Below are 144,179 nucleotides of genomic sequence, written 5' to 3'. Positions count from 1 at the left end.
TTTACTTTAAAGTTAATTCAGGTTTGTAATGTGCCTACCATATTTCAAATTTTAAATATTTCAGCTAGTTAGTTAGCTAGTTGTATTTATAGCCTTTCTTTCTTTCACAGAACCCAAGAAAAAATAGGTTGGGAACATTTCTACTAGGGAGCCAGTTGACAATTATACAAATAATAAAATATAAAAATCTGCCTGCCTCTGAGCATTATGGGGAAAACATCCGCTAATTGCCCAATTAGCCTTTTCTAATAAAATAGCAATAATATGTCAACTACCCAGATGATGGTACACTAAAAGAAATACTCTGTGAACATATTCTCACATCTTTTATGCCAATGATACCTTTCCAGCGCAATATGAAATGCAGTCAGTAATTTATTATGTTTATCCCTAGCATTACCTCTGGCAGTTCTTCAGTGGATTACAGCCCTGAAAGAAGTAATGGGACAAGGACTGGGCCTCTAGCTCTGCCTGCCTCTCCGAATAGTGGCCAATCCAGTCATTTGCACCCTACTGCAGAAATCTGCCCTGAATTGTCAAGTCCACTGTTTACATCTGGAGGTTTTCTGAACAGGAACTTGGAGAAAACTGAGTTCCCTTAGCCTTTTAAAATTAAATACCTAATGCCTGAGCCAAAAATCCACCTATATCTGTAATCAATAAAGCTGTGACCATTTCTAATCCATATCATCGTCTGTTTCAGTTTATTAATCACACCTTATATTTAGTCACCACCCCGGGGAGGAGGGACTGTGACTAGGCCCACAATAAACAATAAGCATTGTGGTGAGTTTCACTACCTTTTTTCAGGAAAAAAGCACTGGTCTACATCATCTTGATGGGCTGGTCCAGTGGCTTTGCATGTAAAGTTCTAGGTTCTACCCTTGGCATCTTCAGTGAAAACAGTATCAGGTAGAATGGTAGGAGACTCAAAGCTTGAGAGCAGAGATGAGGAACCTGTGGCCTTCCAGGTGTTGGTAGATGGCAACTCCCATAATTCCTAATCACTGGCCATGCTGGAGAGGGTTGATGGAAAGGGGAGTCCAACAACAGCTGAAGAACCTCAGGTTTCCTGGACTTGCTTTAGAGGCACAAAAGCCCTGACTCAGCATAACACAGATTTTAACAAATGAAGGTAACCATGTTGGTCCATAAGAAAAAAGAACTCCAAAAGCTACAGTTGGGCAATCTCTTGATTAAGACCATCCAAAATGTCCCAAAATAGTGCTCAGGTACACTCATATTTTCTGGCACAAAGCAGGAGATGGTGGGGAGAACCCAAAATAGAAAAATTATGCTGGATGGTTGACACCTTAATGCCTCCCTATAGACTTGATGTGACGATGGGGTTTATGGACTGAATTGGTCTCTGAAATCTCCGTAAGGCAGGGATTTGTGTGTGTTTTTTTAATAATTTTTTATTAAATTTTCTTTTTTACAGTTTAGAATATTCATGTGAACAACCTTAAAATATCAGTGACTTCCCTTCTTCTCTTTCCACGGTTCATTTTGCATAACATAAATGCCTGCATATTTTACATAAACTAAACAATTTATTATTCCATTATTACATCCATCGCAACTTACTTACACTGTTGAATTTATCTTAATGCTGCCAGCGTTTTCAAGCGTACACAAGTTCCCCCCATGTATTCAATAAACATTTTCCAATCTTCTTTAAATGTATGTTCTTCTTGTTCTCTTAATCTATAGGTTAGGTCCACAAGCTGTGCGTATTCCATCAGTTTAAGTTGCCATTCTTCTTTAGTTGGGACCTCGCTCATTTTCCATTTTGGGGCTAACGAAACACTGGCTGCAGTAGTGGCATACATAAATAACCTTTTTTTGACACCTGGGAATTTCCATCTGTGGGAATTTCCATCTGAATAAGGCAGCTTTTTAATGACCCTTCCTTTCCAGTGGGTTTTGCTGGCTAGTACAAATCCATACTGAGCTGCAACTACACAATCACATTCTTATGCTGTCATCATGCTGCTAAGTGATGCTATGAAATCAGATCTGGGGGCTTTTTTTTCAGCCGGAACTTGCCGGAACTCAGTTCTGGCTCCTCTCAGGTGGGCGCCATTGCCATTGTAAGAGAACAAGGGAGAAGTTCATGATGAGTTCAGGCACCTCTTTTTCTAGAAAAATAGCAATGTATAGCTGTATCGCTCAGTGGACATGAAAAGAAATGCCTGTGATCACTTCTCTGCCCCAACTATTTATTTTTGGTGACTGAAAACAAGTCAGAGAGCAAAACGATTATAAGACACCTTTGACCCTAAACTTGGATTTAATATACATTCCAACGGAGCAATCAGTGTAATGGTGATTGTTTTCCTGGTCACATTGCTTTTATTTACAGCCTAGACGATTAAATCTGAGAATGCCTCAGGCACCGGTGTTACTTGAGCTGCCTAACTGCTCTTATAAGGGGAGGGGGGAAAGGAGATTTTGTGTTTGAATGCTATAGCGCCACGCCACTCCTGGCAAAAACATTGGGTTGACCTTGAGAATCCTCCTTCCCGGGGCTTCGGCAGAAGGAATTGGCTGCCAAGTCCCTCACCATTTGGCAGCACAGGTGCTGTTTGTAGTGCTTGAGCCCTTTGCAGGTTTCTGGCATGCTCTTCTTCACACTGCAAGCCTGTGCATGTGTTCCCTGGGCTACATTTACAGTCAGATTGAGCCGTGCTAAATCTGTCAGTGTCTGTCTCTGACTCGACTACAACTGCTGTCTACTGGCAAATGCTGATACCCAATGCCTCAATGGAGGTCTCTGTAAATCAAGCACTTGTCTGCTCCACCCAGATCAGATTGCATGCATTGATGAGATATGAAACAGGCTCTCTCAGGAACTACAGGAATTATTATATTACTACAGACAGCAGTCTCTGCTGTGTGCAGTCTCCAGAGAATGGATCTATAAAAGAATCAATCAGCAAACTGTCCTGTTTCTCCCCATAAACAATGTCCCTCAGCTATTCCCAGCAAACACTCAGCGAGCCAGACGGCCTCTCATATGTGCAACTCCACACATTTCCAAGAAATGAAGGGGGAAAACAAAAAACAATCCATCTTGAAACACTCTTGTTGTGACTGATACCCTCCTAAAAAGAAGCAGATTGGAGCTGCATGGCAATGCTCTGCTGAATGTTTGTTGCAGAACGACTCCCTCTTTCCTTAGCCATCAAGCGTGAGTTTTATCTATTTCTGAAGTCGTTTCTTTGCCGAGCAAAAGTAATACAGTTCCTTTGAGGCTACCAAGGCTTATAAAAAGGCACTTTATTGTTTTCTTTTTCTAGATTTTGTGCTCAATCAGTAAAAACTGGATGGAAATAAAAATGAGAAAGGGAAGGTACAAACCCAACAGATTAACTTTTGTTTTGAGAATCTCCTCCATGTATGTTTCTTCCCACCAGCTTCAACTGTTAATAGTGTAGTAGCAGTCAAAATAAGTGATTATCTGTGTGTGTGTGTGTGTGTGTGTGTGTGTGTGTGAGAGAGAGAGAGAGAGAGAGAGAGAGAGAGAGAGAGAGATATGTGCTCTATATTCCTTAGATGAAGCGTACCTGTGAGTACCCTCTTCCAGAAAATAAAAGCCAAACTTGTAAAAATGGGGCACATCTCTAAAGCAAATGAGGAGAGCCAAATGGAGCAGCTGGGCACCAGAGATTTTATACACCAAAGACTTTTGGAGTCCTGATCTGTGTATTTGCTTAATTGGCAATGCAGAACAGAAAATTATTTTGTCAGACATTATGATTGCTTTCTGCACAACAGAATGGGTCAAGAGACCTATTAGCAAAGAAGGACAAAAATGCAACAAGAACATGTTATGAAATTCATTTTTAAAAAAAAAAAAAAAAAAAATCTTGAATACAGCTCTGGGGCAGTCTACAGACCTTAATGTTTGGCTGTATGACTCACCATCCTGTCAGGCAGAGGAATAAACTCAGTGGAACCGCCTTTAATGAGCCATGTCAATGCACACAATTTTACTACCACGCTTCCATTTAGAGAAAGAATACTAATATGGCCATGAAACAATGAAATCAGTGGAACACATAGCAATTAGAACAATGACTAATCACCACGTGGTTAGTAACTCTGCACTTCCCCCTTTAGATTACCTTGGTCAGATATTCTACCAGCTTTTTATTTTGCCAAGTTTCACATTACCGTTTCAATGAACCTCGATATGTTCCCCAACCTTTGATCTTATATTTGCTCCATTATAAAGAAGCCAAAATGGCTCAGGTCGACTTCCTTTCTCTAATTGCTTCCCATTGCCAAGCCTCTTTATCCAAAAAAAGAGTGATTTTTCAGTTGACTTGCCTAAGATCCAGGACAAAGTGCTACCTTTCGGAAATTTCCCCTGGACGTCAATTCCACCTTTGAAATCCTGGTAAGTCCAGGAAAACCCAGACATATGACAGCCCTACTTTAATCCATGTGGACATTCTAAAAGGCAAGATTCCATAACCTGCTATCTAAATGCTATTATAATAGTATTTGTATACCTTTTTAAAAAAACTTCACTGCTCAGATTATATTAATGCGGGCTGCAGCCCAATAGCTTGACCATGCAGGAGACTGTACTGTGCATTGGTCTGTGTGACTGCTAGGGACCTGGTTCGCTTCTAGGCAGTGGAGGCTGGTCCATTAAGGCAAGTCCGCACTTTCCTAGCTCCTTACCTAGAACCAGCCCAGTTGTAGCCTTGCCAATCATCTTAACTCCTTCGATTCAGTGTTGTCCTTGTACAACTCAGCAGGGAGGAGGAGGGGGAGGAGGAACTAGCTTCCAGGTCAGTTATAATGGGGGGGGGGGGGAGAGAAGAGCACATTTATCATTCATAATACAAAGGGATGCCCTAGTCAACTCATTTTGATCCAGGAATTTACCACCAGGTTTTTGTTTTAGAGTACACGCAGCAACTGATTTGCGCAAGGGTTATGTTCTGAGGCACCGCACATTTATGTGAAACCACATCTAATTGAAACACCCATTGAAAAAGCCTGGAAACACCCATTTCTGCCCCTGCACCATTCCAGCCACTTTTGTGATGTTTTGGGGTCACTTCCGGGTTAAGCGCACATGAGTACTCATGCATATATCGGACACACCTAAAATGGTCACTGCCTCTATTGCAAAACTTCCTTACAACTCTTACCCAGCATACTGCAGATGTTGCACAACAAAGACAACAGGATTTCATAAATGGGCAGGGTTTCTTACAAAGCTTCAGAAGCTGATAAGAGACAAAGTTTCCATTATTGACTTTGAGTGAGGAATGGGTGTTGCACCATGAACATTTTGCTTTGGAGTGCATATTGTAGGATTTTGTTTTTATGGAGTTTTTGAGTTGGGATCATTATCCTACAACCTCCTCATATAGGTGCCCTCACTAGTCCCTGGGAATTCACTGACCTACTAAACTCAAGTTGGCAGAGTCAACTTGAGTTGCAGGTTAACAACTTTTTTGAAGAATGCATACGCAAGAAGTTTCTCACAAGCTTCGCATGGGCAGATAACAAAAATATGAGATAGGTATCACTTACATTCCCAGACACAAATAATCTATGAGTTGAGGTGACCTGTCAAGCCGGATTCCATCCATCCCAACAAGTAATAAATAATCCAAACAAATAATACAAACAAAAAACCAAGCAAATAATGCAACCAAGTCCAAGAGATCACCCAGTCTAATTTTCCAACCACTTTTATACAGGTCCTTGTCTCCCAACTCTGAACTTCTTTCAGCTATGATTCTATATTAGATCTTAACCCCTTATATACATAATTAATCTATAATTAATCCAAGTATGATCCATCAGTCATTTATGTTAGTTCATGCGAACATTGTTCAGACCCTTAAAATATACGTTCATGAGAGACCAACCAGGATGGACAATTTAGCAGATTATAGTCACATGAAAATAGAGAACAATATAAAGATGGAGCTAAGTTTGTTGGTGTGCATGCGTGTTATTATTTAGGTAAAATTTCCCTTTGCAGTTCTTTTTGCTCATGCACCTTCTAAGCATAAAATATCGTCACCTAGACCTAAAAGCCCAATCTACCTTCCCCCTGGTGAAACGTTCCCTGGATTTACAAACCTCTTTGAGCCACTTCCTTGAAGGTATGAGAATCAATAATTTAAAATCAAACTCCAACTCCAGTTGTACAGGTGTGTCATTTTAATTCCACAATTCAAACTCTGGTGCAGTGGCCAAGATTGAAACTTGTTCACTATAAATCAGGGCAGTAAAATATCACATCTTTCCACAAACCTAAGTAAATACTCAGTAGGGAAGGAAACTGCTGGGTAGGTAAGCTTGGAATATCTGAGTGCTTCTGGTCCACATCCATTTAGTCTCCAGAAGACGGCATTGAGAATGGCCAAGAAGGCTTCTGATGGACATACCCTCAAGCAGCAAGCTTCTTTTCCTGCAGTCAGTCAGAACTCCACCATTTCCTGTGTGCTAGCAAACAGGGGGGCATCACTCATGTCACTTGCACTTACCCATCCATAAAAAAGTAGAAATATTGGCTAGACGGGAAGAAATTTAGAGTGTGTTTCAAAGTTTATACATGCAATATGCAATTTCCATTTCTTTATAAGGCAGGATAATGTATAAATATTGGATTTGCTGAAACGCCAAAAACTTGAAGCTGCTTTAAGCTTTTGCTGAGGTAATATAGGAAGCACTTTTGAGCACTTGAATCTTGCTATATAGATGCTTCCTACTAGTAGCAGCAATAGTAGTGGAGCCTTCAAACACTAATAAATTTATGGTGCCATAAGCTTTTCATTTGTGAGGAGTTATCAGTTGGCAGTTAGTTATATACTAGAGCAGAGTTTTCCAACCTTTTTGAGTCCACGCCTCCCTTGAGCAACTACATTCTTTCTGTGGCACCCCTTTGGGGCTCAGGAGCCCAGTTATGTCACCCCTTGCCTGCAGAGCTGGCAGCCTCTCACACTTTTTCAAACACACCCCCTTGTGGAGTGTTCCCTCAGCCTCCTCTCCAATCTCCTCTCCTTGGGTGTCCTCTGGGAAGCCACAGCTACCACCCCTGATCTCTGAGCTGCGCCCCCCCCCCTCCCCAGAGAGAGGCACTTCCTCACACTGCCCCACAGGGGCCTGGGAAGTACCTCCTGGCCAGCCCCAGAGGCACCATTTTCACCTGGGTGGCTTGTAGCCAGGGCTGCTCAAGCCTTTGGGAGGCAGAGATGCAAGACGGAATCAGATGAGGGAGGGAAGGAAAGAGGGACAGAGGCCAGTGTTGCCCATGGCAACCTTGACCATCATTCAAGACACCCCAGGGTGCCACGGCATACTGGTTGAAAGCCACTGTACTAGAGGCTCCGTCCCTGCTTGCTCACCAACCTCACTTACAACCCTGCTCCCCAACACCCTTCCCACCCCCCCCTAGACATTGCCAATCTCTCCCCACAAACACACTAACGCATTAGGCCAGGGAGGGGATCCCTGAGGGACAACTTTGGCCGATGGGCAAGACAATTTGCCTGGCACAATTGTGATGTCGAGTGACAAGGAAGTTTTTAATGTGTGACATTTTGATGTATTTTTTTTTTCTTTGTTGGAGGCTGCCCAGAGTGGCTGGGGAAACCCAGCCAGATGGGCAGGGTACAAATAATAAATTATTACTATTATTATTATTGGCAGGCAGGTTGCTCTGCTCATCTGTCTGAATCCCAGCACCGGAGGTTGAAAGGGCAAGAGTTGCAAAGCTTGGCCCGTGCTGATCCTTTTGGCCTTTTGTGATCCTCCCCTACCCCCAACTTGCTTTTGAACCCTTTCCAATGTTGCAGGTGCAAAGGAGCAGCAACCTCACCCACCTCCCATTCCCATCACCAAAGTCCCGACTGACCCTGCCAGGCCTCACCACCTTCTCCCTCAAGGAGGAGGGAAATAGGGGAGGGAGTTGGAGGAACATGGGCAAGCCAGAGGACAGCACTCAGGACATGCAGGAGCATCACCTCAGCATCATGGCCAGCCCTCTGTATATAATTCCCACATAATATTTTGTGTATTGTAATTGCCAACAGATACAGTGGTACCTCGGGTTACAGACGCTTCAGGTTACAGACTTTGCTAACCCTGAAATAGTACCTCGGGTTAAGAACTTTGCTTCAGGGTGAGAACAGAAATCGCATGGCGGCAGTGAGAGGCCCCATTAGCTAAAGTGGTACCTCAGGTTAAGAACAGTTTCAGGTTAAGAACGGACCTCCAGAACAAATTAAGTTCTTAACCCGAGGTACCACTGTACTTGCAAATCTGGTAAGTCACTGCCATGTCATATACGAGACCAAGACACAAGAACCTTGTGGTGGGTTACCTCTGGCAGCACAGCTCTCTGAGTGTTTTGGACTTCTGAGGAAAGCTCAGCAGATTCCAGGGCCAGTTTTTTAATGTTACAATTGTTTTAGCTTATTTTTATTTCAGTAATCTCTTTTTGCTCTTGGCTTGGTATGAAGTGAAATTTTAGTACGTCCAAAAGGAGAAGGCCTAGTGTTTAACAGCATTTGGAGTAGATAAAAGAATTCCTTTGTTTCACAGAGAGGAAGTTTAATTTAGAGTTCCTGAGGGGCCTCTGTTGAATCAGATTCCTCAGAGCTATGAGTTTCATTTCAATGCCCCCTAAAGCTGTCTTGGCTTTTGGGAAATATTCTGCCACTTCAAACTCTCCAACTACTTGAAATTAAACACTGATCATATCACACAACTGGAGTCGGATAGAGCAGGGACAGCTGTGTAAAAATAAATTACTTTCTTTCTTGATATTTCACTCAAAATTTAGCATGTTTTGTTACCTTAATGCTGTGGAGAGCTCAGGGTTTTAAGGGCAGAGAGTTTCATGAATGCACAATGGCAGAATTGCAATTGGGATCAAATAGTATACCTCTTTGCAGGAATTTTTTTTTAGAAAAGCACCCTTAATTGGGCAGGTGTGCAGCAACAAAGCCTTAGGCTGGGAGCCCATTGCCCTCCGGACCTGCCTTGCAGAAGCAAGATTGGAAGTGATGCAGGGACAGGGATAGAAAAAGACTCAAAGTCCTCATCGAAAAAGCTATCTTAAGTCAAACAGAGTTTCAACAATGGCTGCTTGGTTCAAGGCCCTAGATCAGGCCAGGTAGGACCAGTTGCCCTCAGTCCAGGCCCAACAGCACACTCACATTCCCTCAAACATGGACAGAGAGATGGGTAACGTTTGAATAGGAAGGAAGAAGCTGCTGAACTAAGGATGCACATGAGAAGCAAATCAGATGCAATAATGAAGGTAGTGGGGAGACGGGGGCTACCCATGGAAAAGAAAGGCAGGACAAAACCAACTGAAAAGGCCTGGGTGGTTCTCACAAGCCTATTTTTGTGACCATAATATAAAGGGGGAAACCTATGAGGTTTCTAACAACCATCATGGTTGGTTCCTTGTGAAAGCCTCATGTAAATAATTGAGGGCTATGGCTCTGGGATCCTTTCTAAGGGTGGCAAATTTGGTCTCAGGGCTACCAGCTAGACTCAAAGGATTCCCAGGTGTTTTGGCTTATGTTAAAACACTGCTTTTAAAAATTCACTAATCTCCATGGAATATCTTTTTTTAAAAAATGCATAAGGTTTTCTTTCAATGTTTCCAAAAATTTCCTTTTTTTTTTTTTTACAGCCATAAGATTGCTGTCTGTTGAGTTAGCCCCCTGGAATCACAAGGGCCAGCCATGCACTCTGGTCTACTCCACCCCATAAGTTTTAAGCTCTGATGCTCAAAACCTGGTACAGTATATCAATGTCCAGTTGGTGTGACAGTCATTCACATGGTTTTTGCGGTATGGAATCCACTCTACAATACGTAGCCTTCAACATGGGAAGGTAGCTCATCTGGGAGAAGGAAAACTCGGATTCTAAACCTCTGCTGCCTTGTAGGATATCTTTGGGAGAAGAAAAGGCTATGGAGTATGCAATGCACAAATCCAGATTGGAGTCCCTAAGATGGTTGAATGATGCCTTGTACACCTCCTTCCAGCAACTCCTGCAGCCAAGCTGGTGCCAAACGTATTGCTTTGCTATCCTTTGGACCACATCCGCAAGGCCGGGGGATGGAGGAGTTCTTGTCTGGGCAACCCAGAAGCTCCATACTCACCACCAAGGTTTGCGCCCTGGGGAGGTCCCTTCAGTGCTGCTAATGTAGCAGTTTGGCTTTACCTCCCGGAGGCGAACTCCATTGTCTCTTGAGACAGATGTGTTCCAACAACAATATTCCTCTGTGAATAACAGCAGAGCAACTGGATTTATTTATACACATGGATAATGCTAGTAAAAAAACAAAAAACCGCAACCCACACAATATCACCCTCACATGGGGTTAATATTTCAGTTTCTACTATTCCTTCAGTCTGCAGAAAATCCCATAATCCTTTCATTATTTGCACAGGCAGCAATTTTTCTATGTTCATGTCCCCAATTAAAATACATTTGAAATCCTCTTGCTGCCAAATTACTTGAAATTTATACCTTGAAATATTTTATTCCACTTGCTGCCTTATACTGATAGCACAATGGATGCTGGGGACTGAGGAAAAGAAAGTGAGATACTACCACTAGTTTAGCTTTATTTTGCTCCACAAAATAAATTTTAAAAGCATAACTTTATTATTATTGAGTTGAGTTGGAAACGTAGATGCCCCACTCTCAAAAGGTGGTACTGAAATACTTTCAGCTGCCTTGTACCCACAGCACTTATTCAGACACACACATGGTCCCCAGATGTAAGGACTGGGGCTACTGTTAAGCAGAATGAGGCAGGTGACAGATACAGAGGGGGACAACCACAGACATTTCCGTCCTCTGAGCCAGTGCCCCAACAGAACCAAAGCTTCCTTGTTTCTTGCACCTCCTAAGCTAGCTTGCAACCCTGAGATGTTGTGGAGGATGCTGTCCTTCAGCACCCTTTCTGTCCCAGTGAGAACTTCCTTCCATTGCCCCAAACTCACTGTGAACCTCTGCTTGATCACTGACCTTCCTGCACTGGACAGGAAAATCTGAAGATTATCCAGGTTCCCAATCACAGGGAGGCTTATAACCAGGGCTTTTTTTCCAGCCAAAACTCAGTTCCGGCACCTCTCAGGCGGGCGCCATTGCCATTTTAGTTTGATACGCACAAATGTCATTCAGCTGGGCTTACTTCACTTTTATATTTTTGCTGCTGGATATACATTATACAGTGAATTCTTCCTGTTGGAAAGTGACCTCTAGAGTATGAGAAGTAGATTAATTTCAATTTGTGTCAAATGAAATGGTTGATAAATTGCTCTTCTTAGAATCATGTATACCTTTGGATTTCAAGACTATTATTACCACTCTGACAAAGATAAATCAGGCTGGAGGGTTTTTTTCTGCATTGTCATAGCATGGTTGCAATTACAGATATGATTCCAAAACGCACTTATAGAAGGTGTTTTAAGCTGAACTCCTCATGCCTACACTTTGCTTCCCTTTTGGACAATTCTACCTATCATGCCCCTCTGAAATTATGTAAAGCACTGTAATATTACTAATTTTAAAAACAGCAATAAACAAAAAATAAACAGGATTCCATTAAAAACACTTCTCTAAACATCATCCTCTACAAAATTACTATAATAAAAGCGTTGATGCAAATTAATAAAAATAAAGAAAAAGGATAGTGTTTTATTATCCAAGCACACTTTGCAAACATACACTGAAAGTGCGAATCTCTCAGGCCCGCTTTGTAGATTATCACTGTGGGAGCCATATGTGCTCTGTTTATTTGAAAGGGGAGGCCTTCTCAAAGAGATAAAGTCACAAATTTGTTGGCAGAACTCATGCTTCTTGAAGCAGATGTCACTGGTTCCTTTCCTTCTTGATCCTAAAGTTATTGAAACTTCACCTGTCCCAATCTCAAAATAGCATGAAATTGCTCTTCATTCCATTGTAATTCCCATCTGGTAACAACTGTTCCAAAAAGCAGGCAAGATCCTTGGGGACCTTCAGTGAGTCATTCATTGTTTAATAGATGCCCTGTTGTTCCTGGTCAAATTAGTCACAGCTTATAGCATTGATGAATAATTATTTCTTGTTCTGCTGATCAATTATTCCTTGCTAGGATATGGTCGCTACATTTAAATATCCACATTATTTTTAAAAAAATCCATCTGGAGGAAGACTTCTGTACAACTCAAAAGTTCTCATACCATATTATGAATTGAGTTTGATGAAGTCACTATCCTTGTTCCGCTGTCATTGGCTATAACTTATTGAACCACAATTAATAAACACATGATTAGTTTCCCATTAGTGTTTCCCATTTATTGGGAGTTCACGAGTGCAGTTCATGAAAGAACTGTCAAAAAATAGATGCCAACAACAACTTTACTGTTATTAAATAAAGCATTGTCATTGAAATCCTTCTAGATTCATCCATACTACCTTTGTTGTTGTTGTTTAGTCGTTTAGTCGTGTCCGATTCTTTGTGACCCCATGGACCAGAGCATGCCAGGCACTCCTGTCTTCCACTGCCTCCCGCAGTTTGGTCAAACTCATGTTGGTAGCTTCAAGAACACTGTCCAACCATCTCGTCCTCTGTCGTCCCCTTCTCCTTGTGCCCTCCATCTTTCCCAACATCAGGGTCTTTTCCAGGGAGTCTTCTCTTCTCATGAGGTGGCCAAAGTATTGGCCTCAGCTTCAGGATCTGCCCTTCCAGTGAGCACTCAGGGCTGATTTCCTTAAGAATGGAAAGGTTTGATCTTCTTGCAGTCCATGGGACTCTCAAGAGTCTTCTCCAGCACCATAATTCAAAAGCATCAATTCTTCGGCGATCAGCCTTCTTCATTTCCATACATCACTACTGGGAAAACCATAGCTTTTACTATACAGACCTTTGTTGGCAAGGTGATGTCTCTACTTTTTAAGATGCTATCTAGGTTTGTCATTGCCATACAACCTTACAACATGATATAAACACGCATGATCCAGAAAGTGCCATGGATACAATGTTGGGCTTGGACTGGACAACTTGAGTTCATATAACAGCTTTTGCATCAGGGCCATCCCTATGATTATCCAGAATGAGGAGGCAGCCTGAGGAAAGAGATACTGGGGCACAGAGTAGCGGTGAGCTGTTGGTGGACAGAGCTGGTTGTGGTACTTGGTTTGCCCTGTGCCCTCTAAGCTAGCCTGAAGTCCTCGGTCATAATGAAGGATGTTGCACCATCATCTGGACTGGATTTAGGCTTGATGAGGCCCTAAGCAACTGAAGGTAATGGGGCCCTTTATATGTCAAGCTGTCCTTTGTCAACAACAAAATATTGCTTTTTTGTGTTTAATATATGCTATATGGTAATTTATGGACCTAATAGGTATCTAAAGCAATTTGCACATAACAAAATATGTATTTTATCAAAGTAATTGTTGAACTGAAATACAATTGGAAATGTACATCCAGTTTTTTTCCTTTAAATTTTTGTAGGGGCCCCCAAGAGAGTGGGGCCCTAAACTATAGCTTGTTTAGCTTGACACGGGTGGCTCTGTGGGTTAAACCACAGAGCCTAGGGCTTGCCGATCAGAAGGTTGGCAGTTCAAATCCCTGCGACGGGGTGAGCTACCGTTGCTCAGTCCCTGCTCCTGCCAACCTAGCAGTTCAAAAGCACGTCAAAGTGCAAGTAGATAAATAGGTACCACTCCGGCAGGAAGGTAAACAGTGTTTCCATGCGCTGCTCTGGTTCGCCAGAAGCAGCTTAGTCATGCTGGCCACATGACCCGGAAGCTGTGCGCCGGCTCCCTCGGCCAATAAAGCGAGATGAGCGCCACAACCCCAGGGTCGGTCACGACTGGACCTAATGGTCAGGGGTCCCTTTACCTTTACCTTTAAATCTGGCACTGCCCATCACCACTGCAGAAGTAAGAGTTGACTTGCGGTTCAGTTTGCTGCTCCTTCTTCTCTATTTTTTATTCTTATTTTATATTTTGACAAAGTAATAATCACAAATAAGAATAAAAATGGGCACCCCACCCCGGAGACCATTCCATTGTAACTATCCAGCCTCCCAAAATTTCAACACCTTCTATGATGGTTTGACCCCTTTCCATTTTAACAGTACAGATTCTACAAACACCTTCCATATCTCCTCAGAATCATTTCTCCTGCGAACTCCCCATCTTACCTTAATGGCACATGTTAATTTATCATTAATAGCTATATCCCACACCTCTTCATACCATTCTTCTATTTTATATTCTGCTTGCCCCTTCCACTTCCTAGCTATCATAACTCATGCAGCTGTCAATAAATTAGTGAGCAAGCCCTTCATAGCCTGTGAACCTTCCACCCCATCGTAAATTGATAATAATGCTACCTCTGGACTTTCAGTCACCTCAGTTTTTCTCAGGTAGCAAAATGCCCATAGCTCACCTTACGATGTGATCGTGGGTCAATCACTGTCTCTCAATGTTAACTTCCTTTCAGGGATTCTGAAAGGTCAAAATGGGATAGCCCCATAACGTGTATTGCTCTCCGCTCACTGGGGGGGGGGGGGGGAATATATCTACGAAATAATCATTTAATTATTTCAGGTTAAATAAATAAATAAATAAATAAAAGCCACTCGGACATCAAGTTCCCACTCAAAAGTTGGTTTAGTACAGAAGAAAGAAACACAATGTGTAGAGAAACTATGGGTGCTGCAAAGACTTTATTTCCAACCTGCAACTATTTATTTATTTATTTATTTATTTATTTATTTATTTATTTATTTTGCCACTCGCGTTAAGTTTGATCATCATATTAAATTAATCGTATTAAAATAAAATGGAGCAAATAGCCAGATGTTGCTGGCAAGATCACTAATCAAACACAGCCTGCATAATGCCTTCCATGTCTTTCTCGCTGGGAAGTAATTACTATAACATTAGCTTTACAGTGTTTAAACAACCATTTCATTATAATTTTTTTTTTCTCCTAGACTGATTACATTTTCCCAGAGTTTATAATGCATCATTACATCTGCTTTATGAACAGATACTGCACAACATAACTACTTATTAAAAAAAAATCCCCTGCTCTCTTTCATCATTTTAATAAATCTAATTTGACTATATTTGCATAAAGTTTTATAAAGAGTGATTAGTTCTTTTATTAACATAGTACCTTGGGTGTGAAGTGACTAAGCCATTCCTTGCCAAATGCGGTTGTTTACATTGTGCTAGGCAGACCAAACCCCTTCTTTGGGAATTGTGCGTGTGTGCGGCAGGTAATTAAGGGCAAATATTTGTCATAAGCCATTGTAAGCTAAACCAGGCATCCTCACTGTTCTGCTGCCATTCAGCAAAAAGAACTATTGACATAAGAGCTAAAGCCATCTTGCTTCCGATTGCTAGATTAACCAGCCCGGCTCAGGGGACTGCCAAGTTATGTTAGGAACAGTCACCATCATAGGTACAATCTAACGGATAGAAGATAAAAGGTCCCTCCAGACCAGTGGTCATTGTCACTGACCGATAATACTGCATTAAATGCTAGATTTTTACTGGACCATCCACACTTCATTCCACTTTATTAGTTGTTCTGTGAAGCTTCCCCAACATTACCATGTTATTACTGTCCGGAGGGGCCCTTTTCGATGAAACACCACAAAAGCAAGACAAAACAATGACAAACTAGGAACCTTTGTGCTATGAAACGTTCCAGTATTTCAGATGAAAACTATGAGACACACAGAGATTGGAAACAAAGCAGTCTGCCCCAATACCTTTGCAGCCAGAAACAGGGTTGAAAGTGGGATTGTGTATAACATACCCTTCTAAGTGTCCTGATTTTCCAGGGACAGTCCCAGAATTACAGAAGCCATTCCTGTTTCTGATTTGATCCTGGAACCAGGGCCAGATTTAGGTTTGATGAGGCCCTAAGCTCATTAAGTTAATGGGGCCCTTTATATCTCCAGCTGTCCTTTGTCAACAACAAATTGTCGCTGTTTTTTTGTGTTGAATATATGTTATATGGTAATTTATGGACCTAATAGGTATCGAAAGCCATTTGCACATGCAGAATGTAGGCACCCTGTATATAGAAATGAGCAAACCAGTGATATTTTAGGGAGCAGGCTAGCAGGCAGGGCCCATTACTTACATCATAGGAGCCTACACAACACAAAACACTGTTGCTGTATGTAGGTTTGATTTTATTTGTTTTTTATCTTATATTTTGGAAATGAACATCCAGGTTTTTTCCCTTTGAAACTTTTTGGGGGCCCCTGAGAGAGTGGGGCTCTAAGCTATAGCTTGTTTAGCTTATACATAAATCCGGCACTGCCTGGAATGTCCCAGTTATCCTTTTTCCTCCACGTCTTGGAAAACAATTAAACATGGGTGGGTGGGTGGGTGGGTGGATGTTTGTAGGGGTCAGCCAGTTAGGTCCAATAACACTAAGATGTTCTGTAATATATAAACAGCTCCACTGGACTAAAGGCCATTCTGAGAAGAGCACACATTAACATACCCTTAAAACATAATTTTGTTCTTTCCCACAAAGCTTACTATTTTTATGTTGGGTGTAGAGCAATGGAACATTGCTGATAGGAACTGAAAAACACAAAGATCCAACAAACTAGACAGGAAGTGGGAGGCTTTTCCCCTCTCCAGATACTAAAGTCTAAGCTCTATCTTGGCTGCAGAAAGCGTCCGCCCTTCTTCCTCACCTATCACTGTGTGCTAAAAGAGACCTTTAGCCATTCTAGTAGAGTTATACAACACAAACCTTTGAAAAGATATGCTTGGGCTTGGGTCAACAAATGAATGGAGGGCCCATCCCAAAGCACACAATATGTGAAATTTCCCCAGAGAGTGGGTTGCTAGAAAAAGTGAGGATTCCTAACAAAGGGAATATCGATAGCAGGATGCCAGAAGTGTGAGAAAGTCAAAGGATGTAAACTCTGGAGAATATAGTCAGTAACAGTCTTCAGATGTGGAAGTCTACATTGGCTTCCAAATAAATAAATGTTTCAACAAAGGCATAGGAGCTGCCATTATCCCTGCCCATTGGTTGTGCCGGATGGAGTTGATAGGGGTTTCCTAACAACCTTCAGTACCTTTAATTTCCTAGAATTCTTTGGGGCAAGCCATGAATCTTCAGATTTGTAATTATGCTTTAAATGCATAGTGCAGATGGGGCCACAAATTGTTAAATGTCCTTTTCAGCTTGGCTTAGCAGCTGCGCTATTTAGCAAGTTTAGAAAGATATAAATTACAAGGGGAGAAACAGAATCTAGGGCAGACGTAGCCAGGCTGGCTTGCTGCAAGGATATTCATTCATTTCTTTCTGAAGGATAACAGTAATCTTTCAAGATCTCTTCACAAGGGCAGAGTGCCTCATCCCTGCACTTCCTCTTCCTCATATTTAAGTGGAAAGGATCAGAGGGAGATTTGTGGGGGACTAAGAAACAGCTTCTCTACCCTCGTTTTTTATGGGAACAAAACATAAAAAATGTTGGGAAGCTTAAGGAGCAAGAAAAAAAGAGGGGAGTCTGAATAAAATAGTACCTTAAGAGTTGGCCAGGGACATTTGTGGCGGAAAGGCTTTGTGGCACCCCTTGTGAAGGCCAGCGGGAGCAAATGAGGAAGGCAAAGCTATAAAACGAGATATGCTCACAACAATTCCCTTATGAGGGTGTCAGGAAGAGCAACAACATGGGCAGCTGTGGGTACTGCCTGTTATAAGGCTATTTTAAGTTATTACCAGTTTAAAAGGAGTCCAGTGTTAGAAATTGCAGAGTAATCTTGGTTCTACTAGTAAATGACAAAGCTGACCACAGGGAGAACGATTATCAGCATCCATAAATCACTCTGTCAATTAGTACATTTCTTCTACCTCTCCAGGCTCTGACCAGGATGCCGGTTGGTTGAACTGCCTCTTCTGGCTCATCAGCACCAGGATTTGTTCGAACCCACAGACGTGTGCAAAATTGGGGGAGGGGGGCGGAAATACTTGCTTGCAAGCTGAAACAGTGGGAAGAAAGCAGGGGGAAATGGCTGCAAAATGGGGAAAGGAGTGAAACAAGGATGGTGGGATATAACCCATAAACACCATGCTGCGCGCACACAGAGTTAGATGCTTTGCATGTAAAAAAATATCCCAGATTCAGTCCCTGACATCTCCAGGTAGCAGGTGCTGTGGGGTGGGACACATGGAGGGCGAATCTTCACGCTTGCTCGTCAAAGCCACCCCTGTTCCATGGGTACCAACAGGGGCAGCTGAACGCTGATAGTTTTATGCAATCTTAAGAGGGAAGATCATGGGATGCAGGTGGCGCTGTGGGTTAAAGCCTCAGCGCCTAGGGCTTGCCGATCGAAAGGTCGGCGGTTCGAATCCCTGCGGTGGGGTGCGCTCCCGCTGCTCGGTCCCAGCGCCTGCCAACCTAGCAGTTCGAAAGCACCTCCGGGTGCAAGTAGATAAATAGGGACCGCTTACCAGCGGGAAGGTAAACGGCGTTTCCGTGTGCGGCTCTGGCTCGCCAGATGCAGCTTGTCACGCTGGCCACGTGACCCGGAAGTGTCTGTGGACAGCGCTGGCCCCTGGCCTCTTAAGTGAGATGGGCGCACAACCCCAGAGTCTGTCAAGACTGGCCCGTACGGGCAGGGGTACCTTTACCTTTACCTTTTAAGAGGGAAGATCACAGTCATTGCACAACCTCATTCCAGTAGGAAGTGGTTTATGTCAGGAGTATTCTATTATTATTATATTCTATTATTACTACTACTACTACTACTACTACTACTATTAAAATTTGTATACTGCCCTATGTCCGTAAGTCTCAGGGTAGTTCACAACACAAAGTTACAATATATGAAGCACAAAATGCATAATAAAAATAATCAAAATATCATAAAAATAATCAGAGCATCATAAAAAATAATCAAAACAATGAAGGGGTTTAATACTATAGTACAAGAACTGTCCTAAAGACTGGTTCACACGGTGCCTCTCCCATTTCTTCCTGCATACATGAGCACCCTAGAATTGTCCTCGATATTTAAGTGGGTGGTAGGAATCACCTTGAAGCAATCTCTATATACTGTAGGTATAGCCAGAGTCATTGCTGCTTTTGTTGTTGGTTGGGTTTTTTTTAAGGGATGTTGTTTTCATAGTTAAACTATGGAATTTGCTTCCACAGGAGGCAGTGATGGCCACCAAGCCAGATGGCTGTAAAAGAGGATTAGACAAATTCATGGAGGAGAGGGCTATTGATGGCTGTTAGCCATGACAACTAAGCTCTGCCTCCATGGTTGGAAGCAGCAATGCGTCTGAATACCAGTTGCTGGAAACTAAAAGAGGGAAGAGTGCTCTTGTGCTTGAATCCTGCTTGAAGGTTTCCCACAGGCATCTGGTTGGCCAGTGTGAGAACAGGATACGGGACTAGATGAGCTTTTGGCCTGGTTCAGTAGGACACTTGTGTTTTTATGAAAATGCAATTAATTCCATCCATGTACAACAGCCTCCACAGGCTCATGCATGCATGTGATCAAGTCAGGCGTCTTTTGACTGCAAGCATGTCAGGGGAAAGGACTCTGCTAAGAAAAAGCCCTTCCAGATCAGTATTTTTTATTCATTTATGTATGCAGTGTTGCAGGAGGGCATCACTGTGCTAGAACAGGAGCAGCAGAGTGCCAGGCTTCTCTGAAAAGAAGCCCCTAGAGATTTATCAAGGTTCTGTAGCATTTAGTTGCTTAAACTGATTAAGCGCCAAGTTAAATCAGCCCAATTAATTGGCCGCTAGGACTTTAATTAGTTGACAGTCCTAATTATAAGATAAGAAAAAAATATATATATGAGGAGTAAGGCAGAATCAAAAGCATTAGATAAAGGCTCCAGTATTTGGGACCTCATATGAAGGTATTGGCTAGCTTCATTAATGAGAAATAATAAAAAAATTAAAGTATCTACCAGTGCAATGTGATAAGATGCCAGGGAGGGGGTGGGAATCCTTGCAAATCCCCAAATAGCCATGAATTATTCAAACGGTGCTTTCATGGGAAGCGATTGCAGGCTAGTAAATATCCCCACATTGCCACAGAGGTGCCACAAGCGATACAGCAAGCTACTGCGTTTCCTCTTTGCTTCTTACTCCGCCAGCTTTGTTTATGAGCTGCAAAATATTTCAGATCTCACATGTCCTTTGCTTAAACCTGTTACTTTTGGCAAGGCGTTCGGCTGATCCCTAAGAGGGTCGTTCTGGACAAGTAGATGTATCGTCTATAAAGTTGACAAGGGGTCAGTCACTCTTCTCGCAAAGCCTTTGCTATAGCACTGTGTGCATTTTACTCACACGACGCACACATGCCTTTGGGGGAAAGGACAGTGTGTGGAGAGAGGGAGGCTTGCCTAGTGGAAAGATGTGAACTGAAAGATTGATTGGTTCATGAACACATGCTAGTGTTTGTGAGTTTGGTTCTCGATTCTTCAAGTCTCCAGTGAAGCAGCAAACAACGGCCTTTTCAGAAAGAGCCAATTGTCCCGATATTATTTAATAGCAATTGCATAGAGCTTGTCATGAGGCAGGACTCAAAACTCGCAAGTATCAGATATTTTAGTACTCTGGAGCAGTGGCGTAGCGTGGGGGGTGCAGGGGGGCCGGCCGCACTGGGCGCAACATCTGGGGTTAGGGCAAATCCACGGGTTAGGGGGCGCAAATCCACGGGTTAGGGGGCGCAAATTACTTGCCTTGCCCCGGGTGCTGACAACCCACGCTACACCACTGCTCTGGAGTTAGCAGCCAACTCATTCAAGGTCTGGAATATTGAAAGAGAAGCGAAATGCCATACAAGGAACAGGTCAGTGGCTTTCAGCACCCTTTTGCAAATGCTTGTGGAAAAGGGATACTACAGAAAATGGTTTAAATCAAAAGACATTGCACTGTTCTGCTGATAGCAGGGTATGCCCTCTGCGCTATATTTCATCATGGCCGTGGATCTTCCACAAGACTAATTCCATCAATGATGTAGGTGTAAAAAAATATCCACACCTTGAGGGGCAGCATAGGCTTTTGGTTCATATGTCAGCAAGCACCTCTCCCCTCAAGCACAGAGGTTACAGCTGCAAGATGGGAAAAGCCGTCCAGGGCATTAAAAAACAAAAGCAAAAAAGCTAGAACACTTCACAGCTCACCAATATTATACATAGCACTTTGCAAACAACTGACTGCTATAATGCACAGCAGTCGTAAAGAATGGCTTTTGTTTTGACCTGCAGTGAAAACAAACAATGAATTCTGACATGTCCTTTTTTCACTTCCAGTGCTTATTTGGGACATAATTCTGCCATGTGTCTACAAGCAACACAGTATATACATTCCCATTCATCAGGGAACACAGATTGTTTGGAAGAAAAGGACACCATCACCCAGGCAGAGTAGGCAAACTCCTTTGCAGGAGGTCAAAGGGAACAGTCCCTTAACCAGGATAGTTCAACCTTCTCCCCACTCCGCCAAGGAAGTCCAATAGAACAACAGAGTCACAATCCTCAATAAACCCTGATGTGCACAACTCATTTAAGCAGTTCCATAAAACTTTAAAGTCCCACAGCTTTCCCCAAAGAATCCTGGGAGCTGTATTTTGCTAAGGGTCTTCTTGGTAGTGGCACCCGCCCTGTGGAATGCCTTCCCATTAGATGTCAAGGAAATGAACAACTTTGACTTTTAGAAGACACCTGGAATTTTTAATGTTTGATGATTTATTGCGTTTCTAATATTTTGTTGGGAGCCACCCAGAGTGGCTGGGACAGCCCAGTCAGATGGGTGGCATACAAATAAAAAATAAAATTAAAATAATGTATTGTCCCAAATATAAGACACACTCGAATATAAGCCACACCTTTAAAATTGGAAGAAAAAAGACAATACCCAAGTATAAGCCTCTCCCTTAAAATTGGAGGGGGAGGGTTACGGAAGGCACCCACCCAATGAAGCACAATCACACAATGAGGAACACTCACACACAAGGTTTGCCCAGGGAGGGTTGGGGGAGGGAATGAAAAGGGGGTCAACAAACACCCATCCCAAGCAAACACATTCTCACCACCGAAGCCCACATGGTCATCCGCTGCCAAATACAGTAACCGCTTTGCCAGTGGCCTTCCCCCTTCTTTTCTGCAGTTCGGGGGAGGCTTGGGACAGCGGGCAGGCGCTGCACCATTGCACCACACTCCTGAGCTGCTTCCTGGGGGGTAGCCGCACCACTTTGCTGGTGACCTTCCCCCCTTCCCCCTTATTTCTGGCGGTTTGGGGGAGGCTTGGGAGCCACGGTCAGGACGGGCGCCGTTGTCCCGCACCCCCGATGGCCCTCACAGGCAGCTGTTTCAGCAGCAATATCGTAAGGTCGTGAATGTAAGCTGCATTTTGACTTTTCACGGTTGGAATGTGAAAGCATGTGTGGCTTATATTCAGGCCAAGATGGTAGTGTTTTTAAAGAGACCCCTATTTCCCTCACAGAACTACAGTTCTCAGAGTGGTTTAACAATCAAGCCCCCTTCAAAGGCAACTCTGGAACAGGGGTCTCCTAACAACTCTCAGCACCCTTAACAAACTATACTTCCCAGGATTCTTTGGGAGAAGTCATGACTGTTTGAAGTCATATGATGCTGCTTTAAATGTACAGTGCAGATGGGGCCTAAGGCTAAGAGCCAGCTCCTTAGTTTACCAGGAACCAGCACTGGTTTTATCCAAGGGATCTACACAGGTTAAAAATGCTTGCGGGGGGGGGGGGAGGCTTCCAGTCCAGGCCTTAGAATAGGAAAGGAGAGGCCATTGCTTCATTGACAGGGAAAGCCCATAGCCAATAAGGAAAACGTAGATATACATGGTTCTTCTTCTTAATCCAGAGGGTTACAGTCTTGGGTTCCAACATTGTGGGTCCATTGGTCCTGAATCTAACAGAGGTGATCCCATGAAGGAAACGTACAGAGCACAACACAGATTCTGATTTACCCACCCTAAACGAAGAAACTGCTGGATTGCCTCCTAATCTCTGAATCAGACTGTGGACATGGTTCTGAAACAGCCCTTAAAGCAGGGGTCAGCAAGCCTTTTCAGCAGGGGGCCGGTCCACTGTCCCTCAGACCTTGTGGGGGGCCGGACTATTTTTTTGGGGGGGGGGGGAATGAACGAATTTCTGTGCCCCATAAATAACCCAGAGATGCATTTTAAATAAAAGGACACATTCTACTCATGTAAAAACATGCTGATTCCTGGACCGTCCGCGGGCTGGATTTAGAAGGCGATTGGGCTGGATCTGGCCCTTGGGCCTTAATTTGCCTACCCATGCCTTAAAGGGCTGATGGGCTTGTGTGGTAGTACTTGGCATAATAAATGTATTTTTGGCTGACTTCCATCATGTCACATTTTTCTTGGCAGCAAGATTTGAGGGGAGGAGACTAGACATGGAACCCTTTGATGTGCACCTCCCAAAAGACTACCCCACAACCCTAACATAGAAGAAAGTCTGCACAACAAACTCCATTTAGACACAGAGTCTTTGTGGAGCAGAAAGCACATCTAGAAAGTGAAATTTATAGAACTTCAGCTTGCCTCAAGAGATAACACGAGGGAAATATTTGCTTTGGCAGAACTTATAGGAAAACTGTTACGGTTGAGCAGGATATTTAGATTGGGGGTTGGGGAGGGGAGAAAAGAGAAATTGGCTTACAGACACAGAGAAGCTAGTTGTGAGCAACCCCAGGAAGTTAAGCTGCCTTTATTAGCTGCTTCTTGTTGCTTTCCACTCAATGGCACAGATCATTAACTGATAAGCAGCAACCAGCAGCACAGAAAAGTCTTGATAAACTGCTTTAGCAGGGCGGGAACCGGCAGAAAACTCTGACAGAAATTGACTCTGGTGCTGTAAATCTCCTAAAACAAATAGAATAAATCCTGCATAAATGGCCACAATATGGCACCCAAATGATGGGAGTGTGCTTGAATGTACATGGGGGGGACAAGTACAATCTGCAATGACTTGTGAGGAATCTAGAGCCTTCCTTGCAGGGTAGTGGGCGAGAAAAGGCTGGAGGGGGAGGTCTGGGTGAGTGAGCTGGTGGGGCTGGGTCAAGCGAGAAGGGTGGCATGGCAGCAAGGTAGTGCAGGCAAGCTGCAGAGATTTGGCAAGGAGTAGGGGAGGAGTCCGTATAGTTAAAGCTGTGGTTTTCCCAGTACTGATGTATGGAAGTGAGAGCTGGACCATAAAGAAGGCTGATCACCGAAGAATTGATGCTTTTGAATTATGGTGCTGGAGGAGACTCTTGAGAGTCCCATGGACTGCAAGAAGAACAAATCTATCCATTCTTAAGGAAATCAGCCCTGAGTGCTCACTGGAAAGACAGATCGTGAAGCTGAGACTCCAATACTTTGGCCACCTCATGAGAAGAGAAGACTCCCTGGAAAAGACCCTGATGTTGGGAAAGATGGAGGGCACAAGGAGAAGGGGATGGCAGAGGACGAGATGGTTGGACAGTGTTCTCGAAGCTACCAGCATGAGTTTGACCAAACTGTGGGAGGCAGTGGAAGTCAGGAGTGCCTGGCGTGCTCTGGTTCATGGGGTCACGAAGAGTCGGACACGACTAAACGACTAAACAACAACAGGGGAGGAGTAAGGGGCACAGGTGGCACTATGGTGTAAACCACTGAGCCTTGGACTTGCCAATCAGAAGGTCAGCGATTTGAATCCCCACGACGGGGTGAGCTCCCGTTGTTCGGTCCCAGCTCCTGCCAACCTAGCAGTCTGAAAGCACGTCAAAGTGCAAGTAGATAAATAGGTACCGCTCCGGCAGAAAGGTAAATGGTGTTTCCGTGTGCTGCTCTGGTTCACCAGAAGTGGCTTAATCATTGCTGGCCACATGACCAGGAAAAAACTGTCTGCGGACAAACGTTGGCTCCCTTGGCCAGTAAAGCGAGATGAGTGTTGCAACCCCAGAGTCGTTCGTGACTGGACTTAACTGTCAGGGGTCCTTTACCATTACCTTTTAGGGGAGGCTAAGGGGAGCATGGGCCATAAGTAAAGGAAGAGGGGGCTTTGGGGGTTGGGGAAGGTGGGTTGGTGGGGTTGGGGACAAAGCAAGCAGGAACATCAACCCCTAGTTAGGTAAAATTTTCACTAAAATGCTGGCAAATTTTTGTGAGAACTTAAAAAAAAAAACCAACACAATTTGCAAACTGATGTGGAAATGTAGAATCGTAGAGCTGGAAGAAACCCTGAGGATCATCTAGTCCAACCCCCTGCAATGCAGAAATATGCAGCTGTCCCGTATGGGAACCGAACCCTAACCTTGGCATTATCAGCATCAGACTCTAACCAACTGTGCTATCCAAACAACTGACTTAATTTAAGATTGAAAAAATGAGAAACGAAAACTGACATACATGCCCATCCCTCCATGCAGCAAATCCCCTCAATGGCAGGAGAATACTACTAAGGGAGCAGATTTAGGATTTGGCCATAACTGTCTGATGGGTTTCTGGTCAGAGTAGGAACTAGGCCTTTGGGGAGTCAAGGAATAATGTGGCCCCAGGTTTGAGAAAGGGGTGGCCCCAGTCCGCCACAAACAGGTGGGCACCCCCCTATTGCAGCAGTTCACCCCTGGTGGGCTTCCCTGCTGGGAGTGGCAGTACTAGCAGGCAGCAGCACCCACACACTGGTGAACACTGGGAAGATGCCATTTTAATTTCCCACAATGCTCCTGATATAGGGCCTCTCCATGACATTGTACAATGGCAGGTCCTGGACCCAGCCAGGGGGTTATTAGACCACCATGAAATGTGTTTAAAGTGGGGCAGAGCTGACGTGCCTGTAACCTAAAGCGTCTGTAACCCGAGGTACCACTGTACTGGTTTCACATCCCCCCCCACACACTTTTTTTTAAAGGTACAAGTTCCAAGAATTGCACACAAGATGCAATAAATCACATTTAAGCACTTGGTCAGAAATGCCAAAGCGCCAGCGTTTCCATTACTTAAGCTGAAGCTCCTGTGTAGAAAGAAAACCAATTTTGTCTATAAAAAGGGAAAGGGGAAATATGAGGGAGGAAAAAAGCCAAACTCCTTAAGGGATAGATCCCTCCTAATTTTGAAGCTGCAGCTAATGGGAACCGCCTGAGCATCTTTTGCTACTAAGTACGGTAATCAAACAATGTAGGCAGAGAAAAAGAAAACGACTTTCAATAGTCATGAATATGTAATATTTCAATGTGACTATATTGGTTCATGTGTCAAAACTATTTTCACAAATAGGCTGTGGGTGGGGGAAAATGATTGTCATAAAAGTACAGTCATACCTTGGTTGTCGAAGAGAATCCGTTCTGAAAGTCCATGCGACTTCTGAAAACGTTTGACAACCAAGGTGCGGCTTCTGACTGCGCGAAGCTCCTGCAGCCAATCGGAATCCATGGAACCTGTGTTGAGAACGTTCACAAACCGAAACACTCACTTCTGAGTTTGTGGCGTTTGGGAGCCAAAACATTTGACTCGCAAGGTGTTTGGGATCCAAGGTAGAACTGTACAGTGGTACTTCGGGTTACATACGCTTCAGGTTACATACACTTGAGGTTTCAGACTCCGCTAACCCAGAAATAGTAAGGGTTAAGAGCTTTGCTTCAGGATAAAAACAGAAATCATGCTCCAGCGGCGCAGCGGCAGCAGGAGGCCCCACTAGCTAAAGTGGTGCTTCAGGTTAAGAACAGTTTCAGGTTAAGAACGGACCTCCAGAACGAATTAAGTACTTAACCCGAGGTACCACTGTACTACAAAACATGTAGGCAGAAAGTCATGGGGAATTTAAACTCAGAACCTTTCCCATGGTCTGTGCCCTCTCCCTGGCTAGGCTATGAGCCCTTAAAACACCAAGGCGACATATATACCAAACATCTGAAGCACATGACTTCCTCCAAATAATCCCAGGAAGTGTATTTTGTTAAGATTGCTGGGAACTGTCACTTGGTGGCAGGTAAGCTACAATCCCCATGATTCTTTGGGGGAACATCATGTGCTTCAAATGTATGATGTATACGCAGCCCAAGCAAAGTTACAGGTAGCATTTACAGATTTCAGAAAGCAGGATCAGAGTAAATACTCTGAAATCAACAGTGGGTAGATCCCAACTGAGTTCTTAAGTTATAGAGCTGACCTGCTGAAAGCCCATTCTCAGCTGAGAACCAGTAAGAATTTAAAGAGGCCACACCATGCTACTATTAACAGCATGGGTGATGCTTTCTTGGCTGCACTAGGATCACTGGGGAGGCAAAGGGCAAAATCAGGATTGCTGGGGAGTAAAGGCTTTACTCTCCCTCCAGAAAGCCTGATGCAGCCTACATCTCCTGCTGCTTAGCAGAATGAGAACAGAAATGACTCATCAGCTAGGCTTCTGGGAAAAGTGAGCCGGACTGCCCAGAACTTGGTGAGAGTGGCCAAGGAACACAGGTGGGATTCTGGTTTATCCAAATCATGTCATGCGCGATTCAACAAAAAGGCAGAGGACTTGAAGCCAAACTGAAGAATCAGTGCGGAAAATTAAAAGGAAGGACTTCCCTCAGAAACAAAATCAGCGATCTCAGGCACTTGATAGCCAATCTCTCCAGCTTCCCACATTTCAGTTAAAGAGCTACAATAGAACTTCTCCCATGGGGCTTTTGCAGATCAGGAAGTGCAGAGCCTATAGAGTGCAGGAGAAGCGTGTGTATGTGTTTCTATGTGATATCTGTGTCTGGCTTGGAAAGAGGAAATGAGGCCTAACACAACGTTGTGATTGCAAGGGAGCAAGGCTATAGTATGCAGCCGCTGTCATGGTAGAAGATTTATTGTTAGATTTATATATCCCACCCTTTGTCACAAGACTCCACCGCAGGGTACCACAAATACATAAAACAAGGTATTAAAATAGAAAGGTTTGTCAGTTTCCCACTACATGTGCCAGTCTTACAGTCTTAAAAATACCAAAACCATGGTGTTATTGCTGATCATGGATCATAAACCAGGGGTGTTCAATCTGGTTCCTACATGTCAGTGAGGACTTCTACTCCCGCCACCCCTGACAATTGACTGTGCATTGGGACTGATGGAAGTTATAGGGTACCACACTTCTTTAACATCAGTTTTGTTGGACCGTTCATGTTGTTCAGATGCCTGATTATCATCTTCCAAAGCAACTACTCTCTTCCGAACTTAAAAATGGAAAGCGTAATGCTGGTGGTCAACAAAAGAGGTTTAAAGACTGTCTCAAGGCAAATCTTTTTTAAAAAGGTAGTATAAACACCAACAATTGGGAAACACAATTGCCTGCGAACACTCCAATTGGTGAACAGCCTTTACCAAAGGTGTTATGGGCTTTGAAGACACTCGAACTCAGGACGCAAGGGAGAAACGTGCTAAGAGGAAGGCATGCTTGGCAACTCCACACCATGATCAGCTCCTGCCCAGAAACCAATGTCCCCACTGTGGAAGGATGTGTGGATCCAAAATTGGCCTCCACAGTCACTTATGGAGTCATTGTTAAAACAGTGTTTATGGAAGACAATCTTACTCAGCGACGAGTAATCGCCAAAGAAGACGACCACATTGGCTACTCCTACCTTAAACTGCGCTGGGGGCCTCCAAGGCCTTCTTCAGATATGTGCAGCATGCTGTTGTCGTAAGAAAAGGCAGCAGGTTTTTGTTTTCACATCCCATGCAACAGGGAGGCTACCTAATAGGATTAAGAGAACCAGGCCACTGAATTGCATTCCGATCTGTTTGGGGTGGGTTCATCGTTGGGTGCAGTTCAAGATGCTGATTATTACCTTTAAAGTCCAAAATGGCTTGGAACTAACCTAACTGAGATACTGCCTCCTTCCTTGTGAATCTACCTGTTCTTTGAGAAACTGATACTGCCCTCTTAAGCAAGCCAAGACCTTCTGAGATACTATTGGTGGCACCGTGCCAGAGAGCCTTTTCTGCAGTGACATCTGAAGTATGGAACTGCCTATCCTAAGAACTTAAATTAGTCTCTTCTTTACTGGTGTTTTGCTGAAAACTTCTCTTTCTGCAGGCTTTTGATTCTCCTGCTGTTTGGGGTTGTTATTTGTTCGTGGGTGCTCTGAGTTCTTTGCTGCTTTTAGTTTAGTATTGTGTTATGCATTTCATTATTTTAATGATGTGGCTTGTTGCTATGTTTATTTTTGATGTTGTTTATTGGGGTTTTTTGGCAGTCTGTTGGTAGGGGAAAGCGGAGTTGACATTTTTAGCAGAAATGTAAAAACAAAAAAGTTTATTACAGTGGTTTGTTTGTTTTTTTACTTTGTTTGTCTATCAAGAGACGCCCAAGGTGGCTGACAAAGTCAAAATAAAGAATACCCATTATATGCAAGCTCCTAGTGGAATTGTCACATTAGACAGGAGACAGCTATATTGAAGGTGAAAAGGGAGGCGGGGGGTTGAACAGAACATATATGAAGCACTGCAGTGAGCACAGCATGCTGTAAACTAACACAGATGGCTTAACAGATGCTTGTTGGAAATGTTCATACTACACACCTATGGAAGCTTTGGAAGCAAATAACTCCAGGTTCTGTAAGTAAAGTTGCCTAAGACATAAATGTGGTTCACTTCTATTGTGCTGACCTGTTGAACAGATGTCTCCTCAAAAATACCCCTTATGTTTTTATTCAATAACGTATACATTAGGCTCTGTGTTCTTAATGGCACTGGATCCATGTTTGCCTTCTCCAGAGGATGCATGAAAATGTCGTGTGAAGATTACAAGCCATTCCTTACTAAAATGTGCCAGTTGTTGGGATTTCATTCTCTCCACTGCTGATGTGTGATTGTTTTCATCACATGTCTGTGTTGACATTCCATACTATTGGAGTCATGAGAATGGAAGTTGAGTTACACTGTTCCGTTATTGTTGTACTTTTGCTTTTGCTGTTCTCTCTCGGAGGAGGAGGAGAAAGGAGCCATGTTTCCTTTGTTTTGTAACACTTGATCTTATACATAATAGATTAGCTTAGATTTCACACCCCTGTGCCTAGTTTCTGCTTGGACTCTGCTACAGTATTGTATGCACATATTTTCGGATATGTGTTGCAGAAGCGCATCAGGACAGAGAAGTGATGGATCATCCTGAGGGGCACTTGAGGGGGAAGAACGCAGCTGCCTGGTGCTTTCCCAAGTTGGTTACGAAGCCCAGCGTGGTACACCAACGTCAATGGGTAGGCAAATGTTTCTTGGAAGACTTGTCTATGTTGAGGCTGTGATGTCACTTCCTCTGCCAGTGAGTCATGCACCAGGGCTGAGAAATCAGGTCAGTCCAACTTGATTCAGAGAAAATGAACTTGAAAACTCCAGGTAGGCAAAAAATTAAGCAGCAACTCTAGAGGTAGCTTCAGCTTTCTCTTGTCTTAATATGTGACTATAGGTGTATTTTGAGAACAGCCTGCTAGTATAGCCTATCAAGTGTCATATCCCTCTCCTCCAGAATCTCAGTATGTCTGTGGAGGACTCAGATTCAGATGCTATGCTAGTTGGCCCATTCAAGGGAGAGACCTCAAACTGCTGAAGAGGCCAGAGACCATTATGGTTGTGAGTCCTGGAAGACATGCAGCCTGCCTTGCAGACCTTTTCCCACCTGGCTGGGAGGGGGGAGAGCAGAATCCTGACTGACTCCAGCTACAAAAGCTGAGACTACTGAACAGAATCTTGGGCTGGGATACTGTTTAGATTTTTTTTTGGGGGGGGTGTATTGTTGCTGAGAATTTTTGTATCTTTATTTTGTATCTTACAATTTATGTGGAATTTTTTGCATTTGGTTGTGTAGTTTTTGATGGTTTGTTTATAGTTTATGACTACTTTTTATATTTGTAGTTTTGCCATTTTTTTATATGTTGTAAGCTGCCTTGGGCGTGGTTTTAACTTTGGAAAAGCAGCATACAAATAAGGTGATTGATTGATTGATTGATTGATTGATTGACTGACTGGTTGACTGGTTGACTGGTTGACTGGTTGACTGGTTGACTGGTTGTTCCTTCTCTGTGGTGTAAGGAAATGGCTCTCCCATCATCCTCAGAGTCTGAGAATGACTCCAGAGAATACAGAAGATTATCATCCCTCTATTATTGTCCATGCCAGGTCGTTCAACCATTGCTAGTGTGTCCTTTCTTTTAGCAGATCAAGATAATAAGGTGACAGCAAAAACGGCAAGGTTTTTAGTGGGGGCAGTTAGAATAAGATCTATTATTTGATTATTGATGTAAATCCCCAAAATGTATTTTCTATAGTTAAAGTTTTTACCTCTATCTTCAGTACACTTTATTTTATTTTATTTATTTTATTGCTATGGTTAGTGGCCGATACAAATAAATATTCTTCTATTTTGCAGGAGTATGCAAGTAGAGAATAGGCTACAGGCTCATTAAAGATGGTGTGCCGATCTTCCAGGGGGATGGAGCCACTGGAAGGGAAGGCCCTGGCAGCCTTCTTAAATTCTCAGCTGATCTTGGTCCATGCATGGCTGAGACAATGTTTTCCTTAATTCAGAAAGCAGGGACCACAGGGAACTGTCCAGGGTCCTAATCTGCCTAGTCTGGTACTCATTACTATTTCTTCTGCAAGCCCCAAGCCCAAGAAGAACAGAATACCACAAGGACCAGTCTATAAAAAGAAACATGTTGAGTAATGGAACATAAGAACTGTAACAGTGCTCCCATTGTTTTAAAATAATGCACTTCAGAACAAAAAGTGCTCTCTCTCTCTCTCTCTCTCTCTCTCTCTCTCGGTTTTGTCTATTTTCAGGTCCATGAGAATCTAAGAGACTGTCAGTAATTTGTTGCCCAGTGAAAGTGGGTGAAATGGCAGGTTAACATGCAGCCATTAAAAGAATTGCGGGCAGTATCTTTCTGCCCAACCTTTCTGGCAGTCAACAGAAACGTTACAAATGGAGAATGTGAGTAGAATTCTGACTGGATTTCTCATCCCTATATGCCCTGGTTGACAGCTTCAGGGGGATGGGGGGTGCATACAGATTTATTTATTTATGGGTGGTTTTGTTAGTCATGTGGTAACTGTGCTGACACCCTTTAAGCCAAACTGGATAGGCATGGCTTAAGATCGCTGCCAAGAAAGACTAATGAGAAACGGCTATTGCACTGTTCTCAAGAAACAAGTCTAAATGCCTGGCTTAAAAAAAAACAACAGTTTTCCAGGGTATCAAACAAAACTAAAGAAAACACCAGACACGGCCTCTGCTGTGTTCTACCCCCATGATATTTAAAGCAGTGTTGTTCAAAGGAAGGGAAAGTAGCTGGAACCTGAGCAACACATCTGAAACAAATGAAGCCTGCCAACCTTTGAATTCATTATGGGTAACACCACAGCATTACAAGAATGGATGCTTGAGGTGGTTTGAGTAAAAGCATGTCTCCATTAAGACATTTCCTTTCAGCCGCTTAAAGTATCATTTTATCCACCTCTATAACAAGTCCCAAGGCTGGAAAGGGCAGCAATATTTAACTAATGGCTCCTGGGCTTTGTCATGCCATAACTGAAGTGAAGGCACAAGCCTGGGGGTTGGTCATCAGGTGAGCTGCGCACAGGTGAGCTGAAGCGAGCTGCTGGCTAGCCCTATGGAGCCTCCTTTTATTGAGACAAATATGCAAACCAGGCAGATACATTTTGGGCTGTGACCTTTACACATCTTCAGTCCCGAGATCGTGGGGTGGTACAAAGTTATTTTGGCACCTGTTTCCACAGCGTCATTTTCCCCTTGCACAGTGTATGACGAAGGAGACAAAAGGTCTCAGAGACAAAGGTTACAGACAGGACACTGCCGAATACTGAGACTGCAAAAGGTTAGACAGAGGGAACGATGTTCCAACAGCCGTGGCTTGTCTGAGGGGGGGTGTACCCCGCACCCCAGGGTCACGCATGCAGGCAGACTGTGACTGCCTGCTGGTGGGGAGTGTGCTCCCTCCGGACCCCACTCCCCACTCCGCGATTATCCCTACAATAACAATTATATAACTGCCACCTTATGGGTATTAGGCCCCATTACATTGCACTTCCACCAAAGTTATGGGAATAATAGAAGCTGGTTACAAGGAAACAGTTTTCAAAACAAAGATTTTATGTCCAACAACACACTTCAGTTGGTCCTTGACAGATAAAAGAACTTCCATCAGCTAATGCATGACTTATTGTGCACCTTACACTATAACTTAGTGCAAGGGAGGGGGTTATTGGGTTGTTTTTGCTTTTTAGAGAGCCAGTGTAGTGTAGTGCAGCATTTCCCAACCTTGGGCCTCCAGCTGTTTTTGGACTACAACTCCCATAATCCTCAGCTAGCAAGACCAGTGGTCAGGGATGATGGGAATTGTAGTTCGAAAACAGCCGGAGGCCCAAGGTTGGGAAACACTGGTGTAGTGGTTAAGAGAGGTAGTCTTGTAATCTGGGGAACTGGGTTCATGTCTCCGCTCCTCCACATGCAGCTGCTGGGTGACCTTGGGCTAGTCACACTTCTCTGAAGTCTCTCAGCCTCACTCACCTCACAGAGTGTTTGTTGTGGGGGAGGAAAAGAAAGGAGAATGTTAGCCGCTTTGAGACTCTTTAGGGTAGTGATAAAGTAAAGGTAAAGGTACCCCTGCCCGTACGGGCCAGTATAAAGCGGGATATCAAATCCAAACTCCTCTTCTTCTTTATTGGTTTTATGTTGCAACCACCCTGAGACCTGTGGGTATAGGGTGGTGTCAGGGAACTGCCATCGGAGCTTAAGGTGGTGGAGAGGCTCCAGGATGCTAGGAGACCCTCTGATGCTGAGGAGGGAACCAGCAGGGGGAGAGGGAGAGCTTCAGCGGAAACGGAGTCGGAGGTGAGGCTCAGAGACGCTTCCAGCGAGACCAGCGGGGAGAGCTCAGGACCTCCCATTGGGACGCCCACTCTGCGCAGAAAGCTGTCACGCAGAGAATCAAAGCGTAGACTTTCGGTCAAAGAACTTTTATGCTGGAGGAAATTCCGGAAACGCCCACTGACGGAGTCTGCCAGCGATTAAGGCAGCCATGCACCGATGGCTCCGCAGAGAGGGAGAGTTTTAAAACTAACTACAAAACTCTGGGAGTCTTAGCGCTAACGCACAAGCAGCCCCTTATCCCATTACAGGTGGTATACAAATTAAATGAATGAATAATTAATAATAGTATAGCTTAAAACAAGCACACAAGAAGTAAAGATGGAAGATTCCTCTGCCTGATTTCAGGTGATTCTCCCTTCCCACTGCAGCCCCATACAACAAACCCCACAATGTTCAGTAGGTCTGGATAGTTTTTTCAGGATGGGGAGAACTGCAGAGAAGAGGGTGGGAAGGAAGATTCACTTGTGCACCTAAGATATGTCCCTCAGTAGCTATAGCAACTGAAAGGTACCTCTGTTCGTCAGTTAAGGGACTGAGACGAACAATTGTTTTCCTGGAAGGAATTGCCTGGCCACTTGCTCTTGGAAACAGAAAGCTGTTTTAATGGACTCCTTGGACCATAAAGCAGGGGTTTTCTTATGTTCTGCTTTCATCTCTTTCCTATCCTGTCCACACCTGGCTGATGCATATATATTCCAACTGCAGACTATGATATGTGGACATTTTCAGGAGCTAAAACCCCCATATGTTTTAGCAGTCGTCTATGGACATGTTAGGGGACGCAGGTGGCGCTGTGGGTTAAAGCCTCAGCGCCTAGGACTTGCCGATCGAAAGGTCGGCGATTCGAATCCCTGCGGCGGGGTTCGCTCCCGCTGCTCGGTCCCAGCGCCTGCCAACCTAGCAGTTCGAAAGCACCTCCGGGTGCAAGTAGATAAATAGGGACCGCTTACCAGCGGGAAGGTAAACGGCGTTTCCGTGTGCAGCTCTGGCTTGTCAGAGCAGCGATGTCATGCTGGCCACGTGACCCGGAAGTGTCTCCGGACAGCGCTGGCCCCTGGCCTCTTAAGTGAGATGGGCGCACAACCCCAGAGTCTGTCAAGACTGGCCCGTACGGGCAGGGGTACCTTTACCTTTTTTTTATGGACATGTTAGCTTTCTAGATAAGGGGTGTGTTTATGTTCAGAAGAAGAAGAAAAGACCATACAAACCCAATGCAAAGTCTTATTCATCCACCCAATTATAACAAGGTCTGTTGTTTTAAAGTCAGAGATGCAATTGTGCAAAAATACATAAAAGCAGTTGTGAAAAACAAGCCCAAACAACATTATAGGAAGTCAATTATTCTAATATGCACAGCACTGTGAAAGCTCCAGTGATCAGCTGATTGTCAGACCCTTGCAGTTCCATGCACAGTATTATGATAGTACAATGATAGCTTGTCATCTGCATATTGTGTCATCAGCTGATTAATGCGTGGCTGGCCTCATCCACCTGTCAAACTTAGCCTGCAGGGGACGGGGGAAGATAAGGATCCACCTTTCTGGCTGAATCCAGTTCCCCAGCCCTGTAGTATCATAAAATGTAAAGCTCTTCCACCCATTCTTCATAGACACACTATTCTTATTTTATTCTTTATCTATATTTCAGTGACATTTGAGGGCACAGCTCAAATATTGACTTCTTGTGCTACTGCCTAACCCAGAATATAACATTCAGATAACACAAATAAATCCTGAGTAGCCTTTCTAGGGTCCATGTTTTACCGAGTTTGTTGCTATGGCAGTCACCTGACCTGCATGACTATGGCAACTATGAGGCTTTATACAGTTGGGAATGGGTCTACAACAGCATGGCAAATGGCAGCTCCCTGTGACCCCAACTATGGGATCTCTTGTTCCAGCCCAGCCCAGTACCTTAGTGCTATGCGATATGTCCGCCTACCTCATTTGGTGGGTAGTGTTGTGGCCAGGCCCCAGGTCCTGCATCACCCGGCCGAGGGCTGGAGACTGGAAAATGTCCTACCATCACCTCCCCATGCCATCAGTGCTGGGTGGGGCCCTGCTCAAGGATTGGGCCTCACCAACCATTCAGCACCGACGGAGGGGGTGTCCGCAGGGAATTTAAACTCCAGTGCAGTGGAGAGGCCATCTTGTTGTCGCCTTTGCCAGATCTCCCATTCATCTTGCTCTCTTTTTTCTGCTTTGATACGTTATGACCTTGCTATGGACTAATCGTCAGTTGCCGTATCGTTGGGACCAGGCAGGAATTTTTTCTACTTGGCAAATTGGCTCCCCCATTTGATTTTCACCTACCTCGTAGCAATCGTCACAAAGCTGTGAGGTCAGGCATTGGGTAAGCCTTTGTTTAGTTGGAGGGGAGGTTGTAGCCTCTGTCTGCCCCTCCTCATTAAGGAAAGGGACCCAAGGGTGTGGATTCTGTCAAATGCCCAGGCATGGGCTAGGACCATGCCACTACCCCAACGGGGACCCTCTATTTGATATAAGTCTTAGAGCTCCCAGTGGTTTACCCTCAGATGGAGTCCCTCCAGACAGGTGGGTCTATATATAGGCCGGCTTCACCCAGCGCATGAGCCAAACCACTCACATCTGTAACCAATAAAGCTGTGGTCTATTTGAACCCATAAACCAAAATCTGCTTGTTTGTGTGTTTTATCCATCCACTAGGGGACCGTTGATCACGGGGCCTTGGCGCGCAAATATATTTGAATAAACAGTGAGGCATACTACACTGATCCATGCTACTAAGCAAACGCAGGGTGTCACTTGACGCTGCAGCGACAGTTACTCTTTGAATTACCGCAACTAAAGCAGTTCCCCTCTGTCCCAACACACACACATACAAGGAAGATCAAGCTATGCAGTTGAGTATAACTTTTTATGGGAGCACAACGTTCAGCCTTGAACCTACATTCCAACCTAATAAGCAATGTTATCAACTAAACCTACAGCTTGCATTGTCCGGAGTTAAATTATGGACTTACACAGGAGCTTCCTAGAAACCATGGTGTTTCAAACGGAAGTGCAGAAACAAACAGACTGCCTACAAAACATGGTTTGGTATGTTTGCCTGCTGTGGATACTGTTACCCATGTTGGTTTCATGAGCATTATATTGTCCTGTAGATTATTGAGGTGATAAGTCAAGACTTGATATGGGTATCATGTGCCTTGTAGAGTTAGATGTGTTGCGCTAATGCATCTGAACACACCCACCTCTACTTCCCACAAACAAAAAGCCCAATGAACATGTCCTAACCCTATTCTTCCCCACAGTTATTGACATAGAAGTGAGGTCAGATAAAACAGCTACTAAGTGGGAAAACACTTTGAAAGGTTTTTGCTTCTGAATGGTTTTCAAATACCTATTGAAACCAAGCATGCATATACTGGCTCTCGCCCTGCTTGTAATTCCTCTAGCTAGCTCCTCAACAGAACCTTCCTTGAACTGGGCAACTGAGAGTTGCGGGAAGTGCCATCTAGCCAAGCTTTGAGAAAATACAATTGCACACAGGAAGGCTTTATGACAAAAATCACCACCTCCATCTCCTTTTTCTGGAGACAGGGAAGAAGAAACCATTTATATTACTGACCTCACCCAGTCCCCTCACCCTGCTGAGAGTGCCTCTATTTCTCTTAACATACCTATAAATGTGGAAATTGTACCTGCGAGTTGAGTATTTTAGAGCAGCTTTTCAAACAGACATATTGTTATCGCTCTGAACTCAGCTTGAGCTGAGGAGTCTCCAGCCTGTTAAGCTAAGTACCAATTTTTCATTCTATTAGGTTCTCGTGTTGGGGTTTCGCCATTGTAGTAGGCACCCGGGATGCTTTGTCATATCAGACAAGTGAGATTAGCTTTAAACTCCTGACATTATCCATAAATATTGGTATTCACCTGCAGCAATCTTGGTAAAGCGGAGGATAGCGGCAGATGGTATAAGTTCGGGGGAATAAGATGTAACAATGCACTTTGAGGGTTAAATATGTATACTGGCTGTTTTACTGTTTCCTCAGCCTCATCCTGAAGGTAAAACTGCTGGGAATTTACGATGCATCACCTGGAAGAATTCTCAGTTCTCTACAACATCAGTCAAAGCAGGATCAAAGTTCTGAGTCTGGAGGCAACAACTTTCTTGTCTCAGCTTGACTGCCATCCCAAATGCAAATGCTTCAGAGGAAGCTAGACTCTTGAACTTGAACATTTATCAAGCTGTTTCTATTAATTAGTCATCATGATGCAAAGAAAAGAATCCAGCATCCAGCAGGGTTTTTAAAGCATTCCCATCCTAAGATTTTGTTGGCTTTTCAGAGTGAAGTTTGAAAAGAGAATGGATTACGTTGGATAATGCCATTAAATGGAGTTTCATTGACTCTTAACTGTCAAAGGGAATGTGGCTTTTTGTTCATTAATTCCAACAAAATCTCTTCCTCCGATATTAGCAATGGTAGGACAAATAACACTAAATGGTAGGACTAAATGAGGATTTCCCCTCCCTGCATCCAAGAGTTGTAAGTATAACAAGAAGTTCTTTACTCCCCTTACCTAATTAGAGAATGCAAATCATAGCACCATTTCTCTAGCTCCATTAATGAGCTGGAAGAAGAATTAAATGGGGTGTTAATTAAATATGCTGATGAAGTGACATTATATGTGCAGAATTCTAGGGGGAAGACAGGAAAAAATATTCAATGACTTCAGAAAGTTAGACAAGATATAGGAAGGAACTATTTAACAATATTTAAAAGAACCTAGGTACAGGTATCTCTTTAAAATTATCAGACTGATAGAATTAAATTTTAAAGTAAACGTTGGTGGAATCTAGTAAAGGTAAAGGTACCCCTGCCCGTACGGGCCAGTCTTGCCAGACTCTAGGGTTGTGCGCTCATCTCACTCTATAGACCGGGAGCCAGCGCTGTCCGCAGACACTTCCAGGTCACGTGGCCAGCGTGACAAGCTGCATCTGGGGAGCCAGCGCAGCACACGGAACGCCGTTTACCTTCCCACTGGTAAGCGGTCCCTATTTATCTACTTGCACTTAGGGGTGCTTTCAAACTGCTAGGTTGGCAGGCGCTGGGACCGAGCAGCGGGAGCGCACCCCGCCGCGGGGATTCAAACCGCCGACCTGATGACCGGCAAGTCCTAGGCACTGAGGTTTTACCCACAGCGCCACCCGCATCCCATTGGTGGAATCTACACACATTTAAAAACCGTTCTGAAAATGCTGTTTTTAAAAATACATTGAATTTTCCATCAGGCTCACCATTGCCATCTAGTGTCGCATTATATATTGTACTTAAGACACACTTAAAACATTTTATTTGCAGGTGTACAGCTAAGTCCTTTGAGTACAGTTTTTTTCTTAAGCAGCATAAGGAAGAATCACAGGATGGAAATGAAGGGGACAGGCCCAGAATGTAAAAATGCCCCTTTCTCTGCAAAGCCAGTGGGAAGCAAGGGCCAACAAGCAAGACAAGGTGAAGATCAAGATCAAATATTTTTCCCACTATCAAATCCATAGTGCAAGCTGTTCTGGCCTATAAGGAACCTCTTGTAAGGGGCACCAGTCAATTTGTACAGTGGTACCTCGGGTTAAGTACTTAATTTGTTCCGGAGGTCCGTTCTTAACCTGAAATTGTTCTTAACCTGAAGCACCACTTTAGCTAATGGGGCTATGTAATCTGAAGTGTATGTAACCTGAGGTACCACTGTAGTTCCCTCCTCTAGCTAATTCTCAGTGGTATTCCACAGACTAATTGTTTGTCTGACATTTCCTAACCTCCAGGTTCCAGAGCTACAGGGAACTGGAACCCTGACTCATTGGTCAATAAAACAACAACAGCAGCAATTTAATATTTATACCCCACCCATCTGGCTGGGTTTCCCCAGCCACTCTGGGCAGCTCCCAAATAATAATAATAATAATAGTAGTAATAATAATCGATAAAACATCAAACATTAAAAACTTCCCTAAACAGGGCCTTCAAATAGTTGTTTATTTCCTTGACATCTGATGTCAAGCTCCATATGTGATTATCTTTAATGCAGTCCTAGCTCCACTAACAGCATAGTACTTTTTTCCAGCTTACACAGCACATTTCTAACATTTATGTACTTGTATAAGGGGGGTGGGTTCAAGTTCAAGAGGTCTATAGGGGATTACAAACCAATGCTTTTAGAAACTTCTTCATTCGAACTCCACATTTAGAGAAGGCCTAAGTGTGGTGTAGTGGTTAAGAGCGGTAGTCTCGTAATCTGGGGAACCGGGTTTGCGTCTCCGCTCCTCCACATGCAGCTGCTGGGTGACCTTGGGCCAGTCACACTTCTCTGAAGTCTCTCAGCCCCACTCACCTCACAGAGTGTTTGTTGTGGGGGAGGAAGGGAAAGGAGAATGTTAGCCACTTTGAGACTCCTTAAAGGGAGTGAAAGGTGGGATATCAAATCCAAACTCTTCTTCTTCTTCTTCTAAAAACAAAAACTTAGCATTATTACAAGAAGCAATCTTCTGGAACAAGGAAGCCAGTAAATCAATGGCAGCTAATTTGTTCTCTGCGTTCCCACACCTCAGCACATTTTGTCCGAGTTCTAGCATTCCATACGTTTTCTAAACTAATGATCTTCCCAGGCTAGAAATGGTGGGTTGTGGCAGAAATATGACTGTCTTTTCTTCTGCATTTGTACAGTGGTACCTCGGGTTACATACGCTTCAGGTTACAGACTCTGCTAACCCAGAAATAGTGCTTCAGGTTAAGAACTTTGCTTCAGGATGAGAACAGAAATCATGCTCCGGTGGTGCGGCAGCAGCAGGAGGCCCCATTAGCTAAAGTGGTGCTTCAGGTTAAGAACAGTTTCAGGTTAAGTACGGACCTCCGGAACAAATTAAGAACTTAACCCGAAGTACCACTGTACATTGGATCTGCTCTTTTAGTAACCACTCAAACAAAAAGCCACCAGAAATTGATTCTGCATAAACTCAGTTGGGGGGGGGGGAGGATAATGGGGCCGCCTCCCTATTCTTCTTACGCTGCTCTCATGGAAATTTCATGAATTAAAGTTGTGGCCTGTTTCACATCAGCTCAGCGTGTATCTTCCTTTCCTTCTCCTCTGCTTCAGGCATAAGCTTCTGTGCTTGAAATAGTAACAGCACAACAGTGATTTCAACAAGAAAGTCTGACTTTGCATACAATTAAACTTAAACCACAGAGGCAGCTGAAGTTCCCTTCTGACTTCGCAATGTTGATGTTTACCTAAAAGTCCTCTCTACACAGCCCAAGATAAGGAATGACAGGCAATACAACAAATTAACGAAGGTCAATAGAGCAGATGGCAGCAGTTAATCAATTACAAGAGCAAACCCTCCCTTAAAGTAACTAGTCCTGTTTTTTCTCAGTATAATCAACTGACTGGGTCTTGTAGTCTAATAAAATTGACTTGTTTTTTCTCCCTTTGTCTAACTGATTGATGCCTGGATTTGCACAAACTTTAGATGCCCTAGAATTTAAGACTTAATATCTCCCCACCAAAAGACAGACATCTAATTAGCTTGTCTCCAAACCTAATGGATACCTCAGCATAGTGGAATTCCATCCAGCCATGGCAAACTTCCTTGCTTTGAAGAGATTTACACGTTTTGCATTAACTCGGCTGGGTGCTAGAAAGTCAGGGCAGGGAAGTGCCTCTCCATTTGCAAGCAGCAGGGACCAAATTGCAATATAATCACAAGAAGACTTCATTAGGATGACATATTTGTGACTTGCTCATTTTCCCCCAAGCAAAGGGTAAAGTCACGACAACTTTACTTCTTGCTCATGTTGCTAGAATGCTTTTTTTTTCTTACAAAAGGGCCCTTTAAAAGTTATTATTTAAAAGTGGAATAGCAATGGTGCCCATTAAAGTTCTTAGTGGGTTTTGTTAAAGTTAAGCCATTAGAGATCGCAGGCATTATTTTCATTCATATTCTGACTATAAAGACCATTTTACGGCGCTGGAAGAATGCAGATTGGAAGCATGTATGTACATTAAATGATGAATATATGGGGGTAATAATAAGTGAGAAACAGGCCTAACGTGCCCTGTTTCTCCTGCTGATTGTACATTAAGCTCTTGAAAAAATGTTGAATGCTTTAATGTTGGTTAAAGATTACTATGATGAGGAGAGTTTAAAGCCTAAATCTGGTACACATTCTTAGCCATGTCCTCAGTTTATCATTATTTTTCAGTATATATTACATGGTTAAATCTGGGTAGAGGGATGAAATACAAGTTGGATACAGTGGTACCTCGGGTTACATACGCTTCAGGTTACAGACTCCACTAACCCAGAAATGGTGCTTCAGGTTAAGAACTTTGCTTCAGGATAAGAACAGAAATCGTGCTCTGGCGGTGCAGCGGCAGCAGGAGGCCCCATTAGCTAAAGTGGTGCTTCAGGTTAAGAACAGACCTCCGGAACGAATTAAGTACTTAACCCAAGGTACCACTGTATCTGGAATGCAAATAAAAACAAAACTTAGTTTTCCTGAAGTCACTTGTTCAAGTTTCAGACTGTAATCCTATGCATGTAAGTTTGGAAGAAAGCTCTGCTGAATTAATGGGCTTACTTCAGAATAATCACGGTCAGGGCAGCTCAGTACGTAAATTTATTTATTCTATTTATATCCCAACTTTCCTCCAAAAGGAGCCCAGGGCAACAGAAGTGAGAATTATCTGCCTTACAAGATTATGGATGAGACAGAGGGCTTATTCACCTTTCTTCTTGTTCTACTGCTTTCCCACTGGGAAAAACTGCTCTTTAGTGCTCAATCGGAACAAACAGCAATTCAGGTTTTCCACAGAATGCCATTAGTTCTGATATAACACGTGAGAGTAGGTTTTCCCTAGAAAAGAAGCAGGGCAAGGCGAAAACTGCTTGGATTCATGCCTAGAAAGCTTGGGTCAAGTGGGAAACCACTTGGACCCATGCTTTTTAGACACGGCACAAGCGGAAGTGTGGATGAGCCCAGAGAATGCAATATGCTTTCAACATTTAAAATGGCATATCAACAATCATTAAATTTAGATCCGCTCTGATCAACATCAACTAGATAGGTTTTGCCAGTATGCTCCCTTCTTCTGATAAACCTCTTCCTTCATCCATTGGACGAAGGGACGGAATAGGTGGCTAGTGGGCCCTGAAGAGCTTGGTCCTTATCAGGATGCAGGAAATATAGAGCAGGTTTATCATGAGAAGATAAACAAGTATGACCCTGAACTGAAAATGTCATAGGGCAAGGTGGACAAACAGAAATATCCTTCTGAATTCCAGTTGCGGGAAAGAGCAGGAGATGAGAGTGCTCAGGTCCTGCTAGGTGTTTGGATGGGCAGTATGAAAAACAGAATTCTGGAGTAAATGGACCATTGGTCCAGGAAGACTCTTATGTTCTAAAGTTGGAGAAGGAAAGTAAGGCAAATTGGGTGTTCATTGCATGCAGTGCATCACCTATAGAAGACTTGACAGTACAAGAGATATGCATCAATGGCACAAATGAACAGGAATTGTAACAAGGAACCACATATTAATTGGGGGCTCTTAAAGGCAATGCAGCAGACAATTAAACTAAGGACAGCCAAAAAAATGTAGCTTGTTGACTAGTTTCCTGGTTCTAGAATATCTGTGTTTGATCTTGGCTCTGCTTCATCTTTGTTATACAGAAGATGGGGCACTAGCTAGGTGCTAGAAAAAAATACTTGTCTATAATGGTAAGACTATTTACGCTGTGAGCCACCCTGAGATCTTCAGATGAAGGGGGTATACAGCGGTACCTCTGGTTACGAACTGAATCCTTTCCAGAAGTCCGTTCGTAATCAGAAATCATTCTCACCCTGAGGTGCGCTTTCGCTAATGGTGCTTCCTGCTCCACGCGTGCCTCGAGCGTGCAATTTTCGCCCACATCCTGGAGCAAAGTTTGTAACCAGGAGCACCAGGTCAGCGGAGCTCGTAATGCGAAGCGTACTTAACCAGAAGCATCCATAACCAGAGGTACCACTGTACAAATTTAATGAATAATAAAAATTAAAAATACTAAAACTTGACCCTTCAACTTAAGTCCACTGGCATTTGTCTCAGTCAACATTCTCTCAATATTGCGACTGCCTAATTTATTTGTTAGGAATACTTTCAGAACTTCTTTAACCGTTCTGTGAATAATTTTCTGTTGCTTATCTATATCAGCCCTTGTGATCAATGGCACTGTTTTGTACCATGTGTCAGTAGCCATGCAGTAAAACACAACTATTATGGGCATTCAAAGAGCTGCCCAACTTCAGAGTAGACACTGATCAGCATACCTCAGACGTAAATTAATCCCCCTTTAGCCCGGGTGGTAGCCATAGTGATTCCTAATGTGACGACCTTGGACAGATATCCTATGAAGTGAACCAATGATTCATTTGCAGTTGAGTTTCACAATGGATTTGCTCCTTTGTTTATTCATTCATTTTTGCCCATCTGAACACCTGGTAATACCACATGCATTCATCTTAATTACATCATGTAACTTTTCCTCTGGACAAGGCAATTGTGGTTAATTACTAATTATATCTTCTTGGAAGGGAAGGGAATTAATAAACCTGTCTCAGCCACACACCAGGAGACTGCTAATATCACTTGAGGGGTCTCAGCATCATCAGGAACTTTCAGAAACAGCTTAAAATCGCTATTTTTGTCACCAGAAACCCAGATGGAATTACTGTCCTAATTTATAGTCCTGTTGGAAGTGTGCTGTGCAATGCATAATAATAGAAGCAGAGGAACAGAGAAATAGCATGACTGTGATCATATCACAAATCATGCACTATACCCAGGAACTGACTAATACAAAGAATTACACATTTACATTTCCATATTTTTTGGTGGTACAGGAGAGCTTGTAAAACGTAGCTACTCTCAGACCAAGAACAAACAAACAGAAGATGAAACTATTTAAAACAGGGTATCAATATGATCAGACAGCTATCCATTCTAACTAATCTATTGAACAGGAATAGAGAAGCTGCAGTTGTCTAGATCAGGGGTAGGCAACCTAAGTTCCGGATCCGGCCCAATTGCCTTCTCAATCTGGCCCGCGGACGGTCAGCATGTTTTTACATGAGTAGAATGTGTCCTTTTCTTTAAAATGCATCTCTGAGTTATTTGTGGGGCATAGGAATTCGTTCACCTTCCCCCACCCCCCCCAAAAAAATATAGTACGGCCTACCACATGGTGGACTGGCCCACGGCTGAAAAAGGTTGCTGACCCCTGGTCTCAATGATGCTGGAAATTCCCATCATCCCTAACCAGCGTGATCAAAAATCAATAGATGGGAGTTTAGACCAACAATGTCTGGAAAACCACAGGCCCCATCACTTCTCTTGAAAGTCAGCTAGCTTCTTCCTAGAGAGGCAACATAACCTGCCATATGTCTACCAAGGATGTTCCTAACCTGGGTTAGAGCCTCCCCTACCCCTCTCTAGCAGACAAGGCTCTCCTGACAGCCATATGCCACAAAGCATGAACATATGGAAATTCAGAAGGGACGGCAGCACTACTGACAAAGCTGATATTGTACAAAGATGCGCAAGGCAATCCCATGTGGATTGCCATCTGGAATACGGCATGGCATGCTCAAGGAACACCCTCAGAGTGTTCACCTTCCTAGTCCTTGTCCTCTTCTCTTTGGCTTTCCCCAAGTTGTGACAAATCTCCCCTCGCCATTCTCTCTCACACTCCCATCAAAGATAACTCATTTGACTCGTCTTAAGTCAGGAACTCAGGAAGTGTTTTCCAGATTTGTTGCCAAGCCTATGCTGTGCACAGGTATAAAATGGACCACTACTAAATTCAAATTTATATTATAAAGAGTTTTCAGCCACACTGAAAAAAACAACAGTGAAACATAGAGGATTTAGATTGTTACTATTTATTAAATTTGTATACCACCCTATACCCTCAGGTCTTAGGACGTTTCACAAGATAAAATCACAAAATACATAATCAAAATAAAAACAAAAAGCACTCAATAAGAACCCCAACACATTTTAAAAGGGCATTGGGTGTCAATCAACCCAAAGTCTGGTTAAAGAGGAATGCTTTTGCCTGGCACCTAAAGGTGTATAATGAAGGTGAGAGTGACTTTGAGCCCACCTAGGTCCAGCGACACATATTAGTGTAGCCAATCCCTGCTAAAAGCAGTTCTTAAAGACAGCTCCTGTCAGCTGATTGGCAGTGACTTCAAGTCCCGCCAGTATTGGCTACACTACAGAGTTTCTGATTGAGAATTCCAGAGTCCAGCTAACCCAAGCAGGACTTCAAGCCTTTGGAATCTTCCTTTGCAGTGCAGCTTGAAAGATGGCACATCTGATACCATGGTTATGACAGATGGTTGACAGGTGGGCAAAGTGACTGCTGCAGAAGGGGAGCTAAAGATCTGGCCCAATGGGCTGAAAAGGCTCCCACCACTAGTCTAATACAGGGGTCGGCAAACTAAGGTATGCAGACCCGGTCTGGCCCAATTGCCTTCAGGATCCAGCCTGCAGACGGTCTGTGGATCGGTGTGGGCCATGGGGATTTTGTTCATTAATTTTTTTGTGCCACCATATTTATTTTTGCGCCATCCCCCCCCATGTACCAGCTATGGATCTGCCCTGTGGCCCGCCAAGGGCTGCCGGTCTACAGCCACCATCCTGCCTGCAGGAGCCCTGGGGAAAGAGCATGAGGAGGAGCCACCGCCACTGTTCCCGCCACCGCTGCAGAGGCACTCTGCACTGCGAGCGCACCACCCAGTGAGCCCAGGTGAACTCCAGCCCCGCGGGAGAGGCTGGGTGCGGAGCGAAGGGGCGAAGCCAGAGAGCCGCTGCAATAAGTCCCAGCCTGGCGGGCCAGCTCCCAGCAAACCCGAGCACAGCCCACCACCGAAGGATGCGCCCGGTGAAAGTCCTTGAGGCTGAAGCACCAGGGAAGGGCTCCCACTTCCCCTTCTGGAGAGAGGGGGAAGGGGCCAGGGGTGCTCAGATCACAGGTCTGGGAAAGTAAGTGCAGCAGCTGGGGCTGGGGAGAACTACTTACCCCCCTTGCCTCTTCTTCCATCCAGCCCCCTCCCCCCCGTGCTGCTTCTCCAGCCCGCTACAAGGTCTGAGGGACAGTAGACTGGCCCACGGCTAAAAAAATTTGCTGACCCCTGGTCTAATACAAACAGGACATGCCTTATGATTCTACTTCTCCAGTGTTATGGACCCAACATGTTCTAGTAGCCTTCTGTTTAGATATCACCATGGGGATGGTGGGAGCTAGACATTCTAGGTTGTGAACAGAGCTGGAGCCATGACCTCACCCCTCCTCCGTGTCATAGTCACGTTGCTGAGCAACAACATGCAGAGCTCAGTGGAGGCCAGCCAACCAGAAGCGTCTCTGAGTTGTACTTACCTGGAGGCAGATTCAGCATCCCAAGTCAGGTTCAGTCCCAGGCTCAGATGAAGAGCAATCCGTGTGGTCAGATGATCCAGAGGTCAGGAAATCTGGGGTCAAGACAAACAGGAAGCAGCAAGGTAGGTCTACAAACCTTGTTTCCAACATCTGCCTGCTGCTGGAAGCTCTGCTTAAGAAGGCTGAAGCCAGCTGGTTCTCATCAGTACCTTCTCTGTGTCCCTGAAGGCTGATCAGCTGCAGGTGGAGTCACTCCCCCTTCAGGCTGCAGTTCAGCAGGTGAAGCTGACTCCTGGCCTATGACACTCCAGATGTTAACCCTAAGTGTGGAGGCAAACCTTTGAAGGGTGCTAAACATTAGAGTTAATCCATCTGGAATTTCAATAGTTAATTCACTCTATATTTCACCCATCCCTTATTCTACAACAGACTCAGATTGTGGCCACATGGATGATTCAAAGGGCTCTTCCAGGAGGTGAGCGATGGCCAAAGCAAGTTGTCACCACCAATTCCATTATATTATCCCTGGTACTATATATCTTTACCTTCTTCTTTTTAAAAACTAAACCTGCTCATGTGTCTTTAATGGCAGCCTCTTACATCATGGGTAGGCAAACTAAGGCCTGGAGGCCGGATCCAGCCCAATCACCTTCTCAATCCGGCCCCTGGACGGTCCAGGAATCAGCGTGGTTTTACATGAGTAGAATGTGTGTGTTTATTTAAAATGCATCTCTGGGGATTTGTGGGGCCTGCCTGGTGTTTTTACATGAGTAGAAGGTGTGCTTTTATTTAAAATGCATCTCTGTTATTTTTGGGGTAAAGGAATTTGTTCATTTTTTCCACTTCAAAATATAGTCCGGCCCCCCACAAGGTCTGAGGGACAGTGGACCGGCCCCCTGCTGAAAAAGTTTGCTGACGCCTGCATTACATTAATGTGTCAGGATGCTACTAAACGCCATAGAGGGGGAGCGAGAGCAGGCAACTGACCTGCTGCACTAACCACTCCTGGCACAATCTGCAGGGCACAGCAAAAAGAGAGAATGCCTAACAGCTCTATAAAGCCATCTTCTTCTGATGATGGGGTGCAGCCTTCCGCAGCCTGGCAACAACACCCATCAGGGGCGTAGCATGGGTGTGTGTGTGCTAGGGAAATCACCCCAGGCACATTTTTCACCTTGGAGTGTGTGTGTGCGTGCGTTTGCGTGTGTGCGATGGTCATGCCGCCCTCCCTGAGCCAGCCCTGCGCTGCTTTGCAAGGCTGGGGATCTGATCAGATCCCAGCCTTGCAAAGTGGCTGGGCGGAGTGAGGACACCGCAGCCATGTGTCTTTCGATTCCAGCTGCTTGAGTATGAGCCTAGTGCGGAAGTAGTCCTGTCTTTATTGAATCTTGAACATAACTTACTCAAGATGGCAACCAATGGAGCAAATTTGCTTCTCTTCTTCTCCTGCCAGTTGTGGTTTTGTTGTTGCTGGTCAAAATCACTTGACATTTCCGAGTACCTCGGGTTACAGACGCTTCAGATTACAGACGCTTCAGGTTACAGACTCCACTAACCCAGACATAGTACCTCAATTAAGAACTTTGCTTCAGGATGAGAACAGAAATCGTGTTCCGGCGGCAGCAGGAGGCCCCATTAGCTGAAGTGGTACCTCAGGTTAAGAACACTTTCAGGTTAAGAATGGACCTCTGGAATGAATTAAATTCTTAACCCGAGGTGCCACTGTATATTTGACAGCCAATCTGTACTGAAATGTGATGCGTTGGGGCCATGTGGAATCATTATCGTGTAAAATTATCTTAACAGTTGCAGGAGAGACTTGAGCACCTTACATTTAGTTTCTGGCTAGATGCTGATACATTCATAAATTGGCACAGTTATAAACATTTTACTGGCAGGTAAGGAACAATGGGAGATGAGCTGCCTCTAAATCTTGTGTTGAGCATCGCAGGGGCTTTGTATGGCCCCATTAAACTTGCTGCTTTGTGCTGACACTTCTTAAGATGCTTTAATGAACTTTTAAAAAGAGAGGAAGAGAAGTTTCTCCAAGTTGGACTCCCATATATTTCTTTAATGCCGGTTTCTGACAGGCCCTGCTATTGCAGCACTTTCATGTCAACGCTACATGGACAGTGCTTCTGCTTAAATACTCCCAGGCCTAACCCACAGCTGTAAGCTGGACCTAAAATAACTAATGAAAAAAGAGGCAGCAGATATCAGAAGCCCAAATCCTCGAGTTACAGAGTTGCTAAGCACAGCAACCTTCATAATATTTGCAGCAGGACAGTGGTGAGAGCGTGCTAGATGTTATTGCGGTGCAAGAAAATACATTAATGTATTTTCTTTCTTGAGTTCTTTCTATCACACTTGCTTTGGTGAGTAAAATAAAATTTCAGAACACTTTCAGAGCTAGGACCTAGCTTGGTTGGTAGAATATGAGACTCTGAATCTGAGGGTCATGGGTTCGAGACCCAAACTGGACAAAAGATTCCTGTATTGCAGGGGTTGGACTAGATGACCCTCAGAGTCCCTTCCAACTCTATGACTCATTATCAAGCTTCCCTTATGTTTATGATAAAGCCTGGCTTGTGGCAGCTTTCAGTATTGCTCACTGACCAACACCATGGATCCTGGCAAGACAGGCCTGGAAAACCAGGAAACCCCCTCCCCTCATCTTGAAGGAATCTGGTAACTACTAATTTTGCCTCTATAGCCTGTGGGAGAAACAATTATCAGGAGTAAAAGATGCCTTAATGCCACAATATTTTTTTTTTTGGGGGGGGGGGGAGGGCACACACCACAAGTGGTCAATCTATTTGTTCATCCAGTATATTCATGCTGAGAATTCTCTTGACACAGACATTTGTATTTGAACAAGTAGGAGCTGCAACGGAAGGTTATGGTGTGTTCCTGTTCAGTGTTCCAGTCAGTCGCTTCCCCTCTTCCAGAATACTCCATTCTTTTCCCTTTCCCTCAGGCTGCTGATACCTCCCCCTTGCATGCAGTATATATCCACGTTCACCTCTGAACTTTGGAAGTAGAAACAATATTTTAAGCAGTTTGATAGCTGGTCTGATGTCGTGCTTAAGAGCATGAAGCGAGCACATTTCGTATTTCAACTCCATCATAAACTCACTGGATCAGACAAACCATTACCTTTAAGTTTCAGTCTTGAAGTAGTTGCCAAGTTGTTCTAAGGATTTTTGAGATAAGGTATGGGAAGCACCACAAGCATTTAAGACAAGCAGTACATACTATATTATTCATCTTCTTTATGCCAAAGACACAAAGATTCTGCTGTAAATTTTAAAACTGGGCTAAGGTTTCAGTTCAATCTCAAATGCCTGTTGTTTGCAAGCAGCGTTCAGAAGCTTCTTTGAGGTTCTTCGGTGAGATCAGTAACAGCAGACACAGTTCTTTGAACAACGGATCTATCCCTGTAACATGTAATCACAAGGTTGGGTGTGCTTCTGGGTATACTCAGGCTGAATTTACACCTGTAATATGAGCTGGAGATGAGTAGTAAGAACTGTCCAAATTCAGGCAATTTGTGAGACACGCCATTTTGGACTAGCTTAACACATTTAACTGTGAATTTAGGGTATTAGATTTTCCTCTCTTCTTAAAAACTTGAAGGGGGAAAAATATATTTGGTACAGAAGAAAATACTACTACGTTAATGAGTCTGAAGCAAGGAAAAATTAATCAAAGGAAGTGAGTGCATCCTCCATTAAGAGGAATATGTTGGCTACAAAGCTTAATTGCTGCTGCTTTCACAGGAACAACTGCTGCAGCCAGGATACATCTACAGTTAAGAATGTTCTATGTCAGCATTAACAGTGTTTCCTTGCAACCCATATTTTCAGTAGTATTGATTTAATTTCTTTCATCTAGACAAAATACAGTGAACCATACATTATTGATTCAGGACATTCTTCTTCCACATATTCATTTTGTGTTACAATAGTAACATTGCTATAAAATGTCAATCCCTGACACATGACTAAAAAGTATTGGGTGGTTTCCAACCAAGTAGTTCCGTCAGCAGGGCTGTCTTAAGCATATGCGGCGCCGGGGTGCAAAGATCTGCCTGCCCCCCCCCACCTCCGGTTGCTCAGTCCCAGGCGCGCAGGAGGGCGGAAGTGACCGGTTGCCTCAGCTTCTTGGTGGCTTGGTCTCCCCTGAACTCGCTGTGCAGAGCCGCCCGTAGCAGAACAGCCTGCTGCGGAGCTCCGACTGATGGACAGGCTCTTCCCCAGACTCAACTCTCAGGCCCTGGACTCTTGGCCTGGCGCCCCTGAGAGCCCGGCCCCTGGGTGCCCCACACCCCTAGCGCCTATGGGTAAGACGACCCTGTCTATCAGCACAAGGATTTACATTTGTGCAACTGAACTTCCTCTTTCTCTCCCTGCATACCCTCCCCAAATGTGCTTTGGAGGGTTGAGGGAACCCCCAGAACGCATCTAGGTGGCGCATGTGGGGTGCAAGAAAGACGTGAGGCACAGTTCCTTCGTGGAGCCCAAACTCCTTGCATTAATGGAACTACTTTGTCAGATACCACCAATTATTATTATTTATTTACACTTATACACCACCTTTCTTTCTAAAGGCGCTTGGGGCAGTGCACAATGTAAAAAAACACAGTCAATAATTAATAATTAACTAAAAATTACAAACCTTAAAAACGATATTAAAAATTGGTATTAATAACAAAACTGATGAATCCCAGAGAGTTTGTTGCCCAAATGCACAGATGAACTAGTTTTAAATTGACATCTGAATGTTAACATTGTGAGGCGCAACTGCACTTCCCTGGGGAGGAATTCCACAGTCAGGGAGCCACCACTGTGAAGTCCGTGTCTCAGACAACGGCCCCACAGGCCATATCAACTAGTAGGATCATGAAGAGGGCCTTATCTGCCAAGCTAAGAACACAGGCTAGCAGATATTGGAGAGATGCTTTTTTATGTATCAGTACCTATGTCCTAAATTTGTCCTGGTAGGTCAAAGGTGGGCAGTGAAGAGCTTTAAGGATCAGTGCCTCCTGGTCCCATCTAGCTGACTTGCTCAAGTGCTAGGCTGTTTTGCATTAGCTGTATTTTGCATGAGGTGAGGCTATCAGATTGTCTTCATGGTAGCTCATGTAAAGTGCATTGTAGCAATCTCATTGTGAGGTTTTTCAAGCATGGATTACTGTGGCCAGGCTGTAGGAAACACAAGTTGCAACTCACAGGAAGCCAAACGATGGCTGATCAGGACTGCAGAAGCATGCAGGCTCCTGGAGTGATATTTGCACCCGCTTTGCTGCTCTCTGTTGCCTTCTAGCTCCGTGCAGCAGCTAAACCAAGATTTGGCTTAGTGTATTGCCTGATCATGGTTAAGCTCCTAATCATCATCTATGGTTGGCTGCAGCTTTCTAGCTCACATCCACTGCATGTTTTGGAGATGCCTTCTCCCTTGACAATACACATGCTAATCACATACAAGTGTATTGCACTGTGTAATTGCTCTCCTGAGTGACAGGACAAAATACCTTGTTCTCCAATGATCACATTTACTAGTCTGTTCTTACCGACATCTCACAATGTGAACTGGACATAAAGGTTTATATGATATATTGTTTGATCAGAACAAGAAATTAAACGGGAAAAAATGTTAAAATTATTATTTCATTCCCACTGTTGTTGCAAATCAAAATCCCCATACTGGAATTTTCTCTTCTAACCGCTGCCTTGTAAAAAATTATGTTCCTTGTGCAGTAATGCCAAAAGCCTCCCATAAAAAAAAATTAAAGAAGCCATACTAAAGATCACAGACTGATAAACAGGGGTGAGAGTATGGGGGACGGATATCTCTTGTTTATTCCCTGATGGTCCAGGCATTCTGCTTTTCATTATTACTATAATGTTTGAACTCCTTGGCAAGTTGCCACCTGAACTTTGTCCATTATCAAAAGAGATGATTGTCTGGATTAAATCCATATCAAACTCCACTTCATCATTTTAAAGGATCCTTTCTTTTTTTTAAAAAAATAAAGCTAATTCTACATGACATTGCTAAATTTTAACATTATTCACTAAGAGCTCCATTCTTCTGAGCTTGCGTTTGTTTTTTGGCATGGGCTTGTCATATAAACCATTCTTAAGAAGGTGCTCCTTGCTGTGATGAACTTGGGCGCCGTGTTGAAGCTGGAAAGAGCAGAGGGCTTGAAGAGGACGGAGGACAGTCTGGAAAAAAGGAGACAGATGGAGACAGAGAGAGAGAAAAAGCTTTCATACATCGGTTTCAGATATTATTTCATCTTGAGTTAACACAGGCTTGTCATTGCACCAAGTAAATGACTGATATCCCACTCCTGAGCACACTGGAACTCACACTGATTTCAAAGGGAGCTTCCACAGAATTATGCTCAAGCTTGCAGGCTGGATTTTATCACATGTTGAGATGAAATATTTAATATACAGAAATGTGTGCTTGATATAAAAATGATCAGAAGAATTGCAAGCACATTGTTTAAAGTAGTTGCAGATCTTAATACAATGCTTTTTGTTCTTGTCGTGCTCTAAGCTTCCTGGACATATTTCTTTGTGTTGCTAATTTTGGCTCTATTGTGTTGGTGCTAGGTAAAAGTGGGAAGGTGGAGGCGGGGGGGGGGGACACAACAGAAAACTACATTTTTTCTTGCAAAGGCTAAAATACAAGAAGGGTAGGAAGAGTTCTGAACTGCATGCAACTTTATCAACCCTGAATGTAAAGGTAAAGGTAAAGGACCCCTGGACAGTTAAGTCCAATCAAAGGCAACTATGGAGTGCAGTTAATCTCTCTTTCAGGGTGAGAGAGTGGGCATTAATTCACAGACAGCTTTCTGGGTCATGTGGCCAGCATGACTAAACTGCTTCTGGTGCAACAGGACACCGTGACAAGTGCCAGGGCGCACGGAAATGCCATTTACCTTTCTGCTGCAGCAGTACCTATTTATCTACTTGCACTGGTGTGCTTTTGAACTGCTAGGTTGGCAGAAGCTGGGACAGAGCAACAGGAGCTCACCCTGTCACAGGGATTCAAACCATCGACCTTCCGATCAGCAAGCCCAAGAGACTCAGTGGTTTAGATCATGGCGCCACCCACTCCCTTACTCTGAATGTGCAAAGGGCTGTTAAACAGTGTGCTAGTATATAGTACACCTTCATATTCCAAATACACACGGGATATATTTGATTCCATAAAACTGGGAGGAAAGAATCACCAAAATACAGGGAGGTTCACTAACAATATGTTTTTCATTGCTAAACGCAATTCAGATAGGTTTGAAAAGCCAGTACCCATTAACAATTCAGCAAATGTTGGCTACAAATCTTAGTACAGTGGTACCTCCAGTTATGAACTTAATTTGTTCCGGAGGTCTGTTTGCAACCTGAAACCATTCTTAACATGAGGTGCGCTTTCGCTAATGGTGCCTCCCGCTGCTGCTGCACCGCCGGCACATGACTTCCGCTTGCATCCTGGGGCAAAGTTCGCAACCGGGAGCATCTACTTCCGGGTTAAAGATAAAGGTAAAGGGACCCCTGACCATTAGGTCCAGTCATGGCCGACTCTGGGGTTACGGCGCTCATCTCACTTTATTGGCCGAGGGAGCCGGCGTTTGTCCGCAGACAGCTTCCGGGTCATGTGGCCAGCATGACTAAGCCGCTTTGGGTGGACCAGAGCAGCGCATGGAAATGCTGTTTACCTTCCCGCCAGAGCGGTACCTATCTATCTACTTGCACTTTGACATGCTTTTGAACTGCTAGGTTGGCAGGAGATGGGACCGAGCAATGGGAGCTCACCCTATCACAGGGATTAGAACTGCCAACCTTCTGATCAGCAAGTCCTATGCTCTGTGGTTTAACCCACTGCGCCACCTGCGTCCCACTTCCAGGTTAGCAGAAGTCATAATCCGAAGCATTCGTAAGGAGGGTGGTGCGTAACACAAGGTTCCACTGTAGCTTGAAACAGAAACCTGGCAAGTTACGGTACCTAAGATTGGGTATCCATCGCTGTGAAGGCCATAAACTCATTTAAAGACCAGGAGTGAGGAACTGGATCTGGAGGGGGGGGCACAGATCCTTATCTCCCTTATCAGCTACGGATCACGTTTATAGTCACGTGACATCACAATTATCACCAGGTGACCCATTTCCCTTGACAACATGGTTTGAAATCAAGCTGTGCAGGCCAAAGAACGACGCTTTGTACCGGCAGAAGTACAAGGCTTTGCATGCATGACAAACTCCGGTCCCAGCCAAGCTGCCCCACGCCTGACAATCAGGTGATTGATAAAGCCTGTAAACCCCACTTTCAACTGAGTCACACCTTTACCTGTCAGGTGTAGGGCAGGTAGGCGTGGTGGCTGCCAAAATAATGCTGGATGACAGCTCTCCCTATCCCCGGCCATGGTGATGGATGCTGATGGGAGATGAAGGGTCAAGGTTCCCGAGCCCTGTCCCAAAGCCTATTTATTCTGAAAACCCACAATGAGAAACAGTCATTATGGTACTGTTTCTTAGGATTCTCATTTGGAGTGCTAACAATCATGTAGCGTTTCCAGTAGTAGTTACCAAAGTGTATTGGAGACGTTTTAGAATCTTGACAGAGTCTTCCATCACAGACCCATGAGATCCACTTGCACAGCAAAGGCTAATGTCTTATTGTTGGTTCTTTGACCCAGTAGAATAAACTTAAACTCCAGAGCTGTCATGTTCCCAATTCTTATAATGACATCTGACAGTTTTAAGCTGATTAGTAGATAGAAATAACCCAGTGGGTCATACGCTGAGGCTAGAAGAATGCTTCGAGTCATTGGGATGAGTTTACAAATATATTTTAATCTTCAAGCTCACTTCAAGGGTTGTTTAGGTCATCTTTGCAGAGTATCTCATGCAGGAATGATTGTTATTAATTGCTTGGTTGAAATTGGATTGGCAGTGACTTATTATTCTTTGGGGTTCACCACAGATGCCTTTGGACCACAGAGTAGCTGTTTAACCTATTTATAAACATTTATGTATTTCATTACCGTGAAAGAAGATAATTGCTTAGCCTGACTTCAACAACCTTTGTTTCGGCATGAAACGTTATGAAATATAAGAAAAGGAGTTATGTAACCTCAGAGGGGAAAAAGGAGTGGCACACTTTTCAGTCTAACAACACTAATACCTTTATTCTGCTTTTGTAAATAGCCAGTGTCAGAAGAACAAAGAACCAAGGGTCTAAATTTGGTGCTATACATATGTCTGTGATTCACGTTAGAACCTATAAATATTTTTGCTGACTTTTAAAAACATTGTTTAAAAAAGATGTGATTTGCACCATAATCCTAACTATGTCTACTTCAGAGTAAATTCTACTGAATTCAACTGGCCTTACTCCCAGGTAAATGGGATTAGGGCTGCAACTTTACTTAGAACATAGTTAAATGTATGGAATGAAGTATCCCAAAAGCAGTACTTATGTAGCTGCTTTTGACACATGTTGATGTATGGCATGCAAGAAAGTGCAAAATGCTTAGGAGAACTTTGCTTCTTCCTTCTGTTAAATCTCTGAAGTTAACAACTTGCAACTATAAATATGCATGGTATATGGTCCTTGGCCAATAAATACAGCCCTGTTTGTGAAACAGCCTTGTGAAATAGCCTTGTTCTCACCCTATTATTCCATTAGCAGAGTAAAATTACCTACTTCTTTAATACCATCATTCTTCTCCATGATGGCCAGGGAAATAGCTGCACATTCAAGTGTTGACAGGCATGCATTTGTAGGCTGGGTACGAATTACATACTGACTTGAAAGGCTAGTTCTCAGCTGCACCTGAAAACAACAACAATTGTAGATTAAAGGAACAAGTTATTATAAGAACCCTTTATTTTGAAAAGCAGTCCTTAAAATATGCACCATTATACTTTGTAGCAGTTGAGAATTATCATAGGTATACACTATAGTGCAGGCATAGGCAAACTCAGACCTCCAGATGTTTTTGGCCTACAACCCCCATGATCCCTAGCTAACAGGACCAGTGGTCAGGGATGATGGGAACTGTAGTCCCAAAACATCTGGAGGGCCGGGTTTGCCTATGCCTGCTATAGTGCAACATTTTTTGGTTATAATTCACAAATAATCTTTAAAAATAGTTATATATTCAATAGTAAAACAAACAGAATTTAGAATTTGGTCTTTACACTTAGCACAGCTGTTTATGAAGCTTTGCTGAACAGCAGTCTAAAAATACTTTATATAAATAAAAAAAGTCAGCATAACAATGTTTTTGAAAAATGTGATTCTGAAACTCTGGTTTGAATCTGCTATACCATTATCATTTCCTATATTGATTTAAATCCTGCCATTGTATTTGTTCATGTGTTATATTTCACAGTAAAAACTTTTTTAAAAACCTAAACCATTTTAAAATACTGTATAGGGTTAATTTTTAAAAATGTACTTGCAAAATATTTTCTAAATGAAAATTAGTACACTGTTATAAAAAGGTACAATAAAAAACGAATTCATGTGATTTATTGGAGAGTTTTAATATATATCTGCAGACTTTAAAAATACTTTCAGTTGATTAATTAGTTCTGCCTTAAGTGATAAGCACTTCACACTATCACATATGTTTAAACATTTTTCAGGAAAGAAAAATGTCAATCTCTCATTAGGCTGTGTGTTTTATCAGCTGCAAAGGCTTTCACTGGATTTATAAACAGCCTCTGAAAAATGACACAGTAGCCTTTGCGATAGTATTCAGACATTATTCATTATGATCCTTCAGATTCAGACATAATAGCGTGGAATGGCTTTGGATGGAAAGCCAAAGTAGCACATCCTCTTAATATTCATATCAATGATGATAAAAGAGTTGATACAGAGTGAGTCTGAAGAGTCAAGACACATGCAAAATCCAATGCCTTTGAAATTTTTCTTAACACTTCATCCTGGAGAGACTCCTTTTTTCACGAATACTTCCCTTAGTACAGCACCCACCTCCAATACCCCTTTCCAATACAGTGGAACCTCGGTTTTCGAACGTAATCCGTTCCAGAAGACCATTTGACTTCTGAAACGTTTGGAAACCGAAGCCTGCATTTCCAGAATCATTTACGTCTGGAAAGCTCAATAGGGAAGCCGTGTGGCACTTTCAGATTCCAAAAAGCATTTGAAAACCAAAGCAGTTACTTCCAGGTTTTCGGCATTCGAAAGCCGAAACGTTTGACTTCTGAGATGCCCCAAAACTGAGGTTCCACTGTATCAGATATGGAGAAGAAAGGTGGTGACTTCCCCAAAAATCCTGAGATTACAGAAAAATGCCGTTTCCTCACCACAGAGATAAAATTCCCAGCACCCTGAAACTACAGTTCTCAAGATTCTTTGGAAGAAGTCGCATGGTTTAAATGTGCACTGGATCTGTTTTAAATGTGTGGTGTGGATCAGATCGTACCTATTAAATCGCTATGGATTCCTTTTTGATATCCGAGTCTGTTTCCTAAGGGTATCGAAGGTGGGGAAGATCTCTTGAGCATTTAGGCAATGGACACTGCAGTTCTGCACATGCTATATTCACTTCCTGCCCAAAAGCAGTAACTGATAGCAGATCTAAGGTACAACATATAAGAAGGCTGTAGAATCATAATCAAGGTAAGCCCTATTCAGGCATTCAGCTTCCCCACACATGAGAGTGTGGATATGCTCGGCACCACTGTCCCTCCATTATTGCAGTATTTCATGCATGATCAGGGTTCTCAACCATGCAGGGTGGCTGATGTTAGAATTTCTGCTCCATGGTTGCAGTCATGGGATTGCTGTCTTTCACATGGCAGTGTATGTTTTGACTCCACAAAGTGGGAAGTGACGGAGACAGGATGTTTGTGTTACTGTGTTCCGTGAAGTGGGACTATTGTCCTTTGTTCTTTTTCTCTTTGCTGTCTGATGCTAGTGCTCTTTGCTGTCTGATGCAGTGCTCCGTGTGTTTATATGTAAATAAAGTAGATTAGCCAAAATGCTGAGTTGCTGAGGTCTGTTACACAAGCTGCGCAATCTCTGCGGATCCCTAAGTGTGCCGATGTCTGTTGGCATCGGTCGCTGTGATGTTCGGGCTGAAGAAAGCTCCTGAAGCTCCTGAACGATCGAACAGGAGGGAGAGAACATGCCAGTTGGGCATGTGTCTCTGCCAGGGTCCTACATGGGGCTACCTTTGAAGGTGACCCAGAAACTACAACTAATCTAGAATGCGGCAGCTAGACTGGTGACTGGGGGCGGCCGCCGAGACCACATAACACCGGTCTTGAAAGACCTACATTGGCTCCCAGTACCTTTCCGAGCACAATTCAAAGTGTTGGTGTTGACCTTTAAAGCCCTAAACGGCCTCGGCCCAGTATACCTGAAGGAGCGTCTCCTCCCCCATCGTTCTGCCCGGATGCTGAGGTCCAGCGCCGAGGGCCTTCTGGCGGTTCCTTCATTGCGAGAAGCAAAGCTACAGGGAACCAGGCAGAGGGCCTTCTCGGTAGTGGCGCCCGCCCTGTGGAACGCCCTCCCATAAGATGTCAAGGAAATAAACAACTACCTGACATTCAGAAGACATCTTAAGGCAGCCCTGTTCAGGGAAGTTTTTAATGTGTGACATTTTAGTGTATTTTGGTCTCTGTGGAAGTCGCCCAGAGTGGCTGGGGAAACCCAGCCAGATGGGCGGGGTACTAATAAATAATAATAATAATAATAATAATAATAATTATTATTATTATTATTATTATTATTATTATTACTTGAGTGTAGGATGAGCTCCTGACAGCTACATCAGGAGCTCCCTGCTGCAGAAATTCACCCTCCATTGCATGGAGGTTAGTGGCGATAGGCATGGAGAGGTGGTGCAGAGGGCAGTTGGCCAGTTTGTCCTCACACCATTCCAATCACACATGGAAACTGAATGCCCAAACAGGGCAGGGGATTTCTAATCCCATTAGGGAACTGAATAAAGCTGCAGCCAACCGAAGATCGAGTATCAAGTTGCACTGTGGTGTTGTGTTCAGAAGGGGTGTCTGACCATGTGAAGCATTTTGTTACCTGGCTTAGCAGCATTTATTTATTAATGGTATTTCTATGCCACCCAATAATGAAGTTCCCTGGGCAGCTTACGATAACGATTCTACCAACAAAGTTTTTATTTCCCCACAGAACACTAATAGTAAGCCTCCTTCCCAGGTTTATGATTGATTTACTAATTTAATTTCTCGCTCTACACAGATATAACGTATTTTTCCTCAGAGATTACCTTATTATTTCCCCTTGGCTGTACTTGTAACATGGAAAAAATGAACGCCGTTCCTTCCTCGGGCTGTTTTATAAGGATCACTTTCTGAGTATGATCAATGGTATGAAGTGAATTGGGGTGATAAAACTCTATTGTTTTAATTTTAAATTTCAAACAGAACAATCTGGAAATAACCTGGAAATAATACTTAAAGGATAGACTTCTCAGAACTCTTCAGATGTTTGACAAGGGGGAAAGCTTGGCAGGCAAAATCAATGACGGTTTTCAATGAAACTGATTAGAAAGGTTGGTGATAAAAACATCCAAGGTCGAGTGAGTGTTGAGCAGCAACCAAAGAAACCATCACAGTCCACACTTATAGATGAAAAACATCCAGGAACACTGAAGGAACAGAAAATACACAAGAGATATGCTGGCTGCGTGGGCTTCAGGTAAATCAGCCAATGTTTATTTCCACTGCCAACAAGTGAAGCTCACAGGTGAATTTATAAACTACTCTTAAAAGGTTTTTTTTAGCTTTTATTAAGTGTTTGATACTTATAACTTGCTGATGATGCCTGATAAGTGTGACAGGTTCACTGCTTTGACAGTTTGGGGGTGTTGCTAGGACACAATTATGGAGTGCAGATAAAGGCATCCATAGTGTATACAGGCCTCCAAACAACAATGGCTATCAGTTGCAGTTGCTGCAATGTCTTTTCCCTCCACAGATTTTTATTTTATTTTTTAATAGAGTGTTTTATAGAGTGTGTATGCTGCAGAAAAAGTTCCAAACTGTTGTGGCTGCCATGTTCATTTCCCCAGAATGTCGTGCCTCTGGGAGTCGTGTGTACACAAGCACCACAACACAGCCACAGTTACAAAAGGAAGAGGGAAAAGAATGGGGGGGGGGGAGAGAGAGAGGATTTTGTGGCACCCATTGCCAGTGAAGGGGGGAGGGAGACTAACTAGGGTCTCTAAAAGTAGCAGCCATAGAGCAGTATTGTTTGCCTGGCTTCCCAATGTGGGGGATCACTGTTAGTAACCAAGAAGAGTAAGAGAGGCAGGAAGGAAGCACAAACACAGTGGCCGATTGTTTTTGCTGTGTTGGCTATACCAGACCAACCCTCCTGCTGCCTTGCCCCTTTTCCTCTTGGTTAAAGGTAAAGGTAAAGAGACCCCTGACCATTAGGTCCAGTTGTGGCCGACTCTGGGGTTGTGGCGCTCATCTCGCTTTATTGGCCGAGGGAGCTAGCGTACAGCTTCTGGGTCATGTGGCCAGCATGACTAATCCGCTTCTGGAGAACCAGAGCAGCGCACTGAAACGCTGTTTACCTTCCCGCCGGAGTGGTACCTATTTATCTACTTGTACTTTGATGTTCTTTCAAACTGCTAGGTTGGCAGGAGCAGGGACCGAGCAATGGGAGCTCACCCCGTCGTGGGAATTCAAACCACTGACCTTCTGATCGGCAAGTCCTAGGCTCTGTGGTTTAACCCACAGCGCCACCCGAGTCCTACCAGCCCCAAATTCAGAACAAAGGACTCAACTCCTCCAGGTCCTTAATCAAACACTTTTCCCCATCCTACTTCTTTCCTAACAGTCACTAGAGATCATTTTGACAGTCACAACATAGAAAAAGCTCAGCAATCTTAGAAGTTATTATTATTACTACTACTATTGTTATGATGACTCACACACATATAGACTGCTTTTTAGAATAAAAATTCCTCCAACATGACCTGCATATTATAAGGACATATCAACTGTAGCTGAAAGAAATAGTCCACCCCCCCCACGAAAAGAAAAATGTCTAAAGAACAAAGATAAAAACTAGATAAAACATTTTCAAAATAAGCAGTAAAAGATGCTCACCTGAAAGAGATCTTAAAAAGCACAACTGAAACAGATAAACTGGTTGTTTGTGATTTAAAGCACCCAACAGCTACAATACAACCATATTCTCCTTCCAAAAAATAATCCTATGTCTTCAATAACACGACCTATGACATGATGCTCTTTATACATGTGTGTAAAAGGTAAAGGGACCCCTGACCGTTAAGTCCAGTCGCGGACGACTCTGGGGTTGTGGCGCTCATCTTGCTTTATTGGCCGAGGGAGCTGGCGTACAGTCATGTGGCCAGCATGACTAAGCCGCTTCTGGCGAACCAAGCAGCAACGCCGTTTACCTTCCTGCCGGAGCGGTACCTACTTATCTACTTGCACTTTGACATGCTTTCCAACTGCTAGATTGGCAGGAGCTGGGACCGAGCAACAGGAGCTCACCCCGCCGCGGGGATTCGAACCGGCGACCTTCCGATCGGCAAGCCCTAGGCTCTGTGGTTTAGACCACAGCACCACCCGCGTCCCTCTTATGCATGTGTGTACAGATATCCTATTGTAGATACGGAGCGTCTCTCCCTCCACCCCACCCTACCCCGCAACCTGCATATATTTCAGACCCACAGCCACAAAAGAATGCTAAGTTATTAAAATAAATGAGAAAATCACTGTAGGGTAAAACTTTCATTGCCATCATCTGAAATGTCACCAAATAATAAGCTTTTGAGATCCTCCAAGCGCTGCTGGATGCTAAACAAAACATCCAAGGGAGGGAGGGGGGGAGAATGAGAAAGGAAAACCACACATGACGGGAAACTCCCAAAGTCTGCAGCTTGCAACAAACCCTCTTAAGATGGAGTGCAGAAGGCATTATACAAACTTAATTAGATTACACTATGAAAGATGCGTTAACAGATTTTATATTGCACCAAGGACCACTGGGACAAAGCAACAATGGACATTCATCCATTTTTATTTCTGGAAATAAAAGCTCACAGTTACTCTGGAGTATTCCAATTAGAACAGTAAACAGAAGCAAGTAACCACCAGGTTTCATATCTGCAAAATGTTGGAGAACGCTCATGGCATTGTGACACCTTGGTCGGTTCTCTAATAAAGCTGTTACCATACTTCGGCTTTTGCATAATAAAAAGAGAGCTTAAAACCAGCAGTCAGATTAAAAAGCAAAGACCAGCAATTAGAAGACAAAAATTAAACATTAAAAGCATAGTGAAATAAAAAGCCTTGACAAAACGTCTGATGGATATTACCAGTTCCCTCACTTTACAGATGTTTACAGGAAATAAAGCCACAAGATGCTCAAAGCAAGGTGAGCACTGGGGCTGCCAGACAAAACCATCAAAAAAGGACATTGCTCAGTTGTCGGGTTGGTTGGTTGGTTGCAGGGGTTTTTTTATCTACTTGACTTTTCAAATCCTTAAATAAAGAACCTCTAGAGAATGCTATGCAGTGCTAGAACTTCTAATGTGCTCGCTGATCCACAACTCCTTTTCCCCACTTAAGTGGAATTGAAATTTGAAGGAGAGGCAAGATATCTTAGGGGTTTACAAGGTCAGCATTCCTTGGGCTTTTAAGTATTTGCGATTGTTTTACTTCTATGGAATTTGAATTTAGTAGACACCTTGTAGTGTCAAGGAAATACAGGATTATTATTATTTTTAAAAAACCTATTTGACAGTCACATTAACCAAATAACAAGATCATACCTGTAAGTCTCTCTAGAACCAGAGAACAGGCACACCTTCACCTGAGTCAAGATGTTAGGGATAACAAAATGTTTTCTAATCTAGTTCAGAATTTATTCCAGGGTTTGTCAACACTGATGCACTCCTAAATCTATGTGGGAGCCTAGATTTTGGTGTGTGTGTGTGTATTCTCATTTCCCTGCTAACAACAATAACTATGGAGAAGTATGAGTATGGTACTACTGTCCTTTCCATATGGCCAGACTCAACAGCTGACCAGGATCTCAGATGTTTACAGTGGTACCTCGGGTTAAGTACTTAATTCATTCCGGAGATCCGTACTTAACCTGAAACTGTTCTTAACCTGAAGCACCACTTTAGCTAATGGGGCCTCCTGCTGCTGCCGCACCGCCGGAGCTCAATTTCTGTTCTCATCCTGAAGCAAAGTTCTTAACCTGAGGTACTATTTCTGGGTTAGCGGAGTCTGTAACCTGAAGCGTATGTAACCTGAAGTGTATGTAACCCGAGGTACCACTGTATATACATTTTTTTAAAAAAACAAACAAAACCTTATACCACACATGATCACAGGGCAGATGGATTGCTACCCAGTAACTTGCAATTGCAGAGAATACCTTTTAGTAAAAGTGGTGGGGAAATAGTTTGTTTCACTATAAAAACAATTCATGGAATATTTAAATCATCCATAGAACAATAGAGTTGTAGAGTGGGAAGGGACCATGAGGGTCATTGAGTCCAACCCCCTTCAATACATGCATCTTGAGCCCAACATGGGGCTCAAACCCACAACCCTGGGATGAACAACCTCATGCTTTTCCCACTGAGCTACCCCAGCCTTATAATACGTTCAACATATACTGAACTGACCAAAACAAGCCCCAATAAGTTAGTTCCAGGACTTGCTTTATGATGGATCAAAGTACAGTGCAAGACGGTGACTGCCCACTTTGTGCTTCCATGTCTACCCATCTAGAATATCAAATGATCCTTCTTGCAGAGAGAATGCCATTCATCGTGAGAAGCATAAATTATTTTCTTCCATTTGTGGCAGAAAAGGCAACTCTGTAGACAACTGGGAGTCACAGAGGAGCAAAAGGACAGTCATGTTTACTTTAGTCCCAACTCGACAATACTAGCTTTCGTTGGTTTTTTATTTTATTTTTAGGACTGTCAGGAAAAATGGGTCAAAATGGATATGAACTATTAGTGAGTGATTAGAATACTTTGGAGGGACTTGAAAATATATGCCCTGTCTGCAGGTTACTTTAATACATTTTATAATGAGTAGAGGAAAAAGCTTAAAGTTTCTTGCTGCAGATTCATTATAATTCTTTATTTAACGTCATCTTCATCTACAGCTGCTAGTCAGCACATTTTTGCAAATGGATCAGCAAAGCATATGACTGATATTTTAGTTAATGCACACATTACAATTTTATAGTTAGCAAGTAAGAGATATATTACTAGTGTCTGATTATTTTGAGAACAGAATAGTTCATTTTTTTTTGCAAAATGCAAAAGCCCAAAGTGTCAATCTTTGTACTAAATCTTACCTTCACAAAGGGGCTTATTGCCTAATGATTCATTAACAGATTATGTTTGTTTTTATGCTATCCTCAGTAGCTCATTGTAATATATTGAAATATGTTTCTACACAATGACATCTATGTGTCACTTTAAGTGAAAGAACATTTTTTAAAGTTAATTGCTGATCTAGGGAGAAATCCAGACTGTCCTTAATCACAAGTCTGATTGTAATTTAAAATACAGCTATTCAAAATGTTCACATTCCTGATCTGAATGGAGTGCTTAGTGAGTAGATTTCATTGACGTCAATGGAACTAAACACAGATGAGAGCTGTGTGCAAGTAAGTAAAGATGGCAGAATCCAATTCTTGGCTACTGCTTATAAAGAAATGTGTCTGAATGTTCCTGAAAACTGTAAAACACATACTTCTCTTTTATAGACTTCTGTAGTCTCAATTTCTTCCCTATAAATAACTTTTAGGTAAACCAGCTCTAAGCTCAGGCTTAGTAGGTAAGGAAAATAGTTAGCTAGCCTTTCTTTCAGTGGTCATCTGTGTAGTCACACATATGGGCTTCCCCACTTCATGCCAGCACTCATATAAAGTGGTACCTCAGTTCTTGAATGTAATCCATTCCGGAAGCCCGTTCAGCTTCTGAAATGTCCAAAAACCTAGGTGCGGCTTCCCACTGGTTGCAAGAGCTTCTTCGTTCGAAAATGGAGCATTTACTTCCAGGTTTTCAGCATTCGAGAACCGAAATGTACGACAATGGAGGTATTTGGGAAACGAGGTACCACTGTATTAATAAAAGTATCATGGGTGCTAGCACAAAATGGTTGTCATGGGCAGCATGTGCTGATACCCTGTACTGACGAGTACTGTCACAAGAGCGAGCCCTGGGTTCACCTAACTTTGTAATGAAAGGTGAAAGAGTTTTGGCAGGAATCTCAGTCTCAACCATTAGTACACATGACCAAAAGGATATGGCAATGATCAAGAAGAATCATAGAATCATAAAACTGTACTTGGAAGGGACCGTGAGGGTCATCTAGTCTAACCCCCCGCAATGCAGGAATATTTTGCTCAATGGGGGGCTTGCACCCATGCCCTTGAGGTTAAGGGTCCCATGCTCTACCGACTGAGCTATCTCAGCAGAAAACTTCCACTTCCCCCAAGAATGTCAGTTAGGCCTTTCCATTTTTACTTTCTTTTCTCTTTTCTCTCTACAGTGTTGTTATTTGTACATCTGCATTGAGTTTGGGGGTTTTTTGGTGCCAAGCAGACATCTTTGTCTATGCTGCAAAAGGCAGCTTGATGCAGCTGTTCTGCTTTTACTACCAAACCTGCAATGGGCACAACCGCTGCCTCCCCTGCTTTGTTGAAGGATGTGCAAGTAGATGAATGTGCCTTCATTGCAGACATTTCACAAGGCAGGCATACTGAGACTGCTTGCCTAAGCTGCAAGTTTAGTGGATCCAAGGTCCATTTTGGTAGGGGATGCTGAGGCCAAAGTACGCAATGCTCCACAAAGCCCCCGCTTTGTGCATGTATACTAAAGGCTGAAGGTGCGCTTTCACCAAAAGTCTTTTATCCTGTTAAGTTTCCATTGTTACTCTGTGGGACTGCACAGAGACCATGAAATATTTAGACTTAATCTAACAGTACAATCCTACTTACTTAGACTGAAGTCGACTGGTCTGAGTAAATATATGATCAGGTTTTTATTGTGTCGAACATATGAAATGCCAAATATAGTTTGTGTGTTCTATTATATATCACACAGATCCTTCCACCGCTTTCTAAGGCTCTTCTCCTCCCAGGTGCTTCCCCAGTAACTTGAGGCTCCTTTGTCTTGTCTCTCTTTGCTCTGCCCTCTTTATTCCTCTTCATGTTCTGGGAGACCAAGGAGAAGAGGAGATGGTTGCAGTGGGAAGGGGAGACTCCCTGGATTCTTCAGCAGCCTTCCTCCCCTCTGCCTTTTGGCCCCTCTCCTCACCAGCCTCTGCCTCTGATTCTGGCCTGCTCGCTGCCACGGCCTCTTCCTGCTCACCTATCCCTGTTACCACTTCACCTTCCAACACCTCCTTCTCACAGTCTACCTCCGTCTCCCTCTAACCACTCATTATTGTCCCACCACCAAGCTCTGAGACTTCTTTCCCAGAGGATCCCTTGAGGGTTCCCTAGCTGGTACCTCCTGCCACTCCTCTGCATCCAGCCGGTCCATAACAGTAGAACAAGACTACTATAAAAGGATGGAGGACAGTTGTAGCAGATAGCCAAAAAGAGGTAGAATGGTGAGGGTGCAGATTCCTGATATCCCAGAAGAAGGTAGCTCTTAGAAATAAAGACCCCTTCATTCTTCTCTAAGTTGAAGTGGGGAAATGGTTCTTTTGCCACTGTCATTTTCAGCAACATTTGATGTTGAGGTTTTAACAGAATTAACATTAAAATCAGGGGGATATAATGAGCAACGTATTAGTGGTGATTAAATGGAATGCAAAAGCAGTGAAAAGCAAGGAATCCAAATAGCACACGCAAAAGACACAGGTCTTAGGCAATGTGAAATACCGTGCAGGTATTATCTATTTGTCAATATGGCCCAGATAAAAAGTGTAGCTTTGCGTGTCAAAATCTTATAAAATGCCTTTTTAAAGGCGAATAGGGGTGCATATTTCCTTTTGCTTTTATATGCTATAGCTCTAACTGCTTGCTGCTAAAGTTCCACCAGCTGCCTTCTTGACAGAGAAAGCAATGCACAAAGTAAGCCTCAGCCCATTGCTGAAATTTGCATCAAGAGCATAAATAAGTTAGCCATTTCAAACATCTTGACTTTAATTTAAAGTGGCATTTTAAGAGCTCCATGTTGCTATATTCTACGGGGAATAGCTGCCATGCAACTGTTAGGAATGGATAGGCAGAAAAAGTAAATTGATGTCACGAAACCTTTCTGCTTTTCATGTTCTTATGCTTCCATATGAGTATGTAATCACGCTACCTATGAGATATTTACAGAAATGTTAGGAAAATAAGTGCATTTTATGCATAATGTGAACTGCACTTAAAAGAACTCCATGACTTTTCCGTGGCCATGATGAAAGCCTCTTATTAAATTTCCATCTCCACTTAGGTCATAAATCCTTTCCCCTATAATTTCCTACATGATTGCTGCTATCAAGGTATGGAAGCTCATCTTATTAAATGCATTTCTTTACAGCTAGATGCTGACATTTAGACAAAGCCCTATATTAGTCTTGATGCACAGCACAAGAGAATCAATGAGAAGTATTTTGCTCCAAAACTTTGGAAGAGGGAGAATTATTAGTAAGCATCTGAGAAATAGGAGTTTGCTTGCTAGAAGAAACTTGAATTAAAATAAAGTAATTCGAAGCTAAGGAATAAGAGAACATGGGCAAGGTGATCATATGGTCCCCATATGTTGGGTGGATGCCACACTTGGGCCAACTTATGGAATCATGCTCTTATGTCCACACAGCAGTAGATTCAAAAGCACAGCAACAGCTATACAGGATCTACAAAAGCCAGGTTACTCTCATAGTGTACCTGGAAATTCTGCTGTCACTTGCTAATCATAATGCTACTTGATGACACTCCCACACTGGCCATGTACAAATAGCATCAATCAGAAAAGTGACAGAGGAAATCAATGACCAAGCTGCCGGAAAACAGACTACTACTCTCTCTTTCAACACACTAACATGGAACTGCCGGTGGGAAGCCTGTATGGACAACCCAAAGATTTCCCAAGTGAGTCTCCCTATGTGTCAGGTGGTGGTGTGGTTGTCTCAGTTCTAAAAGCGTTGTGATCCTGAGGCTTCCCCCCAAACTTGCTCACAAGTGCTGGGACCTTTCTCCCAATTGGAGTGACTCTGACCTGGCTGTCTTGTGCTCGGCGCTCCTCCAACCAGGCTGAGAGAGTAGCAACATGAGCCTCCAGGTCCCTGTTCCTCTCCATCAGGGCTTTCCTGACTTTCTCCTGCTCTGTCTCAGCACCTGTCCCTGGCTTGCTCATCGTGCTGCCTTTTCGCTGCTACCCCCGAGCAACCTCAGAAATGCCCAGATTGCTGTCAGGTGGTGGTGTGGTTGCTCGAGAGCAAACAGGCAAGACTCCAACCTATCTTTTCCAGGCTTTATTATTAATGCAAACTATTTACAGTGCAGAGCATCGCAAGTCCATGTCTGCTCAGTTGCTAGCAGAATCTTGGCGTGGCCGGTCCTGGTACCACCCCAGCATAACAGTCGTGTGACCCCCATCCTTCTTCTCCCCTCTCTGCGCCCAAACCTACTGCGCAGAGTGGGCGCTGGCAAAGGGGGACTTGCCTCCCCTCCGCTTTGCTCAGGCTCGGTGTTGAGGCTCTACCTAGCATCTCCTGGTCCCTGCACCCCCTCCCCACTGGAGGCGGGGCTTTCCTCCTCGCCAGAGGAGGAACTGCTTCGCAAGATCTTCAGAGGCTCCCTGTAACACAACTGCCCTTCCACCTCTCGCCTCTGAGCTGATGGCAGTTCCCTGACACTATGGGAAAACTGCTTCTGTGCATACAAATTCTGTAACATGTTTTTTCTGTACAGTCGTACCTTGGATCCTGAACGACTTGCAAGTCTAACGTTTTGGCTCCCGAACGCTGCAAACCCAGGAGTGAGTGTTCTGGTTTGCGAACATTCTGTGGAACCCGAACATCCGACAGGGGTTCTGCAGCTTCCGATTGGCTGCAGGAGCTTCCTGCAGCTAATTGGAAGCCACACCTTGTTTTTCAAATGTTTTGGAAGTCGAACGGACTGTACTTTGAAGCGAACCAACATTTTTCAGGGGTCTGAGTACAAGATGATGAATGCCGTCTGAACATTGAGGGGGACTGGCTCCCTAATTATTATTATTTTAAAAAGGGGTGCGGAGCTTGCATGTATGATAAACACTGAAGCAGAGTGATGCAGCTCCACCTCAGGACTGGAAATGAGGGGTCCATGTTTGGGGCTGTTTCAGAAAAGGGTGCCATATAATCTGAAAGAGTGATGCTTTAGTTCTATTCAGAGAAACGGAGTTTAGTTAACACTGTTCTTCATGATCACAGCTTCCTACGCATTTGGAAACCATTGCCAAATGTTTGGAATCTATTCCTTTGGCAGGCTGGTGCCATCAACATTTTGTATTGCTATCAATTAGTGCAATTCTATCTCTGTGTTATCTCAGAGGTATCAGTTTCCCTGAGAGGAGCTGACCGTAGGTAAGTTTGACTATGAGATATTCTGGGTCTACGCTTAAATTTTTTTTTTACCACCAAGCATCACTACTATGTGGGCAAGTAGTCTCCTCTTGGTTTCTGGGGCGTGAAACTTTACTAAGATGACATCCCTTTATAGAGACGTATGCTTTGGACTGGTCAAAATGTCAATTTTTAATTTTAAAAAATAGCACGCCATTGAAAAATATTCACACTGAATAGTTATGGAATGCATAATTAATAACGAGTAAAGCAGAATTAGCATTTTTAAAAGTCTCTGCTCAGGAATCAGAAGAGTGGAATGGCGAGCTTTTGAAAAGGCTCCTCATGTTACCTTTTTCCCCCCTGCATATATTTCTGAAATGAATGTCAGGCAACAGATCAATATTTTATGCACTGCTATTCTTTTAATAATTAATGGATAAGAAAAGTGCTGCAAGGAAGTGCAGGCACAGAGCAGAGTGCGGATCTCAAGGCAGGGCCATGAAACAAAGAAAAGAAATGTAATTATGCAGATTGCCAGAGCTATTTAACTTTAAATTAACTGTAAATATCAGAAGTGCCGAAAGACAAAAAATAATACCTGTGCACGGGATGCTTTGAGGGCTACTAATTACTTACACTTCCATTTCTTTCTTTGTTAATGGCACTGAGTATTTCTTGACCCGTGAAAGGGAAGTGAAAGAAGTTATGTAGGGCAATGCTTATAAAAACAATATCTAAGAAGATTAAAAAATTCAGAATTATGGATAAAATCTAACCAGAAAGGATGGCAAATGATTTAGCTGATAGGAATAGATTACCAAATAGCATTGAATGTGTCCCTTTTGCTCTAAATAACTAGGAAGAGGAGGCAGAAAGCAATAAAATGAAATTCAGTGAACACAGCTGTGAATTAGGAAGGGCTGCTATGACACACATACAAAAGAGAAGCAAAGGTGTAGGGCCTGCAACAAAATGTTGCAGTACAACCTCACTGCTAAAAGCTTCTGTTCATAATTTTTGCCAGGCATTTCCATCAAGTGGGACATTCCACTTCCCACTTCTCCATGCTTTATTTCCCATCCTAGCTACAGTGGTACCTCAGGTTACATACGCTTCAGGTTACATAAACTTCAGGTTACATAAGCTTCAGGTTACAGACTCCGCTAACCCGGAAATAGTGCTTCAGGTTAAGAACTTTGCTTCAGGATGAGAACAGAAATCGTGCTCCGGCGGCACCGGGAGGCCCCATTAGCTAAAGTAGTACCTCAGATTAAGAACAGTTTCAGGTTAAGTACGGACCTCCGAAACAAATTAAGTACTTAACCTGAGGTACCACTGTACATTCCTTGGCTTACTGGGCTCAGTCCTCACTGTTTTTTGTGAGGTCACCTCTTTACATTTTTGGGAAGTGGGGAGCTTTAAAAAATGGATTTGTGCATATATTGAGATTCACCTGAGTGTGCTGATACCTCCGCCTTGTTTTTCTGTAGCCCTGTTTTGGCAACAATCCTGTCAGCACTCACCAGCTGAGTTTGCTACTAGGAGGAGTGATTGATGAGGCAATAGTATTGCTGGCCAAGTTAGCTGGGTTTGTAAGGAAGCAAAATGGAGATGTTCCAAAATTTGTCAACACTTGGTCTTGCTTTGGAAGATTAACTGTGCCACAGCTGCATGTTGTTACATTCTACATTATAATTTAAACAGTTGCAATGCTTATTTTTTCTTTATACTTCATTTGATATTAAAATCAAAATACATCCAAGAAATATATAAAAACTGCCATCTGCAAAATGCATTTCACCACACACAGTTACTCCCACAGTGGCATTTCCTCATATGGAACTAAATTATACAAGTATGAAAGGAAAAATAAAGATAAAAAGCAAACCCCCTTTTATCCCATTTAAGACATTCTGCCACAGGGTCAACACCTAGAGCCTAAAATTATTCTGTGGCCTAATTTTGCCCTAGTATTCACTGAAGAGCTGCCATGTATATTGTAGTTGCTGTTAATGCTCTTAACATTATGTTAGTTGCTGTACACAAAAGAAACAAAATGGCAAATCCCTACCTATAGGTTACCATTAATCTGAACACACAGCAAAGATAGGAATGTAAGAAATGGATAATTAATGGGTTTTTTAAAGTTTGCTAGAACTTCAATAGATGTTCTTCTCAACTGCAAGATCTCTTCCCCCTGCCGGCAAAACATATTCCATTCCTTATTTGTCATCATACTGCACCCCAAACTATTATGTCCCCTGCATCTGGGACATCACAGTCACCCAAAACAGAACTCTGTTTTGGACAACTTACAGGTCATTCCACTTGTAGGAAGGCATTGCCCTCACATTCTACAGTTCCATGCTGAGAATGTGTCTGAATTTTCTCCTTGTAGCATTTCCTACTCCACAGCTGCATAGGAGCATTTGGCTGCAGAATCATTTAAGGGCTCTTAAATAATTGCAGGCAGTTTCTGGGGTGAAGTGAGGTCCTGCCAGCCTCCTTAAGCCTTAAGGGGTCAGCAAACTTTTTCAGCAGGGGGCCGGTCCACTGTCCCTCAGACCTTCTGGTGGGCTGGACTATATTTTGGAGATAAAAAAAATGAACAAATTCCTATGCCCCACAAATAACCCAGAGATGCATTTTAAATAAAAGGACACATTCTACTCATGTAAAAACATGCTGATTCCCAGACCATCCACAGGCCAGATTTAGAAGGAGATTGGGCCGCATCCAGCCCCCAGGCTTTCGTATGCCTACCCATGCCTTGAGGCAGCCTTTCTCAAGCTTGGGTCCCCAGATGTTTTTGGCCTACAACTCCCATCATCCCTGACCACTGGTCCTGTGAGCTAGGGATCATGGGAGTTGTAGGCCAAAAACATCTGGGGACCCAAGGTTGAGAACCACTGCCTTAAGGCGACTCTACCCTTTCTTGAGACATCTTCTATATATTTCAGCTAAAAGGGCCTACAGGGAGCTGTCCGTGGTGCTGATCTATCTTAAACTGTCTGACTTGAATGAAGTAAGTGCTTGTTACTGCTTCCTGTTCCTCTGCAAGGCTCAAACCCCAGCCGAACAGGATACAAGCCCTTGCCCCCAATTCTATCAGTAAAGACAACTTTCAGAATCAAATGCAGAGAGCAGGATCCATGTGCAGAAGCTGGCTTTTATTAGGTGGGCAGAGGCATGCTAGAGTAACTGCATTAACCAAGCAGCTAATGAATGCATAACCCCATGGCAAGCCAGCATGAAGAGTTGCCCATTTGACAGCACCCATCTGCATGAACTTTACTGGAAATGCACCTTTCGCTGCTCCTGGAATTCACAAGGATCAGAGTATTCAAGTGGCTATGATCATCTGGGATAGGCTTGGAAACAAACTCTGAAGCTTGTTTAAAAATTAGCTGAAAAATACAAGGTGAAAGAGGATTCGTGGCTTCTCCACCACCTTCCCTCATCCTTCAAACCAGTCTCTGTGCCCCCTAAGCAATCCCTGCTGCCAGAAGCTTGTGCAAGTCGTGCTGGCTGGTGGCTCTGCAGTGTCAGTCTCTCCCATCACTGCTGGCCAAGGATTAAGCCCCACAGCTTTGCTTGCTAAATGCAGCAACAATGCTGTTTGCCACATGACTGGCTAGAGGCATCCTTAAGCAATGGAAGCCACAAAAAGCTGTGCCCCAGTTGGCTCTGGGTATGCCTTTTTGACCAACCTCAGCGAAACTGGGCAAAAGGACTGAGCGGTAGCTCCCAGGACCAAACCTGAGGCTATTTTTACACTGGGCAAAAATATGTACTTCTGGTGAGACAAAAGACAAAAGAGGTCCACGCAGTAGCAGCTGTCTCCTACTGCTATACTAGCCTAGGCTTGCCGTACATCAGGAAAATTCTGTCCTGGTTTTCGGGTGTAAAAATGGCATCAGGAGGGAATTTTGCTGAAGTGACAAAATGTCAGGGGAAACCCGGATGTATGGCAATGCAATGGGAAAAAGCAGTGGGAACAGCTCAAAATCACTATTTTTGGTGTAGGTTTCTCCCAATTTTGGTGGTTTTCTTAAAAAGGCTCAACGACTTTACTTTCTGAAACATGGCAACCCTATGACTTCTTAATCAAACCAGGGCAGGGTGAGTTCTTACAGAGTCAATGCATGTAAAGACTCAGTGCAGAGTGTGATATAGCTATTGGGGAGGGGGGGACACTGCCCCATTTGCCTTCATGGCAAGCCCCAATTAACTAAAAATATGAACACACACACACACACACATGCATAAATACACATATAAAACATGCAGATATTGTCTGTTGTTCAGGTTTGTCCAAATCTTCCAAGGAACTCTCTGACTTATGATCAGATTTCCTTTTATCTGAATCATCACTAAGAACACAACTGTGGTATTATTATTATTACTAATATTTATACAATTTATACACCACCCTATACCTGGAGGATGGGACGCGGGTGGTGCTGTGGTCTAATCCACAGAGCCTAGGGCTTGCCAAACAGAAGGTTGACGGTTTGAATCCCTGCGCCGGGGTGAGCTCCCGTTGCTACCGGTCCCTGCTCCTGCCAACCTAGCCGTTCGAAAGCACGTCAAGTGCAAGTAGATAAATAGGTACTGCTCTGGTGGGAAGGTAAACGGCGTTTCTGTGCGCTGCCCTGGTTTGCCAGAAGCGGCTTAGTCATGCTGGCCACATGACCCAGAAGCTGTCTGCGGACAAACGCTGGCTCCCTCGGCCTATAGAGCGAGATGAGCGCCGCAACCCCAGAGTCGTCCGCAACTGGACCTAATGGTCAGGGGTACCTTTACCTTTATACCTGGAAGTCTCAACTACTCAAATGGGGCTGAAATCCAAACTGCCTTTGTGCAAGCTAGAGCTGTGGGTTTGGACTGAGGATAGATACCCCTCCCAGCTATGCTGGCCTCTGCCCTTGGAGTGATGCCAGCATCAATCTGATGTGCAACTGTTCTGGTGTGCCGCTGGCAGGATCCTCATCAGAGGCACTCACAGAAAGCCCACAAATGGGATGTTTCAAGGGTAGGGCTGAGATGGCCCAGGATCTGCTGGATCCCAAATTCAGTCCTACTGTTTGGGCCCAATTTGGACCTGATTGCTGCACCAACTCCAGTGATTTGCCTTCCTAAGCCTTCAGTCCTGTTTGAATGGCAAGGCTGCAGATGCAACCCTGCTGTTCCCTGGCTGTGGTCTGGATTGCAGTGTAAGGCCCCTACCCTCACTTAATGCAAAAGAATGTGTATTTTGGCAACTACTACTATGAAGGATTCATTTCTACATGTGCTGTGAGACATATATTAGAATTAATTGAAAATAACCATGTTTGCAGGGTGTATGCTGTATGTGTCAAGTTATTAGCTGAGTGATGTAGTTACCCTGTGCATTTCATCAGCATCATCTATTTGCATATACTAGATAGTAAAACTGAACACATTTCTTTTTTTTAATGCAGCAACCCAGAAATAAAGGTAGACCAATGCGAGCTCGGAATGCCTAGGGTTTCTTAAAATTAAAAATGATATTGTAAAGTGTTTATACCATACACATTTCAATGCCATTTAGAAGTGAGTGGGTAATTAGCCTAAGGAAAATTTAATTAAGATAGCAAATAATATGTTGTACCATAAGAAGAAAGAAGTGTTGTTGTATCTGCAGTGGGAAAATGTAGTTTATGTACACTGAACATTCCCCTCTAGCTTGACAGTGTGAAAAATCGCCATCTCTTCAGAGACAGCTGGTAAAACATCAGGCTTCAAGACTAGTGTTAATCTACCTATCTTTTGCCTGATTTTTCTTTTTTTAAAAACAGCCTCTAAGATGTAAAAGGAGCCCTTGTCTCTCCTTCTGGCTTCCACTTATTTTATCATCGCTGTCATTATCGTTTACAACATACCAGCATTATTTACAATTAGCACAATGAACCTGGCACAACTCCTTCTTCCAGTAAGGATGGCAGTCTAAATCTGGTAAGGAACAGGGAATAACATGGGTGTGCAGCCACTGAATAATAAAAGATGAAATGCTTTTTATCTGCCAGCTCTAGCAGTCCAAGACAAGGCTGGTGCATCTATCTTTACCTTTCCCCCTTACTTACAGAGACAAAATACACAGCGATTGAAGAAAGAAGGCCACCAGCATCACGGCAGATGATGGTGACTGACAGTTTCCTGCTAATCCAGGAGGAAACAGAAAGAGCAAGAAGATTAAAGGATTCCCAGAAACATAAGATAGCCAGCTCTACAAGAAAATAGCATTCACTTCCAATTACTGTACATTGTGCTGTTAGGTTAAAAGTTAAAAAAAACAAAATAAAAAGCAACAGGGGAAAGGAATAAGAAAACTTTTTGAGGAAATTCTGTACAACACTGCTCCAAAAACATACCAAAAGGACCAACATTATGTAGTCCCAATGACTACCACTTTTGTTTGAAGCCCATAGATTGAAACAAAAATAAAATGTCTCAAAGGATAGTCCTCCTTCTGCAGTGAAAGAGCATGTCTTTTTTTAAATTCTATATCATTTGCATATAAAAATACACTACAAAAAATATTAGAACCCTTTATAGTAAACAAATACATTTTATGAAAGGAGAAGACACATGCAGTAGCAAAATGTATTTAAGGTAAATATGGCTGACCTATCTGATGAGGTATGTATAGCATGAACTCTGCAATCCTATACTCACTTACTTGGGAGTAAGGCTCAGTAAACCCAGTGCAATATTTCTGAGCAAGCATGCACAGGATTGCACTGTGAAAACCTAAAATTACCATTTTAACCAATAGGAAATATGAGTGAAAGGGTTTCTCTTTCCCCTAACTTTAGGAAACTGGGCTGAGGTGAATGACAAGGTGGCACCCCTCCCCTCCTGACTGGACAGGTAGTTGGGTCTTTCTTCAACACTGACAATGGGGCCATATACTCAAGGGCAGTCGGCTAGCTGAGGTGTCACAGGGCAGGGGCCAGATGGTACATACAGGTCAGTCTGCTTCCTGTCGCTCAACATCTGTTGCCTGAGGCAGCTACCTCATTCTGCCTAATGGTAGAGCAGGCCCTGTGTGGCTGCATGCAATATCAACGGGTAAGCCAAACCTAAGTTGCACTGCTTAATTTACAGCACACACATTACACACAACCACAAATATAATTTTGTATTCAGTTAACGAAAAAGTTTTTGGCTTAATATTTCATGTTAAGGGTTTTCTACGTTCCTTCAAGCTCCAAAATGCTGGGAAACTGTAACTACTCAGTCATGCCCTCAACAGATGCATTATTCAGGCAATATTGATATAGGTTCCCCATTTGTGGAATGCCCTCTTTAGTGAGGTGCATCTGTCTCCATCATTATTAACTTTCAGCAACAATTTAAAAACATCACCCAGACACTTGGTGGCTGAAGAATACTGTTCCTGGCAACCCTGAGATCAGGAGATGAAATGATGCTTTTAACTGTAACTACTTTTAGTATGTTTTTAACTATGACTGCTTCTAGATTTTTTAACTGCAATTGTAATCAGAATGTTCTAATTGCTTTAGAATGTTTTCATATTTAAATTGTGTTTGCCACCCTGGGCTCCTTCAGTATGAAGGTGGGATATAAATTCAATCAATCAATCAATCAATCAATCAATCAATCAATAGTATGGTTTCCTATCTACTATCTTGAAGCCAGAAGACTACCAGATATAGAAGGATCAACCCAAATCCCAGATTTGCCTGCACTGAAGTAGACACATGAAATCTGTGAAATTGAAGCTACCATTCCATGCTAAAAGTAGCCAAGTGGTAGCCAGCTCATATCAGCCATGTAAGAGTTAGAAAGGAACTGCTAGCCACTGCCCCTCCAAAAAACCTGGGGCAACTCATGCCCTGGTTATCTCCCGCTTGAACTACTGTAATGTGCTCTATGTGAAGGTGTCTTGGAAACTACAATTAATCCAGAGTGTTGTTGCCAGACTGGTGACTGGAGAGGCTACCAGGACCATATAACACCGATCTCGAAAGACCTACATTGGCTCCCAGTACATTCATAGAAAAATTCAAAGTGTTGGTGCTGATCTTTAAAGCCCTAAACAGCTTTGGCTCAGTATACCTGAAGGAGCATCTCCACCCCTGTCTTTCAGCCTGGACACTGAGATCTACATAGCTCCAAGGACTTTCTGGCAGTTTCCTCACTGTAAGGCTACAGGGAACCAGGCAGGGGGCCTACTCAACAGCGGTGCCTGCCCTGTGGAACGCCCTCCCATCAGATGTCAAGGAGATGTGTAACTATCTGACTTTTAGAAGACTTCTCAAGGCAACCCTGTATAAGGAAGTTTTTAATGTTTAATGTTTTTGTACAGTATATGCTGTAAGCCACCCAGAGTGGCCGGGGCAACCCAGTCAGATGGGTGGGGTATTATTATTATTATTATTATTATTATTATTATTAAAGCCTGAGTATATGCTTTGCTCCCAAGGCTAAGGTTTCTTACATTTCCCTGATAACCAGTTTCAGCACCACCTATGGCATCTGCCTAAGGCCCCAAGGCAAAAAAAAAGGCCTAAGGAACAACGTGTCTGCTTTCAAGATAATATTCTGTGCCTTCCATGAAGAAACCTTGCACGAGAATCAGCCATACATGTAGCTTCTCCTGAAGCTCAGTTTTGAAAGAGCAATGCTCAGGCTTATTGAACTAGGTTATTTTAGAAAGATGTTTTATCAACCACCAACAACCTCAAGTATAAAATAATTTTTCCAACTAATGACCAGAAGGATGACAACGTTTTTTAGTTCTTACCAGAAGCCCGCAGTCCAGTTCTGTGAAGAAAAAATTCATCAGTGACAGTATGAGAAGATTAAACCTCTTCCAATAGTGAAAACTGGCAGAAAATAAATAAAGCTGATAAATGATGGCACTTGCGAGTGAAGGTGCTGCAGATTTTACAAGTATTTATGGTTTTGTTCATAATGAAGAGGAAAGATTGAGAAAGCCCATATTCAGGAAAACATATCTGAGTTCTGAATTTATATAGAGGTATTCTCCATACATATAAGTTTGCCGTAACCATATGAATATGAACAAAAGGAAATAAACCAAGGGCTTTGCACTCAATTGTAATGGTTCTAGGGGGTTGCTCATGCGTAAGTTGCCGCCACTCTTGGCTTGGTTGCCTGGTTGAACCCTTTCTGTCTGGACAGCCCTTCACTGCGTGGCTGTCTCAGTCGCTGGCAGAATCCGTCAGTGGGCGTTTCTTAAACTTCTTTCAGCAAAAAAGTTCTTTGACGCCAAGTCTCCTCCTACTCTCCCTGCGCGGAAGTCTTCTGCGCAGGGAGGGTGTGGGCAGCGGAGCACCCGTGCTCTCCCCACTAGTCTCCGGTGAAGAGTCCTGGAGCCTTTTCTCCGATTCCCCCATCTGCCCCCCTTCTCTCCTGGTGTTACGTTGATTTCCTTCCCCAGCAGCTGGGCTGCCTCTCTCCCTGCTGGGACCCTCTCCGGCATCCCTCTGGAGCCTTCCCTCCGCCTCCAGCTCTGATGGCAGTTCCCTGACATCAATGATTGAGAAAAGGGTTTGGGAGAAAGATCTTTTTTCTCGTAGCAGAGTTAGCACAATGACGATAGCTCCAAGCACAATAAAACTTGGTTAGATTTTACATCTTCTCTAATCCACCTTTAAACAAACATTCCCCATGAAAATACTTAGGCTTGAATGAATAACAAGAATCTTAGGTTTGCAAATAAGTGAAACTCACAGAGTTTCCAGACGTTACAGCAAACATGCAATATTGGGTTAGAAAAAAATGCAGACTTTAAATCTGTTTTAGAGAGATTCATTTCACTTGCAGGGAGCCATGGTTGCATGGCTCCTCCTTTGCATGCTCCCAGAAACACAGTGGGAAGCCAATGGGAGGAGGGAGCAGAGGCTGAGAGCAAGCTAAGCCCTACCCACAATGGTAACTTGAGCTCAGGGCTCAGGTTAACCCTTTCACACACACACACACACACACACACACACACACACACAAATGAGAGTCAATAACTGTATACAGTGGTACCTTGGTTCTCAAGCTTAATTCATTCTGGGAGTCCGTTCGACTCCTGAAACCATTCGAAAACCAAGGCACAGCATCTGATTGGATGCAGGAGCTTCCTGCACTCAAGAGGAAGCCGTGTAGGATGTTTGGCTTCTGAAACACGTTCGCAAACTGGAACACTTACTTCCAGGTTTGTGGCATTCGGGAGCTGATTTGTTCGGAAGCCAAGCCGTTCGAGTACCAAGGTACCATTGTATTAAAACACTTGAGGCTACCTGAAAGTTTCTTGTGGGAAGACTACAGAGTTTTCCAGTTACATGCATAAGGCATAACTATGGATCACAAAGTACAGGCAGACTTCATGTAAAACTTAGTCAAGGGCTTCAGAAAGCATATGTAGCTCTGTCCATAACCTTTCACATATTGCTGTGCTGTGTACATAGGCTTTTAGTCCTGACCACATCATATACTGCTGCACCTCAGTCATAGGAATACGGGTTGGGAGAAAGGTCACGCAGAGTAAACTGCCACAGCATAAGAGCCCAAGTTTGTGCAGAGTTAGGTCAGAGAGCTCCCCCAAACTTAGGCCTTGAAAGTACTGTAGCTTATGGACTATATAGCTTCCTTGCTCCCAAGATCAGAAACTTTCCTGAGGTTGGCCCTGTTGCACAGTAGGTTCTTTGTCTCACCTCAAGGAAGACTTACAGATAGGTAGCCGTGTTGGTCTGCCATAGTCAAAACAAAATAAAAAAATTCCTTCCAGTAGCACCTTAAAGACCAACTAAGTTAGTTCTTGGTATGAGCTTTCGTGTGCATGCACACTTCTTCAGATACACCTGTACACCTGTATCTGAAGAAGTGTGCATGCACACGAAAGCTCATACCAAGAACTAACTTAGTTGGTCTTTAAGGTGCTACTGGAAGGAATTTTTTTATTTTGTTTTGACTCAAGGAAGAGTGACATGGATGCATGTGTAAACTGAATATTTTACTTAGTATCATGAGGCGTTACCGGTTACAAGAGAAGCAAGGAGGAAAGTGAAGAGAAATTGCAACTCACAACACAGGAAGGCTGCTGAGCCCACCCACCCATTCTACTTCCAGATACGTTAACCCATTAAGTGTGTCTTTGTCTTCTCTGAGTACAGTGGGTGTTAATTAAAGACTGTTGCTTACTCTAGCAGACCCTTGGGAACTAGCTCAGAACCTCAGGGCTCCTTGAGGCATTGACTTCTTTCGCAACTCCTAAGAGGAGTGCTGTGGCCTAGAATTTGACTGAATGATAAATACACCATTTTCTTATCTACTTAGTTCAATGGAAAGCTCTTCTCAGATTAAAATTAATATTTCAATATGCAAATTGCAAATTGCACTTTACAAAATTTAATCTCAACAATCACTGAAGACAGCAGTTTCTTGCACAGCCTGCCTCTTGCTGAATACAGGGAACTGGATTGGTCACCAGTGCTGGAAACAGATGCTGGTTCCAGGGAAATTTTATTACGATTTGCCTCGCATCAGCTGGGAACAGGATTCTGCTTGTTATTGGAATGAAGAGCAACAACAATGGAGAAAATTCTTACCTTTCACAACTGTTCAGCTTTAAAGTACAACTAAAGAATTTAGGGTCTGAACTCTTGTGTTTTTTGTTTGTTTGGAAAAATTGTGTTCTCTAGAAAATGAATGAATGTTTGGAAAAATTGTGTTCTCTAGAAAATGAATGAATGTGTACTTTCTGAAAATGTCACTAAACACCTTCTATATGGACTCGCTATTTAAAAAGGGGGGGGGGGTGTGTGAATACGTCAAAGGGTTAGGCCATGGGTAGGCAAACTAAGGCCCAGGGGTTGGATCCGGCCCAATCGCCTTCTAAATCCGGCCCATGGATGGTCCGGGAATCAATGTGTTTTTACATGAGTAGACCGTGTGCTTTTATTTAAAATACATCTCTGGGTTATTTGTGGGGCATAGGAATTCATTCAATTTTTTTTCTTTTCAAAATATAGTCCGCCGTCCACCCCACAAGGTCTGAGGGACAGTTGACCAACCCCCTGTTGAAAACGTTTGCTGACCCCTGGGTTAGGCTTTGGGCCATCCTTTCTTCTGTGATTGAACAATTACTCAGAAACATACCCCCAGTGAAGTGAAAGAAGCCTGGAATGGTTTTTATTTTCTTGAGTTGATGAAAAGAAACCATTCTGGAAGTCGCCTAACAGTAACTTTACAGTGCAATGCTGTACATTTGTGCGACTTTGCTTCTTTTGGGATATGCCTGGCCAATTCACTGCAGGCCTTTTAGTGGGCACAACATTTGCTTGTTTTAGACGCACCTTTCTTGCTGTGCCCCCCAAAGTAGGTTTCAGACAGCTTAAAGATTAAAAGCGTGTGTTTTCTGTTTACTATTTGGTTTGTTGCTCCTGAGGAAAAAGCTTCTGCAACTTTGTTTATTCGTATAACGAAGTATGATAAGGTCAAGTGCTTTTTAGCCATCTGTTCCCCACTCTGCTATGGCTCTTAATACGGCTAAGACCAAGGAATTGGTGGTGGATTACAGGAAAAAAAAGGCGGACATTCAGCCCTTGTATATCAAAGGGGAACGGGTGGAGAGGGTGGCGGAATTCAGGTTTTTGGGAGTGACTATCGATCAGGGCATGACTTGGAGCGCAAATACCACTGCTCTGGTGAAGAAGGCCCAGCAGAGAATTTATTTCCTCAGACTTTTAAAGAAGAACAATCTGAGTGAGAGACTGCTGGTGTCCTTCTACCGAGGCTCCATAGAGAGCATTCTCACATACTGTATTTGTGCCTGGTTCTCCAGTTGTACAGCTAGGAAGAGGAAGGTGCTCCAGAAGGTCATAACCACAGCCCAAAGGATTATTGGTCATCCTCTCCCATCTTTGGAAGAACTGTACGGTTCCCGTTGTCTTAGGAAAGCAAACAACATCCTGCAGGATGCATCTCACCCGGGATACAGTCTGTTTGCACTACTGCCTTCTGGCAGGAGATATAGAAACATCAAGTCAAGGACAAATAGACTGAAAAATAGTTTCTATCCAAGAGCTGTGGCCTTTTTAAATGCTGTAACTCGATAGTGTGACCTGGGAGTTTGATGGGTGTGGGTGTGGGTGTGGCTGGAATGTGGTTTGTTTGGTTGTTGTTGTTGTTTTGCTTTTGTTGTTTTTAAGGGATGGCATCCAATTTCGTTGCACTTGTGCAATGTTGCACTTGTGTAATGACAATAAAGAATCTATCTATCTATCTATATCGCCCTTCGTGAAAAGCAGCCTCTCTCGCAGCGCAGAGTGATTGCTTCGTGCAAAATACCAGTAGCCTAACTGTGCAGCCGCGCCTGCTGTGCACACAAACGTGTTCCCTTCGCTGAACTAATTTGTATCTGCTGGGCCAGCTTAATGCAATGCTTCCTTAGCATCCCCCTTGCCAACTGTGACAGCTGCTGCAAGGAGACCTGTGGTGCATGCGAGGCCCCTTCGTAACCTCTCTCAGTTGTGTCTGCACCAAAACATCACAGGGTAGTACGCTTCTGTAAAGCACATGGATGTGCTCCTGGAAAGTATATGAAGCGTTACAAACGATGGCTTTACACAACAATACTCAGTAAAAAGGGGACAACTTTAAGCTATGTTTTGCAAACATATTCTATCAACTTACTATGACGATATAGTCCCTTCCATCCTCTGAGCGAGACACACAGACTACCTATGCTAACAGAAAAATGCAATTTTTTCAGGCAGATATAAAAGTCAGTCACACAGAATAATAACATTATTTGGACATAGTTACAAGAGTTTAGAACTGGGTAGTCAAATGGTCCGGGATTTTCTAGACATTATCTTGTTTCTTCAAGCTCTGTCAACTTGGTTTTCTGAAGCTTCATGCATGCAATTCTCTATGCACCTGCATTAATCTACTATTATTATTATTATTATTATTATTATTATTATTATTATTATTAAATTTGTCCGTAACTTTATCTTGCCCAGGGCACCCGAAAGCACCTTACAACCAAAAAACAGGCCAAAAAAACCACAACTCCCACATAGATACATTAAAACCAAGTGGAAAGAGAAATACACTAAAAACATCCCATTCAAAATGTATTTTGAAAAATATGATGAATCTTACTCTCTTCTATATCTATATTCAAATGGCACTATTTAGAATCTGAGAACAGGAGGGGGGAATACACAAAAGCTGGAGGCACTTTTTAGATGGCAAATCCCACTGAATTTAGCAGAACTAACTTCTGCAAAAATGTAAGATAGGAAAGGCAGGCAGGCCATGTTAATGTACTCTTCATCCTGAAAATAAAACAGAATCTCTCATACAGAATCTCTCATTTAGAAACCTGTAATTTTATGTGATTATCTGCAAGAAATGCTGTTTGCAAAAATAGTATGCTAGAAATACTCTTATGCTGAAATACAAAATGCATATACATAATTTACATGTTAAAGGGAAGGGAAACTGTTTTGTTATAATCCTAGAACATTCTTTATGCTTTTTGGAATATACAACACTTACACTTTAGGACAAGAAAATGAGAGGAATCTTGCATTTTATTTATTGGATATATATTCCCTTTGACTCCCTGAAAAGGCTTAAATCATAATTATAAGCTCTTCTGTGGAAAGTCTGATCAACATCTGCAAGATAAACAGCAATAAATCTGAAACAAGCATGAGAACTATGCATGTAAGCAGCTTCCAAGGTTTAATGAAAATTTTAACTCTCCACAATTGCCTGCCTCTCTCCTCCATCCACTCCCTGATAATGGATCAAATCCTGATAATGGATCAGGTCCACAACGCTGAACAGCGCACTAAAAACTGAGCCACACAATCAGCAGATTCACACTATGCATCTGTGATTGCATTATATACCGCTTGTAGCTGAAGGTGGAGACTGGATGTAGAAATATCCCGACATATCCAAAGCTCGCTCTCTATAGAAAACTAAAACACCAGGCAGAAGACTGGCCTTTATCATTTCAATCCCAATTATGCCACTTAAAAAATAATAAAAAATGAGCATTATTTAGGATTCTCTAAGGACAGACATCCCTTCATTGCTACTCACACCCCCAGAAACATCAGAAAGACCAATAATTAGTGAAGCACAGTTATGTAGAGACCAGGAAGTTTAGGTGACATCCAACTACGTCATACAGAAGTCCATTGATTTCAGAAGTCATACTCTGATGATGACTTGAATAAGGTCAAATTCACTAAGTTCCTTTGGTAAAGGTAAAGGTAAAGGGTCCCCTGACCATTAGGTCCACTCATGGATGACTCTGGGATTGCGATGCTCATCTCGCTTTATTGGCCGAGAAAGCCAGCGTACAGCTTCTGGGTCATGTGGCCAGCATGACTAAGCCACTTCTGGCGAACCAGAGCAGCGCACGGAAACGCTGTTTACCTTCCCGCCGGAGCAGTACCTATTTTTATCTACTTGTACTTTGATGTTCTTTCAAACTGCTAGGTTGGCAGGAGCTGGGACCGAGCAACAGGAGCTCACCCCATCGCGGGGAGTCGAACCACTGACCTTCTGATCAGCAAGTCCTAGGCTCTGTGGTTTAACCCACAGCGCCACCTGCGTCCAAAGTACCTTTGGTAGCAAGCCATTATTTGTCAGCCCCATCACAATATATGTATGCCAACCATTTTGAATACACAAAAAACAAACGACAGCTCTGAGATTTTCAGTATCACTGATTCCAAAGTGTGTGCACAAATGCATATGAACGTTTTATTATTATTATTATATTATTATTATTAGTAGTAGTAGTATACCCCACCCATCTGGCTGGGTTTCCCCAGCCATTCTGGGTGCCTTACAGCATATATAAAACATAGTATCAAAAAATATCAAACAGTTGAAGCATCTGCTACATTGTTAACAAACAATTGAAGTTTCTAGATCTTGGAGGTTTGACATCTTTTTCATTTAAAATTATCTATATATCTATCTGTCTATCATCTTCCAAGTATTACCATGAAAGTGTTTTATGAGTTATCTGCTGCTAGGAATGGGAAAAAATGTACTATGTGGTTTGTTTTAGAGTACTATTGTACACATTTCTATTCCGAACCAAGTACCATTAAATTTAATAAGACTTACTCCTAGGTTAAGTGAATTTAGGATTGCAATCTGAGGCATTATGAAAGAGAAGAATGGAATTAAACACACAATTGTCATTTTAGACTTGTGTTTAATGTAACATAAAGTTCTGGCCTCAACACACACATTTGCTCAGATGTACTTTTTGGCAAAAGTGCAATCTGCAACTAGTGCAGGTTTTTGTGTGGCAACTGTTATATTAAAATTTAAATTATTTCTAGTAATAAAAACCTTGCTTTAAAAACTTCAGAAGCAAATAAATGCTGGCAGAAAAAGAGAACTTATTTTGAAAGAAGAAAATCTTAGTAATTCTCTAGAGAAAGAAAGAAATACTGCATACTTTGTGCAGAAGCAAAGCATGGATTGCGCTTTATTTCTGTGTTATACAGGTTACTCTCAAAGGGTTAGACAGCTTGATTATAAGAAAATAGTGTCATAATATAACCTTTGTATTAATGGCAGTAAAATATGGGAGATGCTTTTTAAACCTGTGTTTGGCTGATCTTTGGGGCCATAAAAGATAGCTGCAGTACATGCAACAATAACTTTTACCAATAGCAGCAGCCGGATATTACAGTCCTCAGATGTAAATTTTATGAAAAAGAACATTATTATGAACTTTGCAGACAGTTATTATGTCTCATTTTCAGCTGTTTAGCACAGTTCCGAAGAGGTTTCAGCTAATGAATGCAGAATGAGATTTAAAGTTATTAGAAAGCTCTTAGTTTGAGTTTAGCACTGACAGGTTAGCAAATTACACACACACACACCTTTGACAGGTTACATCTTATGGTCAACTGGTGATAAATGTTGAAAAAACTGTAAGATTATTTCCCCTTACACCAAGCCAAAAGCATTTGTTTACCATGCCATGACCCAACCATTCTAAGTAGTTTTGCTGTATTAAAAAGCTAGGGCTGAATTAGGTGTTGGGAATGCAGCAAAGCAACTGAAATATTCATTTCCTTACATGCCAACCTCTGACTGACTCTCTCTTACCATATTCTCAGCATATCAATTTTCACTGTGTGAACTGACCACTTAATGAGTATTCAGGTTCTGTAACAACAGCAAACAGGCATAATCTTTGTAGCTATTGCTTCTTAACAATTTTTAGCCTAGTCATGCCTGAGTGGAGTGTGGCCCAATATCTTAGTAACACAGTACATATAAACTTTGCCCTAGTTGTATGGGATCTTTGTTTCCTCAAGCCGCTCCTTTATGAATGAGTGAATATTTTTTTCTCATAGAAAACTCATGTTCCTAGTTGCTACGGTAAGATCTTAGAGCTCCCTGTATCTGTTCTGTTGTTTAAAAGTATCTCTCAAAAAAGCATGTCTTGAATAGAAAGGAATTTATTATTAAATTGCATTAGCAATAGTAGTTCCCTTCTACTGCCTGCACCTACTAATAGTAGACTCTCCTGAACCTTGACTTCTAGTTCCTTCAAACCCAAAAGGGAGATGTACAATCACAAGTTTTAAGCACAACACAATCCTAAACTGGCTAAGAGAGTGCTAGACTTATTAATTCCCCACCCTATACAGTCGTATCTTGGAAGTCAAATGGAATCCGTTCCAGAAGTCCGTTTGATTTCCAAAACATTCAAAAACCAAAGTGCGGTTTCTCCTGCAGCCAATCAGAAGCTGTGGAAGCCCCATCAGACATTTGGCTTCCAAAAACAGTTCGCAAACTGAAACACTCACTTCTGGATTTGCAGCGTTCGGGAGCCAAAACGTTGAAGAACTAAGCTGTTCAAAAACCAAGGTACGACTGTATTTCTTTTATATGTGGATTCAAGATTTTCTGCTTTTAATAGTACATCAATAACAGCAAGACAATGTGTTCCCCACCCCGCAAGTAGTGGAAAGTTCCAATAGGGATGCTACAGGATTTAGACCCTTTGAATGAGCCCCAGGGACTTACGGTGTCTTTGTGATATTAGTTTTATTTTACAAATATATAAGCAGCCTGTGTTGGAAGCAAACATGCACTCCTAAACAGGGAGTAGATCTTCTAAGTCTGCATCCACAAACCCTGTACCCCCACTGAATTTCATACAACACACTAAACACACCAACACACATCTCAAAACTCTGCCATTCTTTGTTGGATTCTCTTGCCCTTCAAACTGAAAAACCTGGCTCCAAACTATTTCAATGTCTGGGCCCCTCATCTCTGAACGATGTAAGGGCCAGATCCTAGTCCAATCGCATTGGAGGTGGGCAGGAACAACCTATAATCAATTAGGATTACGCGACAAAATTCTCAGCCACCCGTTCACCATGCTTAAGATGACCAAACTCAGAACTGTACTGATGGTTCCAGTTCCACATATGGGCAGACCTTCAGCAATTTTTTAAAAAAAGAAATTGTAACAGAAGAATAAAAATGATATGCGGAGAACGGATTAATAAACTGCATGAGAATTTTACAGCAGATAGGGACCAGCATAACTAACAGAGCTTGCGAGCTGGAACGATGCATTAATTCATTTTTATTTTTAAATGTCTCTAGATAATGCTTCAGGATGCATTAACTTAAGTTGCTGTTCTTTCAGGCTTTATTTAGGCCATGAAAACCACTCTGAAATTAATAAAACTAATAAACAAAAGCAAAACAAACATTAAACGGATGAGAAGGTAATAAACCTTACTTGTGGTAGAGAATCTTTTTTTTTAAAAAAAAAAATCTTACTCACTTGGAACACTACACAGACGATCAGTATTCCACTTCTATCAAATCATAGAATTGTAGAGGTGAAAGGGGACCCTGAGGATCATCTAGTCCAACCCCTGGCAATGCAGGAATATGCAATTGTCCCATTTGGGGATCAAACCTGCAACCTTGGCATTATCACCACCACCCTCTAACCAATTGAGCTAGCCAGGCCATACATTGCGATATAAGGCATTCTATTCACTGACCTCCATTCTAGCCTCTATTTTTGAATCTCAGTACAGTGGTACCTCAGGTTAAGAACTAAATTAGTTCTGGAGGTCCGTTCTTAACCTGAGGTACTGGTACTAGCTAATGGGGCCTCCTGCTGCCGCCGCGCGATTTCTGTTCTCATCCTGAAGCAAAGTTCTTAACCCGAGGTACTATTTCTGGGTTAGCGGAGTCTGTAACCTGAAGCATCTGTAACCTGAACGTCTGTAACCTGAGGTACCACTGTAGAAGTACAAATCTGGATATACTGTATGTCATTTTGCCTTTCTTTTTTCTGAGGCAGTGCCCTTCGTGAGGAATTCCCTGCTCCACTGTTCCTTTCTCCTCTATTTGTGTTCCACTGGCATTTGAATACTCTTTTTAAAGGAGAAAAAGCCTTCAATTCTGCTGTTGATCAATTTAATTAATTTATAATTACCTCCAGTTTCTGTGTTCTTTGTGTCCTGTGGGGTTTTTGTGTGTGCTGCTTTTAGCTTTTTTTGCAACTGCTTTAATGATAACAGTATTTTGGTTTTGACCTTTGTGGTTTTATACTTCATTTGCAACCCCTTCTTGGAGTCGGAAAGCAGGATACTTTTCAAAGGCTGGAGAAAAGCAGGATGCAATATTTTTCTATAAACAAAATAACTAAATAAATTCATATTACATTTAATATTAAACGGCTTGTGGTTTGGGGAAGAACTGCAGCTTGGTGGTACAGTAAATGCTTTTCATGAAGAAGGTTCCAGGTTCAGATCCTGACATCTTCAGATAAGGCTGGGAAGACTACTGCCTAAAACTCTGTGGAATTGCTGCCAGTCAATATAAAGATACTATCAAGCTAGACAGAGCCACGATCTGACTTGTATAAGGCAGTTTTCTATACTTCTGTGAGTTGCTGACCTTGCAGTTCTCAGCCTGATCTAAAACCTGTCAGAAAGGCTTACAGCATACTAAATGCGGAATTTCTACCAAGCACACAAAGGCTATTGTCAATGTAATCAAAGGTTACCTTTGCTGAAGATAACTTTTGATGAAGAGAGATTATACCAGGTGTTGCTGCAGAAGTCATCATTGTAAAAATTTCTCTTAGGTCACGGTACTGATCAAATGCATAGTTGAGTAAAAACAACATGAAACATCACTAGTATTTCAGCTACTAAAAGGAGTCGAGGACCCTCCTACTACATCAACATGTGAATATGTAAAGCCGTTGGTCAGCAAAAACTCCAGTCATGAGTTATTCAAGCATCTCTTCCAAGAATTTTACCCCAATGATTATTATTTTTTAATTGTTTTCAACAACAACAGTAACAACTTTTAACAGTTCCAAGCATAATTGCATGGGGGGCACTTGGAGCAGCATTTTCCATATTAAATTAATAATAAAAGGTATATGCAAATGCTGTGTTGAAGGTGTCTGCAAGTCTGCAAAGGGAATTGACTCAGGCAGAAGCACACTTCCTTTTTAAGTCTCTGTGTTAAACCTTACCTGTTTAGGTATTCGAAAAAGGGTGTTCTTAAAGAATATATCTTTGGCCTGGCTCCATGTTCCATCAATGATAATGATCACATAGGGATCAGGTGAGCTCAAGTTGACCTCTTCCAAATTTGCTGCTCCAGCTCCAGGATATAATATTAAAGTATTTTTATTTCTGCACACAGATGCCAGCTCAGGGTACCTACAGAAATATTGAAAAAGTGACTTTAGTGTTTTCTTTCTTTCTGAGGAGTACAAATATAGAACTTGCTCGTCTTTTTCGATCCTGCCTATCCCATTTCACCTCACGATAAACGTGGATTCTAAGTATTCACACATATGAAATCTGTTTAACATACTTAGCCCCACTGGCTTAGGAAACTTGCAATTCTTCATTCATCGGAATGAAACTACTTATTTACAATCTTCCCCAAATAATTTCACCCAACACCATTTTCTCTCAAGGACTACCTAAATGCATGGGGAAAGAAACCTGTATATTGCACTCCTATTAACTTGGTGAATGAAAGCTGTTAGCCTTTGGAGGCAGAACAATAGCGGGGTGCAAGGAGCAGTGTGATGGACCAGACTTCCCCAGGAGAGGGACAGGAAACAAGCAAACCAGCTCTGCCAACCCCTCCTTTTTTGATGACTTCCCCACTGTAAGCAAGCAGGTATCTTCTTTCCTTAGAGACAGGTGGCGCTGTGGGTTAAACCACAAAGCCTAGGACTTGCCAATCAGAAGGTCGGTGGTTCAAATCCCCACAACAGGGTGAGCTCCCGTTGCTCGCTCCCTGCTCCTGCCAATCTAGCAGTTCAAAAGCATGTCCAAGTGCAAGTAGATAAATAGGTACCACTCCAGCAGGAAGGTAAACGGAGTTTTCGTGTGCTGTTCTGGTTAGCCAGAAGCGGCTTAGTCATGCTGGCCACATGACCCGGAAGCTGTACGCCAGCATCCTCGGCCAATAAAGCGAGATGAGCGCCGCAACCCCAGATTCAGCCACGACTGGACCTGATGGTCAGGGGTCCCTTTACCTTTTTATCTTCTTTCCTTGGCTGCCTTCATGAAACAGCTCTTTGATCTTTGGAAGTATTATTTTTTAATGTCCCAGTCAACCCTCTCTATTGGCTAGACTTGGAAGGCAACTGGGCATGGGGTCGGGTTGTTTAAACTCAAAAACCACAATTTTCAACTTATGGTTTTTACAGGGTAACACAATCTGGAAAAAGATGTTCTTAAAGAAACACCTATTTTATAAAAACAATTGAACAATTCCCCATTAGAGCATAATAATACAAGGCAAACTGATCCTAAGCGCAGACAAGACTGTGTTTATCAATATCCATCTGTTTCAGAATTCAGGGACTAGTTTCATTTGCAGTCTTCTCTTTAGGCTTTTCCTTTTATATTGCTCCAATTGTGCTAGCTTCCCGTGCCTCAACTCTTTCTCTCTACCCTATAGCATATTCCCCCCTCTCTCTTTTTCTTCCCTATATGTAAATTATTTCAACTCCCTCCCTAAATGCCTTAGTCAATCAGAGGGGGAAGTGGAACCTTGGTGTAGTTTCTATTTCCCCAAACATCTTTCCCCCCATTAAATCTATAAGTTTCATTTCCCTTTGGCAAATTCTCAGGCTTAACTTTGAACCCTCCTGTATAATGTAGACCTCTAAAAAAATAAAGGAAGCAGCCAACCATTTTATAAGAAAGAAGAAAATATAAAATGGTGGAACAGTTTCATTCGTTCAGAGGCAGCAAAAACCATGTATGGACATTAGGGAGTGGCGGTTGCTATAAAATGATCCAATGACTGCATTCAGCTCTTAGATTTAGGAACACCGAACAATGCATTAAACACATTTAATGTTGAATTGTTATTTTTTATCTATGCCAGGATGTCTGCATTCTCATCAACACAACTTTATGAATGGCCACAGTGCCTATTTTAAAGGTAAAGGTAAAGGTACCCCTGCCCGTACGGGCCAGTCTTGACAGACTCTGGGGTTGTGCGCCCATCTCACTTAAGAGGCCAGGGGCCAGCGCTGTCCGGAGACACTTCTGGGTCACGTGGCCAGCGTGACATCGCTGCTCTGGCGAGCCAGAGCCGCACACGGAAACGCCGTTTACCTTCCCGCTGGTAAGCGGTCCCTATTTATCTACTTGCACCCGGAGGTGCTTTCGAACTGCTAGGTTGGCAGGCGCTGGGACCGAGCAGCGGGAGCGCACCCCGCCGCAGGGATTCGAACCGCCGACCTTTCGATCGGCAAGCCCTAGGCGCTGAGGCTTTAACCCACAGCGCCACCTGCGTCCCGTGCCTATTTTACATGCCTTTAAACTTGGCACATTTTCTTTTTCTTTTTACATTAGTTTTTCCTCTGGTCTGACAGTTTACACTTTTTCCTCTACAGTTATATACGCATTTTCAGGATGCGATGAAACACACTTTGCCCGCAAAGCTTGTGTCATAATACCTCTGTTGCTCTTTAAGGTGCTACAGGGTTCTTTGCTGGTTTTCCTGCCACAGGCCAACAAGGCTTGATGACACCACCTCCAGCCAGGATAGGGGAGGAGAAAGGCATGCCTCCCGCCCACTGTAGCTAGTTTCTGTGACAACTTATAGTCCTAGCTAGTAGTGGACGGCATGGTTCAGCAGCAGTACTCACCTGACCTCCTGACAAAGTCACTGTTGCTTACTGGGAGGGAGAGGGGTAAGGCAATAGAGAGGTCAGTGAGATCAACAGGATCGCTTTGCCAACCTCCCTGTTGCCAGGGGCGGAGGAAGGAGGTGGGGGTGTGGTCCGCCCGGGGTGTCACCACTGAGAGGGGTGACAAAATGCCGGGCGGCACTCATCACGGGGCCTGCAGTGGGAGAGGCTCCGCGCTGCCCAAACGATCTGCCCACTGCATCTCCCTCCCCCCAGCTATAGGACAGCTGAGTGGGAAGAGGCAGGCAGACTCCAGAGGCCACGCGGTGCGCCCTGCCCCTATGGGTGGCTCGCCCCGCCCCTGGGCGCCCCACCCCAGGCGCCCGAGCGGCTTCCTCCACCGCTGCCTGTTCCTCCTAGTAATCAGCAGCAACACAGCTGTCGGGAGGTTGGGGTAATAATAATAATAATAATAATAATAATAATAATATATTATTTATACCCCGCCCATCTGGCTGAGTCTCCCCAGCCACTCTGGGCGGCTAAGTAAGCACTGCCACCTCAATATGTCAGCTGCTACCTAGCTTACATTAAAATCGTAGGATTGCAGAGTTGGAAGGGACCACGAGGGTCATCTAGTCCAAACCCCTGCAATGCAGGAATCTTTATGCCCAATATGGGGCTCAAACCCACAACCTGAGATTAAGAGAATCATACTTTACCAACTAGGAAGAGATACTTAACAGACCTGGAGAAGGCTATCAACTTAGCAAAAGAAACTGGTTTGATCATTTTAGAAGTCCGCCTTATTCACAAGCCAAAGGCTTGCAACTAGAGAATCACAGAGCTGAGGGAGATCCTGAGAAGACTTTCATCCCTGACCCAATCATACAGTAGTACAGTGGAACCTCGGGTTGCGAACTTGATCCGTGCGGGAGGCACGTTCGCAACCCGTAGCGCTGCGTCTGAGCACGCGCGGGTCATGATTTGCCACTTCTGCGCATGCCCAAAGTGCAATTTAGCACTTCTGCGCATGCGCAAGCGCTGAAACCCAGAAGTAACCCGTTCCGGTACTTCCAGGTTTGGCGTGGTGTGTAACCTGAAAACACATAACCTGAAGAGTCTATAACCCGAGGTACCACTGTATAAACTATTAAAATAAAAGCTTCAATGGTCTGTGTTTAACATAGAGATTACTTAAATTAACAACAACAAAAAAATCTGTCCTACTGTATCAACCTATGCAGGAGTGAATCCATAGAAGACTGGAACACCATTATGAAACAAAGCATGAAACAAGGATATTGCAGTACCAAAGAGTGGCAGGTGTTTTAATAATAAATCCCACTTCAATCAGAGTGGCGTCATCCTTTTTGAAGTTCCCAAGACTCAAGGAATCACAGGGAGGGGGAACCCCAAAATTCAACATTCCCCTGCCCCTCCAGATCAGAGCCAGATTTGTAAAGATCTTACATCTCGGGATGTAAAGGGAAAAATAAAAGTTGCATTCTATATACACATGTGATTTTCTTACAAAGAAAGGACTTTCCTCTTGAGCCTTATGTGCTTCAAAGAGGCTGAGAAAAGCCTGGCAGCTGCTTCAATGTAAACTGAGGACAAACTGAAAGCGTTGATTGAGGCAGAGGTACTCCACTTCAAGCATTTTCCAGCCGCTAAGGACTGAGCATTACTAAAAAGAAATGAAAGTGGGTTTTGCGCCTTTATCGTAATCCTCAACTGATATGAGAAGCCAGAAGGAAATGTCTCCACAGAAGTGGTGCATGTTTCACAGAACTGGTCTACATACACAGGAACATGCTCCCTTCTTTGGTCCTCTCAACCCCAAAATGAACATACTTTTCACAGGCAACCTCGGCCCCCCAGATGTTTTGGGACTACAACTCCCATGATCCCTAGCTAACAGGGCCAGTGGTCAGGGATGATGGGAATTGTAGTCCCAAAAACATCTAGAGGGTCAAGGTTGCCTATGCCTGAGTTAAAGAGTCTAGATTTTTAATTTTTTAAAAACACATCTCTATAGGTACCAGATGAGCCTCGGGGGGCAGAATTCCTAAGTGGGAAGCAACAACTGATGAGGGCCTCTCCCTAACTGCTACCTACGCCATCTCAGACAGTATGGAAACTATGCAGAATGGTTTCCAAAGATCTTGGTGCAGAGCTAGGTTGATATGAGTATAAATTGTCCTTCATACATTTGTGGATGGTGTGTTGTGGCAAATTGATAAGAAACCAGACTCCTTTGCCGATATATCAGCAGAAGAATTTCCATTTAAGAATGCATACAGATACTTGTAGGGCGGTATGGGAATTTTCAAAACCCATCTTGAAAGAGAGATTAAAATTCTAAGTCCTTTTTGTTTTGGGAGCCATATTTTTATTATATAGAACTACATTTTTCTTTGCCGCTTAGAATGCTGCTCCACTTTTAAGACAGGGCTGAGACGGCCATGCAATTTCATCTAAGAAAGGACAGGGATTTCATGCTATTCCTGGATATATTTTGCTTTCCTGAATCTAAAACTAAAATGTTGTCTGTTGTAATGCTAGTTGTGACTACAGACCAAGACTCCAGGTTACTTTTATCAGACTTATATTTCATAAAGAAAACCCCAGATTATATTTGCCATTCTCTTCTATTTTTGGCAAAAAGGAAACAAATTTTTATAACATAGATAGGGATTAACCTCTGCACTCTATCTCTAAAGTTGAATTTTTCCTAGGATAGTTACCATACTTATTGTCTATGGCCAATGTGCTCAGTAAAATACATCACATAATTAGTTGGCACCATCACCGCAAAACTGCTCTTGAGAGCTACATTTATTTTATTTTATTCATATTTCCTCTATAGACATGAGCATTCCAAAAATGCTGCTTCCACCTTGAATTTGGAGAGGTAAACTTTTGCCCATTCTGCAAAGTCTCAACAACTTTTCAATGTGTCCCCCCCCCCACTAAACTTGTTCATTTCCAATACATTTTAGTTGTATTTCAGCTGTTCAGTGCTGCAAGTTTATAGAAAACTTTTCAGATTGATTTCTCAGGTTAATCTGTGACGAATTTTGAAGATTTAGATTTGTTTTGCTTTTCGTCTGCACAAAGTATGAAGATTCTGTTCTCGTAAGTACCTCTGAAACATCAATAGCGTTTTAATTTATTAAAATTAAAATTGAAGGTCTTGGGGGGCCTTTAAAAAGATGCTAAAATGATAAAAGGAGGATATATATGTGAAGGTTGTAGGGGATTACTTGTGCGTAAATGGCTTTCAGATTAGTTAGATCGCTAGACCAACCATGCTCAGGCTGGCAGCTCGTCCTCCGTGACCTGTTAGTCACTTGCAGAATCCGTCAGTGGGAGTCTCTTGAACCTTTTCCAGCATAAAAGCTGTTTGACGCCAAGTCTCCTCCTACTTTCCCTGCGTGGAACTCGTCTGCGCAAGTAAGGGGAAGGCAGGGGCGTGCCACCGCTCTCTCCACTAGTTTCTGGTGAAAGGTCTCTGAGACCTGCCTCCAATTCCTCCAACTCCCCCTCTTCTCTACTGGTGTTACGCTGAATTCCTTCCCCCCTGCTGGTTCCCTCTCCGGCATCGCTCTGGAGCCCTGCCTCCGCCTCTCGCTCCGATGTCAGTTCCCTGACAATATATATATATAATATCAGAAAAAACAAATGGGTTTATTTTAGCTTTAAAAAAATAAAAATAAAAATGCAGAACTATGATAATACGGAGAAATGGCTTTCAAAGAATTTAATTAGCACCAAAGTTTGTTTAACCAAGTGCAAAATCACCCTTAAAGCACCAATAAAATAACTTAATGACACGAAAAATTGATTATTTTATTACTAATCTGTTGGTAGTGTTTGCTTTAAAGTACAGTGGAACCTCAGTTTCTGAACGCCTCCGTTGTTGTATGTTTCGGTTCTCAAACACCAAAAACCTGAAAGTAAATGCTTCTGTTGTCAAACGTTTTTCAGAACCCGGACATGTGACATGGCTTCCACTGAGAGCAAGAAGCTCTTGCAACCAATGAGCCTCAGTTTCCAAATGGATTTCGGAAGCCAAACAGATTTCATTAGAGAATCGAGGTACCACTGTATTAGGATACAACTGAAAAAGGATTGATGATTTTTAAAATGCTTGTAAAAATATCTCTTAAAAGAGTTAGATAAATCCTAGGATAATAGTTTCACCACTTCATCAGAACTTTCATGATGAATAATAGAACAAGCACTTGGCCAAAAATACACAATGATAATTAAATAAAGTATTATACATTGCAGGATATAGCTTTATTTATTTATGGAATACTTTAAATTAAGCATGACGGTAAATAGATAAAATGCTTGGTGTTTTTCCCCCCTGTGCTATGAAGTTAATAACATTTCTTTGAAAAGATTTCTGGCAGAAGATTACACTGAGCAATAGTAGGCACACTATGAAATCTAAAATTTGATCTTGAGGTGCATGTTATGCTGCTTCAGTGTGCCTTTGGGCTGGGGCGTGCTTTGCTTCATTTCTCCGTACTTCTCAAAACAGCTTATCTTTCCCGCTCATACCATCACATTTATTATACCCCCAGCCCTTGAAGAGACATTTCCAGCACCTTTTCATTCAGTGGTTGTGACTCAGCGTCGGAATTCCTCAGGTGGCAATTCTCTAAATACTGACAGACTATGGAGTCCAACTACCTAGGTGGAAGCAGGATAAACTGGGCTAGAACTTCACTAAAGACAGAAGACAAGAGGTTAGTGCAAAGGGCACTCTGTTCTGAAGATGGCTCTGGTTAGAGGACCAAGAACTAGGGAGATACAAAGGATGCTAGCCATGAGTCAGAAAGGAGGGGAGGCTATTGGGTTATTGTTTTTATTTTTATTATGTATTTTGTGGTTTTATATCTTCATTTTGTTCTGTGAACCGCAGTGAGACCCCCAAGTATAGGGCAATAAATAAATTTGATAAATAATGATAATAATAACCCAAACTGGTGGAAAACTGAGTAGATACAAATACCATGTGCGGTCTCTTATGAGGTAACAGCTGAACACTAAAAAAGAGTAGCTTAAAAAGGGTTGAGATGCCTTAGATTCCACAAGCAGGTTCAGGAGTTACTAATACTAATTCTTGCATTTATAGTTTATTACACAGGGTAGGCAACCCAAGGCCTGGGGGCAGGATGCGGCCCAATCGCCTTCTAAATCTGGCCTGCAGACAGTCCAGGAATGAGTGTGTTTTTACCTAAGTAGAATGTGTGCTTTTATTTAAAATGAATCTCTGGAGTTATTTTTGGGGCCTGCCTGGTGTTTTTACATGAGTAGAATGTGTGCTTTATTTAAAATGCATCTCTGGGTTATTTGTGGGGCCTGCCTGGTGTTTTGACATGAGCAGAATGTGTGCTTTTATTTAAAATGCATCTCTGGGTTATTTGTGGGGCATAGGAATTCGTTCATTTTTTTCTTCAAAATATAGTCGGGCCCCCCACATGATCTGAGGGATGGTGGACTGGCCCACAGCTGAAAATGGTTGCTGACCCCTGGTTTATTTCCTTGAGAAAAGAGTAGTAACTTGCATCCTGATCAGTAGACATCTAGATGATAACACATTGCCCAAAGCAGGGCTGGGCAATATCAGCTTTTCAACATGGCGGTGTATCACCAGCCAAACATCACGGTTTGGCGATATACCGCGATGTTGAAAAAACAATATGCATTGGCCTCTGCCCGTGAGACACTGGGTGAAACTGCCCCAGCTCTCACCTTGCGGCGGTTTCACCCAGGGGCTTGCAGGCTGGGACAACGTAGCATGTGTGTGCAGCTCAGCTGGGGATTGGGAAGGTCCCCACTTCCCAGCTGAGACAGCTCCAGTGCTCTAAACCACTGAGCCTCTTGGGCTTGCTGATCAGAAGGTCAGGTCGGCAGTTCGAATCCCCGTGACGGGGTGAGCTCCCGTTGTTGTGTCCCAGCTCCTGCCAACCTAGCAGTTTGAAAGCATGCCAGTGCAAGTAGATAAGTAGGTATCGCTGCGGCAGGAAGATAAACGGCATTTTCATGCGCTCTGGTTTCCGTCACGGTATTCTGTTGCACCAGAAGTGATTTATTTATACTGGCCACATGACCCGGAAAGTCGGCTGTGGACAAATACCCTCTCCCTCAGCCTAAAAGCAAGATGAGCGCTGCAACTCCATAGTCGCCTTTGAGTGGGCTTAACCATCCAGGGGTCCTTTACCTTTACATATCTCTGGTGAAACCACCACCGCCACTCGTGAGTCCCTCTGCTAGCAGTGCCTGCTGGAGGAAGGGAGTTTTGACTCCCTCCAGTGGATCCTGCTAACAGAGGGACTCAGAAGCGTTGGTGGTTTCACCTGTGATATACCGCTGAGTGAAGTCAACATTGCAGTCTGCTCCTCATGGGCAAAAAATCGATATATCCCCCCACAGAGTTAGGAGATATGTGACTTAGAAGTTTGGAATGGATGCAAACCTGACGCAAAGCCAGAGTCTTATACTAGATGTGAACATAGGGTGGTATCCATGCATGGGCTACTCATGCAGTGAGAGTTTCCTCCCACTGCTCCCACCCCACACATCCCCTAAACCTGTTCTGAGGGTTCCCCAACCTGCCAAAACAAATTTGGGGGGTGCAGTGGCATAGAGCAGGCAGGAGACAGGGGAAATTCTTACTGCAGGCATGGCCAAACTTGTCCCTCCAGATGTTTTGGGACTACAATTCCCATCATCCCTGACCACTGGTCCTGTTAGCTAGGGATGATGGGAGCTGTAGTCCCAAAACAGGTGGAGGGCCAAGTTTGGCCATGCCTGTCTTACTGTGTGAGCAGACATTGTTTCATGTACACAACAACTTAGGTGAATCCTACTCAAAGAAAATGGCAGTGAAACACACATTTACGTGAGGCACCGTCAACTAACTAGACAAAGATTATATATATAGCAGATATATAGCAAAAAGCCAAGAAGCAGATCTGAAGGAATTCATATAGTAAATAAACAGGGCATGAATGATGGATTCGGAGATGGAGATGTAAAAAGAAGAATTGCCATTTGCTTGGGAGTGTCTAAAATTTGTTTTATTTCGTTTAGGCACATTGGAACATTAGCTTGTTTCACCTTCATTGTATGTGCACTATAAAACACTGAGCCAATTAACACAAAGTTAACTTACAATTACGAGTAACTGCTCATAGAAGAAATGGAAGTTAAACTATCAGTGCTCCTTACCTGTCTTCACTGAAGCGACGACCAATCAAGACTTTGCATTTTTCTTCAGGTAGACAAGCAGCCAGAAGGGGTACAGTTCGTAGTACTCTACTTTCCTTCAGTTCATATGGTTATAAAAACAAAACAAAGAGATTTACGTCATTCTTTGAACACACACAAAACTGGATTTGCCTGTATTATAAACCTGAAAACACTACGACTCACAGGATAAGGAAGAAAACCTCTAAAAACCATTATCCCTTGGCAAAATAATGGTACTGTATACCTATCCCCAAACAATTGGGTCCAACCTATTACCAAGCAAACATATACCTGAACTTGAAAATGTACAAAGAAGGAAAACAAAAATATTCAGGAAATGAACCACATATACCTATATTTGTATTTACAGTATTTGTGCAATGCCTAATAATCACGTGATGTGAAGCTTGCAACAATAATGTGTGTTGATTGGGAGATATGATATACAGTGTAACATAGCTATTTCTAGCTGGCAGAAAAAATAAAGTGAAGGAAAGTTATTTCACACTTAAAATCAGAAATATCTGCAAACCAATAATCAAAAGAGCTACAATGAAAGAAAGGAAGTATGTACTAAACTGCACTATTTTTCTCATCACAGGAGAAAACAACAAACAGCTTGAGCAAACACAAAACAAGTAAGCTTTAGCATATAAGGTTAGAGACTGTCACTGAGGTTGGTAACAGCTTCAAAAGTGACTGAATTTCACAGGGCTTAAGCCAGTTTTCACTTGCGTTATTTCCTGTTTGCTGAGCTAACTTGCTAGTTGAACCTTTGCAGTTCCGACAAGGTTACTCACCTCTGCTGGATGCTGGATGATATACAAACAGGTGGAGACTTTCAGTGGGTGGACTGGCAAGAATGGACACAAACACACCTTCTCAGGACGGCTATAGGATAGAAAGGAGTAGAAATATATATATTTATAAGGTAAAGGTAAAGGTACCCCTGCCCGTACGGGCCAGTCTTGCCAGACTCTAGGGTTGTGCGCTCATCTCACTCTATAGGCCGGGAGCCAGCGCTGTCTGCAGACACTTCTGGGTCACGTGGCCAGTGTGACAAGCTGCATCTGGCGAGCCAGCGCAGCACACGGAACGCCGTTTACCTTCCCGCTGGTAAGCGGTCCCTATTTATCTACTTGCACCCGGAGGTGCTTTCGAACTGCTAGGTTGGCAGGCATATATTTATAGCAGGAGTTAATATATAATGCAGTTTTATTATGTGACATGTGCATCTTTGCCTAAGTGCTTTTCTGCTACGTTTGAAAAAACCCAAACAACTGTGTGGTTCTGTAGCGCTCTAAAACAAGCAAACAGACTCTTAGGTGAAAATTCAGAAACACTGAAGAGTTGGAAATATTTGACTTGTACCACATGTACACGCACCCTCCAAGCATAGTAATTTTTAAACGTGCCTGAACACATCAACTTCCACAGATATAAGACCATGTGTTCAGAAACCATACCTATCATTTAGGGTTAATCTACAGAGCACTGCTTCTGCCCTTACATTTGTCATTGGGGATTGTACAAAAGAAGAGCTCAGAAGTCTGCATCTACCATTCATTCATTCTTCACACCAGAGAAACTAAATGAGGATGAATGGTTCCAGCAACGTGTTCAAATCCTTGCCACAAAGGTCATCATGTAGCTTTCAGCAAGGCACCATCACTCAGTATGGCATAGATGTCAGCACTGAACCAACACATTGTACTGCCTGAGGTGGAATAGAAAATAGCATCTTCTCTCCCAAATCTTGGAGCATAGTATACAAGGTTGGCCAAGTTATTTTCCTCCAAGACGGAAAATGCCACAAGCACTTTCTCCCAGAAGTGAATAATTACATCAATAATGAATTATGTAACTCACAATTTGCTCACTTTTCATAACACATAAAATCACTCTGCCCAATAGCAGGGTCGGCCCTGATAGTCCTACAGAAAGGAAGTCCATAGTGTCTTAGACGTTCTTAAATTTATATCCCACTTTCTTTCAGTGGAACACCATGTGATGTACACAGTTGCTATGACTTTGTTGAACTGTATTAATCATTTTGATAAATAATTTCTTATATTTTCTGATATTTTGAATTACCGTACTATGACTTTATGGAATTGCACAAATCATTTTGATGAAATTTGTTGTTAATATGCTTTACTGTGTTTGACAGTATAGTGTTTGTGAGCCACTTTGAGCTTGGAATTTGTCACTGGAAAAATGGAATACAAATATTAAAATCAAATATAAATCTCCACCCAGGCACAGAACAGACACAGAGGTACTTCAGCAAGGTATTAAGATTCTGTTGTACATCTGGAAGTAGAACCTATACTGTACCTCTGAGGGTCTTCTAGTACATTTACCCGAGCGGGAGGGGGTGGTACAAAATGCTGAAAATGGCAGATCTACAACTTTCCAGCATGGGTTTTTAGGGAGCACAGAAAGAGGTGGGTTGACATTCCTACCCCTAGCATAAGTGCTTCCACTCACCCAGCAGATTATTTGGATCCAATCCAACGTCTGTAATATTAGAAAGCAGATGTTTCTGATTGAATGATGGCAGCAGCTCATTTGTGATTCAATCAGAAGTCATGTCACATATTGAAGGAAATCAATTTCACTAAACAGTAAAAGATACTTAGGAGTTCAACAGCCCAAAAGAGAGAAAGGCAAACGCTACAAAGTCTGAAGATCAACACACACCTTATGGATTCCTATAGTAACTTCTATAGTTACTGCACATTTTCTGTTCAAATACAATCTCATTAAAGAAACATCCAGTGGTGTTAACTATTTATGCTTATACTTACATTAGACAATTAAAATTATATTTGTTTACCATTCTAAGAATTCAAGTAATCTCAGCTTGCAATTATGGCAACAGGCAGTTATTATATGTTCATAAATTATCTACACATCTCCCCCTCCCCAACATATATAATTCAAAACCAAAGATCTAGCATAAAGATTTGCAAGAAGTCAATTCACTGTTTTACTAACTTTTAGAATATATGAAGAAACAACGCATAATGGCTCTTTTCTGTCTCTCATACACACAAAATCAATATTAAATAACATGATTTAATCAGTAGCATTGAGAAATAATCCATTAATGAAATAGCAGTATGAATCAAACCTTCCGCTTTGCTCAGATACTTGGGAGGATTTCATGGTCTCCTAAAAAGAGAGAGCTGGAGTTCTCTAAACATGCATTTCCATTAAGTGGCCAGATGGCTCTGGAACCCAGACAGGCTTGACCTTAGGTAACTAGGATTTTGTAGATCAGAACCACACAGAAACTAACCGGCAAGCAGAAATCTTTTTCACACTACTGCAATATGTTCTTATCCTGGCATAAGCCCCCAGCCCAGTCAATGCCTGGCTTGCACATTTGCTAAGGGCAGCTTTCACAGAGATGGCTGTGGTCATCAATTTGAAATGTTACTTAAGCAAAGCAAAACATCAGCCAGGAGAAGTGGCAATGCAACAGAATACCTAGTTTTTTAAGGGGTGTGTAATCCTTTTCAGAAAAGCCATACGCTTGGACTACAGATTGCACAGACCTGTCCTCAACATCTCAGTTACAGTGGTACCTCGGGTTACATATGCTTCAGGTTACAGACTCTTCATGTTACAGACTCCGCTAACCCAGAAATAGTGCTTCAGGTTAAGAACTTTGCTTCAGGATGAGAACAGAAATCGTGCTCCGCGGCGCGGCGGCAGCAGGAGGCCCCATTAGCTAAAGTGGTGCTTCAGGTTAAGAACAGTTTCAGGTTAAGAACGGACCTCTGGAACGAATTAAGTACTTAACCTGAGGTACCACTGTACTGAGGTTCCCAATCCTGGAAGAGGATTAGAATTGCATTCAGAACTTTCCTTCAGAGCACTGTGGTGAACATGGGAAGGTCTGAAATGGAACCAGCAAGTGTGGGGCCACAACTTGTATCCTCCAAGTTTTAAGCCTACACACATTTGCCTTGAATGCATGGATACGGATGTTGTTGAATAAGCCCCTTAACTGCTCTGAAGAGCTCCACTAGATGGTATAATGAAGGTGTCATGGGCCCAGAGCAGGAATCCTCGGAGGCAGAGTCTTCTGACAATGGAAGCGCTGAGGAGGAGATGGACACTCTCAGTGGTCAGCCCCATGTGGAGTCCCTCTCAATGGAACCTGTATCTTTTTTCCTGAACCCCAAGGAGACACTCTTGACATCAAACTCTGCTTCTTGGTCCACAGGCTCCTCAGAGGTTCAGGAGAGACCTAAGGAGAAATCCTCACAGCTTGAAACTCCAGGACACAGAAGAAGGCAACAACTGTGAAGAACGACACCAGGCCCTTTTGCTGGCCAGATATAGCATTTGGGGATACAGTCTCTAGTTAATGAATACCTAATCCAGGATTTATGGATCTGCGAGTTGCTGCAGGACACCACATGGATACTTTCCTGCCTCAGTTGTGGGATTACCGTATTGGCCCGAATATAAGCAGCACTTTCCACCCCAAATTCTGATCATGAAAAGTTAAAGTGCGGCTTAAATTTGTGAACTTACAAAACCTGGCTTTTACGATACTGTATCACTGTTGAAACAGACATATGGTAAAACGTAACAAAAAAAAATGTTTTATTGCCGAATTGTGAGCTTGAGACTGTTGTGCAATTAATTCTAATGTCATTCATCGCTTTCCCCATATTTTACAGTGCAGTATTGATTTTTTTATTTGCATTTACGGTGCTACGAATGTGTGTTTAACTCACTTGTGGGTCCTCTCTAGTACCCGTAGGATTTTCTTCTACATTTGCCATTTACAGGTGTGAGTGCCTGCAGAATTTCAAGGGAGCGGCTTATATTCGGGTATTGTCTTTTTCCCTCCCTTGAATTTTAAAGGTGTGGCTTATTTGCGGGTGCGGCTTATATTCAGGCGAATACGGTACTAACTGTGATTCTGAAATCCTTTCCATGGTTCTTCTCCAAGGTCCTGATCCTGCTATGTCTCCCCTTCCTGTCTCTCTGGAATCCTGGGACTACTTCCTCATTTTGGCCATCCATGGTGATGGCCGTCCTCATGGATCTGGACATTAAGGAAAGGTGAAAAATGTCTTCACCACTGTCACCTCCACAGAGTAGGCATTCAAATAGGCTGTAAGTTGTATTTGGCTAAACCAGGGATGAGAAACCTGTGGCCCTTCAAATGCTGTTGGAGGAACTCCCTTCAGCCCCAGTTAAAAAAGGTAAAGGGTAAAGGGACCCCTGACCATTAGATTCAGTCGTAACCGACTCTGGGGTTGCGGCACTCATCTCGCTTTATTGGCCGAGGGAGCCGGCATACAGCTTCCAGGTCATGTGGCCAGCATGTCTAAGCCGCTTCTGGCGAACCAGAGCAGCGCACGGAAACGCTGTTTACCTTCCCGCTGGAGCGGTACCTATTTATCTACTTGAACTTTGACGTGCTTTCAAACTGTTGGTTGGCAGGAGCAGGGACCAATCAACAGGAGCTCACCCCGTCACGGGGATTCGAACCGCGACCTTCTGGTCAGCAAGTCCTAGGCTCTGAGGTTTAACCCACAGCGCCACCCGCGTCCCTTCAGCCCCAGTTAGAATGATGTAAATTCATAAATTCTTTGGTTCCAAGCTTTGGTCTATTGTCCGAGTGCTAATTCTTCTAGTATAACTTACCCTATGGCAAGTGAGTTAAAGACTCAAAAGGATATGTGTTAGTTGGGTTCTTGAGTACAAGTGCGCATAGTAGTATTTCTCATTTGTGCCATCATTTTTGCTCTGTTTATGGTCCTTGCTGAATTAAACAGCACAATCACACCAGGATTTCACTCTCCTAGAAATTCATAGTGAGGGAGTTTCAGATGCAAGTAGGCTACATAACATGGCTGGCTGGCATAGTCTGGAAAAACTGGCACAATTTCTGTTACGTGTATCTAAATTCCAGGGAGAGTAGGAAACATGCAATCAGACCTAACGATGCACCACAGACAACACTTTTCATGGTCTTATATGGATTGTAAATGTTTCCCTGAAGTGGTACGAAATGGCCAGAAACAGCAGGCATTTGGAATTCCTCTACGGTGGCATGAATTATCAGGATTTGGGCCATAGTCAGCCCATGGGCCTTATGATGTGGAGGCCTGTTCAATAATATTGATCCCTGCTTCCTTCACACTGCAGTAAATATTGATTAAAGCCTTTGTAAATTATACAGCTTTCAGTTGAGCCAATTCTAGCTTGTAATAGTCAGGTATGATGACATTCATAGATAAGAATTTTATATTCTCCCCCACTCCCGAAATATTTTTCTTCAATATGATATAATATGAATGTCAAACAATGATAAAAAGTGCGTCCTGTTGTGTCCAACCAGTTTCCATCTTGTTTCCCTTCCTTTCAAGTGAAGCCAGAAGGCTCCCTGTTGTGGAGATTCCATCTAAGATCAGCATAAGTGCAACAGTCATTCCAACACTATTGTTTCTTTTCGTTCCATCTTCATCGTACATGTTTGATATGTACAGAATGCCTGGCTGATGTTGGCAGCAAGATGAAAGCAAGTGAAAATGAATCCAGGAGATAATTTTGGGCCATATTCTACGCAAGGCTGCCTTCAGTTGGAGGCTGGAGCCAATTCCTAATACTTATGAGCCAACTGTTTTAATTGGCTGTTTTATCGCATTCCCTTTTTTCCGTTCAATTTGTGCTGCTGCAAATTTTAACTCTGTAAGCTACCTTGGTCCTTGATTGACAAAAGGGTGGGAGTATGAACGTTAAAAATGAATACATCACATAAGAGCCATAATGAATTATTTGTATCTGTCTAGACAGCAAAAGAGATAGGGCAGATCCTATCCCTATTTCTCAGAAAGGGAATCTGAGGAATTAAGGCAAATAGTGGTGACAAAAGACAAAGTTCTAAGATTGCTGACAAATTAAAAATGGACAAGTCATTGGCGTTCTCCTGAGTTCTTTAAAGAACTGAAATGTAAAATTGCTGATCTTGTAACAAAAATGTGTAACTTATCTCTAAGATCAGCTTCCATACCTAAGGACTGTGGTTGATGTAACATTAATGCTTGAAAAGGGAACCAGCCAGAATCTGGAAAACAATAGGATGGCTAGCTTAACATCTATTCCAGGAAAAATGGTGAAAAGCTTTATAAAATATAAAAAGCCTATAGAATTCTGGCTGAAGCAGAATCAGCATGGCTTTTGTAAGGGTAAACCCAGTCTCATTAACCTTTTAAAGATTTTGATAAAAGTATCCCACCTTATTCCCGTGATCATAATATGTTTTAACTGGTTTTTACTTCTGAATTTTAAATTGCTGTAACCTGTTTTGGGATCTATTGGTGAATGGCAGGTCATAAAATTAATACAGTGGTACCTCGGGTTACATACGCTTCAGGTTACATACACTTCAGGTTACACACTCCGCTAACCCAGAAATATTACCTCGGGTTAAGAACTTTGCTTCAGGATGAGAACAGAAATCGTGCTCCGGCGGCGCAGCAGCAGCAGGAGGCCCCATTAGCTAAAGTGGTGCTTCAGGTTAAGAACAGTTTCAGGTTAAAAACGGACCTCCGGAACAAATTAAGTACTTAACCTGAGGTACCACTGTAATGATAACAACTGTTCAATACCATAGATCAGCCAAGCAAAAACATTTGAGAAGGGTGCAATGCAGGGGTTTAGATTAGATGATGCTTATGGTCCTTCCCAATTCTACAATTCTATTCAAGGCTGATGAGGGGTGGAGTTTGGGAGGTGATATGGCCGGAGGAAACTTCTGAGAGTGAACTAGAAAGTTCTGGAAGGCCACATTAGGAGTCCAAATCTGAAGTTCCCAGCCCATGTTATAATTCCTTCAGGAACTCTGTAAATATTTGTGCTTGAAAGTTTGGGAAGTGATAAAAGCCTTCTCTAAATGAGCTTTTGTGGCTAGTTTTAGGAAACAGGAGTTGTATATGTGTGCTAATCTCTCAGTACAGCTTAACCATCTAGATCATAAAATGGTTTTAAGCACCAAAACCCAAAGGGATAATCCTGGTTAGAACTCAAAAGGATGTTTACTAATTCCCATCTTCATATAAATATTTTCCAACTGCAAACTCTATCATTAGGACACTTTTCAAACACAGTTGCATATGGCTCTTTTGAAGCTGGCAGTAAAATAATATGATCACAGGTGTACAGAAAAACAGAAACTGGGGAGATAAATATTCAAAACATTTCTTGTTTTCAATGTAATAACCATCAGAAAATTATATGAAAAGAATGGGGGAGAAATCAGAGTTACTGAATGATGTTTCTTGTAAAAATTAAAAACAGGCATAGAAAAACACTGAAACAGGTGCTCACAATCTTCAGATCAATCTATTCATAGGGATATAATATGCATCTAATTTCTGACATAAGAATGAGATTGTAGATCGTTTTTTCCTCTTAAATGAATGATTCAATAAAGTGTGATATTTGAAAATGAGCAGGGAATTCTCTAGAGAAAGCCATCCATTTTTAATAATCCAATTGCCCAAAACAAGAGGCTTGTGTGTTTCAAATGCAGATGATGAGTCAGAGTCAAAGACGAGCAGGAGAGTGAATTAACTGTTAAAAGTTCTTTTATGTTGCATCAAGCTTGCCAATCTGCCACCTCTATCATATCCATTCTCAAATCGTCATTTGAGACATATCGCTTCACTTTGTGCCCGGTAGATTTGGAATCACTTTTAAGATTACTGTCATTTTTTGAGGGGGGGGGGGACGGGACTGTGTGAGCTGCAGGGAAGCAGCCATAGTTCCTGAAAATGAAGCCCTCTTTGGGCAGTCATACTTGAAAGACTACCATTACACACGCAAGGGGCAGAGCAGGGTTGCATTAGTTGGTTCTGCTCTTGCAACCCCCACTGCCCACATCCACATGTGTTTGGGCAAGGTCTGAAGCACAGATCCTGCTCTACATACATGGGCACCCGGTCTGCATGATTTGGTTCTAAATCATGATGGAAGCCAACTGTGACAGGCACGTTGGCACTTTTTCGCCTTACGCCGGTGGGCCTGCTCTCACTCAGATAAATTGCTCCCACCTTACTAAACAACCCTTTGCCCAAAGGTTTCTTTTCCTTTCCTCTTATAATTCTAGCCCTGAGTATCCTGTGGGGGGACCATTGAGAGGGGATAACTAGTAAGGTGGAGTCTCAGACAGGTTTTCTTTAAATAAACAATGAAGATTTGTATAAGGCAAGATAGTATATAACACACACCGATTAAACTTGGGTTACTTCAAGAAAAGAGTGTGATTTCACTTTACTTCATCCTCAGTTGTTTTTGAGTTACAGTGGTACCTCTGGATGCGAACGGGATCTGTTCCGGAGCCCAGTTCGCATCCCGAAGCGAACGCAATCCGCGTCTGCGGGTTGCGATTCGCCGCTTCCGCGCATGACGTCATTTTGAGCGTCTGCACATGCGCAAGCGGTGAAACCTGGAAGTAATGCGCTCCGTTACTTCCGGGTCGCCGCACAGCGCAACCCGCAAATGCTTAACCTGAAGCTACTTCAACCCTAGGTATGACTGTATAGGTTTGGTTCCTTTATACGGCGATACTTTCTTTCAGGTATCCACCCCCTTTAATAATCCTGCTCCTGAGGTACTTTAAGTACCGTATTTTTCGCTCTATAACACGCACCCGACCATAACACGCACACAGTTTTTAGAGGAGGAAAATCCGTAGGCATGCCACCCGTAGGCATTCCCTCCATAACACGCACAGACATTTCCCCTTACTTTCTAGGAGGAAAAAAGTGAGTGTTGTGGTGCAAAAAATACGGTAATAGACCAAAGGGCTCTCCATATCACCTCCCTTCACTGGGTCTGGGAGTTTCTTCTTTTCCTTGGAAAAATCTCTCCCCTCCAGACTAGATTTGAGTCCCAAGTAGGCTGTTCCTTTCCAGCTCCTACTTCTCCTGGCTCAACCTCTGTCTCCCAGTAAAATTCCAGTCTATTCCTCCTACAGGACACCACACCCTGTCCTTCACAGTGGAAGTTGTTTTTTGATCCAGAAGCAACTCTTTCTCCCATTCACTCTTTATACCTCAACCTGTCTCCCTACCTATCTTCTAACCTCTCCAACCTCAATTCCAACGCTCCAAAACCAACCCTCCTAACTCCCTCAACTCCTTAACCAACCCCCAACTCCTAACTACCTGTCTCTCCTCAAATCCTCTCCTTTTAAACTCTCCCTCCTAGAACCACGGCCAATCAGAGGCTGCCATTCATTAACCATTTGCTGGTAGGGAAAGAAACACTTGTTGATTCAACCTGTCCAGCAAAACCAACTTTTTCGTCACACCAACACATATAAAACAGATTCTTTCTTTCAGACTTTCCCACCAGTGCATGGCAGTAGGCCACCAAGCACAGCCCCACTGCTCCCTCATGAGATGAGAACCGTGTGAATATAAATGATTGAACAGGGCTAGAGACAGCCATATAAACATACAAAAAAAAAGGGTATACACAGAAAAATTGAGCAAGACGGTGATTTGAGGAAGATGGTTTAAGGGTGGAGGTCAAGACTAATGGCAGAGTAGTCTAGACACACTAAGGTTTTCTGCAAAGTGAATTGCTATTCACTCAGATGTCTAGGGCAAATACAGGAGAAGGGTTTCACATCTTAAAAGTTCAAAGACTGGAACTGCTTGCTGTCAGTCAGGATTCAACGTCCATTTAAATGTTGGTTTCCTTTTAAGCAAAGAAAAGGGTGACAACTAATGCCAGCTTTGATCCTGATTCTTCTTGTTGACACCTAGCCTGACATCATCAATTCACTTCTCATTACTCCCAAAGATCCATCAGATTGTAATGATTTTCAGTCACAACTCAAAAAGTCCAAATGGGGACAAATGTGGCAAAATGTCTGAAAGACACTGGTTACAGTAGTAGAGTGTCACTTACTGAAGTTAATAACAGAAGAGACACATAAAAGCACATCCCCACTGGAGAGGCCTTTAAAGCAGCCAATATATTTCCTGATGAGTTTAATATTCGCGCTCAACTTTTAGGACATCAAAGTCAGCTAATGAACTCTTGGGAAGGAAGGACGGTATTAAATTACTTGAGCGGCTGCATTAACTATCTACATCAGGCAGGGAGTATTGGTTGTGAGATCACAGGGTGAAGCAGACATTATTGTACTGAGGCTTACACAAAACTCAGATTTGGGATGGACCCTGGGAATCTGGCTACAGCTATTCCCCTTATTTCAATAATTATAACTGAGGTGATTGAGAATGCCAAGGCAAAAAACTTCTTCGGTGTTTCTAAATGGGTAAATGAGGGGTCTGCAAGACACACAATTACAGACCCTTGAAAGGAGAAGGCAAGGTTCCTCTATCCCACCCTGGGATATATTTTATGACGGCTGGATAGAACTTTCCTAAATAAGTAAGACGAGCCACTGGAAGTTCTTAGTCTCAAATCAATGCAAGCTCTTCCTAGTTACGTATGGGTAAGTAGCTCTGAGGCTACTGGAGACACAATTCTCTGTGGATATAAATGGAGCCTCATTCCTGACAGTAGAATACAGAAGAACCACATTTCAAGCTTATGTTTAAATATAAGATACACTAGATAAATCATCTCTGCACAATTGGGAGCATAAATATATATATGTCTTTGGGCTGCATTTTAAAATGTTATGAGGGAGGAAGAGAGACAGATGTCTGGAGGAAAGCAGAATCTGCACTGAGGAGAAGGCCACAGCTAACAAAGGCCAAGGTGTCCATTAATTCAGGCTTGCCACAAATAGATTGCCATCAGCGACTGGGGCTGGCCCAAGGCAACCATGTGGTGCCTCGGTGCCTCTGATTTGCATCATAATCTGCAGTATGTCTAGCTCTTTAAAAAGAAAAAACATTCAGTTCTGTGTTCAATGAGCTCAACAACTTAATACTTTCATGTCAGAAGTCTCCTGATTTGTTCTGTGAAGACATCTGTTGTTTGTATCTTTTTTTGAGTTGGTCAAGACTCAGTAAATTGGGGATAAGGAAGCTCTGGCCCTCCAGGAGACCTAACTACCTGTCAGCACCAGGCAGCAGAGCCAATAGTCAGGGCTGATGTGAAAGGCACCCATACAGAAAATTATGATAATCAGAGGATTGATTCTGAGTGCAGTCCAGAGATAATCTGGAAGGAGCTTTAATCTTCTTCTATTTACCTTTTCCTTGCTCTGAGGGCCTCCTGGGGAAAGGTGCAAAGTAATTAGCTGTCTGCATTTGCTGCAGAAGCAGCCGATAATGTCTTAACTTGCTGTCCACAGGTGGAGGTTAAACGCATCCCAACAGCACTGGGAGAAAACATCATTAAAACTTTGTGTAAGTCTTCCATAACTCCATACTCCAGGTGAGCTTCACCCATGATAAGGTGTGAATTGCCATGTGAGCTGCACCTATGGTGCCACAACCATATTTTGGAGAAAAAGAAGGAAAGATAAATCTGTACAGAAAGAGAAAGTGAGGAAAATAGGTAGCAAGTAAAAGGTTAAAATAGTATGTAAGAAAAATATAAAAGCGGGTAAAGGTAAAGGGACCCCTGACCATTAGGTCCAGACGTGGCCGACTCTGGGGTTGCGGCGCTCATCTCGCTTTATTGGCCAAGGGAGCCAGCGTACAGCTTCCAGGTCATGTGGCCAGCATGACTAAACCACGTCTGGTGAACAAGAGCAGCACACGGAAACACCGTTTACCTTTCCGCCGGAGCGGTACCTATTTATCTGCTTGAACTTTGACGTGCTTTTGAACTGCTAGGTTGGCAGGAGCAGGGACCGAGCAACAGGAGCTCACCCCGTCATGGGATTCGAACCACCGACCTTCTGATCGGCAAGTCCTAGGCTCTATGGTTTAACCCACAGCACCACCCGCATCCCATAAAAGCGGGTGACTTGTTATTAAATACAGTCGTACCTTGGAAGTTGAACAGCTTAGTTCTTGAACATTTTGGCTCCCAAACATCGCAAACCCGAAAGTGACTATTCTGGTTTGCGAACTATTTTTGGAAGCCGAACATCTGATGGGGCTTCTAATTGGCTGCAGGAGCTTCCAATGTTATTTGGAAATAACAAATATGTTATTTCCACAAGCTTCTAATCCCTGCAAAATGGAATGATGAATTTGCTATAGAATGGGAAGACAAACAGCTATTTGTCTGATCTGCTTTGCAAAGAACTAGCGGTAGCACCCAGTTTAGATACTGATAGAGTTCAAAAGCCAAATTTCTTTTATTCACTCCCACAACCACGAATCCCTTTAAATTCATGCCCATTTCAAAATAAGTTCTTTTTTTAACTAAGCTGCCTGCCAGCCGGCTATTTCCTGCAAACTTGGGCAGCAGCAAGAAGAGCTTGCAGCATTTTTAGGTCTCCTGATTAAGGCCAAGGTTATGCTGAAAAAACAAAAACATCCTCTTTGTTATGTACTGAAGTTCTCACCCTGGGCCAGCAGGGGGATACTGTAGATAGTTATGCAAATGAAGGATCGAAAAGTGACGTTCAGTGATTGGATAGTTTTAGAAAATGGCAACAGTTACATTTGTTCTGGAGCTCTATATAAGCAGGCTGACTGAGCTACTCAGTTTAGTTCTGTTCTGACATCTGAATAAAGAAGAGCTGTTTGAAGAATCACTGTGTCGTCTGCTATGTTTGCCCACAACTTAACACTCGTTTCTGGGAACAATAGATAAGGTTGTGCATACTCGCACAACAGCATTTAGGTCATAATTCTGAGGCCTTGGAATGCCATGGCACCCCACCACACCCCTTTTGCAAACATGGTTTTAGGAAAAGGTGGCTGATCCTGAGAATCTGAAGCCATGAGATGATGGGTCCCAATTAAAATTTAAAACTAATCTAGACCCAATCAAAATGGAGTCCTAATTAGTATGTCTCAGTCAGGGCTACTTCAAATCTAGCCTAGGGGAACATTGCTCATCCATCGCTGCAAAGAACAAATCGTAACACATTATTTACTCGAACATTATGATGACAGAAAATCTGACTAAGCATTTCTTCACTCTTCCATTCCAATGACCATTTGATAGAAAGGGAACGGAGAGGGGGAAATGGGGGGAGAATTAAATAAAGAATAGGAAAGAACTCTACGTTATGGGTTCTATTGGCTCATTTAAAAAGAAAGGATTTATGCGGGTAATTTCCATTAACAAATTGTAATGCAAGTTGCCCACAAGTAAAAAGGGAACAGTGTTATGATTACTTGAATTATGTCTATATTTTAATTGAATGGCATTGGACGACACCAAGAGCACTAAAAACCAATCTCATGCCAGGGACATTTGCTAAAGTTTATTGTTTTTTGTTTTTAACTTAGCGGGGAAAGTCAAGAACTAACGAACCTTAGTGTTGTCATTTTTAATGCATCTTGCTTAGTGGTGTGAGTTGACTTAGTGGTGAGCATGACACGATATACTTATTGTCTTCATTTTGCTGAACAAGGTGTAGTGCTAATGGTATTTAAACATAGCCATTAAGAACAATTCATTAATGAAGACTTTAGAGGATGTTTCTGTTCCACACATCACCACCAGCACCTGTATTTCTAAGAGCAGTGTGAGTTATCAGTCAGCAGTTTGTGGATTTTGATGGCAGCAATATTCACACTGTCAAATACGTTTTTCAGAGCACCAATAAAATAAAATAAAAATCACAGAAAGGGAATTGGTTGAAATTCCCAGTTCCCCTCTCAGAGCTCATATGAACACAAACGTACCTTGGCTTTCAAACAACTTAGTTCTTGAACATTTTGGCTCCTGAACGCCGCAAACCCAGAAGTGACTGTTCTGGTTTCTGAACTATTTTTGGAAGCCGAACATCCGACGGGGCTTCCACAACTTCCAATTGGTTGCAGGAACTTCCTGCAGCCAATCAGAAGCTGCACTTTGTTTTCCAAATGTTTTGAAAATCGAAGAGGCTTCCAGAACGGATTCAGTTCAACTTCCAAGGTACAACTGTACCTGAGAGCATAAGAACAGCTTTGCTAAATTAGGCCAAGTGTCCAGTTTCTATTTCTAACCACTGCCAGTCTCTGAAAGCAGCGTCTATATCATCTCATTTGTCTCCAGCATTAGGTACTTAGACGTATACAGCTCATGCACGTGGAATGTTCCATTTAGATATCAAATCTCATAGCCCTCTCCCCTCTATGTTTTAGGCTGAAATTCTGTACCCACTTACCTGGAAGTTGGCCCCTTTGAACTCAACCGGACTTATTTCTGAGTAGATAAGTAGAGCAGCTCTCCTCATCCTGGTGCCCTCCAGATGTTGTTGGATTCCAACTTCCATCAGGCCTAGCCAAAATGGCCAATGGTCAAGGATGATGGAAATGCAGTCCAATAACACCTGATGTATAGGATTTTACCACTTCCTCACTCCCTGACCTCCCAGGTGTGCAAGTTCCTTTTTTACACCTTAAAATAAGACCCTATAGAAATGTTTTGAACCTGCTAAACATCTGCTGATACTGCATCTTCCTGCTAAAGAGAAATTTTAATCAGGGCTATAAACTTAGAAGACATTACATGTAAAATAACCTCATGATAAGCTGATGGAATTAACTTTGTGATGGGCCTCCTGAAATAATTAGAACTCCAGTTTCTGCATGGCAAAGTTAACAGCTAAAATATGAGAACCTAATGGTGAAGGTTTTGTGGGAGAATGGAAATCCTTTACAGATCATTTAAAGAAATTTTATTATATGATGAACACATGAGCAGGGTTTGAATGATGAGCAACAGAAGGGATTAAAGATTATAGTAGTTAAGGTTTAAGAGATGGAAGGTAGGGTACAGCAGAGGGAGAGAAACAAACACCATAGAAAAGGGGGTGGGAAATCGGGGGGGGGAAATGTTTTTTTATTATGTATTGAAATGTACGTGTTAAATTTCAGAAAACTTAATTAAGAAAAACTTCAGGGGGGGAAACCACTAAGCAGTGTTTCTTCAGAATTTTGAAATGGATGCCTTTGTGCTACTTTCCAGTCACTACCAATTTCTTTGAACGATGCCACACACACACACTCTTCACTGAAACTGATATAACAGGTGTAGTCAACCTTTGGCCCTCCAGGTGTTGTTGGACTGCGGCTTCCGTCATGTCTGACCATTGACTTTGCTGGCTGGGTCGATGAGAGCCGGAGTTTAACAACATTTGGCTGACTGCAGGTTAGCCACAGCTCTGATATAGCAAGGGGGGGGGGGGAGGTGGAGAGAAAAATCAGAATATGATTCTCAGGTGCTAGCAACTAAAATGGAACAGAAAGTGATAGAGTATAGAAGAGACTTTAAAAAAAATAAATCTGATCTGCATAATATGAGGAATACGTACCCAAACATTACTTTCTACTACTGTACATGGGACATTTTAATTCGCGTAGGTCTGTTGGATAAAGAGGTCTCAGTATATTATGCCCTCTAGTGGTAATAGTATATTTGGGAATTGCCATTATATTTCTATAAATAGGTAAAGGTAAAGGGACCCCTGACCATTAGGTCCAGTCATGGCCGACTCTGGGGTTGCAGTGCTCAACTCATTTTATTGGCCGAGGGAGCCAGCGTACAGCTTCTGGGTCATGTGGCCAGCATGACTAAGCTGCTTCTGGTGAACCAGAGCAGCTCAGGGAAACACCGTTTACCTTCCCGCTGGAGTGGTACCTTTTTATATACTTGCACTTTGACGTGCTTTCGAACTGCTAGGTGGGCAGGAGGAGGGACAGAGCAACGGGAGCTCACCCCGTCACGGGGATTCAAACCGCTGACCTTCTGATCGGCAAGTCCTAGGCTCTGTGGTTTAACCCACAGTGCCACCCGCATCCCAGCTATAGTTCTATAAATACACCTTATTTAAAGCGGCAGTATGATTATTTAGTCATTTATTAGGTGAGAAACTTCTCCAAAGCACCTTCTGTTCCAGGATTAGGTCAGCATCAGTTCATTTTGTTTATTTCCCAATTTTCTCAAAAGCAGGTTTAAAGTAGTGTTGTGTACACTACTTTCCCATAGAAACTCAGAATTTAGAATTGGAATGGACCTCAAGGGTCATCTAGTCCAACTCCCTTTTCACCCAGTGTGGGGATTGAACCCTGAGATTAAGAGTCTCATGCTCTACCAACGGAGCCATCCCTTCTCTGGAATATGTTCTTAGTTTCCCAACACTGACATACCAACACCAATCAAAAGCGACTTGTAGCTCACGTATTTTCTTCTGCAAAATAGAATGGAATTTTAAAATATCAGGTAAATTAGACACTGAATTCCAACTGAGTTTAATGGGACCCAAGTAATTAAAGGACATAAGCGCATAACTTTGGGTTAAGAAACACCGCTTTTCATTAAGCTGGAGCTAGAATTGCCAACGTTTTTTTAATGACCTGTACCTTCAGCAGAACTTGCAGAAATTAGGCTGATGGAGTTTCTTTCCTGGAACAGATATAAAATATTGGAAGCAGTGTAGCTGCTTAATTTCTGCATATTAAGTTGGTATTAAAAGGGACAAGACTAGGGCCAGAAAAATGAAGCGTAGGTTCTGAAAAATGAGTATTGGAACATGTGTGCAGACAACTTACATATATTTTAAGTAGTTGGAAATCTTGTAACACATTAAAAGCTGAGTGTCTTTATATGCTCTGAAATTACATTATATACTGAATGTGTGCAAACTAACAATAGAATAGACCTACTTGCTTTACGGGAGAATAATAATAGATCTTTAGTGCTAGATTTTATTTATACTGTACTTGAAATTATTATTTTTATTAGATTTCTTAGCCGCCCTTCACTGTGGAGTCCCAAGTTTCAACTATTTTAAAATCTATTAAAACAAATTACAGTCAAAAGCAAAGAGCAAAATCAATCTCAGGCTAGGGGAAAAAGATGTGTGTTTAGCATACAAGAAAACTACACAATGAAGGTTATACATTTTTATGGACTTCTTTTTTTAACCTCAGTGTCCCACCCTAGAGAAGGTTTTATCCCTGGATACCATCTATCTGCCTTACCCCTGGCACTCAGAAACCAGTAGAAGGGCATCTATGAATTGGGGTCAAGTGAAAGAAGCCACTTTCTTCCACAGAAGCCCATCTGTGCATTAATATAATACACAGGTACTCATTAAGATGGACTATCTCCACTGATGGAGATCTCTCTTCGGTGCTAAAAGGATGCTCTTTTGTTTATCAGCTGAATCCTATAAATTGGCTCACAATCTATGCAAAGCAAAATGGAGGAGAATGCCTGAGATTAATGTAAATAAAGAACATGTGTCAAGGGAGGAAGGGTTGTTGAATGCTTTTAAGGTACGCATTAGGCCAGCTTACTTTCAAAGCTATTTATCAGTAAATGCTAGAGGCAAGGACTCCAGGACTCTCACTAAAATGCATAAGCATAATAATAATAATAATAATAATAACCTTAATAATTGGGGAAATGAAGTGGAACCTTGAAGTAGCAGCTTTGTTTGGTTTTACTGTGTACAACTGAGAGTTTATACCTTTGGAGAAACTAATGGAGTCTGTGTATTTCTGTTGTGAACCTCCCTGGGATCTTTGGATGAAGGGTGGTATACAAATCTTTTAAAGAAATAATAATACAATATATAATTGTAGTGACGTCCGCAACTGACAGTTACCTTCACTTACGAATAACTGGAGCACACTGCCTCCTTGTTTTAGACTAATTAAGAACCAATTTGCAACCAGCTGCTGCAAAACAGAATTATTTTTATTTTATTTTATTTTAATTTTATTATATGCCTTGTTTGGACTGGGGTTTTGTTTTGTACTTGAAGAAGAAGATTAATCAGTTTTCTGGGCATAGGGTTTTTTAAAAAACAAAACAAAACACCATAGATATGCACAGTTTAATAAAGGATGCGTTGCCTGTAACTTCATACCTGCAGGAGAACCTGTCATTTTCAGGTATTCCAGAACAAAGAAACTAGACAACACATGGAATTATAAACACATTTCTTTTAGAATTCTATTCTATTATTATTATTAATTAACTTTATATACTGCCCTATACCCACAGGTCTCAGTGTGGTTCACAGGATAAAATCGCAATATAAAAACACAAAATACACAATCAAAATAAAAACAGAATAAAAAATAAGAACAACCCAATAACACCCTCCCCCCAAAAAATAATCAGAGAGGGAAAATTGAATTTAAAACACACAATATTTGTAATAAAACATATAAAAATAAGCACCCATCAGGTGTCGTCAAGGAGTAGATTCAAGGATCATTTTAACTGTCTTTCAAATCAAAACATTTTAGCTATTCCCCTCCCCCAATTGTAACCATTCATAGAAGGTCTTTGATCCTGTGGAGGCTTCCAGGAAGGGGCGCTGGGAAGCCTATTTTCTATCATTCACCCTTCCTTCTGCAGCCCTTATCCCCATCCCCAAATCTGATCCAAGGGTTGGGGAAACCCTTGTGACAGCATTTGGTGAGAGCAGCAGAGGTGGCATTGAGGGCTGCAAGAGAAAAGTGGAATTTGCAAAAACTGCCTCCTTCCGTCCATTATTGAAAACCTGTTAAAAAACAACAACACTAAATATCTGTAAAATTGGGTTCAATACTTTTTAAAATATGTGTTTTGTGTTTGCTTTTACAGTCCCTGCACAACTTACTACATGGATTTTTCCTACTAGTTTATAAAACACGGAATGCATATATTGTAGGTCAAATGAGTGGGATTACATTAGCTGAGATATATTTAAAATGAATTAAAAAGAGAAGCATTAAGCATTCTTGTGACATATACAGGCATAAGGAAATTGTTTTGAAGAGCCAGTGAGAATTTTTCCGTATCAAATTTTTAAAGCAGGAAAAATATGCAATGATGAAATGCACCACTGCCCTCTACAGTCCAGTTTTAAACCCGAAAGCTCAATTTTTGCCCAAACTCAAAAAGAATAGGCCTTGAAGAAGATGCAAACCACAATCAGTACAAAACCATAGCTCTGGCCATTCCTAGTCCAGGAAAGCCTTGCCACAGTAGTTCATGTATTGGTTACTTCAAGACTGGGTTATCGCAAGGCGCTCTACGTAGGGCTTCTCTCACGCTTGATCGAGAAGCTGCAGTTAGTGCAGAATGCTGTAGTGTGATGCCTGACAGAAGTGAGGCCTTAGAATCATAAAAGGTAAAAGGTAAAGGGACCCCCTGACCATTAGGTCCAGTTGTGACAGACTCTGGGGTTGCGGCGCTCATCTCGCTTTATTGACCGAGGGAGCCAGCATACAGCTTCCAGGTCATGTGGCCAGCATGACTAAGCCACTTCTGGCGAACCAGAGCAGCGCACGGAAACGCCGTTTACCTTCCTGCTGGAGCGGTACCTATTTATCTCCTTGAACTTTGATGTGCTTTCAAACTGTTGGTTGGCAGGAGCAGGGACCAATCAACGGGAGCTCACCCCGTCACGGGGATTCGAACCGCGACCTTCTGGTCAGCAAGTCCTAGGCTCTGAGGTTTAACCCACAGCGCCACCCGCGTCCCTTCAGCCCCAGTTAGAATGATGTAAATTCCTAAATTCTTTGGTTCCAAGCTTTGGTCTATTGTCCGAGAGCTAATTCTTCTAGTATAACTTACCCTATGGCAAGTGAGTTACCTTCCCACCGGAGTGGTACCTATTTATCTACTTGCACTTTGATGTGCTTTTGAACTGCTAGGTTGGCAGGAGCAGGGACCAAGCAACGGGAGCTCACCCCGTCATGGGGATTCGAACCACTGACCTTCTGATCTGCAAGCCCTAGTCTCTGTGGTTTAACCCACAGCGCCACCTGCATCCCTAATTGTAAGGACCACGAGGATCATCTAGTCAACCCCCCTGCAATGCAGGAATCTTTTGCCCAGTGTGGGTCTCTAACCCATGACCCTAAGATTAAGCATCTCATGCTCTATGGACTGAGCTATCCAGCCTTGTTGGCAGATAACACCTGTGCTCATAAATCTGCACTGGTTGACAATTTGCTACTGGGCCATGTTCAATGTGTTACTATTACAGTGGTACCTCGGGTTACAGACGCTTCAGATTACAGACACTTCAGGTTACAGACTCGACTAGCCCAGAAATAGTACCTCGGGTTAAGAACTGCTTCAGGATGAGAACAGAAATCGTGCGGTGGCAGCGGGAGGCCCCATTAGCTAAAGTGGTGCCTCAGGTTAAGAACAGTTTCAGGTTAAGAATGGACTTGCAGAACGAATTAAGTTCTAAACCCGAGGTACCACTGTATTATAAAAAGGTAAAGGTGAAGGACCCCTGGACAGTTAAGCCCAGTCAAAGGCGACTATGGGGTTGCGGCACTCATCTCACTCTCAGGCCGAGGGAGCCGGTGTTTGTCCACAGACAGCTTTCCAGGTCATGTGGCCAGCATGACTAAGCCGCTTCTGGCGCAACGGAACACTGTGACTGTTATGTACTGAAGTTCTCACCCTGGGCCAGCAGGGGGATACTGTAGATAGTTATGCAAATAAGGGATTGAAAGTGACGTTGGGATCGAAAGTGAGATTGGATAGTTTTAGAAAATTGTTACAGTTACGTTGTACTGGAGCTCTATATAAGCAGGCTGACGAACCTTTCAGTTCAGTTCTGTTCTGGCCTGTGAATAAACAATAGCTGTTTGAAGAATCGCTGTGTCGTCTGATATGTTCACCCACAACTTAACAGTGACGGATACCAGAGTGCACGAAAATGCTGTTTACCTTCCCTCTGCAGCGGTACCTATTTATCTACTTGCACTGATGTGCTTTCGAACTGCTAGGATGGCAGGAGCTGGGACAGAGCAATGGGAGCTCGCCCCATCGCAAGGGTTCGAACCACTAACCTTCTGATCAGCAAGCCCAAGATGATCAGTGGTTTAGACCACAGCACCACAACTTGAGACCAGTTTATCTACGAAATCACCTTACCCCACAAGTGCCCACTCAACCGCTTCAATGGGTGGAATTCGGATTACTACAGGTGCCACATAGCACCCATTCTGCATTTGAAAGAACTTGACCATTTAGTGTGGTAGAACTGACATTTACTTTGGAACTCCCTGCCTACTGTGATCAAGCAAGTGCCTTCATTGTACTCTTTTTCAGTGCCTGCTAAAATCACCCCTCTGTAGACAAACCTACCCAGATGCTCTGAAAGTTGGGGGGATTTTAATCTGTTTTAGCATTGTGGATTTTTCTTGATTTTAATTTAGGGTTGTGGATTTTTCTTGATTTTACTGTTTTATCTTTTGTAAACAGCTTTGAGGGTTTTGTCTGTTTGTTTACAATCAAGCGGTGTGCAAATTTTATGATACTTGAAGGGAATAGGATAAGAAAGGCTAAAGACACAGATTTGCCACACCAGATTGATCCAGTGCAAGTACGACGTCCTGAACTCGCAAAGCAAGTTTGGAAGCTCCACATGTCTCATGCACTAAATTTGTGTCTGGAATCGAGATAAAAAATGGTGTCTTCATCTATTTTTACCCATTCAAAATGTCTGATGACCGAATACAGCCTCGTGCCAGACAACTAACTGATGTATTAGACGAGGGACAGAGAAGGAGGCGACAATGGCCTAGTTTGCATGCAACACTAAACCGTGATTTAACTTGATGTGCACAAAACCTCTGCAAGCCCAAATGAAACCTCAGACTAAATTCCTCTGCTCCTCTCCGCTAACATCCTGCTGCCTGGCTGGGAGAAGAAATAAAGGAGGATTCAGTTTCATTTTCTCAGATTCCTGGCTTTTCATTACATGCGAATCAGGAATCATGGTTTAAAATAAACGCCAGTGTGTTAAATTAACCAGGCTCATAACCCCCAGTTTTAAGCTGACTTGCTTTTGCAGTTGATTAGAGTTTATTGTAAACCACAATTCCTGGTTTGTACATAATGACAAGCCAGAAATTGAGGAGAAAGAAACCGAATCATGGTTTATGCCTCCTGGCTGTGTAAGAGCAGGAGAGGGGATGGCTCCCAGAAGCTTGCATGTGCAACACTAAACCATGGTTTAGACTTTTTGGGGCTCAGCCCAGGGTAAAACTACTTTTTATACTGTTTGAAAACTGGTCTGTTGTCACCCAGAATCTTAAAATAATAATAATAATAAATCAACCACAAGAAAGCTGTGGTATAAATATAGTTTGATCTTACCACTTTCCTTAACGATTAGCATATTTTATTATATTTTTAATATTTTGTTGGAAACCGCCCAGAGTGGCTGGGGAAACCCAGCCAGATGGGCGGGGTATAAATAATAAATCATTATTACATGTATACTTTTGGAACTCCTCACTTCATGTTAACAAGTATATTATGAACACTGGGTAGCTGAGAACAAATTGCTCTGCTGCCACTATTATTTGTAGTAGTATTAATTAAATTTGTATACTGTCCTTCATCCAAAGACCACAGGGTGGTTCACAACATAAAAATACAAAATGAGAGCACAAAATACATAATAAACAAAAAGAAACACCAAAAAACCTAACTGGCTCCCGCAAACACATTTAAAAGGCCATATAATGTTTAATCAGCCAAAGGCCTGAAGATAAAGAAACTTTTGCCTGGTGCCTAAAGATATAGAATGAAAGTGCCAGATGTGATTGTGTGACTGCAGTACATTGTTTATTGCTTTCATGTTATGGATCAATAGTCTCATTAGATAGTAAAATTCATAATAAATTGCTGTTTTAGGGGTTGTTTTTAAAAGTCTGGAACCGATTAATTCATTTTGCATTACTTTCTATGGGAAAGCGAGCCTTGGTTTTGGATCGCTTTGGTTTTGGAACAGACTTCCAGAATGCATTAAGTTTGAGAACCAAGGTACCACTGTACAGTAGGGCCAGGATCAGTGTAATATGCTCAAATCATCTTGCCCCAGTGAGCTACCTGACTGCTGAATTCTGGACCAGCTAAAGCTTCCAAACCATCTTCAGAGGTAGCTCCCTATATAATGCATTGCAGTAATCTAACCGAGAGGTTACCAGAGAATAGAACACAGAAGTTAGGCTATCCCTGTCCAGACAGGAGCACAGCTGGGCCACCAGCTGAAGCTCATGAAAGGCACTCCATGCCACTAAGGCCATCTGAGCCTCAAGAGACAGCAAAAGATCCAGGAGGACCCCCAAGCTGCATACCCGCTCCTTCAGAGGGAGTGCAACCCCATTAAGCGCAGGCAACCTCCAGCCAACCAGTCTAGGAACCGCCCACTAACAATGCCTCATTCTTATCTGCATTGAGCTTCAGTTTGTTGGATCTCATCCAGTCCATTACCAAGGTAAGACAACCGTCTCTAGCACATCCACTATTCAGTACAGAGGAGAGCCAGGATTATGTCCCTTGTCTGGGTCCAGATGCAGGCAGCTACATGCATTTGCCATGAAGAATGTCATATATTGTATGCAAAACAAAAAGGAGCCTTCAGATGTCTGAACCATGAGAGCCTAAGTGTTTGAAATGGGGCTTTTAAAATGCACGAAGAATTACGTCCTTTCAGCAGAAAGTGCACATCTGGCTTTAAACACACAGCTACTTTCATCATCCTATAAAGACCTGAGCTACCGAAGTGTATAATTAACCTGCTGTTCTATTAAGAAAGCTAACAAGACAGCTTGCTTTCCAAAGGTATGCCCTTTATGAGTCAAACTTCAGAAAAGTTCACTGAAAAGCAATATTAAAATCCAAGATTGCCAAATAAAATTATTATCTCTCTGAAGTGAGAAACAATTAGGTAAATATGTTTTGCAGTGAGTGCTTGGTTGGAGAAGACTCGGTGTGATTTCTGGTCCCTTGGCAACAATCTAGATAACAACAGACCACTGCTATTTTATAGCATCTCTGCCAAATACTTTCTTGCAGAGCACTTTCATGCTTTAAGGAAGACAGAAGCTTGTGGGAGTTTATTGTTTTGTTTTGTTAAGTCTCTTTAATTGTTATCTGTGTATTTTGGAACACCCACCCACCTTGCCTATAATAACTTATGAAGAAAGCTTTATATAGATTTACTTTGCAAGCACGTCAAAATGAAAAGATGTGGAAAAGGATTGAGACGATCACTTGCTCAATGAAGCTTTAAAGGACACTCATCTCTATTTATTTACTCTATTGATTTCTCTTCTTGAGAACCACAAAGAGCTGTCCATATCACTCTAAGTGCTTAGGGTAATTGTTTAAAGAGAATAAAAGCCTATCACAAAAGTACATACACACAGTAAGAATCTGAGCCAATATCTACCTTGCTTATGTATTTTTATTAGCCTGAAATGGGGAGCATGCTTCTCCCTTTAAATCTACAAAGTGCCAAGGAAGGACCACTGAGACTTCTTCCTATTCACATATACGGCTGGGCCATAGCTGGTTTTCAGTATCATGATATATCACCAGCTAAACATCACAATATATCAATATATCACAATATTTGAAATAAGGAAGGAACTACACAGAGGACAATGTCCTGGCAACTGCTACTACTTAAGGGTCTAAAACTGATAAATGATGATTATCAATCGCCTCATGGTCAACTTTCATCAGCAGGCAAGGCAAAATGAATCCAATTGAGACTTTTGGTTTTGGGCTTGGCTACCAAATGTTGGTATTCAGGACAATCCAAAGTACAGTGATGAGTCATAGTGAATACAAATAATCTGGGACTGCCGGACTGCCAGCAGGCCTAGTAGGTGACAGAAGAAGCAGCAGCTGATGAAACTGTGTGATGATTGATAATATTGTCATTTATCCATTTTAGACCCTAAGTCAGGGGTAGGCAACCTAAGGCCCATGGGCCACAAGCGGCCCACAGGGGTCGTTTAACTGGCCCATGAGCCACCCCCGAACCGAGCCATCCACTCGGCGAGTCCCTGGACTCTGTGCTAAACTGGCACGGCGCAAGGACTTGTTTCTGCGGTGCCGGAAATCACGTCTGCTGGAAATCACGCCCATGAAGGGATCTCTGCTGAAGTAAACTGGTAAACTTTGCCAACCCCTGCCCTAAGTAGTAGCAGTTGCCAGGACATTGTCCTGTTTGCCTTATTTCCCTTATTTCCATCCTTATTTCAGACATTGCGGTAGATTGCAGTGTTTAGCTGTGATAACATTGCAACGTTTAGCTGGTGAGTTATCGCAATATTGAAAACCAGATACTGCCTAGTCTAGCCCTTACACACATTGTGATTCACCATATATCGCCAGCTCAAATATTATGAAACTATTATCATAACTTCAAACCGGCGTTGGATATATTGATATATCGCTCAGCCCTATTTGCATAGTGTCTTTGCTTGAACTCTTCTCCCGCTTGCTTTCTGCCTTACAGTAAATAGAAAACTGAATTTCTGAACCCAAAGAGCCATGCAACTACTCTGTGTTCCTCACATTGTCAACTTCTGTTTCTCTCTCTCTTTTACATACATTAATCTGGGTTGGCTAATTTTAGTGTGACTAATTGCCGTGCATTCTCATTCCACACTGGGAATCTGGCTTGTTTTGAAACTGTTTTGGATGATGTGTGTGTGTGTGTGTGTGTGTGTGTCTGGCTGCCAATTAGTTTCTGGGCCCAATTCAAAGTGCTGGTGCTGACCTATAAAGCTGTACACAGCGCAGGACCTCAATGCCTTAAAAATTGCATCTCCTCATAAGTGTTAGAAACTGGGATAGAAAAGCTAGGAGCCAAATGGCTCCTGGGACCTGGGTTGTGGGCACCAAAACAGAATTCCTAGTCATTAGGGATGGGGGGGGGGGCGATCAGCAACACTTTTTATTTATTTTAAGCATGAACTGATACACAATTCACCTAAGAGACACATTGTTAATATCACGTTTTTATCAGAAATTGTGAATACATGTGTAATTTGGTGTTTACAATAAAAATATTGGTATCATACTTCAGTTTTCAAAACACTCTACTCTTTATTGTTAAACTCCTTAACATATTGTCTGTCTTCAACATATACTTCGAGGCTTCGAAGCAGTGGGACTTTGCCCCCTCTCCTCCACCCTTGCTGTCCCAAACCTGCCCTGGAGAGTTAGGGGACACAAAGCGGGAGGCGAGCGGGAACGTCCCATTGTGCAAGCAGTTGTTCATCCACGAGTACAATTATTTGAATACTGCCCTGAGTACCTTTAGAGATGCAGCCACACCCAAAAAACTTTGTCAAAGCCAGTACGTTTCCAAGCACAATTCAAAGTGTTGGTGCTGACCTTTAAAGCCCTAAACGGCCTCAGCCCAGTATACCTGAAGGAGCGTCTCCACCCCCATCATTCTACCAGGACAATGAGGTCCAGCACCGAGGGCCTTCTGATTGTTCCCTCACTGCAAGAAGCCAAGTTACAGGGAACCAGGCAGAGGACCTTCTCGGTAGTGGCGCCCGCCCTGTGGAACGCCCTCCCACCAGATGTCAAAGAGAACAACAACTATCAGACTTTTAGAAGACATCTGAAGGCAGCTCTGTTTAGGGAAGCTTTTAAAGTTTGATGCATTACTGTATTTTAATATTTTGTTGGAAGCCGCTCAGAGTGGCTGTGGAAGCCCAGCCAGATGGGTGGGGTATAAATAAGAAATTTATTTATTATTATTATTATTATTATTATTATTACTACTACTATCCATTCTTAAGGAAATCAGCCCCGAGTGCTCACTGGAAAGGACAGATCGTGAAGCTGAGGCTCCAATACTTTGGCCACCTCATGAGAAGAGAAGACTCACTGGAAAAGATACTGATGTTGGGAAAGATTGAGGGCACAAGGAGAAGGGGACGACAGAGGACGAGATGGTTGGATAGTGTTCTTGAAGCTACCAGCATGAGTTTGACCAAACTGCTGGAGGCAGTGGAAGACAGGAGTGCCTGGTGTGCTCTGGTCCATGGGGTCACAAAGAGTTGGACATGACTAAACAACAACATTATTATTATTATAGAACACTGTGAATCAGGATGCAGGAGCCTCTCGTTGCTATTCCCTGTGGATCCTTCACGGGAGAGAGATCTCCATTTTAGAGCAGGTTGTTTTGCCGCAGGCCCACCTACTCTAATATTTCTCTACAAGGGGTACCTGCAGAGAAAATACATTTGGCTCACTGCTCCCTTTTCTGTCACTGCAAATCCCTACTCTGCAAATCGGAGAATATTGCCAAGAATTTCCAAAACAAAGGAAGAAAGCAGCCAATAGAGAAAAGTACCTAAACTGATTGTGAGAGCAGCAGCAAAGGGGATTATCCAAGAGCCTATTTCCTCTTGAAAACTATTCACTATATACCATTGAAAAAAATCATCCGATACTTAGGACATATCTTTGTGGCAGGGCAAGAATAATAGCAAGTATTTTACACTGTTTGCTGCTTTAAACAAAAGCCTCTTGAACATTTCTCTTTCAGTATTTTGAAGGCCTTATCACATTTGTCTCGGGCAACAATTCATTCCTGCAGTTGGCTAGATGTCTTATATGCACAGCCTGCAGCCAGAATCTTTGTTTAAACTTTGAGGACTTGGCAGAAGCAATTAAGATTAAAGAGATATCAAGCAGGATGTAAATGCTGATGAAGACAGACATTTTTGCCTCAAGAATGGCAAGTGGCGACTTACCTTTATTAGGGTTATTACAGCCAGATAATGATCAACATATATGTCAGTAAAATATGTATTTTTAAAGGATTTTTCAGGATGCAAAAGCAAATATAATTGTTCCAATTATATCAATAGATTTATCATTCATTGACTTTATTTTGCTCTCGGTGCTGTTGTTTTTTGTAAGAGTTTACAAACTATACTACAAAAGCCTTTCACCAATTATAAGAGTGTATATTTTTAGAGAAAAAATCTTAGCATTTTCTAACATGTTTAATAAGACACCTCCAATCTATGATCCAAAGGTTCGTTAATACAAATCTTGGGAACAGTGGTTTTGTGTTGTTTTTTTCAAATTTCTCATTAAATGGAATGTTATTGGGAAAATATTAATACACTTCGTAAGTGGACAATTTGGGGGGGGGGGACAGTTTTCTCTTTTTCCACTACCACAATATGTGAAATGTGATGAAAAGCAAAAAATAGGTTATTTAAAAATAAGTCATCTTTTCAGTGAATATACTTGTTATAAGGGGGCGGGGGACTGCTCCTTTATCCCTTATGGGGTATCCAAGAGCCCGTATAGAGTCCTTATGTAGGTTCTGTATTGGTAGGAGAGACCAACCAGAGAATATGGAGAAGCAAAGCAGCTAGTATGCATGGTCTTTATTAAACTGTTGCAACAGGGTCCCCCACTCCTGCCATGCAGGGAGGCAGGAGAGGAACCCAGAACAGTGGTGTGCAAACTCTTATAAAGACTTTTGAAGTTGCCCACCCTGTAGCCAGAGACCATCCCCAAAACACCACACATACATCACAGAAAGAGGCGGTCTACAGAAGAATGCCTGTCCGCCAGAATACCTGATCACTGGTCACTGACTGCATTACCTGGGCAGCCTGGCCATTCTTTTGTGGTGGTAAATACTTTAATTCCCGAATCCAGGTCACAAGCTCATCCTATTCACCCACACAAGTACGCCCTTAAAACAGGTAAGCAAAAGACAATGGAGAGACTTTCCCATTTCCTTCCCCCTTGCAGAGAAATATTTGAGGTCACTGGGAGAGTCAAAATGACTTCAGGATTGTTCTCCTGTACTATTTTAGACACGTGGTTTATATACTTATGTATGTGTTTGCCTTGTAAATTTATGAACGCTTATTTTATATCTGGGACCCTAGGATTCTTATAACAATACTGATACAGCTTATGATGTTTCAATCTGCACTGAAATATCCTTCTTTTCTCAATTCCATACTCCTCAAGGCAAGACTACAGTTAATACAATCACAGAAGACAAAGCCAATCAAAAGGTAATGACATTAATTAACAAGATTAGTCACTGCTACAGGCAGAGGCTCTTTGTTCTCATCAGTCAAGGGACATGGCCATCCAATGATGTCTAATTGTGTGTGTGTGTTTTAATGTCAACAGATCAAAACAGGTAGCAGCCAAATGGAATGAGAGCAGGGCGGATGGCCTGAAAAGATCAAAACTCATCATGTAATAATCAACCCCCAACCAAGTCTTAAAATGTGATCCTAACTCACTGTGCTACCACATTTAAGAATTGAACATGCAGTATACCCAGTGTAATCTTTTTAGAAAAAGAGATGCCGGAACTCACCATGAACACCTCCCTTGTTCTCTTATAATGGCAATGGCGCCTACCTGATAAGTGCCGGAACTCAGTTCTGGCAACTTCCAACTGAAAAAAGCCCCGAGTATACTAATATTAGAAGGCTGATCGCCGAAGAATTTATGCTTTTGAATTATGGTGCTGGAGGAGACTCTTGAGAGTCCCATGGACTGCAAGAAGATCAAACCTATCCATTCTTAAGGAAATCAGCCCTGAGTGCTCACTGGAAGGACAGATCCTGAAGCTGAGGCTCCAATACTTTGGCCACCTCATGAGAAGAGAAGACTCCCTGGAAAAGACCCTGATGTTGTGAAAGATGGAGGGCACAAGGAGAAGGGGATGACAGAGGACGAGATGGTTGGACAGTGTTCTCAAAGCTACCAACATGAGTTTGACCAAACTGTGGGAGGCAGTGGAAGACAGATGTGCCTGGCGTGCTCTGGTCCATGGGGTCACGAAGAGTCGACATGACTAAACGACTAAACAACAAATACTAATATTGATGCAAGTATGAGATTGAAATAAAAACAAATATGTTAGTTCAGATTTCTCTGGTGTCAGAGAGTTACTCCGGGGTGGGAGATATCCAAGTTATATTCCAGTGACTAGATTTTACTAGTCAAACAGATGTTCAAGTACTGGTAACAATCCTAATTGTTAAACAAATGCCAAACAAATCAGAAGGTATGTGAAACCAACTATTCCTATTCAAGTTTATCTAAGAATTCCCAATATCTACCTATCCATCCAGGTCCCAACATCATTTCCCAGACTACCAATGCTGCAAGATGAAGCTGCACACTTACCTAGGATTAAACCACAGGATTAAACACTGTGTGACAACTCAAAAGACCTCTGAGTACATATGCAAAGTTTCAGTGTTTCAAAACAAAGCCCAAGACAGGGTTCAGAAGTTAGGCTCATTTGGGGTTACTAGAGGCAGGAAACTGCTTAACTCCTATTCCAAGGATGAATTCATTTGATTTTCTTTACATCCTTTCATATAAGTGAAATGGTGTTATTCTCCCATATGAAAAAAATAGGCTGGTACAGAAACTATGAGACGATGGTCCAATGCATCTGGGCAAGATGAACAGCATGTGCGCACACTTGTAACATGGCCTAGATCCCATAGCTACCACTGCCAGAACTGCTCATCCCTAGAAGCCACACAACTTTGATTCTGGTCCATGGAGTGTACATTGAGGAGAGAGTTGGGAACACTTAGCAGCTTAAGTAAGCAGGAGGAGGCGGACCACTTCTCCAATTCTTCAGGTCACTTCCTGAAAAACTTGCACCCTCTGCATCATCTTCTATTCCAAGAGCATCTTTATGTCCCCTTCGCAGGCATTAGATCAGAGATCAGCAAACTTTTTCAGCAGGGGGCCGGTCCACTGTCCCTCAGACCTTGTGGGGGGCCGGATTATATTTTGGAAGGGGAAAAAATGAACGAATTCCTATGCCCCACAAATAACCCAGAGATGCATTTTAAATAAAAGCACACATTCTACTCATGTAAAAACACGCTCATTCCTGGACTGTCCGCGGGCCGGATTTAGAAGGCGATTGGGCCGGATCCGGCCCCTGGGCCTTAGTTTGCCTACCCATGCATTAGATGCTCTAGGGAAGTGCAAAGCATCGTTCCTATACTAAATTCAGAGCTGTATGCATCGCATAAGCAGATGAATGGCAGAAGATGGGCAAAAAGAGTTGGAGGACTGGGACACATTCTCTTACAAAATAATATCCCATTATCTCATCTATACATCCTTGTACACAAAAGCAGACTAATATGCACTCTGCTACATACGAGGATCTCCGCACATCTGCCAACCAACGGGTGAAGTTCCCTTATACCGAATCAAACAGCTAATCCAGACCACTGATCTATCTAGCTCAGCACTGGCAATGGCTCGCCAGAATTTCAGACTGGGGTCTTTCACAGCTTGGGACAGATGCTAAAGACTGAGCTTTGGACCTTCTGCATGCAAAGCATTGGGAGAAGAGGAAAGGTAGAGTAGGTTTAGAAGGGGAAACGGAATTGGAGCAGTTTGGGAAACGCTGCTCACATGACAATACATACAGTAACATTGTTATCACAAAACGAAACATGCACATACCTGCTACAAACCGAGGTTATTACTAGGACGGACATGGAGGAGATGTCTGAAAGAGGACTGGAACTAAAAACTGTTTCTAAAAAATGTCTTCAGAAAGGCTTCCTGAAAAAGCAGGGACTTTCAAAGAACTGGTGGATTACACAGATATATCTATTAAATGATGAAAATTGTTGCAAAAAGAGCACCAAACATCACCATGCAACAATTATCCAGGTCAAATTTATGTTAGAGGAAGCACTGTAAGAAGTACATATAAGTAATTCTACCCTGTCAAGGCAGGAGATGGACTGAAAGGCCTACAGTATCTTTTTCTGAAAAGCTTACATCTGAAAAGCCCTGATGGCTTGTAAACATACGCATTAGGGACTTAATTAGGAGGGACTAAAACATCTCTCATCACCTGCAAAGCTTATTCCCACCATCTAGCACATTAGCCAGTGCATTAATTCTCTAAATCAAGGCAGCCTTTCCGCTGAATTACGAATGAGCTATTTCAAATACTCCTCTCTCTCTCTCTCTCTTTGATTGACAAATCTCAAAAGTTAAATTTAATAAACCTCTCTTGGTAATGACAGCTGTGACTCACACGAGCAAAAATGTCAAGGCTAGCAGATATCTCTAAGGCCCAGAAGCACTGGCATGATTATGATAGAAAGTTCACAGAGGGACTGTGGAATAATAGTTTATAACAGAACTCGGATTTACTAAATTTCACCAGTTCAGTCAACTTCATAGCTATGGAGCACAAGGCAGTTATTTGCAAGACTCCACTGTGCAAATTAATTGAATCCTCCACCTGGTCTGTTAAAACATTAGAATCATAGTTTTTGGACTGACATACAATACATAAATAATTTTAGACAGGTTTCTTTCTTCTTCTTTTCTACTTTCATGAATACAAGCTAAGATTTCATAATCCAATTAGAAAATTGAGGAGGCAGCAAGAAAGCCTATGAGGAAAAGCAGACAGGCAAATTTTATATATATGTCTAATTTCTTGGGTAAACTGAAGCCAGAGTCTGCCCAAGGATACATAAAATAGTAAGAGAGCTAACTTCTGTGGCCAAATATATATTGATGTAATTTAACTTCTAGTCTACCATTCTCACAATTCAAGAGAAACCCCAAAACTCCACAAACTCCCCCCAAAGCAAGAACAAATTAAGCAACTGCAGCAGCCCACCAATAAGAGAAAAGGGATGAGACTATCTGATCTGAGCAATGCCAGATTTATGCACAAGTTATGTAGTCTACATTTTAGGGCCTCAGATTATGAGGTGCCTCTAAATACCACTGCCCCCCAAAAGTCAGTCAGATAGTCAGTTTTTAGTTGCATCCTCACCTACATACCTATGTAGCAAATACAAAACTTAATTCTTTCCATTTTCATTGTCCGTTGAACAATCAACCTTTAAGGTAATGCTATGTGGCCACTTAAATTTGACATAGTTTAAGGCCTCAGCGGGATGCGGGTGGCGCTGTGGGTTAAACCACAGAGCCTAGGACTTGCTGATCAGAAGGTCAGCGGTTCAAATCCCTGCGAGGGAATGAGCTCCCATTGCTCGGTCCCTGCTCCTGCCCACCTAGCAGTTAAAAAGCACGTCAAAGTGCAAGTAGATAAATAGGTACCACTCCGGCGGGAAGGTAAACGGCGTTTCTGTGCGCTGCTCTGGTTTGCCAGAAGCGGCTTAGTCATGCTGGCCACATGACCCGGAAGCTGTACGCCGGCTCCCTCGGCCAATAAAGCGAGATGAGTGCCACAACCCCAGAGTCGGTCACGACTGGACCTAATGGTCAAGGGTCTCTTTACCTTTACCTTACTAAGGCCTCAGAGTATCTTAATCCTGCCCTGGGCCAAATGAGGAAAGGTGAGTTTTGGCACCTGCTTGCCTCTCCTCTGTGACCTTCTCCAAAGACCCTGCTGCCAGTTCCAGCATCCTTGGTCTAGCAGTTTTATAACAGCTTCTTGCAGGGCTGTATCATCTTCTTGGGACAGCGGGGAAGGGTGCAAGAAGGGCAAGGGACACCCCAGTTTGCGCAAGTGGGTGAAGAGGCTGGTTTAATTTTTATGTAGTCACAAGGAAGAGAAGGCCTTTTCTGTGGTGGCACACCCAACTTTGAAATGCCCCCCAAGGAGACAAATATTCTGCCAACATTACAACTGTTTTGGTGCCAGGTTAAGACATTTTAGTTTACTTTTTGTGGGGGTCCCATCTGTAGTTTTCTATTTGAAATGCTACTGAAGTGGGCTGCTTGTGGAAGGTGAAAGAAACATGGGGAAATGACTTTTTCCTCCGTCTCCAATACTACCTTTCGTCAAACAAGATCCTATCGATCTGGAATTGACAACAGTAACAGCACATATGTGCCTCTATAAACATGCAAGGGGTTGCTAAGCAAATACTCTGAGTAGATGTGATGAAATTCATGGACCACAGTCAACCACGATTACATCAATTGCCGAAATAAATAAGATGCACGGGGTGTTTTTAGATTCAGGGGTGCTTTTTTAATACAAAAACTTGCAAGAACACAATTGCTCACTAGATGGCAGCACAGTGTCACCAATGCGTGTTGCATAGTGACTATCGCATATGCCTTCAAAAAGGTCACATTATGGTTAGATCATTAGTTGTAATATTCTGTCAAACTCAAATGTAACAGGGGGATCCTATGCGTATTTCTTCAGAGGTATACCTCACTGCATCCCAGTGAGCTTTGTGGCTGAGTAGGGATTTGAAATCTGGACTTCGGAGTTTGACACTCTTCTGACCTATGTTTAGGCAACCTAAGGCCCGGGGGCCGGATCTAGACCAATCGCCTTCTAAATCTGGCCTGTGGACGGTCCGGGAATCAGCGTGTTTTTACATGAGTAGAATGTGCGCTTTTATTTAAAATGCATCTCTGGGTTATTTGTGGGGCCTGCCTGGTGTTTTGACATGAGCAGAATGTGTGCTTTTCTTTAAAATGCATCTCTGGGTTATTTGTGGAGCATAGGAATTCATTCATTTTGCCAAAAAAATATAGTCCGGCCCCCCACAAGGTCTGAGGGACAGTGGACCGGCCCCCTGCTGAAAAAGTTTGCTGACCCCTGCTGCAACCACTATGCACCACAGCTGGTTGGCTTGCTTGCAGCAGCAGGAAAAAAACCCCAGTATCTTATCATATCTTATCTTATCCAAATGAGCCGCCTATCTAATCTCTCTCTCTATTTAAAGTTACAGGAAGGTAGCCGTGTTGGTCTGCCATAGTCGAAACAAAATAAAAATAAAAGTTCCCTCCAGTAGCACCTTAGAGACCAACTAAGTTTGTTATTGGTATGAGCTTTCGTGTGCATGCACACTTCATGTTGTATCTTAATTCTTTTAATCCTTAATTTAATTCTTATTAAATTGTCTCTTAGGTGCTACTGGAAGGATTTTTTTTATTTTGTTTCTCTATTTAAAGGCAGCAACAAAGCGGGGAGAGGAGGGAAAGAGAGAGAGAGAGACCCCCCCCCTTTTCCTCAGAGGCGCCATAAAACTGAGAAGCGGGGGGTGGGGGTGGAAAGAGGTTGGCGAAGGCGCACCGCCGCCTCTCCGCCACTAGGGGGCGCGGGCGGGCGGGCGGACAGGCGGTGTCACGTGACCTCCGCGCGCCACGGCGGCCTGCCTTCGTTCTAGCCTCGCGCCGCGCCGCGCCGCGTCACTCACCCGCAGCGGCCACACTCCGGCCTCCGCGCGCTGAGCTCCACGGGAAGCTCCCAGAGGCCCCCGCAGTCTTCCGCTCCTTCCTCGGGGCCGCTCGCCGGAGCGGGAGGCCTCAGCAGCGGCTCCTCGTCTTTTCTGCCCCCCGCGGCGTCCGTTGCCGGCGTCTCCCTCCCCTCCATCGCTTCTGCCCTGCGCCGGAACGTTAGCGAGAGGGCGCTAGGACCCCGCCGGCCCCCGAAAGTTGGAACGCCGGCCGTGTGATGGGAAAAAGGGCTTTCCTCCTCCTCCCGCCCCCGCCGGACATGCTCAGCCAATCAGAAACGCGGCTCCAGCCAATCGGGAAGCAGCGTGCTCTTCAAAGGCTTTGGCTGTTCCCGCAGAATGATGCCTTTGCCTCTTTTGAGCCGGGAGATACCTGTGCTAAGTGCTGGGTGCGAATCACCGCTTTACCCGGATCCTGAGAGTTCAGATCTGTTCTCCGCTTGTAGTAAGGTCTAGGACATCTTGTTCTGCAGCACAGCAAGTTCTCCTATGGATCAGTTAATGATTAAGGAACTGGAAGTAAGAGAATAAGAAAATGGACAGTTTTCCCAGAGGGGGGATGTAGGAGATGCAGATCCTCCAAAGATCAGCTTTATGAACCAAGTTGTTGTTTTTAACTTGCTCATTAGTGATATTCACACGTTACATTCAATGAGTGTACACTCATTCATATATTCACATGCATCCTTAACAGAATGTGCAATCGCTAGTCAACATGCGTTTGATGCCACCAAAAGGAAATGGCTTCAATGACTCTTGTCACATGCATCATCGAAGCAATTCCCTTTTACTGGCAGCAAGACAAGGGCATACCAGTCCTGATGTATTTCCTGAAACAGTTTCCTACCAAGTAAGAATAGTGGCAGAGTGGGATGCAATGTTGCTCTTCATTTTTTTCCTATTTTCCAAACTCCAGTGGTGAAGCTAATTTTAGACCTTGGACTTTATAGTCTTATGACCTCTGTTCTTCTCACCCCACTGGGTGAGAAGAACCAGTTATAAAGCTCACTGGAGCAAGTTTGAGAAAGAGGGGAAATGAAGAGCAACGCTAGATTCCACACTGCCACAATTATTATTGAATGTAAACCTTTGTATAAACTTTTTCAGGAAGTACAACATGACTGACATGCCCTGCCTTGTTGCCAGTAAAATGGAATTGTTTCAATTGTAATAAGTCACTAAATCTATTTCCTTTTGCTTGCAGCAGATGTGTGCAGACTAAAGATTGTTGACTTGCTGAATGTTACATGTGAATAACCACACATGTACAGCTCTACTACTTGTGTACCAAAGTACAAAGACTGCACACTTAATGTAACATAAGAACAGCCCTATAGAGTTACAAGTGAGCAGTGAAGTAGCCCTGTTTGCTGATAACCACCGAATTGTGCAGAGCAGTTAAAATAAGATTGCCAGGAGTTCCAAAAGGATCTTTCCAAACTGAATGGACAGTAAAATAGCAAATGCAATTCAGTGTAAGCAAGTGAAAACTGATGCACATTAGGGCAAAAAAATCCTAATTTCACAGGTATATGCTATGCTAAGAGAGCTTGAACTGGTGCTGGCTGACTAGGAATGAGAGAGACCATTGGGTCACAGTGGATAGCTGTGCAACAGCTTTGAAAAAGGCAAATTCCATGATAGGGATAAATAGAAAGGGATTGAAGATAAGATTGCCAGTATTGTCACACCGTTCTACAAGAATACAGGGCAACCACACTTGGGATGATATTTATTGTTATGGTCACTTCTCATCAAAGAGACTAGAACTGGAAAGAGTTCACAAATAGACAACCAAAAAGAGCAAGGGGATGAAGCAAATCCCTTGTGGTGAAAGGTTACAGTCGGGGAGGGGCTAGTTTTAAAGAGAGAAAATATCCCTCAATACTTAAAACTTATAGACATCCAGTAAAGTTGAATGTTGGAAGATTCAGGATAGACAATTTTAAAAAATGCTTCTTCCCACCATGCATAGTTAAATGATGGAATTCTCTCTGCCAAGATGTAGTGATGGCCACCAACCTGGATGATTTTAATAGATGTTTAGTAAATTTGTGGAGGATAAGGCTATCAGTTGCAACTATCCATAATGGCTAAGTTTAGAGCCTTCATGTTAGAGGCAATATGCCAGTTAATACCAGTTGCTATGAATGACAAGCGTTCATTGCACTTATGGCCTGTTTTTGGGCTTTCAACAGATATCTGGTCAGCCACTGTGAGAATAAGATGCTAGATGGGCCTTTCATCTGATACAGCAAATATGGGAGCTTATTTCCTTAAGTCCCATGCACAATTCTTTGCAGTGTTAGGGGGGAAAGAAGTGAGATTTCACATGCCAACAGGTTCTGTGCTTCTAATATTAAGAAGTAAACAGCCCCTTTGCCCAGAAATCCACGCTGCGCTTTCACATGCAAGGACTTTGTGTGCCGAAGTATCATGTGTCAACATAGCCAGGGAGGCCCTCAAGTGTTTTCAATACAAATACATCCAAACAATGTGAAAACTGAAACTGAATGAAATTACTAAATGGCACGATACTGATCTGCAACAAAAAGAGAAGTTAATATCAATGATATAGAATATCGAGATATTCTAACTGCATACAATTGCTTATACACAGTGTGTTATAATTCTAGGGAAGGGGCACATGGGCCATACCTGGCAAAGGGGTCAAAGGAGGCAGCTGAACACATTGGGTCAGCTGTATGCAAGCCCTCATTTCGGAGATGCTGCTCCACTCTATGGTTTGCATATTTCCCCAACAACAAATCTTTCAGCGGCCCTCTTCTCCCAAGGTGGCCGCTTCAGTGTGCTTCTTTCTCCAGAGTGGCAAAGTTTCCCTTTTCCACTTCAGTCTCCTCAGGAGTAAATTCCAAACCCCCCAGACCATCAGTTCCTCCCAGCAACTTCAGGTTTGTTTGTTTGTTTGTTTGTTTGTTTGTTTATGAAATAAATAAAGGAGCTCAGGCCGGCAAATAAGAAACACTAAAACACATTAAAAACAAACATCAGAAAAACAGTTTGCTACAGATGCAGACTGGGAAAACATTCCAAGAGAGGGCTCTCACCAAAGAGGACAGGTGTTTCCTGCCTCAGTGTCTTTGCCCTAGGCAGGACTTCTATCCCTCTCTAGGCACGCAGGTATATTTTTAAAAGATCCAAAATATTTCTGCTTCGTATTACTAAGTAATTCTTATTTATTTTAATTAATGGCCATCTGTGCTGGATGCTTAAGCTGAAAGACCTACATTGCAGCGGATTGGGTCCCTTTCAACTGTACAGTTCTATGATTCTACAAATTATTAAATTTCTATACCACCCAAGGAGCACTGGGAAGTTTACAGTATCAAAACACACAACACAATAACAAAGAAAAACAATACCCCCCCAGCTTAAAATATTAGCCAAAGGCATGGGCAGAGTGCTTTTGCCTAGTGCCTAAAGATATGTAACAGGTGCTAGGCGAGTCTCCCTGGGGAGGGCATTCCAAAAGCAAGGAGCTACTGCAGAATAAGCCTGTTCCTGTTTTGCCACCCTCTGGACATCTCGTGGAGCAGGCACGAAGAAGGGGAATTCCTTTACATCTATGACCTTTAGTACAGTACTAGGCTGTTAGTGTGTTTGTTCCAAAGAATGCAAGTTAGTGATTGCAGAGGTGGTGTTAGAGCTCGTTAGCGCAGCTCATAAGTAGCATTAATGAGGTTCCAGGTTCAGTTTCCACTTAAAGGTTCTTCCAAAGAACTATGTCTGAGACAGAGGTACTGTAAGGTTACATTCCTATAATATGGTATAGTGAAGTATTTTTTGAAACACACCAATGCTTATATCTCTGTAGTGGGATACTGAAGGTATGTTTTATAGGCATTCATGAATACATTTGTTACATTTTTTAAAAAAGTCTTTCAAATGTGCATGACAAATTTCTGGTATAATATTGCACAGAAAAAAATCAGAACAAAATAATCTGCCCCAAATATATTTGATATTTCAGGATTATGATAAATTTTGTTGGTATTGAAACTTCAAAACCATGATCTCACTTCTTAAAACAATGTTCTCCATGAATAGCTCTGCCAATATGTTCTCAAATACTGCATAGAAATTACTTTGGGGGGGGGGGGCAGCTCAGTGTTTTTCTCCCCCCCCCCCCCACTGAAGATGTCCCTTTTCTGTAGATATTTCTTAACTACAGCATAAGAAATAATTGTTAAATGGGTTTGCCAACACCATGGAAAGTCCCCAGATTTGAAACTCTTCTCTTCTGCATTCTCATTTAAGCCTTCTGCTTTCCATCCCATGGATTTCAGTAGTCAGTAACATATGATGATGAACTGTCATGGAGTTAATTGCTTATGATGACCAAGAGGGGAACTTCAGAAAGAATTGCTGCCTGATTTTAGACAGTTGAACAAAAACTAAAATAGCAAGTTGTTTAAGATCACAGTGAAGTCCTAAACTGTAAGAAACAGATTCATGTTTCTTTATACCAAGACCTCAATTCATCTGAAAATAGTCAAGACGAAAGACATTTCCACACAGTAGATTATTGTGGAGCTGGTACTGTTCATCAGAAATTCTGAGTAAATGTGCTTAGGTTATTCTGGAAATCCTATGCATACTTAGCAGTTAACACAGTGGGATCTTTCTAAATAAACCATGCATACGATTGCACTAAATAAACCATGCATAGAATTTTCTTCCACTGAAAGCATTAGGATTTTAGTGACAAAATCACATTGGTTTCAATGGTATATAGTCAGAACTACCTTTAGCTGAATTGGAAACCAGCTGATTTTTAAAGTTTAAAATGAGGTTGCAATTCTATATACAGTACATTTACTGGAGAGTAAGCTTACTTACTGGGATGCGGGTGGCGCTGTGGGTTAAACCACAGAGCCTAGGACTTGCCGATCAGAAGGTCGGCAGTTTGAATCCTGGCAATGGAGTGAGCTCCTGTTGCTCGGTCCCAGCTCCTGCCAACCTAGCAGTTTGAAAGCACGTCAAAGTGCAAGTAGATAAATAGGTACTGCTCGGGCGGGAAGGTAAACGGCGTTTCTGTGTGCTGCTCTGGTTCATCAGAAGTGTGGAGCTGGTACTGTCATGCTGGCCACATGACCTGGAAGCTGTACGCCGGCTCCCTTGGCCAATAAAGTGAGATGAGCGCCACACCCCCAAAGTCGGCCACGACTGGACCTAATGGTCAGGGGTCCCTTTACCTTTAAGCTTACTTACTGGGTGTAAGTAGACATGTGTAAGAGAGTGCTGCAAAAATCATTTCACTAACTTATACTAAAAGACAATTATTTTGGAAACCCACATTATTCTCTTTAGCATTTGTTAGTAACTGGGATAACCAGAAAATGCACAGGATTAACTATATTCCATGTATACACCCCTTCTTCTACTCCACCGACCTGAACTCAGACTTTTTTAAAAATAAAAACACCTTTTTTATTTTCTCAACACACCACTTTCCCTTCACTTTACCCCAATACCTTCTCCTTCCAGCATCACAAGGTCATGTCACATTATCTGGGAAAATATACTCTATTGATTTTAAATGTTTTTAAATCAGCTTTGCCTTAAAACAATGCTCAGGACGTATAGCACAATAAGGTCACTTCATATTTGTATAAGACTTAAAGCTAAACTCATAATGTCAGTAGCAGCAGATGAGTTAACCTGACCTTTTCTGAAAATATATTCAAACTACAGTGACACTTAATATAATTACAATCCTATTTACACTTACTCAGCAGTAAGCCCCACTGAACACAGGGCTTACTTTTGAGTAAATATGAAAAAGGTTGCACTGTATGCCTACTGCATATTTCAAAGTGGCAGGCTAATAATAGGAACGTAATGCACAAAAACAGTTTAACTATTTTTTTGAGTGCCGAGCAAGCTGAGTGTGTAATGATACTGTAACAATGAGACATGCTCCAGGATTACAATTTGGGGGGAAGGTGGTCAGTTACTATTTACAAATTATCCAGAACTGTTAATTTGTTTTTGGACAAACAGAAGGCAAATGTTAGGGTTTGCCACACATTAAGGTACCCCCTGCATGCGAAGACAGACTCCAGCAGATTGAGTGGACACCAATAGTGGATCCAATAGTCAAGAAGGGGTCTTCTACATGTGCTGTTTAGGGAAATGAGGGGCGCAGATGAGGCTAGTCAATATGGGAAGGTAGCCCCATATAGGAGAAGGAAAACTCTGATCCTAAACCTCCACTCTCTTCTGGTCATACTCATATGTGAGAAAGACTTCAAGAATAAACTCTGAGGAACCATCTGTACTCACTGCCTTGTGGGACATCTTCAAGAGAAGTCTAAGGAGTAAATCCTATACAAATTCAAAGTGGAGTCTGTAAGGCGGTTGGAATGTGTCTTGTTTGCTTCCTTCCAGCAACTCCTGCTGCCAAGTTTGTGTCAAATGTATTGCTCTGCTTTCCTTTGGACCACATGAGGGAGGTACTGGAGGGGGGGGGCAAGGTCTTATATCATATGGGCAGCCCATGTTCTCCATACACACTGCCTTGGTACTTCGATGCTGCTTACGCAGCAAAAGCAATGCAGGAGGCAGCAGTTATGAAAGTCGCAGCAGGT

The 144,179-nt window shown here is 42.8% G+C and overlaps 1 protein-coding gene and 1 long non-coding RNA gene across 4 annotated transcripts; one reads left to right on the top strand and one right to left on the bottom strand.

The window, feature by feature from the left end:
* Nucleotides 1-47,177: 47,177 nt before the first annotated feature.
* Nucleotides 47,178-77,481, top strand: LOC307226834. Of its 3 annotated transcripts, XR_013843567.1 has the most exons (4): nt 47,178-47,514; nt 47,822-47,867; nt 60,847-61,120; nt 77,093-77,481. It is a non-coding gene; the product is annotated as an uncharacterized lncRNA (long non-coding RNA). The 3 variants fall into 3 exon arrangements; XR_013843568.1 differs by lacking the exon at nt 60,847-61,120 and having other exon boundaries at nt 47,194-47,514; XR_013843566.1 differs by lacking the exons at nt 47,822-47,867; nt 60,847-61,120.
* On the bottom strand, nt 51,801-138,492 carry DTWD2 (DTW domain containing 2). The gene is made up of 6 exons (XM_079995811.1): nt 137,530-138,492; nt 102,277-102,367; nt 101,456-101,550; nt 91,571-91,760; nt 57,110-57,238; nt 51,801-53,619 (listed from the first exon to the last, which is right to left on the bottom strand). The coding sequence occupies exons 1-6, from the start codon at nt 137,703-137,705 to the stop codon at nt 53,449-53,451; spliced, it is 852 nt and encodes a 283-aa protein (XP_079851937.1). The 5' UTR covers nt 137,706-138,492; the 3' UTR covers nt 51,801-53,448.
* Between the last annotated feature and the right edge of the window lie 5,687 nt (nt 138,493-144,179).

Source organism: Podarcis cretensis, assembly GCF_951804945.1.
Source record: "Podarcis cretensis genome assembly, chromosome: 11".
NCBI lineage: Eukaryota > Metazoa > Chordata > Lepidosauria > Squamata > Lacertidae > Podarcis > Podarcis cretensis.
Note: the sequence above shows the minus strand (reverse complement) of the source record. Positions and strands in the feature narration are given on the sequence as shown.

Coding starts and splice junctions, on each gene's coding strand:
- DTWD2 (XM_079995811.1), bottom strand. CDS start 137,705: ATGGAGGGGAGGGAGACGCCGGCAACGGACGCCGCGGGGGGCAGAAAA. Junction 57,239..91,570: donor TTTTTCGAATACCTAAACAG/GTAAGGTTTAAC, acceptor TGTTGTTTTCAG/GTGCAGCTGAGAACTAGCCT. Junction 53,620..57,109: donor AGAATGATGGTATTAAAGAA/GTAGGTAATTTT, acceptor CCTTTTTTCCAG/ACTGTCCTCCGTCCTCTTCA.